Here is a 144,179-nt window from a genome sequence, read left to right on the forward strand (position 1 = left end):
CCCCTATGGTAATCTACAAATAACTTCTTGGTGTACCTCTTCAAGGCACTAGATTGTACCTTTTGACTTACCTTATAGAATCAAAGTACCCCAAAATACCATCTAAAGTACACTGTAGAAGTCAAAGTACCTCAAGGTACATTGAACTAAAACTACCATATTGTACTTGTGAAGTACCTTATGAAACTCAAAGTACCATAAGGTACTATCCAAACTACCCTTGGGTATGGCATTAGCCAGTCAACCGTTCATCCAAATTAAATTCCTGAATTTTATAGAGATTTTTATTCAAAAAATCATTTTACTTGATATGAAAACTCGAGGTGGATGGACCCTAAACAACTTCCCTACCAACCTTCATCAACGTCAAATTAGTAAAGATTGGATAAGCAAGTTGGATCCACAACCTAATTGGCGCCGTCCCAAGCTCTTTGATGTAATCTTCTTGAAAGAGTACCTACCTGCACCTCCATGTCTCAGAACCCATCCCAAGTTCTATGCAGTTCCACGACGAAAAAAATGGGAAGCCAACATACACACTTTGAATGAAGATCGCACCATTAATTGGCCAATGATCAAAAAACCATATTTTGGTGTAGAATAAAATATCCAAGGCACAATGATCCGAGCACTTCAGCAGCATGAGCAAATAATGTGTGGTAACATTGATCGCTTCCTTCGCCTAAGTGCTATCTTCTGCAAAACATTGGAATACATTCTGGAGGTCCCATGTTACCTCGATAGCCATTTGCGTCCACTCAATTTCAATCCCAATGAACGGGTCGATGCTCTGATTACAAGCCGACTCTATCAAAGAGTCATCTTCTTAGAAGCATGCCACGTATCTCTGTTCGAACAAATGGTAGATACAAGCTACCTAGAAACTGAGCAAAAATTGTATGGTGCCAAGGCTTTATAGTAGGATCGATTGGCATGACACAAGTTCCACAGCCATTGCACTGCACGCATGGCAACCCAGGTATGTGCTCACAATAAGCCATAACCCAAGGACAGGTAATAAAATGGATTCGGGAGTATGCTGTCTCTGTGCCAACATGGACTTAGGAAGTACAAAATGTGTGTGTAGAGTAGCGGTAGAGCTCCGCTTGTACTTGCATAAGGCTAGGAATAATCTCTCTTAGGAATCCTCAACATGCAAGTTCTACATGCAACTTCTACTTGTAACTCCTACATGCAAGTCCTACATGTGATTCCAGCATGCATGTTCTACATGTGAGTTCTACATGCAAGTCCTACATGTGATTCCTACATGCATGTTCTACATGCGAGTTCTACATGCAACTCCTACATGCAACTTCTATATGCAAGTTCTACATGTAGAGAGAGAATGTCTTACAATTCCTACATGCAGAGAGAGAAGCTCTCCAACTTGTATAAATACCCCATAATGGAATGAAGCCCACACTCTTTGGGGCATTGTGTTGAGTTCTACTTTGGTATTCCAAGCAATTGTCTCAAGTGTCCATGCTTCCTTGCACTCCACGTCCAAAAGCATGTCCTAACCTTACAACTCCTCCTCCCCTCTCCTCCAACCTTGCAACCCATCCTCTCCCTCTCCTCCTCCTCCTCCTCCTCCCCCCTCCTCCTTCCTCCTCCTCCTCCCTTCTCCTCCTCCTCCTCCCTCCTCCTCCCTCCTCCTCCTCCTTCCTCCTCCTCCTCCCTTCTCCTCCCTCCTCCTCCTCCCCTCCTCTTCCCTCCTCCTCCTCCCTCCTCTCTCTTCTTTCCCCCATGCTCTTACACCTTCTTCCTCTCCCACTCCTATGCTCCCCCTAAACCCTTAGTTCCTCAACCCTTAACCTCCATGATCTTACACCCTGAACCTTCGATCCTCCTTCTAACCCTTGAACCTCTTCTAAACTCTGAACCTCTTCTAAACTCTGGAACCTCTCTCTAAACCTTGGAACCTCCTTCTAAACCCTGAACCTCCCTCTAACCCTTAGACTCCTCCTAAACCCGTCAACCCCCAATGAAAGCGAAAGCCTTCATTTCCTCAACCATGATGATGCACATTCCTTTCACACATGCATGCACTATGTTTGCTTACCACACTTAAGCCTACATCTCTCACTGAAATACAACTCGAGGTCCTAAGCTACACTTATACTACAAATGACAACACCGATATATCTGTAGGTGACAAAAAGCCTCGGAACCCTGCATACTGAGAATACCCTGCTCTACCTGCGGAAGCTGTGGGAAAGAGCCAACACTCTCAATAGAGGTCCCTCTCTTTTCAAATGAGTGATAAAATATTTCCCTCTCAATGGATTTCTCTCTCTCACAAGCAAAGTCTCTCAAAGAACTTTCACACATGGAATCCTGAACACAAAGACTCTCAAGAATCGCTTGAGGAACGGAGAAGAAATCTCTCGCAAAGAATCGAGGAAATCTCCCTATCTTTCTCTCAAACTCTGAGACTTAGAACTATGAACGGAAATGGACAAAAATCTCTTCCAATGAACAGAAATCTTTCATCAACGGAATGAAAGCATGAAGCCTAATCTCTCAATGAATCACACTCTCTCATATGGATAGCAATGCCTCAGCAGAAGGAAAGGGAGCTCTGATACCATGAAAAAATATGAAGAGGGGAGAGGAGAAGAGTGGAGATGAGGAGAGAGGGCATAGCTGGAGAGCACACGACAAATGACTAATTGTACTCTAGATTTAGTTGAAAATGTAGAATATATACAAACCCTTTTAGGGTTAAGGTTAGGGAATCTAACCCTTTCCTTTATAGCACTCTATATGTGTTAGTGCTATGCACATATGATCACATGATGTTGAGCTAGTCTCTCAACAGGTTCCCTCCTTTGGCTTGCAGATGCCTCATCTACACACAACTTTTTGCTTGGTGGACCTCTCTCTTCCTACCAAGTGAAGCAACTCATATTGGATTGCGTGCGACTATTCTGGAGTCTCCTTAGTGGTTATCGCTTCCCCTACCAGGTTAGTGAAGATGCATTGTGTCTCCCCTTGAACGCACTTTTCGTGGCTTACTATTGTTTCAAGGCAACTCCATGGTGAGTTCATAATAGCTCATGCTCATTTTTTCTAAGTTAGTATGCCAGTCGGCCTTGTCCTCGCATCTACACAGTTATGTTACTCCTATGATGCCTTGTTTCCTACATCAATGTTTTCTTTCCCCTTGTCATTCGCAAGCATGTATGAACACATAAGCTCTTCTTGTGGAGCTAAATTTTGCTATTAGTGATGAGGCTCTTGCCATTCACTTATTTGTGCTTTCTGGGGAGATTCTTCATGTAAAGATTAGTGAATCTCATTTAATTCTACGTCATGGACTTGGAGCAACCGAGAGAGAACTGGGATCAGTCTGTGGTCAATGACAGTCCGTCTTAGTTGGATCCTTGCGTATGTTCAAGTCACCATTCAACAGTTCGGGGTGTTTTGACTATTGTTTCCTTCAATATCATCAATCTTAGTTGGATCCTAGCCAGGCCTTCTTAGTTGGATCCTTGCGTATGTTCAAGTCACCATTCAACAGTTCGGGGTGTTTTGACTATTGTTTCCTTCAATATCATCAATGTTTCTTTGTATCCCATTGTCTCTATGGCAAATTGTGACTAGGAGCAGGCAGAGAGAACTGGGATCAGTCTGTGGTCAATGACAGTCTGTCTTAAGACTAGCCAGGCCTTCTTAGTTGGATCCTTGCGTATGTTCAAGTCACCATTCAACAGTTCGGGGTGTTTTGACTATTGTTTCCTTCGATATCATCAATGTTTCTTTGTATCCCATTGTCTCTATGGCAAATTGTGACTAGGAGCAGGCAAAAGAGTTTGTTGACACCTAGCAAGACTATATATACATTTCTTTTCATTTCAAAACTAGGCAAAAAGGCTCTGTCTTTCATGTTATGTATGCTAGCCTTCATACCATCTGCATAGACATTCACTAAAACAAGCTTGTTCTATCACAAGATTCTTACGAGATCTTGGTGAGAGAATTTGACAAGATTATGTATAGTTGCTTTTGCTTAGAATCTCTTCCTTTTTTGGTACCCTTTAGCTAATTATAGACCTTCCATCTCGTGGTTGGCCTACCTATTAAAATATTCCTTTGACTCTTGACAGTATGACCATGTAGATATCTTTGTTGTCGTCACTCAACATTTTGTTGATTTGATTTATTTTGGGTGGAGATTGAAACAAGATGCCTTTCTATCCTACTTACATCAGTATGGCTTACATTGTTTTGCTTTGACTCTTGCTAGCAGACTCATTAGGCTCCACAATATTAAGTCATAGGTTGTAAGTTTCTTTAATTCTTTCAATGCATTTTTACGTATTTCCCAAACTGCTTTCTCCACTGTCTTATGGTTGTATAAAATTGTCAAGCAATTACCGGGAGTTGTAAATATCTACGGGCTTTTCCATAATGTCAAATCTTGTAATTAAACCCTTTCCTCTTACTCCTAAGTGGATCTAACTATTGACTGAGTAAGTTTCAATAGGTGGCTCCTTTTATTTCCTGTTCCTCCTTTTTTGTGATACAAATATTATGAGATGTTCAATTTCAATGCTCTTCCTTTTTCTACTTGTGAGCTTGGCAATTCACTCTAGCTTAGCACCTCTAACTAAGAGTTTCATTTCATGGTTATGATTTGGCTAGATCTCTTGGTTGACTGTTGGGCCATATTCTAGACTACGATACTACGATAAGAAGCAGTCGGGGCTATGACACCTGCAATCCCAAGCTAGAAGATGTATGTAGTCTAGTATCACCTTCTCTTGGATGGATGCAGGTAATAGTCCTCGACGCTAGAATATGCCTCAACCCAGTTGCCAAAGAGATACAAGATGCTCTATTCTTAAAACTGTATTTTGTTGTCACAATCATCATAATTAAACTTTTAGCTTGATTTCAAAAAATTGCACTTTTAACTTTGTATACTAGAGCAGCACCACTACCTGTTCCCGGGAGTGATTTCTTAGGCCTCACACACACACACACACCCCCCCCTTTATGTGCATGTGCATGCACATGGGTACACACATGTGCATGCATGCACATGCATGTTTATGTGTGTGCACACATGCACACACGTGCACACACCCTAGGGCAGTCACTCTATAAAACATGTGACATAGTAGGTTCAGATATGGAAAGGGATTTTTCAATTTGAGGGGTTTATGAGCCATTTATGATAGAAGGACACTTTAAAAATACTTATCTAATATAACTATGTTATGTACATGTAGGAGGGGACCTTTAAATTCAAAATTACAACATATATATGTATAGAAGAGGGGTGGAAAAAAATGCAAATTTTTGAACATAGGGGTATTTTAAACGTGTACTTACTTGCACGTGTTTTGTTTTCATAAAGTGACTGGGACACCCCCTCCCCACCCCTCCCCCAAACACACACCCACACCCATGTCCACACCCACAACCAACCCATCCACACACCCCCCCAACACACACACACGCAAGCACGCACATGCCCAGTGTGAACCTGCACGTAGGAATGTACACACACGCACGCTTATTTTTTGAAATCTATCTATATTTATATTACAAAGAGTAGTCCCAAGATAGGGAACATGAGACTACACCCATCAAAAGATAGCATTATACAACACGTATGTAGGGTAATCTAGATGACAAGCACACATAAATCAAAGAATAATTTTTGCAAAGACCATCCAGAAGAAAGGATACTTAGCTAGAGACGGATCATCAAATTCTCTATGGTTTCTATCTTTCCATAGAGTTCAAAGAGACCAAAAGTGAACCCAAGGAAAAAAAAGATCATACCTCTACCAAACTGGGTGGATTCCATTCCAAATAGCTAGAAATGCTTGCTAAAGCAAGCATTGGGAAACCTTGCCCATAGTGGCACCTATAGAAAATGTAAAAATTCCTGAGTCTCACGACAATGCAAAAAGTTGTGAGCCATGGACTCTCTCAAAGCTAGACATCCATGACAAATAGTAGGAGCAACATGTCGAGTTGCCAAAATTTGCCCGTGGAAATAACCTTTCATAAGAAAACTTGTTGGTGAAGAGGGAGTTTGCAACTGGAAAGTTGCCACAATCTCTTCGAGCCACCTTTTTGCATTTTGATTCATAGAGCAAATATGATTTGCATGATCTGAAGTCCAAGGGGGAAGTAGTAAGGCCTTAAACAACTTGGCAATTGTGATATCACCAATAGTAACAGACGACACCCTAAAATCTATTAGTGAAGGGCCCTGTATTTAAGGTAATATATGAGCTCAAGATTGGGCACTCGCAGCAAGCCTTGGAGCATTTGAGAAATCATATGCCAAAGAGATTGATAACATAGTCCCAATCAATATTGGCTACTATTGTAGGAAAAGATAGCATAGTACCAACATCATCAAGCATATCTCTCACAATGCAGATCCCTTTGGACCAACTAACACATGACTGACTGTCCCAGATCTTGCAAAGCTAGTGTGGATGGGCAAACAACTTAGGCCAATGTAAACTCTTAGCATGCAACGAGTTTCCATCAAGAGAGTCCCAATCATGCCATTAGAGATGCGAGAGAATTTCTCTCTAGTCCGTAAACATTCAAGTCAAAAAAGGTAGCCCTTAACTTTGCTGTCAATATATCTAAGAGGAAAATTTGATTGAGTCAGCTTCCAATGACCAAAGGCATCAATGATCAAGTGCAAAAGCAAGTGCCGCATTATGACAGCCGAGGGCTGATACCTTGCATAAACTCAAGCATCATTTTCCCTTTATGAGCTAGAATGTGTATGTGAATACTAAGGATATTTAGTCCCCCATGCATCTTTGGAAAATAGAGGCTCTCTATGGAAAGTAACCTGGGGCACTTACGGTCTCATTCTTTGATCGCTAGAAGCTCTCCATTATATTGGGCATGAAGCATGAAATATCCTTCTTGCCAAACATCATCAAAGGCAAAAAGAACGGCATATATGCCACCAAAATTGATTGAACTATGTGGGATCAAACATGCACTCGCCAAGTGGCGAACTTCCAATCCTCCAATTTCTTCTTCAAATTGGTGAGCACTCAATCCATTTGCTGGCGGCGAATAGTGCGCACACGCATGCACATATACACACGACATGCCCACATGCATGCACAAAATCCATTTGCTGGCGGCAAATAGTGTGCGCGCACATGCACATATACACACGACATGCCCACATGCATCCACAAATGCTCATGTAGTCACGTCCTTTTGTGTGCTCATGCACTAACGTGCATGTGCATGTGCGCACACACATACACACACACACGCACATGCACATGTATATGTGTGCTTGCATGCACAATGCATGTGCATGTCTATGCATGCCTGCATGGGTGTGCACTTGCACATGCGCGCACACACTTATCCACCCTTGTGTGTGTGTGCGTGCGTGCGTGCGTGCGTGTGTGTGTGTGTGTGTGTGTGTGTGTGTGTGTGTGTGAGAGAGAGAGAGAGAGAGAGAGAGAGAGAGAGAGAGAGAGAGAGAGAGAGAGAGAAGTGACATGTCCACAAGTGCATGTTTAAGCTAAGTAATAAAACAAGCTATCCTAGACATACATATGTTTTATAACATCTCTTAGCTAGAGTTCCATATGATTAAAATCAATTACAGAGGAGAGACTTGGTTTGTACATAAACATGACAACAATGGTTAATGCATGCATAGCAAGGGTTTGCTTTGTATTTGGGTAGTTAAGAGGTGACTAACAATTGCTATGGAGTGTAATGGGGAGCAACCTCACAAGTGCATCCTAAATTATAACATGGATTGTGAATTATTGAGGTGAAGAAGATGATCCCACATATCTTGGAGTCGAAGGCTAGGTGAATTGAACTTGTTGGTATCAAACAATAATGGCATTGCCTAGATTTATACATGAGTGTAAAGAAACCCAATGAAGCTACTTCTTGAGGAGATATGGACAGACATTGCATGATGACCTACTATTGATATCACCTTTTATCTACCAAGGATGCTTTGAGAGATGAGTAAATAGATGGCATGGGACAAGTCATTGAACGAAATGAGGACTATGGGCTCAACTTTAGCTTTCAATGAGAGTAATTGTTCTTGCTACCTTTAGCCACTCGTTGTAGAGAGTAAGGCCTTTATAGGACACAATGTAACTTTGAAGGATGTGAGTTGTGTGCTTTCAAAGGAAGGGAATAGAAAACCTAGAACATAATAATTCGGATGGGGATTTTCCCATACATAAAAAGGAGGGAGGAAAATAAGCTTTACCAAGGAAAGGATGAAAAAGGAAGGCATTTAAATATCTATTCTCCTATGAAACTTTAAAAGAGAATGAAGTTGTTAAAGATTTGTCATATATGTACCAAAGCTCACCTTCTTGAACTTTTATTATGAAGAATGAATAGGAATGCCCCCATTCTTTGGCTTTGATTGTGAAATTTTTAGAAAGGAAAACTGTAATGCATTGGCTTAATGGGAGAGAGAGATATCAATTAGCTGAGCTAATCATAGCAAATACATGAGGTTGTGTTACCACCCCTTTGTTTGGAAGAACCAGGTTTATTACTATGAGTTCAAGCAACCAATGCAATAAACAACAAGTCCTTCATTGAAATCCTGAACACCTGTCTTTGCATGGATAGCACAGAGATGAGTTGCAAAAGGGTCTTAGAAGGGTGTGTTGTTTATGATGATGTTATCTATTCAAACAATACGCACTCACTTTCTTGCCCCCAATAAGAGGAGGCTACTATTCCTTATGTGTTGGGTCATGAGACATGAGTTTTCAATGAAAGATTGTCGCAGTTTTCGAACAATAACGTGTACGATGTAGTGAAGGTGTAGGGGGAACATGTGTGAGGGAGATGATGGACAGGTTTGAAGGGATTCGGGATAAACGTGGGAGCAAATGGAGGGGGACGGGAGGGAATGGAAGGGGGGGGGTAAGGGGAGGTGTAATTTCCGAGAAGTGGGGAGGGTGCAAATCCCAAGATGGAGATGGTGGAAGTGGAGGTGATAGTGGGAAGCGAATAGAGAGAGAGAGAGAGAGGAAGTGGGTGGAATTCCAAGACAGTTGTGTGTTTTTTTGAAAGTCCGTTGCAGTTTTCAAAAAACTGCAGAATCCTCTCTGGAGTCTGCATTCCCATTTCCTTCATCGCATTGCATTGCATGCATGCATCAGAATTCAACTCTCCAAAAACTGCCCATCATCTCTTTTGCATCAACTCAAGTAAAATACCCAAAACTGCTCACACTGCTCACCTTTGAGCTGTAAACAAATACCTTTCAAAATCCTGCCAACGCACCCTCCTACACCTTTGTGCTTCTCTCTTCTGCCCACCATCACCATCACTCTCTCCTACTTTACATTTTCATTATACCTCTCCCTCCCTCTTGCTTGCTTGCTTTCTCCTCCTTTCTTGATTGCCTGCATTCATTCATATATTCTACTCTCTGCCTTTGTAAGTTCCTTGTTTCCTGTGATTGCTTTGTCAGGCCATCTCTTCTGTTTCCTCCTACGTTCATGCTCTTTGCATTGTTGCTTTTCAATCTGCATGTAAGGACCCTGGTGCAGAGTGCTCTCTGAGCTCTCTCTCTGAATCTCTCTTTCTCTGGCTTTTGAATAGTCATGGTGTTTGCCTGACACTTCTCCCTCTCTCTCTCTCTCTCTGCTTGCTCTGCTTTTGAAATATTTGTGGTGTTTGCCTGACACCCACTCTCTTTCTCTGTCTCTGTCTCTCTTGTACTCTTCCTTGGGACCAACTCCACACACTTCATCTCCCTTCCCATACTTGCTTTTGCCCTTCCTTTCACAGAATCTCAAGTACCTCCCATCTTCCCCCACTATCTCTTTGAGCACTAGAAATGACCCCTTCCTTCCGCACATCACAGATGGGTTGCCTCTTGCTCTCTCCTCGCACTGTGCACATGATGGACTCTGCCTCTTCACCGTTTCTGCCAGATGGGTTTCTCAACCGTCGGACTTCTAACGTCTCAGCCCAATGTCTTTCTTCTCTGCCCACATGCCACTCTCAGTAAACCCCCCCCTTCAACGCCTGCTTTTTGGCGTTTCAGTTCGTCCCCCTCTGCCGCTACTTCTGTCGCACAAATTCGCCTGCTCAGATGAGATGAGGAACAAAGAGGTTAGCACTCTTCGTACCTCATCTCGCTGTACTCACTCGCCAGAAAAAGTTAACTTGTAGGAAGTAGACGACGAACCCTTTCGAGCAAATTAGTCGTCCACATTTTCAGCTCATTTTCTTGTGATCGCCGAAAATTGTGATTGCTTCTTCAATCCTTTGAGCAGATAATTCCAGGAGATTGCTTCTTCGATCCTTTGAGCTAAGTTTAGAGAGCAAACTCCAAGAGATTCGCAACGCTACGCGCACATAAATGAAAGCTCACTAATTCAATTGAGCGAAGCATTTCCAAGCTCCACTGGGTGCACTGGTTAGCATGACAGAGGTTCTTTCGTCCAAATTCCTCCGAAATGATTCCCAGGAAATGGACTTCTCACCTCGTCAAAGCACATCAGTGAATGCTGACGGACCCTTAGGAAGACCCTCGTCCTCTTTCGCAATTCATTCCCCTCTTGTTTCGCCTCTCGTTGACGTAAGTTGTTCCGCTGATTGCGAGAAGCTTTTGCACCGAAATTGTCTAGGCGGACGAGGACGCCGCAATTTAGCCCAAAGTCAGCGAGACCAAGTCGAACTGTCCGTAATCACGCTTGTGCTCACAGCTTTCAAAAGAACAGGCCTTACATGCCAAGGTCCCCGAGACGATATAAAGATGGACATCGGGTGGCCTACTAACGTGTGCCATGTTACTCATGTAACGTTTGATCGCTTTAACGGCTTTCTCGGGTTGCCGGTGGAGTTTGAATTGGAGATTCCTAGAAGGGTTCCCAGTGCCAGGTACTTGACAATGGTCGTGTCTAACGTCAAAAAGTTGCTATTTTATACAACCGTCTCACTAACAGATTGCGTTGCTCATGGCAGTGCCAGTGTTTTTGGGGTGTCTGCTGAGTCAATGCAGTGCTCTTATGACAAAAATGGTAACAGCGTACCGACGATTTTGTTGCTTCTACAGGAGCGACTGTATGAACAAGGTGGCCTCAAGGTACGCGTTCTCTTCAGTTGGTCGGGCGGAAGCTCTCATCATGTTATCGTCGAAACGTTTTATATGTAATAAGAAAAATTGCTGAGCGTTTCCAGGCGAATAATTACAATATTCAGAAACTGATTTGCTTGGAGTTGGCCAATATTTTTGTTGTCTTTGGCTTCCCACAGGCTGAAGGTGTGTTCAGGATAAACGCAGAGAATAGTCAGGAGGAGCATGTTAGAGATCAATTAAATAAAGGAATCGTGCCACCTGATATCGATGTGCATTGTCTTGCGGGCTTAATCAAGGTGCATAATCTTTGAAAGTTCATATCCATTTCTTCAGGCGTCTCTCTTTGTATATGTAAATTTTCAGAGTGGTCTGTCTGCCTCATCCTTGATTTTGCGCCCCTAAGGGCTGTCACCTCTGCTGAGCTATGGTTCCAAAGGAGACCGATTTCATGCATCTAAAGACCTTTGGCTTCATGCTGTCTTGATAGTTCTGTTTATACACACATGTGCAGGCATGGTTTCGTGAGTTGCCCAGAGGCGTCTTAGACAGCCTTTCGCCTGAACAAGTCATGCAGTGCCACTCAGAGGAGCAGTCGCTTGCACTAGTCAAGACGCTGCCACAGACAGAAGGAGCTTTGCTGAGCTGGGCTGTCAATTTGATGGCAGATGTTGTGCAAGAAGAACAATTCAACAAGATGAATGCCCGCAATATCGCAATGGTGTTTGCTCCCAACATGACGCAGGTTGAAACTTATATTTTTGTTTCTCTGAGTGAGATGTATGTGGTTGTGGTAGTGCATCAAACAAGCATAATCTCATCTGTTTCCTTTTCGGGCAGATGTCTGATCCATTGACAGCACTAATGCATGCTGTCCAAGTTATGAATCTGCTGAAAACGCTCATTCTAAAGGTCCTCAAAGATCGAGAGGAAGCAGTGCTGGATCCAAGGCCTGCTTCTTCTTGTAGTGAGCCTCCCAGTGGAAGTGGAAAGGATATGGCAACTCAAAAGCCAGGTTTGGGAATTGGTTGCATTGAAACAGAACATGAGTATGCTGTTGAAAAGGACGGATTCTTTTTAAAGACTTTCAATGAGAGAGAGAGCATTGAAGAGTACGAGTCTGCTCGTGATTCAGAAGAAATGTTCTTGAGAGACTCAAGTACAAGAGAGACTACAGATGAAGATGAGTTTTCTACAGACAGTCGGGGGCCTCTTTCCAACGGATCCAGCACAATGGATAACACAGATGACGATAGCATTGGCTTAGATTCCTATGCCCATAAAAGAGGTCTTACAAACACAAAGGTTTCAAGGCAATCTATTTGCAGGAAAGCTGATATAGCTGGTACAAGTGCTGGAGTATCCCAAAGCTGCAACAGCAAATCATGGAAGGTTGTAAATGGAATGAGTGAAAGAGAGAGAACTAAAATTGAAAGTGGCGAGTTTGATATCAAAGGTTTTGTGCAGTGTGGTGTGTTGGAATCTCTACCCTCCAAAGGGAAAGCCAAAGGTGGAGGTATAGTGGGAAAAACTGATCATCAGAATGAAAGAGTGAAAGCATGGTGAGCAGCTGTGGGAAGAGGGCTGTTCTTTCCTGTAGAACAGTTCGTACTATTTTGACAGCTCAGTCAGTACTGTCCTTAGCCAACAGAAGATGCTATGGTGGTTGAATCAACAATAACATGCATTCAGTGGGTGCATCTCTCTTTGACACCATCAGCTGCATTTCATGTGGACACATCGCTTTATTTCCAGATGCGTTGACAATGTTGTTTGTATGGTACTCGGGCTGATCAGAGATTTGCTTTCTTCCCCTCATACTCTTTGGTTTGGCTTTTTCTTAGACAGTTGTGGGGAGGATTAACTCACAGGATGACAAGCAACGATTCCTATGTATCTCTACTTTAGTGTTGTTGAAATGTGTGTGGTTTGGAATTTATGGATCCTAGACATACTTGAGGGTTCTGAGTTTGGGGTGTCCACAGCAGTGGTTGTGCAATGTGGCTTGCTTTTGGTAGACCATTGAGTAAACTTTGAATAAAGAAGAGAATTTGTACCACATGGCCCAGTTCTCTTCCAAAGGCAAGGCCAAAGTTTGCGACAGCGAGTTCGTTTTTTATCCCCTTTTGAAATTGTCTGCACGAGCTGCAGCTTTCCTTCATCCTGGTGTCTTAACAAGGAATTGTGATCTTGATTTTTGTATTTTGTGCACAATAGAATGGCTATTTCTGCTTTCCTACTGCCATTTTGATTTTGCATTGCAAAGTGTGTGGTTAGACTAACCATCAAAGGTCTTTGGGATCTGATACTTCTCAAAGGCATCCAGTGAAGATGAATTGTGATGACGAAGCAGCCTGGTTCATTAAACTGCAATAGTTAGGACACGTTAAGATTTCTCTAATTCAGATGGTTCTGGAGGCATTAGCATGGTGTGACAATTTTTCTATATATTGCAAGTGATAGTGTTCTAGCATCAACATATGTTTTGGTATAGAGAAAACAAATTCTATTATTCCTAAGATCATATGTTTTCCCATGCCTCTTCTATATATTGCAAGTGACAATTTTTCTATATATTGCAAGTGATAGTGTTCTAGCATCAAAAGTAAAGTGGAGTTGCATGAGTATGTCTTGGTATCGAGAAAAGAAATTCTATTATTCCTAAGATGCCATGTTTTCCCATGCCTCTTCTTTTCAAGATGAAAGTACAGTCGTTACATGTATAGAAGGGATTAAATATCAAAAGAAGCATTTTTTCCTGCTTCCACTGAGCTTCTGTCGAGTCCTCTCCCTCTACAGATCCATCAGTGTTATCCTTTTTCTTGGTCTTTCCAATTGCCAAGCATACCCTTACACTTGGCCTTGCCCTTGCAGGAAGCAACCAGGGCCTCGTCGTTATCTGCATCTCCATCAAACTCTCCGTTAGGAAAATTCTTTCAATTGCAATTCCTGACTTTCCTTCCTATCATGCCTATTATGTTTTCAAAAGTGAGTTGCTTTGACCTGTCCGTGTCAGTCACATCAGATGACTTGAAGCTCTTTGGAAGCATGTTCAATAGGAGCATGGTGTCCACTATTTGACCAACCGCAGATGTCATGATCTGTGACGTATTCCTTTCTCTATTTCTAGACTTATGGATGGTTTGATGAATGGACACTTGTGGAAGGGTATGCCCTTTCGACGGGACACTTCCTAATGAGGCACAACCCTTCACAAGAGACATCCTATTGAAGAGACATTCCTATTGTAATGTACCCTCTCATCAAGGGTCACAGCCTTCACAAGGGGTACACACCTCTTCATGCACATACCCTTTGGAGTACACACCTTTCATGTGTGACTCTTCACTCTCTATATAAGAGAGGCCCAATTGTATGGATGACACAACATCTACCCTACAGACATTCAAGCAATACAATTATTCCTTGTTCTCTGCTATCTCAGTCTCCTTTCTGTTCCTTAGCACATTTCTAAATATAGTAAATCTAGGATTTCTTACAGTGGTATCAGAGCAAAATTCGCTCCTGCCTGTAGGAAATGCCCCCCACCTTCTAGCGCCGATCTGATACATCTTTTCCGCTAGAAGGATATGCATGCACATTGTGCATGGAAGAGATGGAGAGGATGAGCGTAAAAATTTTAAGCGCCAACCCTGCCTAAAGTCATCTATGGCCTCTCCATCTCCCACACATCACAAGTTGATGTGAATGGACACGACAAAAATCGTGTCTTTTCAGGTGCCTGGGCTGTCCCAAAACCAAGGGACGCACCTTTTCCACCATCGGACACACCTTTTGATGATGAGTCTCGACTCCTCACTCAAGGGACACACCCCATCGTGGATAAAAGGACACACCTATTCATGTAAGGACATCCCTTTTAAAAACAGGGACACACCCCTTCATGAAAAGGTGCACCTATTCCAAGGGTCACACCCCTTCGAATAGGCACACCTTTTTAGGCACCAAGCTGGTACCTAGAGGGGTAAAATGGGGGAAAAAAAAAAAAAACCCGGCCCCTTCCCTTAGGTTTACCCTAGCTACCCTAGGGTTAATTAAACCCCCCAATTAATTTTTGGGCAACTACCCAACTTTAGGCAGCCCCAACGAAAAGAGGCGAACCTCTTTGTTATTCCGTATGGCCTGCACCGTACGGATCTCCCCGCAGCAGCAGCCCGCCTCAGCCGGTGGACCGTACGGATTTGCACGCCAGCCTACCTGCGCAGCCCTAGCCTCGCCAACACGCCAGCCTACCTGTGCAGCCTTAGCCTCGCCAGCACGCAGCCTACCTGCACAGCCTAGCCTCGCCATATTGCAGCCTACCTGCGCAGCCCTAGCCTCGCCATTTCGCTCAACGCAGCCCCTTTTTCGCTGCCCTGCCTGGCCTCGCCATTGCACTGCCAGCCCACACAGGGTCTGCCGCCCTTCAGGCCTCGCCATCTTGCTGCCAGCCCACACCACCTGCTGCAGCCTTCACGCAGAAAAACGCTGCCAGCCCTCTGCCTTTTTCGCTGCCAGCCCTCTGCCTTTTTCGCTGCCAGCCCTTTGCCTCTGTCGCTGCCAGGTTCTTTCCCTTTACAGCCCCGCTGGTATTGCAGCCCTGCTCTTTTCCAGCCTGCAACGGGAGCACAACATCAGCCAGCCTTTCGGTCACAAAACAGCCTGCAAACAGATTTCGCCATGACAGCAGCAGCCTGGTGTGCCAGCCCCTATTGTGATCCACATTCGGGTACCTGCAGTCTGTTGCGCCATTGATAGCCTGCTCTCCTTGCCAGGTGGAGTCTTTCCATTCTGCTTTTAAGGATTCTCTTGTCATTATCAAAATACAGCAAATGAAAGAATCTCCCTTAAAGCATGGAAACCCCTAGTAATTCACCCGGCATTTCAAGGACACCTCAGGCATCATCTACCACACAATATCGTGTTCAGATTGCACAACCAGCCCATTTCGGAGCTTTTGCATCGTGGGTCTTCTGTATCACGTGCCCTTCTAGTGATTTGGACCACATCCTATATCTTCTGCGTGAGGCACCTCAGTTACATTACTTCCTCAGCACAGTACAGGTTGTGTTCCACGAGACACGAAGATATCCAGAACCCGATATTCCTCAAGAGTTTGCTGTCCATCTGTGGAGAGAATTTTATCCCTCACCTTTAGCATCTCCAGGGTACTCTCCACCTCCTTCAGCTCCCAGATATCCTCCTATACAGGTTGTACCTTCTCCAAGACAGTATTTACACTCCGAAGGCACTCCTCCTCCTGGATATCCTCCACTTCCGACAGCAGCTCATCCCTTCTCAGATCCGTGGACTCTGCAACCTACTCCTGTACTCTCACAAGCAGTAACACCTCTTTCGGCATCACTAGTGTTACCTCAGACAGGACCTCCTTTACCAGACTTCCACGGGTGGTTCCATCCTGCCTCGCGTGCCCCCTCCAACATGAGCAACCTCAGGGAGCAGCCCGAATCCTCTTTCAGGAATGGTACAAACTAGAGCGCAAGTTCGCCCTTTTCTCACAGGGATCTCCGATATGTCGCAACGCTCGCGTGAAGCCTCTCCAGAGATCAAAGAATCAAGTCCAAAAAAGACCCCTGACGTCAACGTACAAGGCGAATCACTATTGCAACTTCAAATTTCCCAGCTTCAGAACAGCATCTCCGACTTGGTCCAGAAAGTTCAACAACTTCAAGATTCTCGAAGTACCACACATACAGAGGATGACGTGACGCAACCAGACGACTATGCGGATTCATTTCCACCAGAGGTAGAAAACACTGAACTATGTGCCCTCTACCAATTACTTCAAGCTTCCAAAACAAAAAGAATTGACATCAAACTTCCGGAAGCCTACACTGGTCAACGCAATCGCCGAATAGTTGACCAATGGCTCGCAAAAATGCGCATGTATTTTGATACTGTTGACCTCACTGAAGGCAAAAAGATCGCCTTGGCAGCCTCCCTCCTCAAGGATACAGCTTTTCTATGGTGGCAAAGACGCTTAAAGGACGGAAAAAGTGTGTTAACATGGGAACGTTTTGAACACGTGCTCCGTAAGCAGTTCATACCTGCCAATGCAGACTTCCAAGCACGTTCAAAACTCCGATAGTTGGAACAAACGGGCTCCCTGTCTTCCTACATCTCTCAGTTCACCACATTGGTGCTGGAGATTGATGGTTTAACTGAGGATGATCGCCTTCATGCTTTCATCTCAGGCCTAAATCCCTCGTTACGCATTGATGTCCTTAAAGCAAACATCACCACCACAACTGGCGCTATTGCTTACGTAGAGCGCATTACAGATTTCCAAAACACAGGGAAGCGGAGTGCTAATCGCACACAGAACCCTCCTATGGCCAAAGGTGCTCGCCCTCAAGATAACACCAGGTTTCGAAAAAACTTCGGTAATCAAGGTTAGCGACAGTCTCAAGATCTCCAGAAGCCTCAGAAACCATATGCTGGATTCCAACAGAAGCACTCCTCCAAGGATCGCGCCTCTTCTTCTTCACAAAGTCATTACCGACATCCCCAACATAAAGGTGCGGCCACTGACAAGAAGAACAACTCCAGCATAAAAGGACTTTGTACCATCTGTACAGGCGACCATAGATGGTTCGATTGTCCCAAGCGACCAAAGCAAAATTCCAATATGGAACCTAGCACTTCCCAAAGAGAAGATGCTACCCCAGCATAAGACAAGAAAGGCAAAGTTGTTCAAATGGTGAATACCATCCACCTGAGCCTTGCCAGCAACCCCGAACCTTCCCTGGCCACTCAAGTACTTTTTGTTCAAGGATCGATTCGTGGAACAACAGTCACTATCCTCATCGATAGTGGCTGCTCTCATAATTTCCTAGCTAGTTCGATGGTCGACAAACTTCGGTTGACCACCAATCCTAGTCTCATGGACTATCAGATTGAACTCGCAAATGGAACTACTTTCTTGTCCAACACTAGAATCAAAAACTTGTCTTTTCGCATCCAACATTACACGGACAAGTTGAACTTCGACATCATGCCTCTTTCTCGGTACGATGTCATACTTGGACAATAGTGGCTCTACGACTATGATCCATCGATCAGTTTTCGCAGCCATACTATCCAGTTTGTCCACTAGGGAAAACTTATTGAGCTAACTGGTTCTAGGGACTCTCCTTCAACCCCAGTTGCCATGCTTGTCGCTCTTGGAAACGTTATCTCATGGGAGCCGACTCTGTGGTCAAGACAGACCATCATTCTTTAAAGTATATCTTTACTCAGCTAGTCATGAACGCTCGACAAGCACGCTGGGTTGAGTTTCTGGCCAACTTTCACATGACCATTGAGTACATTCCAGGACTATGCAATGTAGTTGCCGATGCTCTCAGTAGGTTACCTCTAGCATCAGCTATGGTAATCTCTACATTATCTGTGGATGTTTCGAATTCATTCAAAGGGAAGTATTTCAATGATAAAGACTTCGGCACAGTAGTACAAGTTCTTTCAAAAGATCAACCTTCAACTTTCGAACAGAAGATTTTCTCATCCTATTCTTATACGGACGACCTTCTGTATTATCAAGATCGCGTCTGTGTACCACATGACAAGGATGTTCGACGTCTTTTGTTAAAAGAGCATCATGTAGTTCCTTATGCTGCCCATCCAGGCATCAATAAGACTTATCGGTTACTCAGTGCAACATACTACTGGCCTCAGATGAAAGGCGATGTCATCAAAATGGTTACATCTTGCTTATCTTGTCAACAAATGAAAGCAAGCCGACGACTTCCAACAGGACTTCTTCAGCCTCTTCCAGTTCCAACTGAAAGGTGGGAAAGTATTTCCATGGATTTCATTACAACACTACCACGATCCTCCAGAGATAACACTCATATTATGGTAATTGTTGATCGATTGTCCAAAATGGCACACTTTGTTGCTTGCAAAAGCAGTGCACAGGCTCCGGACATAGCCAAACTCTTCATACAACACATCTTCCGACACCATGGATTGCCCAAGAATATCATATCCGACAGAGATTCTAAGTTTACCAGTCACTTTTGGATTTCACTATTCGAATCTTTGGGTACAACTCTACTGTTCAGTTCAGCCTACCACCCAGAATCAGATGGCCAGACTGAAAGAGTCAACCAAGTTCTGGAAGAAATGCTTCAACATTATATTCAGTCACGCCTTGCAGCTTGGGAAGAGTATCTACCACTCCTTGAGTTTGCTTATAATAACTCTTTCTATAGTGCCATCAGCATGACTCCTTTCCAAGCAGCTTATGGACACACTCCGATTGTACCAACGAATTTTGTACTTCAACATCGAGTGGCCCTAGCTGATCAACTGGTTCAAGAAATGCAAGACATTCTATTGCAAGTAAGGGATCATATGCGAAAAGCACAAGAGCGGTATCAACGGTCTGCCAACAAACATAGACGTCACTTGGAATTTGACACTGGTGACATGGTGCTATTATTTGTAGCCCCACTTCGCTATAAGACGGTTAAGTCTGTGTTTCCTAAGTTGCGACCAAGATACTATGGACCTTTCCGGATCGTCAAGAAAAATTCACCTTTAAGTTACAAATTGGAATTACCACCATCATGGGGTAAAATCCATCCGACATTTCATATTTCTTGGCTAAAGACGTACATTCCAAGCGATGAAGCAGTTCCTCCTGCAGGTGATTATGTCCCAGAAATCGAAGACGATTATGTTCTCCTTATTCCTGAGCGTATTCTGGCCCATTGACAGCGAGAGACTCGACATCGACTTATCACGGAATTCCTTGTTCTTTGGCGAGATCTGGATGACTCCGATGCTACTTGGCAGTTTGATGAAGACTTACAGCAGTACCCTGACATTTTACAGCAGTATTTTCAGAATTTACCGTGATATTTTCTACATCAGTTCATTATCTCCACCAGGGTCTTCTTTTGAGTGGGAGGGGATGTCACGATCTGTGACGTATTCCTTTCTCTATTTCTAGACTTATGGATGGTTTGATGAATGGACACTTGTGGAAGAGTATGCCCTTTCGACGGGACACTTGCCCTTTGGATGGGACACTTCCTAATGAGGCACAACCCTTCACAAGAGACATCCTATTGAAGAGACATTCCTATTGTAATGTACCCTCTCATCAATGGCCACACCCTTCACAAGGGGTACACACCTCTTCATGCACATACCCTTTGGAGTACACACCTTTCATGTGTGACTCTTCACTCTCTATATAAGAGAGGCCCAATTGTATGGATGACACAACATCTACCCTACAGACATTCAAGCAATACAATTATTCCTTGTTCTCTGCTATCTCAGTCTCCTTTCTGTTCCTTAGTACATTTCTAAATATAGTAAATCTAGGATTTCTTACAGCAGAAAATCAGGCCTTGACTACTTAATCTTCATGAGAGATTGACTCCCCCTCCATCCTCGTGAAGGACTAGTGATTCAAGAGGTTAAGGGTCTTTGTAGAATTGTCGGTCCATATCTGTCCTTCAATGCTGTCCAGGCTCTAAAGGCTGTCTCCGCAAGCTAGATATGGGGAGTACTGAGTCAGCTGCCATCCCAGTAATCATGGACAATGGCTTTTCATCCTTGTCCTACCACTTGTCAACCTCTGCTGCAGGTGCTACAATCTTGCCCATGTCATCAACCATCAACTTGAGCTTTAGCTCAGTACCTGTTTCTGGGTGGTTTCATATCTTCACCTTCCAATTAATGGTTCCCTTTTAATTTGCCATTGGATCTGAAGAAACAGAAAATTCCAACAGCTTTAACTTAAACACCCTGCAACCAAAACTTGACTAAAACGCAAAGGGACTCCCTCCTTCCGAGTCAACTGTTGAATTAGATTCTCTTGGCTCCGATACCATGTCACACATAATAGGGTAGCATTTATGTCACTACCCCTGCAGTACCCATTCTCTCAGTCCTTTCTCACATGTGCGCACACTTGCGGCTTCCAAATATAAGTGAAGGCCAATTTGGAATTTTATGCAGTTGATGCAAAAAGCAAAATACAAGGTGAAAAGAGAGACAAAAATTAAACCACATATGCCTTCCTGCCTCCAAAGAAAACGGTTCGCAACACATAGATGATAATCTAAGCTCCGTTGAGTAGGTTTTGATCTCTCCTTTTGTTGAATTAGATGGATTTAACGGGGGAAAACCACATTTGAGACCGTGCTGGCTACTTACAATTGAGGTGATTAGGGGAAGGAGCACAAAGAAGCCTTTGAAGCAGCAATGTATTGCACTTGGGCTAATATAGTGATAAAGTGGGGCACTTGCACCCTCGTGGCTTCAATTTTATGGAATCGGCATTGTGTGGTTCCTCACCATGGGTAAATTGTTATCCTCTCCAAATCTTAGGGGTTGGCATTCTACGTCTCCATGTGGTAGGAACTTCTCCACAACATTGCACATCTAATCGATTGCCTATCAAAACCTGTAATACATAAAATGTCATAGCATTGGGATACTCAACATGGTTGCATGTTGTGAAGGGTCATCAAATCCTCATAGGAAAACGACTCATTGATAGTGAGCAAGTTTACAAGTCCGGATTTGTCTTCACAATGTGGTTTCAATGGGCATGCCCCTATGGTGTGAATCAATCGTATTGGTTCGTGTTCATTGGGACCCTTTCCCTTGTCTTCATGCCTTGGCAAGTGGAGCTACTCTATGGTTGGAGGGTGCAAGTGGTGCTTCTTCTTGTTTTTGTTACTATTTAGGCCTTTGTTTGGCCAGTGGGGCAACTCTTTGTTTGTTCTTCCTCTTCATTGTCTCCTCGAATTGGTCATCTAAAACATTTGCAGGTTGGGGCGGCAGTTGGCTCTTGTTTTCCTCTGTGCTTCTTGCCAGTAGAGAGAGTTGAGATCATACACATCTTTCCTCCTTCCATCCCACTTGGATCTTTGCAACCTAGTCATTGAATCGCAAGTCCATGAACTTCGCCCAATTTACTTGTGCACCTCTTATTGTCTTCAATTCCTTCTAGTCCACCTTTCACAACACGCACTCGTCTAGTTCTTTCAGTTGAATTTGTTTTGAAAAAAATCAATAGAAGATATTTTCATTTCCATCCTTAGCCTTTTTTGTTGCATACCCTTGCCTTGCAACCATGCATCATTGTTGAAAAGGGCATCGCAATGGCTACTACCATGCAAAAGGGTCAGTAGTGTCATCACGGGTCTTTGACAACCTAGGCACTCATCCTAATCATTCTTCACTAATCATTATTGTGCACCCCTTTGCATCAAATTCCTTAATTTAGCTATTGTAGGACTTGATCTCCTTCACAATGAGGCTTTCATTGAATGCCTCACTCCATGGCAATTCATCGGATCTGTGAACCCAACCCAATTAGGTATAGTAGTTGAATGAGGTTTTCATCCATTGGAAATGTTGGGAGGGTTAAGTCCAAGGCCCTTTAGCTTTCCTAGCTTCAACTTCTTTAGTGCAAACCCTTTGGCCTTCACGCCTACAGTGCTTCAGTGGGGCTCGCAGCTAGATGGAAAAGGTGAGCTCACTTTCCTTGGAGGGTTTATATATGCGAGCTTCAAGGGTTTTCCTCCTCAATGGTCTATCGATTGTTAGATCATCACTCTCTCGCCACCTATTTTTCCCATGATTAGGTCCTCTCACGTGGAATCATGAACCTGCACTAGCTCATCATGTTGCTACTCTACGCCGACTTGCAGTAGTACTTACGCAATCTCTATCTTGTGACCTGCCCAGATTCATCATCCACCATTCATCTTTACAGGCGTCCAGAAACAATCCCCCTTGCTTGTAGACTGATTTCCTACCCTACACAGTCCCCAAAACCCAAAAAGATGCCATCTGCAATTTTTGCTCTGATTTTCAAACACATTTGGTGATATTATGCTCTGAGGGTTCTTGAGGGCTACAGAAACACTGTGATACAAGAAATTTTAAAAATCTTGAAAAATATTTTAAACCCTAATTTTTTGCTAAACCTTGATAATCAAATTTTAGGGCTTTTTTTCTTTTTGCATCCCTTGAGCTGTATTGAAGCCTCCTGCATGTAGACATTTGGGGATTTCATAAAAATTTTGTAATTTCATCACATTCATTTGGGAATTTTTTCCCTCTTGGGCAAAGTCGCCCAACTTTGAAGTTTCCAACCTGACCTTGGTAAAAACTTCAACCCGACGTTGGTATTTCAACATCTCCAGTTTTGAGAGTCATGGGATGATTGCCCTTGGTAGCTGCTCCCATGGTCGACATTGACATACCTTTAGGGACATTCTTGCCATGATCTTCATCAACACATAATTGACAGGAGGGATGTGCACACTTGTGTGCATGCAGCTACTCGGGGAACATCTCTCATTCCGAGAGATCTGTATTTTTTATTTTGTGTGTGTCTAAGGGTACTCTGCCATGGGATGTCCCCCAAAATGAATGCAAATAAAAATTGTGCGCTGAGTCAATAAAGGTTCTCTACCTTGGATAGTCCTCCTAAAATGATGTATTGCTTTTATATTTATGGTGTGTGGTTCCATGTCCCTAATCAGTCCATGGAGCCAAGAGGGGGATGTACTGCGGGAGTCATGTATTGGCTTTGATAGGTCTATTTATCAAGCGTGGCATATGAGTTCCAAGATGGTGGTGCAGTAGTCTCCTAGACCTCTGAGTTGGCCATGCATCCATGTATGATGAGCCTGTGATCCATGTTAGTTGAACCTCTGAGTCTATACCATGCTCACTAGCCTCTAAGCCATGCTCACTTGCCTCTGAGTTAGCATGGGAGCCATGTCTAATTCTAGACCATTGTTGCACAATTTGATGATTGTCATTGTCATTAATTGTTCTTAGTTCCATTCCGGTAGTCACTCACCTTTCCGCCATGGGGGGTTATTAGAAAATGGAGTCAAGTTAAGTCAGTTTTGGTTTATTCTAGTGAGTTCTAGTGTGAGTTTTACTCTAGTGTGCCTATGGATGCCACGTGTCGCATTGTGAGTTATCCCATATGCATTGGTATTCATATGTTTGTGTGTGCTCTATATAGTGTACTTGTCACATGTCATATCAATCAAGCATCAAGCCTTTTGGTCATGTAAGTTCCTTTTGGTTCATTGTTCTTGCTATTTCATTTCCATTCCATTATGTCTTTATTTGAGTATCAGTATCTCTCTCCCTAGCCTACCCTCTCTCTCTCTCTCCCTCTCCACCGTGTGCCTTCACTTAGACCATAAAGGGGAAAAAGGTTGAATGTGTTGCTTTTCCATATATCATGATTCATAGCTATCCATATATCATGATTCATAGCTATCCTTATGAAAATAGATCTATGGAAGGCCTTGAACCATGTTTGTCTACTTTGATAAACTCATTGAACTTTTAAGATTGAGGTGCAAGAAGCTATTAAATACCTTTGCAAACATATTGATGAAGATACTTTAAACATTCTACCAATTTTGGAACCTTGTGCAATGCTTTTGTTTAGATCACAAAAATCTTAGATGATGCAATCAATATTGATGAAGACTAACTCCATTTCACTTTCAACCATCCACCATGTGATAAGAGATCCCATGCCATAGTTAAATGAAGTAAGAAGCCCCTCTACTTTGTCCATTGTCTTCATCACTATGAAGAGGAATATTGCTAATTCTTGCTATCAAGTATGTGGCCTATTGTCACCCATGATTACATTATTTTTTACATTCTAGCTTGGATGCAATCTTGAAAACCATCTTGGGATGGTCACTCTATAAAAAAACATGTAACGTGTGTAAGCACGCACACATTTAGAACACCCTATATTTAAAATTTTACATTTTGTTTGTATTGCTATTTTTTCTTCTTTTGTATATCCCGTTGTACATGTGCATACCATAATTATATTAGATAAGTACTTTCTCAACCCCATCTTGTCCGTGTGGATGGTCCGTAAGTCCCCTAAATTCAACCACCCCTTCCATTAATGGACCTACTATGGTACATGTTGTACAAAGTGATCACATTGAAAAACTCATTCTTCCTTATGAAAATGTAACCACTTACTCCAAAGTCAAACCATCATTGTCTAAGTGCTTTGGATTTATTGCATTTGAGTATCCAAAAATAAAATACTAAACTTTGTTATCTTGGGGATGATTTTGATTTTCTACATTGACAAAATCATCATTTTGTCTTTAATTTTGATGTTGCAATGTCTCTTTCCTTTTCCAAAGTATAGTTATTATAATTAACACTTCTCTTTGTAGAGTTGGACTGTCAATTCCCCATATTGAAGTTATATCCTTCTCTTAAATTCCATGTACTTTAATTGGCAGGACCACAATGCTAATTGGGGTTGGCAAGCTTTGGACCGAGAGGCATTGGATTGTCTAGACTCTATTTATCAAAATGATAATGTACTTCCTGTTCCCAATTTTCGCCCATCAAAATCTCCAACAAAAAATCTCTTCGATGTGAGATCACAGATTCAAAGACTCTCTTGGATATTCATCAAGTTTAATCATCGAGATGGTCAAAAAGTATCTTTAAGGCATCTTAAACTTTCACAAATTATGTAAATTGGGACTTATAACAAGATTATTATTATTTATGTCTTGTACCGTTAAATTTTACTATACTACATCAATACATTGCTCTTGTTAATTTGGTACAGGTTCAAGCATTATATTTATTAAATTCCTCAACATGTATACGGTCCCATACTAGTATGATATTGAGGGAAAAAAAAAGTATTTTCCTTATAATGTGATTAGAAAAAATTGACATATATTAGTGTGTGACCAGCCAAAAAAAATATGTATATCATTGTCTAATCACACTTCAAACATTTTGTATTTCTCCAATCAAACATTTTGTATTTCTCCAATCATTAACTTAATGCCTTGGTAGCTAGCAATGATCCAATATGTCAACTGTTAGAAAATACATAGGAGACGTTATCTAACATACCAACTATTTTTCATTATCCATGAATGCAATATCACAAAGATATAATTAGAGCTAAAAGCTTGCCAACAAACAAGCATGGCTTCCTCTCTTGCTTACAAAAAAGTCATTATGTGATCTAAATCAATCATATGCTTATTCTTCTCTTTAATTTTTCATCAAAAATCATTGAGTTCCATAGAACGAATTCACCAAAGCATACCATATGTATGAGGCAATTTTAAAATTATCATCTAAAACAAATAAGAATTATCATATTGGCATCTACTTAAACAATCTGTTGGGTATGTAAGCTCTCTAAGTAGGTAAATTTCTTATTCTAAACTCAAATAAAATGTCATAGGATGTGATCACAGGTAGCACATGATGTAAGTCTTATCATTCTTAGAAAGTATAGATAGATAGAGAGAGAGAGAGAGAGAGAGAGAGAGAGCAACAATGAAGCTTAATACGAAGCACCTCCAACGCAAGATACAAGATACTTCTTACATTGGCCTATTCACAGTACAGTCAAAACTGATCCTGCCTCCCATGAGAGATGAACCAACTATCAACTACTTTGAATCTTCCAATTAAGATGGACTCATTGTGTGATATAGAGAATCATGCACAATTTCTCTTCATAGGTTCAAGTAAGATACAAAATGTAGCTTTTTTATACTCTTTACAACTGGAAGCAAAACCTGAGTAAAAGCAAGAAGATAGAACATGCTCTCTGCAAACTATGAAGATGTAGGCTGGCTACGTGCACACTGTGTATGGATTAATTCCAAAGTCAGTGACAGACAACATTACCTAGATGAAGCAATTCTTATAAAAAGCATTTATGACAGGTGGCCATTTCCAATGTGAAGAAAGTACTACCACAGTAGGCATTCTGTGAACACTTAGGCATTGTACATCTAAAACTTTGCTTATGTACTACAAACGTGATGGAGCAAAGGTGAGGAAACGATTCTTCTTTACTGCAAGTTATCACGTAAATCAGCTAATCAAATCAATCTTTTGGTTTCATTACCACTCATGCAAATCGTGACCACTATCGCAAATTGGTCTTTTGCTATCTTTACCATTCCTGCAAACCCCGCCATGAAACATGTCAGCCTAACCACGGAGAAATATTTGATAAAATGTTGCAAGAAAAGGTCTTATCTTATAATGAGAGTGGAGTGTATAGAAGAGAGGTACTTAAACCTTCATTGAAAATTATAGAAAGGTTTTTACCTATAAATAAAAACTCAACATAAAGACCAAACACACATTATTTAAAATATATACGACATATATAAGTAAGTACACAAGAAATGTAAAAATGTAAAAAGAATATAAATAAAGAGCAACCGAAAAAAATGTGTAAACAATGAGAAGAGAAAAAAATGATGGCTTGCCTATTAAAGGTTGGTAACCTTTGGAAGAGCCCGTGGCTCGTGCGGGTAATGAGGGTGCGTAATGAGGACGCAACGACGCACGAGGGATTACGGATCTCTTCGTTTGGGCCGCCCAATAGTCGAGGAGCAGCGTATCGTAGCGTAGTACAGCAGTAGCAGCAGTCAGGACCGTGGGGGTCGATGGTCTGTAACAGGGAGGCTAGGAGCGCACTGCACCCGAGTGGGCTGCGGGCAGCACAAGCAGCTGTAGGGGGTGTACTCAGAGCTTAGGAAGGGTAGGGCTGAAGTGCGACACAGGCAGCCAGAGAGTATAGCCACAGAGTAGAGGGCATGCACAGTGAGGAGTAGCGTAGCACCGCGGGTGGTAGCATAGCGCAACGGCTAGTGAAAGAACAAAAGACACCATGATAAGATCATTAAATGAAACATGATTGAAACACAATATCAGCAATTTTTTATACCAGAAAATATGTTGGGCGCATTTCTGTGTGAGCATGTTTGGTTATTGTTGATGAAAGTAATTTGGTTAGCTAATACAAAAAACAAGGGTGCATGGAGATTAACCATGTACTACAATCAAACTGCCTGCCAATTCAGCTGACTAAGCACAGCCTGCTGCACGACACGATTGACTCACAGTGGAAGAAGACAAGTAAAATGTATCTTGTAGACACTTGTATGAGCTCTGGTCTGAAACCTGGAGTACTGATTTGAATCCCAAGACTTCAAAATCTGTAATACCCATGGAAAAATAAGAACACAATGCTGCCAAGATTTCATTACGTTCTCTTCCTGGTAGTTGGGATATTGTATTTATTAAACACTGCTTATTGAGCCATGTGAAATTGTATGACTCAGCAAAGACCACGTACAAAACTTACAACTAATAGTTCTCAGCTGTGGGTGATGAAATTGTCTCATATTGCCAGTTGGGCTTTCGTTTAAGATCTCTGCTGTGATTCATGTACATGTCTCATACACCAATCCGAGTTATTCATGGAGAAATTGGATGAATGGAAAGTGCACATGCCATGGTAGTAGATGGGCACTCTTAAAGGAAAAACAAGAAGAGGTAAGGGCGTGCCAAGCTCCATTGAAGAACAAATGAAATCCCGCAGTACGACAGCTTTGCAGACTGAGGTAGGAAAGCTCAAGGCAAGGATGCAACCCTCAAGCAAGAGATGAAAGAAATGAAGGAAATTTGGGCACAAGAAAGAAATGCAATAGAAATGGAACTCAAATGTCGGCTAAACGTTTTGGGCCTCACGTCTTTTATGGGAGACATGACTCTGCTTGGGCTCTTTCTGTATGCCTCCGTGGATACTTCCTGGGAGATTCTGGCAAGCATATGTGTGGGGTATTTGGAGGTCTAGATGCACAAAGGCCTTGGATGGTTCCCAGGTCCACCTTGCGCCAGTATTTGGACATATACTATACATACATTGATGGCCATTTGGATACCATTTGGGTGAGTCTGTAGGGATAATCCCAGGCTGCCTCTACCAAAAGGACTGTTTTCCTTGGAGAATGGAGTGGCTCGTCATTTTTCTCAGTGGCACTTTCAGCTTCAACCTTGGATTTTTTCTAGCTCTCTTGCATGAGCTTGATTTTTTCCCTTTTAGGATGTTTTTTTCTCAGGCATTGCATGATGTACTTCTCCCATGAGCATTGCTATTGGAGCTTCCTTCATACATAATAGAAAATTTTTGCTTAGGAAAAAAAAAAACTCGCTAAAGGGATTGAAATTAGAGCTCAAACGTTCAAACAATCAAATATATGTGTGCTGGATGCAAAGATACAATTCAACAGCGATGATGGAGAGTTTGTTCTTGTTGGGGTAAAGGGCAGTGTGCCCGCCCACTTGTACAATGCCCATGTATACTCATATATATATGATAGAGGAATAGGCTGGAGTAGCTTTTGCTCCACCATATACGGTGTCTCTTATCCCTTCCTAAGTGCTCCCTCTTCTCCCACAACTGGTATCAGAGTCAGTGAACTACAATGTCTGAGAAGTGAATTCTCGAGATGTAGTGACTGTGGGGCTTCTTCAATCGAGGCATTTTCTTGCTGGAGTGTTACAACAAATCTTGGCGGCTCAAGTTGGCTTGCAATCCCTATGTGCAATCGATGTGTGTATGGCTAATAATCGGCCTGTATGAAGGATGCATGTGTATTTAGAATCGATACACATCTACGATGCATAATGACCAAGCCCTGTGAATCCAACTCTAGCTTTTGGCCTGCGGAGCTATGCAAAGTTCCATTCGATTGCTCTGTCACGTATTGCTAATCGGAACCTTATTAGTAATTCACGCTCCATCAAAGATTTTTGACAACTACTGCACACATCTTGTCGGTCAATTTGAGACTGTCGACACTTACTATCGCAAGTGTAGCAGCACCGTGTGCAATCAATTACTTCAAAGTTTGCTGAGGAACCAATGCTAGAGGGCTGGAGGTCAGTGTGGGGCTCCTTGTAAAAGATGTGTGGCGTGGCCGTCTACTGGGCAAAGGAGCTGTGGTGGCATTTCGGATTGCCTGTGAGCCCTTGAGCTCGTTTAGGAGAAGGGTTGAGGAGTCGCTCTCCTAGCATTGGAAGGAGACTGTCAATGGAGATCATCGATGATGTCATGTGTTGCCAGCTTATGAAGCCGTGGAGCGGCCATAGATCCCCTTGCAGGTGAGGCTTGCTCGTCATTAGAGGTGAGGCGTTGCACGGAGGGCTGTAGGGAAGCTCTTTGTAGATGCAGCTGTTGCAGATGGCTCGTGAGCAGGAGAGTATTTTAAGTCTGAGGCACTTGTAAGGGCTGATAGGAGCCATGGACACACTGGAGGTGCCCTTGAGAGGATGGCACGAAACAGGCTATGGGTGAGCAAGGTCGTAGAGATTGCAGTTCTATGTGGAGTGCTTGTAGGAGTCGCTTGTATGGCATAGCAGTAAGGAGCCGGCCATCAGAGGCTGTAGTTGTCACCCTACACGGTAAAGCTTCGCAGTCAAATCAATGCATTTAAGGCATGTTGCCTATCTTTCTGGTGCTTATATCCATGTTGGACACCTAGATAGGCAGTATTTCCCGTGATTGGCTTGGCTCGGGGGTATGGTTAGGCACCTCGAGCCACAGTAGGCCGGCATTGAGACTCACCAGTTTAGGAGTGCTCTCTGCAGGAGGCCCTTGATCAGATGCTTGAAAGTTCACACATGCTTTGACAGTGGTACATGCCTGGTTGAGATGCATTGACAGTTCGTTTGATGCATGGTTATTTGCCTATGTTGGATACATACAGTGGTACGGTGATGTACTGAGATCCTATTAGATTAGCATTGTTTGGAGCTGTTTCAGGGCTGGTTTGTCAGCATTTTGGGGCTGATTTGTTACCGTATTCGGGGCTGATTTTATGGCATTGTGTTTGCCATTGGTCAGGACATTACAGTTGGCATATGTCGAGGCCGTTTTTGGGGCTGTTTTGCCGGAGCAGATGAGTGCTGTAAAGGGCAGCAAGCATACAAGGAAGCTACTGTTGCTGTTTTTATGACAAAACAGTCATTTTCAGGATTGAATATCTCTTTCCTGATGCGGAATTTTGTGCCAAACTAGAAAGTTGTAGTTCACAGAACAGACTACAACTTTGCTTTTGGAAGCAAGTTGATCTGGTATACACTGCAGGAGTTACAGCCTCTACAAAACCACAAAAAGTTGCAGTCTATTGTCTATTTGTGACCAATGTGTAGGAAGCTGTTTTTCAGGTGAGAATATCTATCTGAGAATCCACAAGGATTTGGCTCTTGAGGTCAACTGACAAGTTGTAGATCTTTCTACAAGCTACAATTTTGCTGTTTACAGCTTTGGCATCCGGTCTTTCGGTGAAAAGATATCGTTGCTCAAATACAAGGACAGCGTGTTATCTTGCCCAAAGTGAATGTGAGGTATTGTTGTAGGAATTTCTCTTGCACAACAGTGAATTGGGAACTCACAGTAAATTATAGAAAGTGATTGGGATCTCACTTCAGTCTAAGGGCATTATTGGCATTTTGGCAAGTCACTTTGACACATTTGGCAAGTGGTAAATGCTTGATTTTGATGACAAAGGGTTGCACACTTGAGGTGATGCAGTAAATGCCATTTCAATGCATTATGGATTTGCATTGGTGATGTTGCACTGATGTTTATGGATAGTTGAGCTAGGCTCCTACTGCCATTGGTTGAGCAGGCATTGCTCATTTGGTTCAGTGCATTGCTTACTTGGATTGCCAGGCATTGGCAGGTTGCTGGGCTGCATATATTCCTGTTTATGCCTCTTTATGGCTGAGTGCTTTTGAGCATTGGATCAGCCAGTTTATTTGGAGACCTGATTGGTCTGGACAACACTATATTTTTTGGTCATTTGGGTTGCCTATTGCACTATACTACTCTTTGGTTGTCAGCTATTGTGCCATAGATATGGCATCTACAGCTAGTAATGCCCTCTTTGATATTGAGAGGTTGGATGGATCAAACTTTCAGTATTGGAAAGAGCAGATTTATGATGTGTTAGTGCAGAAGAGGCAGCATAAGCCCATTCCATGCAAAGGTGTCGAGCCTAATAGCATTAAACAGAGTGATTGGGATGACATGGATGAGCAAGCACACTCTATCATTCAGTCATTACTCTCGAAGTCAGTCTACTTGCAGGTACAAGATGGTGTACAGGGTGTAGACTGCCATGCATATGAGTTCTATACTCGTATATGCCGGATGTATGACCATGATAGTGTTATGTTATAGCATGATGGGTTGAAATGCCCTAATGGGCTGAAATACAGCCTTGATATGCACTCCAGAGGTAGATCAATTGGTAGAAACATGTCATGTTCAAGGGGGAATTCCAAGAGCAAGTCTAGCTCTTGGACTTATGTTAGATGTTTCTATCGTGGAAAGTATGGCCACATGAAAAAGTACTACTGGAAATGGCTAAGAAAATGTAAGAAGAAGAGCAAGGTTAAGAATGACAGGAAGAAGGAGAAGAAGCATGTTGAGCTTCAAGGCGTGGATGCCAGGGTTTCCACTGACAGTAGCAGTGATGAAGGCATTCTCTTGTCTATGTCTGACACCTCCTTCTTGGCCACGGATGTACCCATTCTCGGTGATTGGATGTTAGATCCATGTGCTTCATATCATATGACCCCTCATAGGTCATGGTTCAGTGCATATCAGAAATGCATTGTGGAGAGCAGTTTGATGGGCATTGATCATTGTCACGATCTGTGACGTATTCCTTTCTCTATTTCTAGACTTATGGATGGTTTAATGAATGGACACTTGTGGAAGGGTATGCCCTTTCGACGGGACACTTCCTATGAGGCACAACCCTTGCCCTTTCGACAGGACACTTCCTAATGAGACACAACCCTTCACAAGAGACATCCTATTGAAGAGACATTCCTATTGTAATGTACCCTCTCATCAAGGGTCACACCCTTCACAAGGGGTACACACCTCTTCATGCACATACCCTTTGGAGTACACACCTTTTCATGTGTGACTCTTCACTCTCTATATAAGAGAGGCCCAATTGTATGGATGACAACAACATCTATCCTACAAACATTCAAGCAATACAATTATTCCTTGTTCTCTGCTATCTCAGTCTCCTTTCTGTTCCTTAGCACATTTCTAAATATAGTAAATCTAGGATTTCTTACAGTGGTATCAGAGCAAAATTCACTCCTGCCTGTAGGAAATGCCCCCCACCTTCTAGCGCCAATCTGATACATCTTTTCCGCTAGAAGGATATCCGTGCACATTGTGCATGGAAGAGATGGAGAGGATGAGCATAAAAATTTTGCGCGCCAACCCTGCCTAAAGTCATCTATGGCCTCTCCATCTCCCACACATCACAAGTTGATGTGAATGGACACGACAAAAATCGTGTCTTTTCAGGTGCTTGGGCTGTCCCAAAACCAAGGGACGCACCTTTTCCACCATCGGACACACCTTTTGATGAAGAGTCTCGACTCCTCACTCAAGGGACACACCCCATCATGGACAAAAGGACACACCTATTCATGTAGGGACACCCCTTTTAAAAACAGGGACACACCCCTTCATGAAAAGGTGCACCTATTCCAAGGGTCACAACCCTTCGAATAGGCACACATTTTTAGGCACCAAGCACCTATAAAAGGGTACCTAGAGGGGTAAAAAGGGAAAAAAATAAACCCATCCCCTACCCTTAGGTTTACCGTAGGGTTAACTAAACCCCCAAATTAATTTTTGGGGCAACTAACCACCTTAGGCAGCCCCAACGAAAAGTCGCAGCCCCTTCCTTGATATTCCGTACGGCCTGCACCGTACGGAACTGCACGCCAGCCCTGCGCAGCCCTAGCCCTAGACGATCTGCACACCAGCCCTGTGCAGCCCTGCGCAGATCTGCACGCCAGCGCCTGCGCAGCCCTGGCCTCGCCAGCACGTGCCCTCCCCCCCTGCGCAATCATTGGCCTCGCCAGCACGCAGCCCCCCCCCCCTGCGCAGTCTTTTGCTTTGCCAGCCAAGCCAGCCTAACTGCGCAGCCCAGCCCTACCTTCCTGTGCGGTCCAGCCCTGGGAACTGTACCCAGTTTTTCGCCATTGACAGCCTGCAGCCCCCCCCCTTGTTTCGCCATCTTTTCCTGCCAAATCAGCACCAGTTGCAGCCTCCTCTCGCGATGAAGACAGCCTGTTAACAGCCCGGAGCAGACAAGCCTCGATCTACTCCTCGCAAACCACTGCAACATGGATCTCCGGACAGCGATTTGCAGCCTTCTTCTACGCAACAATTTGGCAGATTAAATCATTGCCAGGTGGAGTCTTTCCAATCTGCTTTTAAGGATTCTCTTGTCATTATCAAATTACAGCAAATGAAAGACGCTCCCTTAAAGCATGGAAACCCCTGGTACTTCACCCGGCATTTCAAGGACACCTCAGGCATCATCTACCACACAATATCGTGTTCAGATTGCACCACCAGCCCATTTCGGAGCTTTTGCATCTTGAGCTTTTTCGGAGCTTTTGCATCCTCTACCTTCTGCGTCAGGCACCTCAGTTACATTACTTCCTCACCACAGTACAGGTTGTGTTCCACGAGACACGAAGATACCCAGAACCCGATATTCCTCAAGAGTTTGCTGTCCATCTTTGGAGAGAATTTTACCCCTCACCTTCGGCATCTCCAGGGTACTCTCCACCTTCTTCAGCTCCCAGATATCCTCCTCTACAGGTTGTACCTTCTCCAAGACAGTATTTACACTCTGAAGGCACTCCTTCTCCTGGATATTCTCCACTTCCGACAGCAGCTCCTTATCCTTTGTCAGATCTGTGGACTCTGCAACCTACTCCTGTCCTCTCACGAGCAGTAACACCACTTTCGGCATCACCAGTGTTACCTCAGACAGGACCTCCTTTACCAGACTTCCACGGGTGGTTCCATCCTACCTCACCTGCCCCCTCCAACATGAGCAACCTCAGGGAGCAGCCCGAATCTTCTTCTAGGAATGGTACAAACTAGAGCGCAAGTTCGCGTTTTTCTCACAGGGACCTCCGATATGTCGCAAGAAATCCAAAGACAGGTGACCGAACTACTCGACAAAGGTCACATTCGGCCCAATCGCAGCCCTTTCAGATCTCCTGTACTACTTGTGGAAAAAAAGAATAAGTCAATGCGCCTCTACATCGACTACCGAGCCCTCAACAAGCTCACTATCAAAAACAAGTATCCATTGCCTCGCATCGATGACCTCTTCGATCAACTTCTACATGCAACACAATTCTCAAAGATTGATCTTCGTTATCATCAAATTCGCATACGAGAAGGCGATGAGTACAAGACCGCTTTTCGAACAAAGTATGGACACTATGAATGTTTGGTCATGCCTTTTGGGTTAAACAATGCCCCGGCCACATTCATGACACTCAGAACGACATCTTCAGGCCTTTCCTCGATAAGTTCGTCATCATTTACCTCGATGACATCCTCGTTTTCAGCAGATCCCTACATGAGCACAAACAACATCTTCACCAAGTTTTTGAAGTTCTCCGCGGAAATTCTCTCTACATCAACATTGAGAAGAGTGAGTTCTTCAAGACCCAACTCGAATATTTGGGACATCTTATTTCCGCTCAAGGCATCTCTGTGGATCCCAAGAAGGTCGAGGTAATCCGAAACTGGCCTACTCCTAAGAATGTTCATGATGTCCGCTCTTTTCTCGGATTGGCAAACTTCTACCATACAAAGGTCTATCAGTTTTCCGAAATCACAGCTCCTATGTCCGAATTATTGAAAAGCACAGCAGTTTTTCAGTGGCTTCCCGAAATAGAGTATAGTTTCCAACAACTCAAGCAAGCACTCACTACCACACCAGTTATGGCTATTGCTGACCCCAACCTTCCATTTGAGGTCATGACCGACGCTTCCGACATCGCTATAGGAGCAGTCTTGATGCAAGAAGGCAGAGTTATTGCTTTTGACAGCCATAAACATTCTGATATCCAAACCCGATACCCGGTTTATGATAAGGAGTTTCTTGCCGTTGTACATGCTTATCGCTCTTGGAAACATTATCTCATGGGAGCCGACTCTGTGGTCAAGACAGACCATCACTCTCTAAAGTATATCTTTACTCAGCTAGTCATGAACGCTCAAGATCTGGATGACTCCAATGCTACTTGGCAATCTGATGAAGACTTATAGCAGTACCCTGACATTTTACAGCAGTATTTTCAGAATTTACAGTGATATTTTCTACATCAGTTCATTATCTCCACCAGGGTCTTATTTTGAGTGGGAGGGGATGTCACAATCTGTGACGTATTCCTTTCTCTATTTCTAGACTTATGGATGGTTATTGTGGAAGGGTATGCCCTTTCGACGGGACACTTCCTATGAGGCACAACCCTTGCCCTTTCGATGGGACACTTCCTAATGAGACACAACCCTTCACAAGAGACATCCTATTGAAGAGACATTCCTATTGTAATGTACCCTCTCATCAAGGGTCACACCCTTCACAAGGGGTGCACACCTCTTCATGCACATACCCTTTGGAGTACACACCTTTTCATGTGTGACTCTTCACTCTCTATATAAGAGAGGCCCAATTGTATGGATGACAACAACATCTATCCTACAGACATTCAAGCAATATAATTATTCCTTGTTCTCTGCTATCTCAGTCTCCTTTCTGTTCCTTAGCACATTTCTAAATATAGTAAATCTAGGATTTCTTACAGTGGTATCAGGGATGTCTATGGTTATGGGGATATCCACCTTGTTATGCCTAGTGGCTCTATTCTTGTTCTGCACAGGGTTAGACATATACCAGGACTTGCTATGAGCAAGATTAGTACTGGACAGTTGGTTGAGGCAGGTTATCATGTCTCTTTGGGTGATCATGCATGGAAGATTGCTAGAGGCAATTTGGTTATGGCTAGGGGATCACGGGTTGGATTCTCTTATGCATTGCATGTATCAGGTGTCGAGGATTAGAGATGCTTATGATTAGTAACCAGCCATCAGTTAGTTTCTGGTATGCCAGACTTGGACATATGTCTGCTGCAAGTATGGAAGCCCTTACAACATTGAGATACATTCCTGTTATGAATGTCTCTCAGATTTTATGTCATGATTGTCATGATGGTCAGTAGTCAGGATCCTCCTTTGTGAGGAAGATAGTCAGTGAGAGGTATGTTGAGCCATTGCAGTTGGTTCATAGTGTTGTTTGTGAGCCTATGCCTACATTTTCACTAGGTGGTGCCTCTTACTTTGTGACATTTATTGATGCTGCTACAAAGTACATATGGGTATATCCGATTCATCAGAAGCATGATGTATATGATACATTTCAGTGCTTCTTGGGTAATGCTGAGAATCAGTCAGGAAAGAAGCTATTGAGCTTGATGACTGATGGTGATGCAGAGTTTACCTCTCCTAGATTTCAGCATCTATGTGATACACTTGGTATCAGGAGGGTGTTGACCACTCCTCATCTTTCTACTCATGATGCCTTGGCAGAAGGCATAAATTGGATTCTATTGGACAGAATTGACAGCATGCTACGATATGCAGGTTTTACCGAATGCTATTGGGCTGAGGCATGTAAGACAGCTGCATACTTACTTAACAGGTCACCCAGGAGATCTCTCGATGGTAGAGTGCCATTTGACTTCTTGACACGTAGGGCACCATGTTATGAGCATTTACGTGTGTTTGGCTACGAGGCTTATGCTCATGGTTCCCGATCGAGGAGGTGTATCTTCCTTGGATACAGTGAGTCCAGTAGGGACTATAGGTTATGGGATTCTTCAGCTAGAGAGCTGATACGCAGCCATAATGTATATTTCAGAGAGGATGCTATGCTTAGACAGCCCAAGACTGTGGATAGCTATATATATGAGTATACATGGGCACTGTACAAGTGGGCAGGCATACTGTCCTTTACCCCAACAACCTCCCACTTAAAGGCAGTGTGCCTTTAAGGGAGTATAGTACACATATAATACAATCAGCCATAGGCTGAAAAACAAGATGACAAGACCGTCATCCTATGCCCATCGGCACTCTATAATGTGCAAAGTGCATAGAGGATAAGCTACTAGCAGACATCAGGTCTGCAGGATAGAAAATGACAAGATGTAGATGCCTATCAACCAAGATCGCATGCCAGATCTCACTGGGAGAAAGAAAGAAAGAATGAAAGTTTATTAAAGTCTTCGGAAGACCGATGGGTGTATGAGACTGTGAAAATCCTGATACAACGAGCTGTGGTAGTGGAGCTACTAAACGAGCGTCCATACCAATGCAAAATGCAAAATGCAAAAAATGCAGAATGGCAGTACTAAGTCCTAAGTACAACATAGTCATGTCGATGGTCGACTATATATCAATCTCAGCATCATCATCAATATCATCATCATCCCCAGCAACAGCAAGATATCAGGATGGATGAGGCAATGGAGGCATGAAGTCGGCAATAGAGTGCTGTTGGCTACTCAGAGGTGCGGTCCTGGAACATCTCTTGGTCGTAGCTCTGCGTCTAACCAAGGCTACTGTGACCCCCATCGGTCGGGCTCCAACTCTAAACAAGGAGGGGATGTCTCCAAGTGTGATCTGTGTGTCGACCCTCTGTCTGAGCTGTCGGGTCACGGGCTCCGGGTCACGATCATGTCGAGGCCTCGTCTCGTTGGGGTCCATGTGATCTAGCTGAAAGAACGGGCAGAGAGCCTCAAAATTGACGAAGTGATGATAAAAAGCTCAAAAGATAGTCTTTATTTTCTTCTACCACAAAGTTAGGTTCTTCATTTGCTGAGGGAGTTCTCTCTTCAACCAGATTTGCTTTGTTGTTGATGTAGCCCTTCTTCACAAGATATGCTTCAATTTCCTTGGAGTTGTAGTATGATCCATTTCTCTCCTCTTCCAAAAAAGAAGCTTCGATATCCACCAAGTTGGATATAAAAGTGCTGCTATACTCTTCATCTAGAAGACTTTTGAGTAAAACTTGTGCAGCAAACTCCTTTTCAAGTTGCACCCAAACTTCATGTGAAGTCTTGGGATGAATGTATGAGTCACTAAGTCCCAATACTAGGGCCTTTTCATATTGGACTATCCATTGTAATTTCCTTGGTTTCTTTTCTTTACCATTTGCCACATTCCATATCCCTTTTTTCATGATGGTGAACTTCTTGTTCTCCATAATCTTCTTAAAATGTCCAAGCTTTACCTTGGTACCACAACATATCACCCTAATCATATCACATCCAAGCTCATCATTTACAATCTTTTTAGACATCAAGGTCAGGACAGAGCACCCAATGATAAGTGATGATCTTGCTCCACCCTGGCCCACTCTGTATTTGACAAATCTAGCCCCCAACATGGGCTGCCATACATCCCTGCAGGGCGGACCAAGGAGTCAAAAAGCAACCCTTTGGTCCGTGGATCCTGAAAATGAGAGCGGAAGCATTGTATCTCTAGTCTAGCCAATGAAGCATATCCTTTGCTCAGGCACGCCTGCATCATGGGGAAGGTGGGTCCGAAAAAGACGACCCCCAGATAAGTGTATGATGAAACTACCTCGACAGGGGACCCATCAAATGTGAAATGCTCATCGTGCATGACGACTCGAGATGTATTGAAGATCGTAACCTTGATTTTACCCAAGTTGACCTTTAAATCATGAGACTCACAAAAGGATTGTAGTGCGTCAAGGTGTCTCTGGAGCCCCTCTGCTGAGGAAGACAAGAGAGCCATGTCATCTGCATAAAGTAATATCCGGATCAACGTGCCTGCCAGAGAGCAACCTACCCCACCCTGTGCCTGCATCACTATCTCGAGCTCATCTATGTAGAGGCCAAACAAGGTAGGTGATAATGGGCACCCTTGTTTGATCCCGATAGTGCTCATAATCTCGTCTATCCATCCAGATCATGTCCGCACTCTGCCTAAGACTCGCTCATAAAGTGCCATGATAGCCCAAATGATCTCCTGATCATAACCCAGATCCTGTAGGCGTCGTATGAGGCGGGCTCTTGGAACGGTGTCAAATGCCTTGCGGAAGTCCACAAAGCAACAGTAAACCCTCTGCTTCCGTGCCCTCGCCTCCTCGATGATACATCTGAGCATGAGAATGTGGTCCATGGTCCCATGATCTCGCCTGTCCCACTGGTCTGAGTCCTTGACACTCCGCAAATCCGCTGACCTCAGAATCAAGTACTAATGCATAAATCTTGGACATGACATGTCCAATCATAATGATCTTGTAGTTCTCTAGGTTCATGGGATCCCCTACCTTGTGGATGGGTGAGATAGTAGTGTTGATGGTCCAGGTGCGTGGAAACCCCAAGCAAACAGCTTCATTAAATAGTTTCGGGGCTAGGAGGTTAATCCCATATGCAATGAACTCGCTGCATAGTCCCTCATGATCCTTCGCTCGGCCATTATGAAGTTTCATTACAGCATCCTTTACCCCCCTCCCCCCCTAGTGAAGAGGGTACAGGATGTGGGGCCTGGCATATGTGATAGGTTAGGGGCTGGCTGATTTGGGATATCATAGAGCGTGCGTGCATAAGACCACACCTGAGTGTCAGTGAGTGGTGGGGGGGACCGTCCCTCTAGAAATCTCTACCAAAAGTCCTTAGAGTTGTTACTGAACAGAATGTTCAGTAGCTCCTCCTCGTTCCAACGCACAAAGTCAAGTTTCTTCCTGCATACCAGATGGCAGTACTCGCGTAGCATCTCTGATTCGCTCGGAAGGCTGTTTTTTGTTTCGAATCTGAGCTGATAGCGTAAAGCCTTACACTCATCATTGTACCAACTATTACAGGGTACGGTCCCAGGAGGTGGTGGGTAGGTGGTGGGTAGGTGGAGTGGGTGTTGTGGGAAAAGGCATGAAGAGCAGCCTCGTGTAGTGAGCGAGTGCAGCACGGTCTTCTAGTAAGGGTATAAAGTCAATGTATGCGAAAAGAATGTACAGACGGCCAGAGTAAGTAGGTGAGTGATCGCGATCAAAGCGTATATCATGGTAAGTGGAGTAAGAGCTCAACGGGGTAGAAAGTGATGTGCGGTGGGGGGTAGAAATGCTAAAGAAAAGATAGGTATGGTCAGCCCCTGGAGCGAGAGGTGCTACGGTAAAGTCAATGATGCGAGATATGAAGGCAGGGGATCCCATGATGTAGTCGACCACACTGAAGCCTCCCCCACGTGGAAAGCAAGTGAAGCCACCTAATGCGGGCCATCTGTCAAGACCATTATAGATAATGAGATCATGCATCCTGCTGAGGTCTAATAGAGCCTACCCATAGGATGTGAGCGGTCCTCGTCTGTTAGCCAAAACTCATAGCATACCTGCCTCCTCAAGGTCAATATCTAGCAATAGAGTGGAATCATCCCTAAAGTCGAGGAGTGGTGCCTGACAAGCGCCTGTTCTCGCGTTGAAGTCCCCAACTAGGAGGACTTCCCCGCGGCTAGAGAAGTCAATGATGGACTAATAAAGAGCAGCAAATGGAGATGTCTCATCCTCCCCTCGAATATCTCTGGCAAAGCGGGAGGTCTTGGGGGGGAAGTAGCAAACTGCGATAAACAAATCCCGGCTATCCATGTGTCGGATCCGAATCCAAAGAAACCTAGTGTGGATCTCTCTGCCCATTGAGATGGTCCCCAAAAATGTGGATCTGTAAAGGATTGCGACTCCTCCTGATCCTTGAACCCCTCCTGTATCCCTCGTCTCATCTCTGTAGGCAGACTCCCATGTATACCCGCTGACTGCTGGTAGTGGGCGCTCTGGACTCTGATGTGTCTCTGTGTAAAAGACTATGTCGTGACCTATGTAGGATTCCGAGAAGTTCCTTGGTTCTGACCATAAGGTACCATTACAGTTCCAGATGGTACAAGATAGGATCTCGGATGTCTGAGTCTCATAGACCCCACCTCCCTATGCGGGAGGAGAGGTGGGTGCCCGACGGGGACCTATAAGGAGTCGTCCATCTCGTACTACTACCCACTTCCCCTCTTTGTGGGCCTGATCCCGCTGCTGCAACAAGAAACGCCTCTCCTCAACCTGTAGTGAAGTGAGGTCCTCGTCCATGGAGATCACTGGCTGGTCTCATAAGGCTGACCTACGACGTAAAGCCGAAAGTCATACCTAGGCGTCATGGAGCTGGATGATAAGGGGCTGCTCTCGATTGGGGTCCCTCCCAACCCGCCATGCTCTCTCAATCATGTGCTCAGTTGCCCCTAGGGTAGTGGTCACGAAGGCCTGCACATCTGCCATCGAGGTAGCCTCAATGCGGGGAATCCCACGTACTCTGATGTTGAGAGCCTTGCTGGCTCTCTGCTGCTGCTCTAGGAGGATAGCCGAAACGGTTACCCTTGCAAGTTCTCGTTTGGCTACGTCGACCCATCTGGACGTCTCTCGATGGCAGATTGCATGCTCGCAATCTGTGCCTCCACAACTGGGATGCTCCCTGGTACTGTACGTACAGCAATGATCTCCTATCAGAGCTGTGAGATCTCATGTCTAAGCCCCTGAATAAGATCAGCTTGGGCTCGGATAGCCTGAGACTGCTCCTGTATGAGTCATGCCTGCTCCTGGGTGAAGCGTGTTTGCTCCTGTGCGAAGCGTGACAGCTCCCTCTCATGCTCACGGATGCTCTGGACCTCCATCAGCAAATCCCTACATCATAGGGACTCCTAAATCAAAGGCACCTCCCCATGTGGGGGTCTTTGCATTACATCATGACTTATGTCATAGTCTTGTCATAATCTTGACACATCATAGCACTTAGTGTGCTACACACACACACACACACACACATGATCATAGGACAAGCCCTTTGATCACACAATTCCCAACACATCATACCTACATACTTATCAAGTCTATAATTTACTATGTTTGGTCGCTTCAATTTTATATTTTCTTGCTTAGGGATACTAAACTCCGGCTCAGCTGGTCCTTTACCTTTATCCTCTCTATAACACACTTCAGAATATGTATGTGTTATTTTTCATGACTCTTCCTGACCCTAATTTGCATGTCTTTGCTGTGAAACCTAGATCAAACTCTACACACACACTGGAGAACAATCCAAATACTACAAACAATAAGGAAACTCAAACTAAACTTTTATTACTGCATGTAGAAGACAAACTCTACAGAAGACTCCATAATGGATCTTCCTCATCCCTACAGGCTTGTTGGAGGATCTCATGCTTACAACATTATAAAAACAGCCACAAGGAGAGTTGTACAAGACAAACTCTACAGAAGACTCGATAATGGATCCTCATCATCCCTACGGGGCTCGTTGGAGGATCTCATGCTACAACATTATATAAACAACTACAAGGAGAGTTGAAACTACTATCAAGCTTCACTGCTATACCACGGCAACGAGCCATTGTTATATTGGTGAAGGATGAGTCACAGCTGTTAGTATGATCCACAAAACATGCAAAAATTGCGTGTGCTAGCCTAGAGCTGCCGAGATGTTATGCTCAAGCCGAGATAACATGACCTTGGAAGATTCGGTGGACATTTTCCTTTAGAGGACCAACGATCGTATTTTATTTATAGCGCTTCAAGTATATGGTTAAAGGAATCAATGTCAAGATCCTTGGTGAGGGCGAATTGGCACTGACTAGATGATTCTAAGGTCAGGGGCCTAGGTGCACCAAAATGTGTAATTGCCAAGGGGCAAATGGAATTAAATGATACTCCAAGAGACGGGTAAATGGTGTACCAAATGATAGCCCTAGAAATGTGACATGTGGCATGCAGAACCATCTAGTGACTTGTGGACTCGTTGTACATCATGCAAGGTGAAAAAAACGTGAGAGATGTATATACGATAGCTTGTTGTCGAAAAGGATGGCTGGGAGGAACAACCTTGTGTCATCGCCCGTGATGAGTGAGAGATAGTTACGTTTGAGCGTTTCATTTGGTATCAGAGTGCAAGGTAGAGTATCTTATGCAAAGTTTGACGGAGGTGGTATAGGGGTAGACCTTTGTAGTGTATCGGTGTGGAAAGAAGACAAGGCAACAATGAAAATCAAAGGGGAGGCAATAGCACATCGTCAGAAATCACTGGTGGACAATGATGCGACCAAACGCTTGGATGGGCGCTTGTTTGAAGCGTTGCACAACTTGCATAGCCGACTGCCTTCAAAGCTAATAAATAGCATACGGACCTGAAGGGCGGCTGACACGAATGGATGCTTGCCAATTAGTTCCTTCTGATTTAGGATAAACTGTCCGTTTGTTGGATACATATTGTGTTGTGCGATACGGGTTCTATTTGCAAATTTAGATCTTGCATGTAATGAAACTACACATTTGAAGCGTGTAATTATAACGTATTGCGAGCGATCAAGTACTACAGTGTTCCACACATTGACCTTTGTAATCTCTGTGCCTAGTTATAGGATTGGAGATACCCTTGGTTTTAGCAATTTTGTTTCTTGGGAATCTATCAAGTCAAATTTGCATCGTCGCCCTCCACATGGTGTAGCACTGTTGTGCTCTAGTTGGGCATTGGTAGCTATCTGTGTTTGTTGGTGATCCGTTTATGACTTCATAAGAGGCTGGTTGGAGCTACATATTATTTTGGTAAACGGATTGGTTACTTTGTACTACTCGTTGTGGACACGTGACCGAGCAAAAAGAGTTGGACTTTGTATTCGAGCTGAGTTCTTGAATGGTGGATTGGTCTGCCAAGGCATCACATAGTTGCATATATAGATTTGTTTGAAGGGTATCTTTGACGACGTTGAGTCATTCAACAGTGCCATGATAGTCCGTGTGCATGACATCCAGGAGGCCAAAAATGAAAAAACATATTCATGAATATGTGACACGTTTTTCGTATCAAGTAAGGAAGAGCAGGTGAAGCCACCTCGACTTTTACAACCCTTGGAAATACTGTAGGAACAAAGTGGAGACAGGTTGTGAACACAAGTGAGCAAGAGTACACACACAAGAAAGCTCCAATAGAAATGTTCAAATGAAACAATACAAGTACTTTGTATATATAGTGAAGGGCCTGACGGGGGAAGAAGAGCAAGAGGGGGAGAGTGAGAGAGAGAGAAGACTCCAAATGTGCGGGTGTGAAGTGATGAGCCACACCACAAACTCATTAATTAGGTTTTATCCTATGACTGTCTTAAGACAGTCATAGATGTCTTAACTTTAATAAAGGGGTGGCAATGTGCCTTTACCCCAACAACCTCCCACCTAAAGGCCAATGTGCCTAAAGGGGAGAAAAGAATAAAAATTACAGCAATATACAATTACTGTATACAAGACCATAAAATAAGAATGGTCTCACCCTAATCCCATGATGTGGCGGCAATGTGCAAACCGCTCAGTAGGCAAGCTCTTAGTGAGCAAATCTGCAGGATTATCATCAGTATGCACTTTCACAAGCTCAAGTCGCTTGTCTTCCAGTACCTCCCTGATGAAATGATATTTCACATCTATGTGCTTGGTCTTCTGATGAAAGACCGGATTTTTTGCCAACATGATAGCACTCTGACTATCACAATGCAAAACCGGCATATCTCCTATAATGCCCAAGTCTCCCACCAGCCGAGTAAGCCATATTGCTTCCTTGCAAGCCTCAGTGGCTGCAACATATTCAGCTTCAGTAGTTGACAGTGCAATGCATTTCTGCAACCGAGACACCCATGATATAGCACCTCCTGCAAATGTGAAAATATAACCGGTAGTAGACTTCCGGTTATCTGCATTCCCTGCATAGTCTGAATCTGTAAAACCATGCACCAATGCATCCTGCCTACCATAGCATATGCACAAGTCTTTGGTACCCTTGAGATACCTCAAGACACCTTTCACTGCTTCCCAGTGCCTCTTGCCTGGATTTGCCATATACCTGCTGATGACTCCCACCGCAAAAGCAATATCCGGACGGGTGGCAACCATGGCATACATCAAAGATCCAACTGCAGATGCATACGGAACCTTGGCCATTTCAGCCTTATCATCATCTGATCTGGGGCTGTCCTTACTGCTGAGTTTTAAATGTGGAGGCAACGGGGTACTAATAGACTTCCCCCCCTCCATTTTAAAGCACTGCAGTACTTTGTCAATGTACTCTTTCTGTGACAAAAACAAAAGTCCCTTGGACCTGTCACGAGTAATCCGCATGCCAAGAATACGATTTGCATCACCCAAGTCTTTCATGTCAAAAGACTTATGCAGTTGTTTCTTCAAAGCACTAATCTCATGCTGAGATTTACTGGCAATAAGCATGTCATCCACATATAGAATGAGTAGCATCAAACTGCCATCCTTTGCCCGTTTGGTGTACAAGCAATGATCGGTCTCACACCTATGATACCCTTGGGACTGCATGAAGGCATCAAACTTCTTGTACCATTCTCTTGGCGCCTGCTTGAGTCCATACAAGCTCCTCTTGAGCTTACACACAAGCTGCTCTTTCCCTTTAACAGCATATCCCTCTGGCTGACTCATATAGATCTCATCATGGAGATCTCCGTGAAGAAAAGCTGTCTTCACATCCATCTGACATAAATCCACGTTGTCATGAGCAACAAGAGCTAACACTGCTCTCAAAGTAGTCATCTTGACTACAGGGGAAAAGATCTCATCAAAGTCAATGCCCTTCTCCTGCTTAAATCCCTTGGCAACCAATCTGGCCTTATACCTCGGTAAAGCATTTGAATCCACTTTGACTTTGTAAACCCACTTGCATGGCAAAACCTTTCTGCCTGCAGGTAACTGCACCAAGTCCCATGTATCATTTTGAAGTAGGGAGTCCATTTCTGACTGCATGGCTTTCTCTCACTTCTTTTTCTCTGTTCTTCCCATAGCTTCCTTGAAGCTGGAAGGCTCACCACAATTTGTCAGCATGATAAAATCAGCCACATTATTGGCTCCTGGAACAAACCTGGCAGGAGGCCGTTGTACACGGGTGGTCCTCCTAACAAAATGTTCCGGATTAGGCTGCTGTCCAGCCTGTTCTTCATGCATGACGGGTGGCTGTACCACCATATCTGGCTGTTCTACAGCCCCATCTGCTGGCATATCCAGTGGTGCATCATTGGCAAAATTATCTGGCTGATTTTCAGCCTGTATACCCTCTTGAAATGGGTTATCTGCAGCACTCTGCTGCTGCATATAAATGGGCATTCTTTGCTGTCCAACATCATCATAAATAACCCTCCTGTATTCCACAGGTTGCACGGGTTCCTTGTGTACACTATCCTCTTTAAAGATGACATCATTGCTGCGTATAATCTTCCGTTTAACGGGATCCCATAACCTGTACCCCATTTCACCTTCGTCACCATAACCCATAAAGATGCATCTGATAGACTTTGGATCCAGTTTGGTGCGCAGTTCTTTGCGTACATGAGCAAAGCACTCGCAGCCAAATACACGTAAGTGCTTATATGAAGGTGGCTTGCCAGACCACACCTCCTCTGGCACTTTCAATTCCAAAGCCTTGTTTGGCGACCTGTTAATAATGTGAACTGCTGTTTGCACGGCTTCTGCCCAAAAGCCATGGGGTAATGCAGCATAAGACAACATACATCAAACCTTCTCCTGAATAGTTCGATTCATCCGCTCACTTGCACCATTTTGAGATGCATTATGAGGAGCTGTGAGTTCCTGTTTGATGCCCTTAGCTTGGCAAAACTGCACAAAAGCATGTGACACATACTCACCCCCATTATCGGATCTGAGGCATTTCAGCCTGTGACCTGTCCGATTCTCAACCTGAGCGACAAACTTCTTGAAAGCATCTAAGGCATCGCCCTTATGCTTCAAGAAATAGACCCACACTTTGCGTGTGGCATCATCAATGAAAGTAATAAAATATTTTGCACCCCCTAGTGATAACTGTGGCATCTCACACAAATCAGTGTGCACTAGATCAAGTGGTGCTCTATTCTGGGGAGTTCTCCTCTTATGAGGAGTCACAGAATGCTTGCCAAATATGCAATGATCACAAGTAGGCAAATCTGAAAAAGAAAGAGACGGCAGATAACCCAAACGTGACAGTTCTTGCATTCCTTTAACAGACGTGTCCCAACCGGCTATGCCACAATGAAACCTTTGGCAGCTCGGTTATGGCAACAACATGATTACCCACACTGGAAACATAAAGAGGGTACAAGGTATCACTCTTAAAACCCTCAGCCACTACAGCCTGGCCATCAGTAATCACCCATTATCCCCAAATGTGGTGTGGTAACCACTGTCATCCAATAAGCCAGTGCTAATCAGATTTTTCTTGATTTGCGGCACATGGCGGACACCATCAAGCATGAATATGCGTCCATCAGGAAATACTATCTGTATACTGCCAATCCCTGCAATCTGACATGCATAGTTGTTCCCAAGATGAACAACTCCATGAGTACCTGTGTAGAAAGTAAACCACTCCCTATGAGGAGTAACATGAAAAGAAGCACCTGAATCCAAGAGCCAGGTGTGCATGTCATGGCCATCAATAACCAAAGCATGTGCTATTACAGCAGAAGAGCATAAAACATCATGTATGTCACTGTCACTGTCCTCTGCTGCAACATTCACTGCATCCAAGTCATCTGCCTTGGCCTTGCCTTTGCCTTTGCTTCCATTGCTCGCATCCTTTGTTTCAGCCTTCTTGGCTTTCTAATCCCGTATGAACTTGAAGCACTTAGACTTCACATGTCCCTTCTTGCCACAATAAAAGCATTCAATATCCTTTTTGCCACGGGACTGACTGCGGGATTTGGACTTACTAGCAGATCTCCCCTTCTGCTGAGTCCTGCCTCTATCCTGTACCTGCAAGGCATTTGAAGACTTGCTGCTCGCATTATTCTTCCTGCTCATTTCCTCCATAAGGAGAGAGCTCTCTACATCAGCATAAATAAGAGTGACATTCGAATTTGACAGGGTGGTCTTGAAAGTGTCCCAACTCTCAGGGAGGGTACACAGCAAGAAAGTAGCCTTGAACTCCTCATCAAGATTCAATCCCTGTGCAATCAGCTGTGTAAAGATGGCATTGAACTCACTCAAGTGTGAGGTCATAGCTGTACCTTCCTTCATGCGAAGATCAACCAGCTTCTTCAACCAATAAACCTTACTGGCTGAGCTCTTTTGGGCATACAATTCTTCTAGCCTTTGCCATAGACCATAAGAGGTCTTTTCAGCCTGAACATTGAACACAAGAGTGTCAGAAATAGTGAGCATGATAGCTGCCCTTGCGGACAAATCAAGCTCTTCCCAGTCATCATCTGCCATGTCAGATGGCTTGACACCCTTCACCCTTATGGGCTTAGAAATCTTCTTTAATAGAAGTACATTCAAGCACTGTTCTGCCCATAATGCATAATTGTGTGCTCCTTCCAGTTTCTTTATGTTCAAAATTGAAGAATCACTTCCCCCTGATGCCATATCAGATAAGGAAAGTATCTGACTCACTGGAAGTAAAAAGACTGAATAAAAATTTTGATTTCTCAGAAAAAAAAAAAACCTGCTCTATTAAGAGCCAGGAGCACTCACAATAGTGCTGTTTTTTTTTTTTTAAAACTATCAGGAAAATCTGCAGCAAAACAGTAAATGACCCTGCAAATACTATACCTTCTGACACACTGTACCGTGCTCAAAGAGGCATAAACAGTCATTTCAGAATGCTGCAGCTGCTCAATAAGTGCTTAACAGTGCATAATCAGCTGACAAGGCACAAACACTGCTGTAAACACTGCTGTACTGGCTGTACTGATCACTTCTCCCACCTCAGATGAGGTATTGCACTGAGTTAATATGCATAAACCACTTGGCAAACACCCAAAAAAAAAATGACACTTCAGCCTGTCACAAAACCTGCAACAGAAAATGGGATAAATCCCAAGCAATCACCCTTCTGCCAAGGGGATAAAATGCATCTGAAGATCTCTGTCGGTGACCCAAGTGCTATCAAACAAAATCTGGGCAAAAGCCCCTTGATCTGACACCTGAACCAAGTGAAAAACACCTCAACACTGAGGTAGTATGCAATATGAAAGTCTCTCTGACAAAATCAACCAACAGTGTAATGCATATACTGTCTTGTGTAAAAATGACATAAACGTACAAACACTCAATGAGGAACCTTTTGAGCACTGTCAACGATGGACAGTTAGGCACCGAGTAAACTTGATGCGCCCTGGCCAAGCGTGGCTCAACTGAGGTTCTCTGAGTGTTGCACAAGAAATGTGACCTGCAAGAAAATGTCACCTCGACACTGCGGAAATGGAGGCAAATGTGTGCTCTCTGGCACCACACTACCTCAAGGCATACAAAGCATCACCTGCCGGGCAAAAGCCCTATGATCTGCTCACCTGTAAACTGAGATTCAAACCCAGTAAAAGCATATGTCCTCTTGCAAAATCAAGGCATTACCTTCCCAGAACAAAATAACTGTGCAATCAACCACACACTGTGGTTCTCTTTTCCTCAAGCACGAGGTAAATGAAGGTACTTGCTGTACTTTCAAGAAAACACAGTTCTGTGAACTGAAAGATGATCCTGAATCAAGAGGAATGAAGAGCAGAGTGCTCTTTCTCCTCTCTTTCTTCCCCAAACAAAAAAATGTACCTGTTGTACTTTCGTACTTGCTGTACCTGTGCAAAAGCCAGATCCAAGGAGAAAAGTATCCTCTGACACAGATCCCGAAAAAAAAATGTACCTCCCTGTTGCAAAAATCGGAAGCAGCTCCCTGCTCAGTTGAAGGGCCTGTCAACGTACAGTACGGTAGTCTGTACTGTACGGCACAAGGCCGTCCGTACGGATGTACGGCCAACGTACGGATGTACGGCCGTACAGATGTACGGCGCGCGAAAGAAGCCTGCGCCTGCGCGATGCGCTGCCCCCTGCAAAGTGGCGCGCTGCTACGCCGCCGCCCTGCCTGCTCGCAGCTGTAGCAGCTAGCAGCTGCTGTTGCAGCTGCTGGCGCTGTTCAGCGCCACCTGGCCCTGCTGCAGATGCTAGGTTGAGGAGTTCGTTGAGGGGGTGGTTAGGCTAGGGTAGGGAGTGGAGTAGGGAGAGTAGGAGAGGTAGGCTCTGATACCAGTTGAAGGGCCTGACGGGGGAAGAAGAGCAAGAGGGGGAGAGTGAGAGAGAGAGAAGACTCCAAATGTGCGGGTGTGAAGTGATGAGCCACACCACAAACTCATTAGTTTTATTAGGATTAGGTTTTATCCTATGACTGTCTTAAGACAGTCATAGATGTCTTAACTTTAATAAAGGGGTGGCAATGTGCCTTTACCCCAACATATAGTACCCAAGTACTACTGGTCAACCATAGGATTGACTTTATGCCTACAACACCATATCTTTGTAATCTCTTACAAATCCCCCCTCAAAGATATGGCTGAAAGTACCCTGGAAACATCTCAGGTCTACCCTGCAGTACCTAAAGTACCACGGTTGCACAAATTCATCCAGATGGATATGCAACCTATGGGAGTACATGAAAACAATGTCATTGTGAATCACTTCACAACCCCCTTTGACATTATGAGAATGTCTCTGATCCCCAAGCCATGTCGATGTCGTAAGAAAAGATCTGTTGGCAGGGCTTTGGTGAAGATATCCACCACAATGTCCTCAGATGGACAATAGATGAGATCAATGAAGCCATCAAAAATACAATCCCGTACATACTAATAATGATTTTCAATGTGTTTCATGCAAGCATGAAAGACAGGATTGTTGGCTATGGCAATGCAACTCTGGCTATCACAGAAGATAGAGTTTGCTTCACCATCCTGTGCATGATGCAAGTCATGCAAAAGCTTCCTTAACCACATTAACTCCGTAGTGGCTGAATTTGCAGCTTTGTACTCTGCTTCACTGGAGAAAAGAGAGACTCGCTCTTGCTTCTTATCGAGCCATGAGATTGAGATACAGGCTGAACCCAATGAGAAGCAATAGCCAGTAGTGGACCGTCTGTCGTCAATGTCCCCTGACCAATCTGAGTCGCTGAAACCACTCAGCTTTAGATCACAATCTGAAGCATAATGCAAGCCAAGAGAGAGAGTGCCATGGACATATCTGAGAATCCTCTTTGCTGCATTCCAATGTGTGATCGTGGGACAATGCATGAATTGGTTCAAAAGCCCTATGGCATAAGCAATATCAGCCTATTTGGAGCATAGATATATCAAACTGCCAACCAACTGCCTGTACAAAGTGCCATCAAACTTTTCAGCAGCATCATGCTTACTCAGCTTGAGTCCCTTTTCCAATGAAGTAGCCACATGCTTACAGTTCTCCATCTTAAATTTCTGCAACAACCCCTTCGAATACTTTGTTTGTGACATAAAAATCCCATCATGGGTCTGCCAAAACTCAATGCCAAGACAATAATGCAATAGTCCCAAATCTGTCATGTCAAAGTTGTGACATAATGCGGACTGTAATTTGCTGCAAATCACTACCCATGAGTATGATGTCATCCACATATAGTACCAACATGACCAATTCTGATTTTGGCTGCAGAACATACAGATTTGGCTCTGTATGAGTGTTGACGAAGCCCGGGGACAGCAAAAACTGATGTATCTTCTGATACCACGCACGAGGTGCTTGCTTCACCGCATATAGAGCCTTCCTGAGCTTGCATACCTTGTGCTCTTGTCCCTTCACCTCAAAACCTTGGGACTGATGTACATGGACCTCCTCTTTAAGATCTCCATTGAGGAAAGCGGTCTTGACATCCATCTGGTACACTGACCAACCATAAAACGCAGCAAGAGAGATGACAGAACGAATGGTGGTCATCTTGGCCACTGGAGCAAAAGGCTCCTCATAATCTATCCCCTCCTCTTATGCATACCCCTTGGCAACCAAACGGGCTTTGTATTTCTCAACTATGCCATCTAAATGGTATTTCACCTTATAAATCCATTTCGTGCCAACCACATTTTTTCCAATGGACGCATCAACCAAGTCCCATGTGGCATTCTTCTCAATGGATTTAATCTCAGCTTCCATAGCTTTCTGCCATGCTGGATTATGCTCAGCATCCTTGAAGTTCTGAGGCTCATTTTCAGCTTCCATCACTGAGGTCATCAAAGCAAAATTGACCTTTTTCTGATTTTTCTGAGTGCTGGCCTTGGTTTTCCCCAAAGTAGGCTGATCCTTAGTATCTTAAATGGTCAACCTTGCCCAACATGGAATAGATTTCTCTGCTGTACCACTCGGGGTTGCATCAACATCTTTAGTGGCCTCACGACGTTGATAATGCCTCCAAACATGAGGTGGTCTATTCTCATTAATTGGCTGCATATCTGAAACATTTGAGGGAGAGCCATCCTCAACATGGGCAAGCCATCTGAACTATGAGAATTAGAAGGGGAAGCATCAAGAGACTCCGTCTCATCATCCTCAAACTGGATGATGTCCAAAGGGGTGTCATCGTATGGTGGCAAGTCTGCACTAGCGGGCTGCATGCACTCATCCTCAGCAAAGAGAACATCTCTGCTGATTATTACCTTCCTGGTAGCGGGATTATAAAGGCTAAAAGGGGCTTTCATTGCTACACCCCACGAAAATGCATTTGACACTCTTGTCATCAAGCTTTGTCCGATGTGCATCTGGAACCAAAGCATATGCCATTGAGCCAAAAACTCTGAAATGACTAACCTTTGGCTTAAAGCCATACAAAGCCTCAAATGGAGTCACATTAACCAAAGCTTTGGTAGGGCATCTGTTCTGAATATAAGTGGCTGTCACAACTGCTTCTCCCTAAAAAGCCTTTGAGACTCTCTTGAATCTCAGCATGCATCTCGTCATCTCCATGAGAGTACGATTCTTCCTCTCAGGGAGTGGATTCTGTTGTGGTAAGTAAGGGCATGTCAAGTGATGTTTAATCCCATGTTGTTTCAAAAATCCCTGGAATGCATGTGACATGTACTCTCCCCCTCTATCTGAGTTGAGTGTTCCAATTCTAGAATTGGTTTGGTTCTCAGCCATAGCTTTGAACTCCTAAAACCAATAGAATACCTCAGATTTTTCATTCATGAAAAAAAACCATGTGAACCCTGCTTGCATTCCCCTCCTTGGGCTGAGTTGTATGGTTGTATTTTGGCTCAAACTTTTTTCGAAATTTGCCCTTTCCACCCATGGCAAGTGCTTGCTCACCTTAACAAGAGGCTTTGGCAAAATTTGAGCATCTCTCCTCTTCCTGCAACAAAAGCCCAACTAACTCATTGAACGAGAGGAGAGCTGCCCTGAGAACAATGGTCAATGAAGTGACGAATGTGCCATATGAGGGCGCTAAGCCATTAAGAGTAATAGAGACGAGCTTCTTGTCTTCTATTTCCTCATCAATACTTGCGAGCTGATCACGTAGATCAGTGATCCTGGCAATATGATCAGTGATGGCCTGGCCTTCCCGCATCTCGAGATCCTTGAGCTGATTTATCAAGGCAATGGCCGTTGCCTCATTCTTAACATGATACATGTTTGCCAACCTTTCCCATGCTGCCTTTGCATCCTTGCACGACTTGATATTCGTCATAATGTGCCTCTTCACATTTGTGGCAATCAAAAACATCGCTTGGGCACTGCGGCAGTCAAACTTCTTTTGCTCCTCCGTCGATGCTATGGACTAGCAAGAGGGACTGTAGCAGTCTGTTGTCTGCCTGTAGTCTAACCCGAAGAAGATGTGCCGGATGTAGATGAGCCTGCTAGCCTCACCTCATCCCCACTAACAATATCCCACAAGCCCTTACCAACTAAGATTTTCTTAAGCATGAATGACCACAAGGCATAGTTTGGTCCATCTAGCTTGTCACCCTCGGACAAATTGCCAAAACTGTCTGAAAGAGCCGACATGATGCAAAATGGGATACCCACAAGTTGCAAATGTATCTGGCAAAAGAACTACAAATCCCAAACAAATGCTTGCTGCAAATGCAAAGTACGACTGGCTGCTCTGAAATGCCACTGACTACACAATGCAATCACTGCAAAAATGGCATAAAGCAATCACTGCACTCTGCTGCAATCTGAAGTGCAATCCTAAACTGAAAATGCACCCACGAGTGCTCAAATGCATCCAACGGAGCTCAAAGGCATCCACAATTGTAGAGTAACTGCAAATGCACCCAACAATGCAGAGTACATGCAAATGCACCTGAGAGTGCAACAGTATGGGCTGCAAAAACAGTCCCGAAGCGAAATACACAGCTCAAAATAGTTACTGAAAGTGCACCTTGGCCCGAAACACCTACAAAACAGTCCACTGACTGTGTGGGTAAGCTGGAGATGACAAAGGAGCTGAAGTGAGCTGCTTGGAGCTAAATGAAGCTGTCGGGAGTACTTTTGAACACAACACACGTGTAGGGAAGAGCCTGGAGAAGTATGGAGATGCCTGGAGCTGCTGAAACACACCCGGGAGAGGTTGTAGCTGAAAAGGATCTAGATCTGAGTTAAAACGGTGAAAAACAGCCAAAAACTACTCGAATCACCTTCTAACAAGTCATACAAACTCTTCGACAAGTCTTACGGACTCCCGGCACCGTCGCGCAACTGTACAGGCTGTACGATATAGACTGTACGGGCGTCCGCACAACTGTATAGACAAAAAAAAAGGGGGGGGATTTTTGCCTGAAATGGTGCGGGACAGGTTTGTTTGTATGCGGGCAGCTCAGAAATTTCGAAAAACGTTGAAATCGGACCTCAAAGGTCAAAAAACAGCCGCTGGGCTGTTGGACCTACCTCAAACAAAAGCTAGAGAACTGAATGTGAGAACCAAGAACACGCACTGGAGCACCAAGCTTGCGGATGTCTGGAAGCCAGCGCAGGGATGGTCTATAGAGACGGAAGCGCTTTGATACCAAATGTAGGAACAAAGTGGAGAAAGGTTGTGAACACAAGTGAGCAAGAGTGCACACACAAGAAAGCTCCAATAGAAATGTTCAAATGAAACAATACAAGTACTTGGTATATATAGTACCCAAGTACTACTGGTCAACCATAGGGTTGACTTTATGCCTACAACACCATATCTTTGTAATCTTTTACAAATACCACTAGGTAGGTGGTAGAGCATTTCCATGGACCTTATAGTTAGTTTACCTACGACACAAGGTAGATATGATTCCATCCTTGTGGTGGTAGATCGTCTTACCAAGATGGCTCACTTCATTCCGACTAGGGAGTCTATTAGTGTCCCGCAAGTGGCGGATTTGTTTATTAAACATATATTTCGTCTGCACGGATTACCTAGATTCATAGTGTCAGACAGGGACGTTAAATTTACCTATCATTTTTGTATTACCTAGATTCATAGTGTCAGACACGGATGTTAAATTTACCAATCGTTTATTAATGATATATTTCGCCTGCATGGATTACCCAGATTCTTAGTGTTAGACAGGGACGTTAAATTTACCAGTGATAGGAGCCAGCAGATCAGACCTTCTGCAACTCTCATCAATATTGGGTTGGATATCATATATGTCTTGTGATTTGTTTGGAAGCAAGGTACAAATGGTTACAGATGATTACAGAATACTATTGAACATTGTCAACATTTGTAAGGGCTTGGCAGGCAGGTTGAGCCTTTCCACTGTCATTTTTTATGCAGATCACATGGCAATAAGCAACCTCATCAGATCTTTCTATTTCTGCAGGTCCTTTCCCATGGTCGCCTCCCAATGGACATTTTGCTCAAATTGATGGTCTTCTAGCGTTCTGCCTATTGACTGCCATTCCTAACCTCATCAGATCTTTCTATTTCTGCAGGTCCTTTCCCATGGTCGCCTCCCAATGGATATTTTGCTCAAATTAATGGTCTTCTAGCATTCTGCCTATTGACTGTCATGCCTATACACTCTATAGACTGCTTCATTTCATTTGACAAGGTTGGTTCTCTAAAATTTATTTGGCTGTATTATGAGTGGTGGCTTAGAGCACCTACTTCTTTGATTCAGGAAGAGGTACCATCTTCCATTCAAGAGTTCAGTTGTCCTCTCCCACATCGTTGGTACCCCAGGGTACAGATATAGTTTTTGGGAGTTACCAGTGTTGGCAGCCTGCAACTTTTGAAAGATGGACTGATCACATACTATTCGGAATTACTGTGCCAAATTGCATGGCGTGTTGGTTTCTATTTAGTCAGATCCCATCCAATTGCTTAGTGGTATCCAGGGGATTCTTTTTTTTTTTGGCAAAGAAAGGAACCGTATCCAGGGGATTCCAAGACTTCGGATTCTTGTGAGGCCTTCTTGCAAAACTAGAGCTAGTATTTTGCTTCCTCCATCCCAACTACACACTTGGCAATACTCAACCTTCTAGGTACATGTGCTTTTACTTTTAGGATGCTTTGGCTTTGTCAAGAATGTGCAGCCAGCAAGATGGTCAATATCTTGTTTCTGTCTTCCTGTACTTTATATTTTCCAAAGAAAAAAAAGAGAATTGGAATGACTACTTATAAAACATATGCCCCGAAATTCCTCAAGCATTGAAGTCTGTTAGGAGCTTATCCTTAACTGTTCTTAGGCAGATATCAATGTGACATATGGTTCTGTCGTACAGGCGTTCTTCTGCAAACAGGGTCTATGAGGAACAACTAAAAATATAAAATTGTTGCAATAAGTCAGAGCCAAGAAAACTGGCTATTTTAAGATACCAGGGCATGAACGAGAGTTGTAACCATCAGCTAAAGGCTGGGAATGGCTTGTTAAGCACCCAATCAGGTCAAGGCAACTAGGAGGCTCATATATCAGCATCAATCTTATCACATGATAACACTTTGGAACATTTACATGAAAGTTGAAAACCATCATAAAGATGCATAGATGTATGCAACGAGCGAGAGAAAGAGAGAGAGAGAGACCATAGGTGTGCCGACCTTTGGTACGCCTAGAGTCATATATGATTCGTCTTGAGCTATATCTGAAGGCATAATCATCATGGATTGATTTCCATTGTGTTCATCAACATTCTGATGGATCAGATTTCCAGCAAAGCTTATTGAAGGGACCAGCATCTGCTGTGGGCAAATCAGGCTTGTCAACCCCGTCTGTTTTAGATATTTTTCCAAAGGATAGCTGGCACTATCAAGCAGCCGCACCATGCTGACACTGCCTGCACCTCTGCTTGCTTCCCCCTCTTTTTCTGGTTGGCTGTTCAGGTCAATCTGCCCTTCACTTGCCAAACTCTCATCTGAAGAGGTTCTATCCCTAGGTATATGGAAGCCTGTAAATGTGCCATTTAGAGAGAACCCATCTCCATTAGAATGGAAACTATTTATCGGTGGGCAAACACCAGTGACAGACATTGACAAATTGTCCTGCCGGCAATCATTCTCAGAAAGGATGAATGTTTCATTCTTCAATTTTTGCCCGCCGTTTACTTCCCCCTCTTGCTTTATGCAAGTTCTTTTTTTCTTCTGAGCAGTATTTTCGGCCTCTTCTGACTGCCGTTTTTTGCGACGCATCATTAGAGTCTTAAATCTTCGCTTCACTGTCATGCATACATTACAATCACATGTCGGCTTGTGCTTTGGTCCCTTGCCACTGGGAGGCTGGATGCAGACAATACAGGTGCAGCCAGGTCTATGGCGAGGATGTTTGGTTGTTGGAGCAGGAGTTTCCCCCTCAGTTGCGATAGTAGCTGGGGTCTCCAATCCAGACAAAGGCTCGGTTACCTTGAGTGAGATAGCCACTTCCTGTTTCTTCACATCTGGAATATGATTCTTGGTATCAGAAAAAACCAAAGAGCCACACAAACTAAAGGGGGGGGGGAAATTCCACCATCTATGATACCTTCATGTGTTTACAATTTTTCATTTACAAATTTACAAGTGCATATTATTCTCAGCGTTAGTATTCTTTCACAGAAGATGCACAAAACCTTGATAATGTAGAAAAGGATTTGAAAATATACCATTCATGTGCTGCAAGAGAGATTCAATCTCCTTATTATCCACCTCTTGAGGTGCATCACAAGAGCCCCTGCCAAAGAGTTCTGACTTAGAAGGAGATACCCAAGCTTCAAAGAGTCCAATACACACCTGATAATCTTGCAAAGATTATCCAAGAAATGTCACCGTGTTCCCATATGATCATGGAATTATTAAAAAGAAGTATTCTGTTATCCTTACCTCTAAAGGAAGAGACTGTATATGAAGAGAAGGAAAGGTATAAATGGGACTACTAAAAAATGCATGAAAGAGAATTCAAGGACCCGTCAAACTATAATTAAAAATACAAATTCAAAGCTGAAAGATCATAAAGTTGTGGTTAAAGAGCACAGTACGAGGTGGCATAAAGTTACAACTCTGTTTAACAAAGAATTACCACAAAATACCAAAAAGAGTCTCAAAAGGATTTAAGCCACTGAATGCAAATGACAGAGAATGATATTCCTCAAATAAACATAATACCTTTTTAAATCCCAAGCGTTATCTGTACATGACCATCTTGTGGGTAGGAATACATCAGCAGGCACTTTACGCCAGGTACCACATTCATCACACTGTGCCCACTGATCTTCAGGCCTGAAAATAGAGTTCCATTATAGAAACACAAACAAGTAATTAGCAACTTAATAAGAACCAATACCTAATAAATAAGGCTGTATTATTGCGGTAACAATTAATTGACATTTACTGGGAAGCGCACAACAAATAATACTTAACATATACTGAAGTCAGCACTAATGTATCATGCATCTAGGTCATCACTCTTCTCAAACACTTTACATGTGTTAAGAATCAATAGCTCCAATGTGTCTAGGGATGGATAGCTGAGGGGGGCATGAGGGGATCAAAGAAGTCAGCTAAATGCATACAATTAAGATATACCAAAAGAATCAATTAGTTAGCGGTTCTAAGAGCTGTGGTAAAACAAGGATGTAAAGAGGACTGACTCAGCAATGAGGCAGGTAGTTGTGGAGCACTCGGCCATGATTCAAGGGTATTGGAGCGGCTTGATAATGGACTAGGTTCTAGAGCAGCCCAACAATGGGCTACTTAATTCTCGAGCGGCTTGGCAATGAGTCAGGCAAGTTGAATTGCAAGCCCTTGAAATACAATGAGGTGGCATCAAGGTGCCACCCAGGAATGGACAAAGGATCCAAGTGACAAAAGTATATACACGGCCTTTCTGTGGGGGCCTCGAGGAACTGGACTCCCATGGTAAGTAATAACTTGCTAACACGTGTGATATTGGAGTCAATGCCGTGGTTGCCTTGGTCAGCTAACCCAATTGTCGAAGGGTATCCTATGTGTTGAGCAAAAAAAAAGGGAAACAGCAAATCGATGGAAGGAAAGATAGTCCGTAAGTTCAACAGGAGACATGGGCAGCTTGGCAATGACGTGAGGATAGACTCTCCTTGGAGAAGGACAATGAGACCATCGTGGTGTTGTTAACAATGTAAGTCACCTCAGGAAACCTATGTCAAAGCATGCCTTTTAAGTAAAGCAAGCACCAAACTGTGTTTTCAGCTTGTCCCTGCTCTGCCTCATCCTAGCTTTCTCTGCCCCTTCCCATTCCTGGCCCATTTTTCTCCCCCACGAGCTTCTAGTCAGAGCAGTTTTGGAGAGAAATGCGAAGGGGTCTCGGGAGCACAAACTCGCGGAGAGGCCGGCTCCGAGTGCACTAGATGTTGGAGACTCACGGAGAGCATGGATAAGAGGTTATGGGCCAAAGATGCGTACCAGTACAAGCTAGTTGCAGAGTTCCTCATGGTTGGCTTGGATCTCAATAGTTGTGGAAGTAAACGCTCCTAGCACAATTGCTAGAGAGTGCGGTATTGTGCTAGGGAGTGCGGTTACTTTGGGCTTCGCTACTCACGAGAGTAACAGCTTGGTGACCTTGTCGTGGGGATCATCTTGAGGAGACGGGCACGACATGTGAGATCTGCACATAGGAAGGCGACTCATGTTGGGTTCAGCACAAATGTGAGGCGGATGCGAGCTAGCTCGGGACTCGGCTAAGGGCCAGGGGATTGGCACCTTACACTTGGTATTAGAGCTTAGTTCAAGGCGTCGGGCCGCATTGGATGTGGGAGGCTTCAGACACCAAGCTAAGACCTTGGGAAAGCCATGGGAAAGGCGCCATGGCGAGAATCGGGGTGGAGGACGCATTTTCAAGACAGGCTGCAACCGGTGCACAGATGCGGGAAATCTTGTCTTCAAGGATCAAGTCGCAAGATGGGTGCTTGGATCAAGGAGACAAATCGAGGTGAGCAGCAGTCAACCGGCTTGAGCCATTGCCATATATGGATGGGAGTTTCCAAGGTTCAATGTGATGGGTGCATTGAACTCGAGGGGGTGTTTCAAACGTATGATTGGCTAAGCAATGTCCAAGTCCATGGATCGAACATCACGTTTCCAAAGCAATGTGATGGGCGCATTGTTCGAGGGGACGTTTTGGGTGAACACCTGGCTGGCAAGGGCGAAAGTCACAAAGGGAGATCAAGCACAACGGATGACATCAACATGCAACGGATGCCGTCAGCATGTGAGCACATGAAGGCACAAGCAGGGCACAAGAGAGGTGCAAGCGGGACGCGAGCGGAGCACGAGTGGAGAGCACCCAGAGGCGCAAGTAGGCACACGAGCGATGCCACTCCAAGGGAAAAGAGGGTAACAGGATCAGTCGGCAATGGTACATGACGCGGAAGGACCAAGGTCAGAGGGGCTACTGCAAGCTGGAGCGAAGACAGAGGGTCGGTAGCTAAGTAAGCAGTGCACGAACACGAGGGTTGTGAGGAGCTTTTCCAAAGGTGTCGAATTAAGCCTCAGCAGGCAAAGGCGTGGTGAGGTACGAATGAGATGGCGATAAGAACACAAGGGACGTGTATCAAGATCTGCACTCAATGGTAATGTAGGGGGCATCTCCAACAGGTTGATCCAACGAAGCCGAACCAAGGGGTAAGTCAGGAATAGTAATGATGGGTATGAGCAATGCGGAGTTGCATGACAAGAATCTTCATGGAGAAAGGCTACAGAGTGGAGTAATACAGATTAACAACGGTTGGACCCGATGGGAAGCCGCCACTCTTCGACGGGAGAACCGTGACAAGGACAACGCGGAGTTGTGAACGGACAAGCAACAGGAGGATCCGGCGAGCAAGCCCCCACTTGGGAACCACAAGGTTGATTGAGAAACGGACTCAATTAATCTCAGCATACATGTTCGGGACGCATGGTGGAAATTTGCCTTCAAAATGAGCTACAAAACCACCATTTGTAGATGAACATGTAAATGGATGTATATGATAGATTAGAATAGAGTAGCGGGTGAGTATAGTCGGTAAACCAAGTGCGGTAGTTGATAATGATAGCCCGCACCCTTGTATACATTATACCAAGTGTAAGGTGCTAGTCCCCTTAACCTTAGCCGAGTCCCGAGCTGAAGCCTCACATCTGGGCTGAACCCAACATGAGCCAACCTCCTACGAGCGGATCTCACATGTCACACTTGTCTCCTCAAGACAATCCCTAAGAAAAGGTCGCCAAGCACCCACTCTCGCGAGTCACGAAGCCCGAAGCAGCTGCAGTCTCTAAGCAGTTGTGCGAGGAGCGTCTACGTTCGTAGTCCGACTTCCACAACTATCACGATCCAAGCCAACCATGAGGAACACCACAACTAGCTCGTACTCGTACGCATCTTTGGCCCATAACCTCCATGCTCTCCACGAGTCTTCAACGTCTAATGCACTTGAAGCCAGCCTCTCCGTGAGTCTGTGCTCCCGAGACCCCTTTGGCTTTCTTCCCAAAACTGCTATAACCAACAGCCTTTCAGCCCGAGCTGGTGTTTTAGGATAGAAGGGCCACATGGCTCACTAATTGTGGCCAAACAGTCACCCCTCATTGCTGACAAGGGTGTCCATGTAGGCTGTGGGCTGCCCCAAAATAACATAAAGAACTCTGATCTGCTGCCCATGCGTCAGCCATCCTGCTGCCCAATGGCAGCCTCATCCCTTCCCCTACTAGTTCATCTACCACATTCCTATGTACGTGTCAAGCCCCTAAGCTCTCCCCATTTGGGGGCCCACAGATGGGGCATTAACCCTATATCTCCAACACTCTACATCACTTGTTCTTTCTTAAGTTGATTCGTCTATGAGAGGGAATTGTTCACATACTATCTTTTGGTACCCTGGGTTACCAGTAACACATTCACAAGGGTCCAACCCACTTGGAAATCACTACTTGTGTGAGGTCATTAGAAACGATAGTGCTGGATAGAGATATTGTAGTTTGAAAAGTGTTTTGTGAGTTTTTTTCATGGTATACTTTGTTGTCGAGAGACAAGCAACGCCTTTTTTGGGGGGGACTTCTTGAACAACATAGGTGTTGGGGCACAGGCCTCCCCTCACCCTTGGGCTGGCAAAATTTATGTGACATGTAAAGGCCTAAAAGCCCATGGATGATATATTTGAGGGAGATAGTCTTTCAATCCCCTAAATCAATTTATGGGAAGATAGAGTCTCGGGTAGGGTGGCTGGGCAGCTGGGGAATGAAGTCTCTGCATAGGTTTTGGACACGTGACTAGATTCACATCAACATTGGTATAACAGCAATGATGTAGGCACATGGCTTGGAAGAACATGGCTGTAGGCACATATGGGACCACTGTAGATTTTTGGCAGCTGGTGGCACATATGGGACCACTATAGATTTTTGGCAGTTCTCAAAACCAACACCTGTCGTCGCAGAGGGCAACAAGAGCAGCAGTAGCCCTTGTGGGAGGCAATGACTTGTGGTGGCAGCCTATACAAACATGATGGTGGCGGCGGCACCTATTGTTCCAGCACATGAAGCACAAAGCATGGAGTCAGTTGGAAAGTGCAAAGTCTGGAAATCCTACAAAAGAAGGGCAGACTCCACCTAAGTCTTTTGATGGGGCTGTAGTTAGCTTTGTGGATTATATTAATCTCCTCTAGTGCATTTCCATTATTGCCTGGCTTTTCACAAAAAGTTCAGATATGTGTAAGGATATTACACACATGCCCCACCCCCCAAAACACACACACACACACACACATGCACGTGCAGAGGCTATGCACAGTCTTTCCTCATTGTCAAAGAGAAAGAAAGAAAGAAAGAAAATTTATTAGAGTCTTCGGAAGACCGATGGGCCTATGAGACTGAAATAAAACCTGATACAAATCACAGTAAGGGTGGAGCTACTAAACGAGCATCATCACCCGTGCTTAGTCCTAAGCCTAATCATACATAATCAAATACATCTGGGTGTGACAATGAAAAGAAAAAAGACTGGAGCAGAGCGGAATCCTCCGTATGTCATGTTGCCCTGGTTGGTGCATAGCCGGTGATGGGATGCTAGCGTCCCTCAAGGGATGCCGTACGTCTCGGTCTCCTGAAGGAGGCTCGACGCAAGACCAGAGCCACTGTGACTCCCGTGGGATGTGTCCCAGGTCTAAACAGTGACGGGAGGTCCCTTAGAGTGATCTGTGTCCCCTCGACGCCTTGTGTGTCGTGCTGCGATCGTCGGGTCGGGGTCTCTGTCACGTCTGCGGCTAGAGACCAGACAATCAATGTCACTCGATGGGAAGAACTCTGTGATCCTGCTCTGAGAGGTGTATGATGGTGTGGCCAAGCCTTGTCGCCTGAGTAAGTACTCTCTGTGTCGGACCCCCTCATGAATGAAGGCCGTGAGGCATCTCTGATCTGGGTAGGTGAGGAATCTGGAAAGCAGCCCGGAGCCGAAGAGACAGTGGTAGCGACCTCGGATCTCATAGTACACTCGGCAACTGAATATAAAATCCTCCTCCGACTCAACCTCCTGACAGTCGCACAATGTGCATATACAATGCTCCCTAGGGATCCCCTCTGCTCTGCCGCTCTCCATGCAGAGGCGGTGTGATGATACCCGAAACTGTCCGATGGAGATCCGTAGTGAGTCAGGCATATGAAGCTCAGTGTACCCCGGTGGTGTGATGAATCCCTCCTCCGAAATACAAAGACAGTGATCTCTGTAGAAACTCAGCTTCACTGGAAGCTCCCTCGGCTCCAACCAGGTCCTAAAGGTGTGTAGCTACAAGAGATCCTCTCGAATGACCTGGTTGGTGTGTGGCCCGATGGAGATGGTGGATGGGAGTACCGGAGGGGCATCCAAACTGTACTGAAAAGGAGGTATCCTATCGATGTGAAACCCTAGTCTCACAAACCATCTGTGAGTCCGTGCATACCAGTATCGCTCGTCTCCCTCTACTGTCAACCTCATGGAGGAATCGAGAGCCAACCATGGCAACCTTTGTCTCCCTGATGTGCATTCCCCATATGATCTAACCCGGTGTAGATATGTGATGGTCTGAAAGGCTGCATCTAGCTAGAGTGAAGAAGCACCGAACTCGGCTTGAATGATATGATGTGGTACAGATGGTTTCCCCCGGATCATCCGTGAGAGCATAAGGATCTGCAGGCGCTCCACCCATATCCACTCTATCTCTGACATGTAAGGTCCCCAACAAGGGGCTGCCATACATACCGGTTGGTCGGACCAAGGAGTCGAAGAGAAGAGCCTTGGTCCGAGGGTCCTGGAAGTGGGAGTGGAAGCACTGTCTCTCTAGCCGAGCCAGTGAGGCATATCCCCTACTCATTCTGGCCCGCATCGCTGGTCTCATCATGAAGATCGGCGGGCCGGAGAAGATGACCCCGAAGTAAGTGTATGAGGATACGATCTCAACCGGTGACCCACTGAAAGCCTGCAGTGCATCCAGGTGTCGCTGGAGCCCCTCGAGTGTGGACGACAAGAGTGCCACGTCATCTGCATAAAGAAGAATCTTGATTGATGATCCCTGCAAGTGAGCAACCGGTCCCTCCGGAAACCCCCATGAAAGTCTCAAGCTCATCGATGTAGAGGCCAAACAAGGTTGGTGATAAGGAACAGCCCTGTTTGACCCCTATGGTACTCAAGATCTCATTTGTCTAACCTGCGCCTGTCCGAACTCGGGCTAAGACTCTCTCATAGAGTGCCATGACTGCCCAGATGATCTCCTGATCAAATCCTAGTGCCTGTAGGCGTGTGATGAGTCGAGCTCGAGGTACTATGTCAAAGGCTTTGCGGAAATCCACAAAGCAGCAATATACCTTCTCCTTCCATGATCTGGCCTCCTCTATGACACTCCTGAGTGTGAGTATGTGATCCATAGTCCCATGGTCTCGCCCGAAACCGACCTGACCCTCTACTCTGAGCCCTCTCATCTCTACGGATAGGCTGACCGACGCATCCAATACTGCAAATCACATGTCCAATCATGATAGTCCTGTAGTTACTCAGGTCCATGGGATCCCCTGCCTTGTGGATGGGGGTGATGGTGTTGAGTGTCCAAGTGTAGGGGAAGCCAAGGCAAACAGCATCATTAAATAGCTTTGCTAGGATCGGGGCTAACATGTCGATCCCATATGCGATAAATTCAGTGCATAGCCCCTCGTGGTTCTTGTATGAGATCTGGAGTAGGCTAGTGTGGGACATCATAAAGATGGCGTGCATACGTGTGTCAAACTCTCGTGTCGGTGAGGGGTGATTGGAGACCTACGCTCAGGGAATCTCCCCCAAAATTCCTTAGAGTTGTTGTTGTACAAGATGTTTAGCAGCTCCTCATTTCGACGAAGAAATGCCTACTTCTTCCAACGTACGAGACATCGGTACTTGCGTACCGTGTCTAATGTGTTCGGGAGGTGACACCTGGTTTCAAGTCAGAGTTGTCGGCGATAAGCCTTGCACTCTGCATCGTACCAGTTGTTGCAGGGTACAGAACCAAGAGGTGGTGGTCTAGTGGACCGTGTGGTGTGGGAAAAGACTTGGAGGACACCCTTGTGGAGTGTGCAACTAATCAGGGCAGCACGGTCCTCTATGAGTGGTATGTGAATCGATGTAGGTTAGGAGTCTATTTAGGCGTCCAGAGTAGGCAGGGGAGAGGCTGTGATCAAAGTGTATGTCGTGGAGGTGTCGTGCTTCATATGTGGTGTGTGTGGTGTGGCTAAAAGAATAGGTATGTGTGATCAGCTCCTAGAGGGAGTGGTGCTACAGTGAAGTCAGTGATACATGAGGTGAAGGTAGGGGATCCCATGATGTAATCTACTACACTAGTGCCCCCCCCATGTGGGAAGCAAGTAAAACCACCTGAGGAGGGCCATTGGTCAAGCCCGTTGTAGATGATAAGATCATGCATCTTGCCCAGATCAAGGAGCGCGTGTCCATATGGTGTAACAGGCCCATGTCGATGTCACGAAATTTGATCAAATTTCCAGTGCCACTGACAATGTTTACTAGCTATATCAATCCCTGAAATCTTGTGGGACATTTTACAGCAGCTTGAAAATAATGTGAAAAATATTATTGGGGAGTATGACAACCATTCTAGAGTGCGTTACAGTCACACGATTGCATTCTTCAACTTGTAAATAATATTTTCAATGTTGCATTCAGAGGATAGAAAGACAAACCATTTTCACACATTTGCCTGTCACAAAAGCAGTCATGATAGAAACTAATTACAATGTAGAATTCTTAACTGACCCAAATTTTCTTGTTGTGAAGATGGTCCTTTTTCCAAAGATAGGAGGCTCCTGCAAGACACCATCATAAATCTCTTACCAAGGCATTCCAGGAACACTGCAGAATTTCAATTAAAGGAGGCCATAGTTGCACCTCCCTTCAGGTGTTCTCTTACATTCAAACATTTTAACAAAAAGGACAATTTCAACTACAAGCTTAGGAAGACACATCTAATTGTTAACAAACATAAAGATTTAAAAGACAAATACACACAGTTTCTGAGAGATCTCAGAATTACACAGCAAGCAAGTATTCAAGCTTAGTCTACCCCGTAATTAGGATTGAAAGCCAGAGCTTATAAATTGAAATAGAGGACTCATCATAGTTTTTCCATACGCGTATGGTATAGATACCAAACGTTTGCAAAGGTCTGAAAAAAGCCGTATGAACTGGAATTTCATACGTGACCAGAGCAAATTTTATTTTATTTTATTTCCTTTTTGTTTTGTTTTTTTTTTTTAATAAATGATGATGATGATGAGGGAGAGGAAGAGGAAGAAGTTAACCATTGAGACTCTAGAGCTAGCACACTGAAGCGAGAGTCTTGACTTTGTAGCCGCATTCCTCTTTTTCCTAGGCTTTTAGAGTTTTCACTTTGATGCTTGAAAGTTGAAAGTTGGAACTTGGAAGCATTTTCTAGACTTGTCTTTTAAAGTTTTGAATGACTCTTAATCCTGGATCATTGATGTATTTGCTGACTCATGAATCATGAAGTGACAATGTGAATCTAGATTGTATGACTAATTATGGTTTGAGATATATTTTTGGAATGCTTAAGTAGTTGAAACTTGAAACTTGAAACTGGAACTTGTTAATAAAATTATGTTTTGAAAGTATGAAAAAATTAAGGACCGTGTATGGTTCATCCAGAGGCATTTTTAGATACTTATTCCATACTTCCATATCCATATGTGTATCGTATGGAAACATATGGAAAAACTATGAGGGGTTTTTTCCTTAGAGAAGTGCCTTCTATTAAAACATACAAAAGAGGTCAGCTCTGCCATGAAGCACCAAAAGAAAAAGCTAGCTGTCCTGCAGCCTTCTTCTTGGGATCACAGCTCACTGCCTAGGGTACCCTAGACTTTGCAAAAACGCTCCCACCTCTTGGTGGCCTTCTAGAATCCTCTATGCCCTTCTCCCAAATGGCATGCAAGGATGGATGATATTCAGCCAAATATTGATGAGCGTAACGGCAGGACAAACCTGCTGTCCCCCCATCACTAGGCTGCACATGCAACACAAATGTTCCAGGCAGTCATACTACCCACCATCTCCCAAGCGATATACTCAAGAACAGGACTATGGGAGTTATCATGAGGAAGGAATCGAATCCTAGATCTCTTGGCTCATGATGCTCTCCACGTCCACCTAGTCACTCGCATGGAGATCATCTCTATGGAAAAGCATGCATCCCCTATAGCAGCTAGGCTAGCATACCTCAAGTGAGTACCCACCAAATCCGTTGCATCTAGGCAACAATCATGAGGGAGCAATGCCGGATCCTCTAAGCCGTGGGGCAGCTCCAAAGGCAATGGGTGACCATCTCCTAGTCCCCAGCCACATAATAGTGGCATTTACCATCCGTCCTCATCAATTCCAATCAAAGACCGAAGCCTAAATAAGCCACCAACCACAAAAAGAATATAAGCGTCCTTAGCCGGAGGTGGTCCACAATCAATCTCAAAATCTACTGAACACGCAGCCCTTGCTCTCGCAAGACACTCCATGGGGAAGCAGCTAGCTGCATACGTATGCCAATGTAGGTGGTCTAGCTGCCCCAACATCCTCTCTGACTACCCAACCCGCCATAACAACTCTATTGAATCACATTGCGGCTCTCTTAGATCGTGTGGAGCTGTGTGGAGATCTCCCTCAATGCCTCTATCGCCTTCCGTTGATTGCAGTACGATTTCCCTCTTCATTTCTCCCATTGATGTTCTTTTGTCGTCCAGCCCGTGTCGCTCTTGCTTGGGTCGTCACATACTGAGGATCACTATTGGGCAGATGCGGGTTTCATCCCATCAACTGAGGATTGAGACAGGGAGAGCGACACATATACCCAGAGAGCAGTGGATCTGCATGCTATGCACACTGAGACGAAGGAGCACTCTCTGCGCCTACCCAGCCTACTACGAGATCCGGGGGGCGATACCAATGTCTCTATCAGGATGGGAGTGGCTTCGGCCCACAATCACGATTGATCCACTTCTATGACCACGTCTATATTGGGCTCTATCTGCTTGAGATACGCCAACACCGAGAGACCCTACTACGACATATCAGAGAGTAGCAAGAGGAGATCTAGACCAGAGGATAAAGAGGGTGACCAGACACAGTGGCGAATTGCAGATTTTTATGGTTTTGAGTCAGCTCTACAACACAGTGGGGTGGAGGAGGAGGAGCTAGCCGATATACGGGCAGTTTGGATTATCGAGAGAGGGGTGCAGAGGCCACCTGCGACACGGAGAACGACCAGAGCACCCTCTATTGAGGTCCGACCTATCACAGCTTTCCTCAGAGGAGACCGCACGTGAGGAGGGGTCACTTTGAACATAACTTAGCAGGTTTAGAGATCAAAAAGACCACGCCCCCCCACCACCACCACAGCATGAGATAGCCCGATAGACGCAAACCAAGACATTTTCACCGCTTATGGACAAGCCACCATAGTGCCAGGTTTCGGATTCTGAGTTCCAGCTCCAGCTCTCAGCCTAATTCAGATAGCACATGATATGTTTTGTACTTGATTTTGCTTAAGCTATTGAGATTTTTATTTCAGCATAGTACCCAGCAAGGTTCTTAGCGTGCCCTTTGCTCTTTGTGGCTTGTATGGAAGGACCGCAACCATCGGGTCTTTGGTGATCCCTCTCTTGCTAAATATCACTTCTTTCAGGCATCTCTACGGACATGATTGTCTACTTGCACAGGATCTAGATTATCTTGCCTTCTTGTCATATAACAATGTCTTCTGATGCTTGTAACTGGCTGTCCCTTTCTTTGGAACTATTTCTTGTAAAATAATGACAAACGCATTCCCCAAAAAAAAAATGTGTGCGTGTGGGTTGCTAAAAGGGTTTATGTTCCAAATTTGATTCCAAATTGCAAAAGTGGCCATGAAATACATGTGAGATAAAGACAACTCTCAAGATGATTGCCATACTGAGCTTCCAAGCTTGATGTGCTTTAACTACAGAATTTAGTCTTTCCAGAGCTGCAGATGTCAGCACAGGTCTGCTGATCTACTCGTATGTCTGTAGGACCACCATATCTAGAGACATATCTATATTACTACCATCCTAACCTGATAGGAGTGCCTACCACAAGTAGACAACATGATGAGAATCGGATCTCCCAACCATCCCATTGTTCTTTGCTCTGTTGCAATCTCAATGGAGAAAAGGAACACAGCTGCAATGAACCGAGAGCAATATTTCAAAATGAATCAGAGAAACCTAATAGTTGGTTTGATTTCAAGCCAGAAGGCCAATGTTTTTACTGTCTTGAATTTGCAATCGCTGACATTTTGAAGGTTGAGATATCATTGATTAAATAGTCTTTGCATAGATTAGGTTCCTCCACTTCTTTCTATTTCCTAATTGCAGGTCCATTTCCTGCGTGTATTGCCATCCTGATTTCTAGAAACACAGCATTCAATAACAAATATATAGGACTGCCCTACAAGGCTAATCATGGAGAGCATGAAGACTAAAACAGAGGACAAGGTGACAGCAATCTGAGAAATTGAGCTCACATATTCACCTAGCCATATTTACAAACTCTAGCTTCCCAACTTAAAAGGATCTCCTTAATCACCTCATACTCCTCAAATTCGTGGCCTTCAATTGTGACAATGCTTGGAGCAACATGTGGTGGAGGTCGCAAAAAATCTTGTGCTTCTTTCCAACTAATCTTGAACTCAACAGATTCGTCCACTTCCATCTGTAGACACTTGTTTTTTGAACTGATCTGCTGCCCTCTTCTTTTGTCAGCAGCAACTAAACACTGAACTAAAGAACCTTCTTTCGCCTTGGATCGTGCCTTCTCTGTTTTACACCATCCATAGCCTTTTTTTGAAATGTTTGATTGCTCAAATATGCCATTTGCTTGTCCGTCAACATCATCCTTTACTGATTTAGACAAAAGGCTAGTGAAACTTGTGATACTTGAGAGATTATAAATGCCCCTAGAAAGTAAGGTTGAGGCTGCAGTTGAAGTTGAATCCATTGTCAACAGTTGAGGATCCTGATAAACAATGGCATTGAAGACCTCATACATCAGTCAATACAGCTTCAAACTAATGAAACTCACAAAAACTAAGTGCATTGCAATTTCTAAATGGGTTCACACAATGCTTGCATGTCCTTCTTGTCATAACTGTGCACTTACAGGATTTGGTGCTCGGCGATACCCCATCACAAGCTTCCCTTGAGGATCCAAACGACTAAAAGTTACTGCACAAATTCACAGATACAACACCAAAAGTACCTGACTGATCCAAAATTCATAACCAAAATAATGCACTGCAATTCACTTACGAAAAATTAATATTGAATTTTGCAGGACCAATGCAGATATGCCAAAAAATTTGCTGTAATTAATAAACAGCCATCAACTAAATGTAGAATTTCCTCAAGAGTACGGAAAAGTAAACAAAAACAGGAGCCACAGTCTGTCATTTTCTTCTACAATGCAGCCCATATTACCTGCTGACAGACACAGATGTGCATTCACATCATTAGAAGAATTTCTATTATGTTGCAGCTTCTGGCCTCCATAGTAGCTAGGCATGAAGCGAAGACCAAATACATAATGATGAGAGAGTTTTATCAGTGACATAGTTTTTTATACCTATATCTCCAGCTTGCAGGTGCATTGACTGAATGCAAGGTGTGACTCCCTCAAGCACATACATCCGGCTGTTATTGTTGGGCCAGAAACGGAATTGAAACACCCAATCTTTTCCAGAAATGTCTTGAATTTGCAAAGGCAAGCCTTCTGGCTGTGAGATGGGTGGGAAATAAGCCTGTTGCAAGAAACTGTCAGTATGAGGTATCCATGGTTGGTACGAGGGGCAATTGTTCTCATGACTGACTAATTTTAACAGCAAATATTCACTGGAGACCATCAATGCTGGTGGTTTATACCTTGAAGAATATAATAACTCAAAATATAAGAATGAACTGAAGAGTAAACATACTTACTTCTGCACAAGCTTTTGGAAGAACAAGCCGACCTATTCGACCTGCATCACTTGCACTCAACATCTTCTCAAATAGTGGGGTGATAGTACAGTTTGAGCTGTATGTTGTCAAAGACTACAGATCCTGGAACCCTTGGAGGATGCAAGAATTCAGACTCAAAGCAATTTCTTTTATTTTACTTTAAAGATTAAGAGGAAAATTCCCATCCGTAGAAAATTATTTTCCAGATAAGCGCTGTTGTAGCTCAGTTTGCAGAAAAGCCAAAACACATCACCCCAAAGTTGTGGACTTTGGTTTACTGAAGATTTTGCACTGCACATGCCCAACAATAGCTTGCAAAGTATTGCAGTAGCTGCTTTAGTGAGATGGTATGTTAGAAAAGATTCTTAGATAAGGCAATAACAAAAAATAGATAAGGCAATAACAACACAGATGATGGATTATGACAAGAACTGTGTGTTACATCACTAGAGGATACTCTCCAAAGCTTATTTGTTGGAGCTCTTGATCAGTTATTCGTGGCCAGTAACGTGGCAACAATTGGTTCCTGCCCCTACCCTCTCCTGGTGGTCGTGCAACACGTATCGGCATCTGTTGAGAGGTTGCTCTGAAACTCTCAGCAAGATTTGATTGCTGATTTTGAGTTTTTTTAGAGAGTGGGTGCCTTTGCCTATGGCGCACTGAACTTAAACCAGAAACCTTTATATGACCTTCTCCATCTTCATTAAGGTCAACAGTGCTAGCAAAGCTCATAGAGCTATTCAATCCAGTAGGATCCTTACTTTCATTATCAGTATCTTTTGTAGGATATAAACCCACTGACATGGTTAGACAGGCATTACTCGATGGCTCCATTTGCATACGCAATTCACCACCCTTGCTATCTGCCATTCCACATGGATCAACTACAAGCATTTGTTTGAGCTGCCTAACTATGTTATCACCAACTGCTTTCATACTGCTGACAAAATGTGCGCCTTGCAGGCTTCCCTCCTTTGCAGCATCATAATCGCAAGCATTCTCTTCCATGGTGGCCTGTACCTTGAGGTGTTCTTCCTGAGATCCTGCTGCGTTATGTAGCTCTAGGCAGATGGGCAGACTAGATAATGCCCCTTCTGAATCCTTGCAGTCAACTTTGATGTTTTCCATCACAACAGCTTTGTCTGAGTCAGACACAGAGATCATCAAACAGTCTGTAGCCTCCAGGACGTTGTTGGAAACCAGAAGACAGTCTGGAATTGTTTATGGTGTCCATCGTAACAGAAAATAGCAAGCTGTGGATGGTCTACTCCATGAACTTATCACAGCCACAAGCTTCTTATCAGAGGCTGGAATTCTGCAATAAAAGAAATAAATATCACATCCATGTTTCCATCAATCTTCTTCCCCCCCTCCAAAAAAGGAACGTACAAGACTAAATGACAGCTAGAATCAGGTTCTCTAACAATCAGACATCTGAAGCACTAACTTTTCATAAGACGTAAATACAGAACATGTCTAATACCCAGATACCATTCATGCTATTGTACATAGCATTCCTATTTCATAAAATCAAGGTACCTTTTTAGAATCGACTGTTCCATGCCTGTGTCATAAGACAGGAACACTAATGTTTCTTTCGATCTTACAGAAATGATACATTCTTTTTCAGAAGACTGCAACTAACCAATTGCCTTGTAAGGCATATTACACCATGGGGAGGCTTGTAGATTCAGATTAACCCCTGCTGTAGAAAAGCAACATGCAAGGACGTCAGGAAGCAACACCTTCAAAAAGACAAGAAAGCAGAGGAGTAGGATAATAAATAATTGGGAATATTACAAACAAAGGAAAAATCTCAAACCCACAGATAGGAAGGGGAGCAATGTTCAACCACAATACACGTACAAGGGTAACTCCACTCTAAAACATGCGGAAAACACTCAATTAAAATCAACAGGAGAACAGATTCTCAATCCTAGGAATTAAAAATACAAACAAAGGCAATGAGGTGCTCATCCTGTCCACACACCATACAAAAGGTAGGCCCAAGCCACCAAAATGCTCAGCCAAACGGGAGCAACACCATGGAGAGATGAGAACAACTATTTGGATAGCAAACACAATTTAGTTCAGATGGCAGGAGAGTCAATAATTTTAGCACGGATGGTAGGAGAGCCAATGAAGCTTCCATCCCTATCAAGCAAATATAACTCCAAAGAGGGTGAGATGATGAAAGTCAACCAACGTTGTACAATGAATTGAGGATCACCTAAAATAAAAGAAGAGTAGGGTGATTCGCAATAGGGATTTAAGAGGAAACCCTAAAAAAGAGCTTAAGATCCCCAGTTTGAGATACTGTTAGCTTTCCCCTGCTCCTCTCCTCCTGTTAGCCCCTTCCCTTCCATCCCCTGCCCAACCCCGTCCCCACCTTCACCCCCCTCCCCCCATGCCTGACCATACGCCTTCCCCCACTCCCCCCCACCACCACCGGCGCCCATTTCCCCCTCCCCCTGGTGGGACTATTGTGATCATCTTCCCACCTGTGAGCCCCCAAATGAGGAGGACATGGGTTAGGTGTACCAACAGCATGCTTTGGGTTTGAGGCAAGCCATGTGGGAAGGTCTAAAGACTGCCACATGGGCGGATCAGAGAGTGCAGGCAGTCTGCCATATAGGCAACAAGCATAGGTGCTGCAGCAGCTCCTGCAGAGGGTAACAGACGAGTACAGAATTGGTACGCCTACAGGACTGGAAGCATGGGGCCATTCAGAGGCCTGTACCTAGTCGGCAGCAACAGAGACAAGTGGCTAGAGCTGGCACGTGGCTGCAGGACATGCAGCAGATGATTAGAGCAGAAGATGGGTCGATGGGGGACTGCCAAGTGCTCACACAGGACAGTAGGACAGGTCTAGAATGCATAGGACAGGTCGGCAAACTGCAAGGGATGGTCGGGGTCTTTGCAGAAAGAGTGCAGGGCACCTGCCACATGATAATCCTAGAGGCTGGGAGCTGCTTGCTGGTCGGCAATCACAGACTAGGTCATCTCAGTCTGTTTTCTAGTCAAGTTGGGTCAACCAGGCTAAGGGGCATATAGCATGTAAAACAGCCCCATTGGGACTGGGAGCTGCTTGCTGGTCAGCATTCACAGACTAGGTCCACATTCTGTGGTCTGGTTGGGTAACCCTATATTGGGTCAGCCAGGCCCTGTAAAACAGCCCCATTGGGGACCTTGCTCATTCAGTCAGGAGCCTCACTATTGGCTGCAGTTCTAGCAGCAGGGAGGCCAGGGATCAGGGTACTATGTACCTCAGATACTGATTGCAGACAGGAACAGCAAGGAGCTTTAGGATCAGCACATATAGAGTGCCTCACCATTGGCTGCATTGCAGCGCAGCAAGGTGATCTAAAAGATTGGCATGTGAGCAGTCCACTGAAGCTCCCTTGGAGCATGCGGACTGTTAGATGTTTTGAAGGTGCCATGAGGAGTTAGAAGACGCTTCTGAGGTGCCAAGGGTCCACATTTAGGCATATACCCTATCTGCTAGATGGTGACACACTGCGCAATTGTCCATCTTTGGAGCAATCTACAATGCTTTACTGTTCTACTCTTATCTCTATCTACATCTGTGTGCACAAAATAAAGGAGCGAGATTGGAATTTAGCACCCTGTGTTTCCTGCTACATTTTCTTTACATTTCTTCCGCTCTACGGGAGTGTTAGCCAAAGCAAGCAACCTCTGTCTCTGTTTTCTAAGATGGTATCAAAGCCCTCAGGAAGATTCACAAGTGCATAGAGCTTGAAGCTGAAAGGAATGCCAAAGTCAGAAAGTGATCCAACCACCTTCCCTATTCGCATGGGTGGGGGGGGGGGGGGCGGGGGAAGGTTAGTTGAACCCGTCCCCTCTACAAACCCATTAGTTGGAATCCAAATCCAACCACCATCCCTATATCTGCACTTCAAGACACCATAATTAGACATGAATATATTAGGATCCATCGGTGGCATACTGCCAAACCTAACCTGCCTTAGAGACATCCAACTGAAGGAATCAACTTTTGGCTAACAAGCAAAGGTTAAGACATGATAGCAAGGCATCCTTTTAGAACTATGGATTCCTTATCTTCACCCTCTGGCCATTTTGAGACGCATTCTCCTACATCTTTGTAATAGGTGTATCACCTTGAATATCTATCTTTGAACCAAACCCAAATTCCCTAGCTTTTGGCAAGTCCACAAGAAATGGATAACCAATTTGTGGCTTAAAGGTGACACTATCATCCCAATCCACAAAGTAGGAGACCCTATGGATATAGGGAATAACCCGGCCTTTATAGGAGGCCACCTAAAGTACACATCAGCGTTGGGATACACATCAGTGGGTAAGTATGACGGCGCTGGGTCAGGCAGGCTTTGAAGGAGATCACTCATCATATCTTCACCCTCAGAAGAGGCCACACACCGGCAGAAACAGAACGTATCTGGAAGGCCTTTGATTTGGTTCCACGCGTTTGCCTCTTTTCATGACACTGGGCATGAGGATATAATGTTATCTGACAGTCAAGATTTATATAAAAGAGATAGGCAAACTCCGTACTACACAAGGGATATCAAAAGAGGTGAGTAGCACCATTGGTGTGAAGCAGGAATGTCCTTTATTTCCCACCCTCCTCAACTCTATATGAATGAGCTACCATCTTTTAATAAACACTGTAGGAGGATAAGGCTCAGCATTGGCAGAGACTCTCATTCCCATTCTACTCTATCCGATATTGTGGTGTTGATCATAGATACAACATGAGTTATGACCCTAGCAAGCCTAGGATATAATATTTGTTGTAGGCCTAACGTGTTAAGTAATTGTGTTCATGGGTAGAGGGATCGTGGGGTAAATTTTTAAAAGAAAGATTAACTTTTAATAAATTAAATTAATATTGTTGATTCCTCCTTTATTTACCTAATTTAGGTTAATGCAATTATTATTTAATTTATGGTTAAATATAAAAGTAAAAGACAAATAGCTGTTTTTAGCTTTGTACTGCTTTTTCATAGTAATGTTTAGCTTTCCTTGCTTTCTCTCGTGTAAAACAGATGTTTGCTTGTTTCTGGTTTAGTGTTAGGCCACATTGCATGTACCAACGAGGGTGAATTCCAAGCCTCGGACATTCTGGTCAATCTGTGTACCATCAGTCAGGGGATAAGTAAATTACATATGGGAACCAATCTTCATGTACTAGATAGGGGCTCTGGGCGAGACAGCGCTGCCATTACCGCAAGAGGAGCTCTAGCATTTGTGAGACTTCAAAGGGAAAGCAGGAGACAAGCTAAGTACCCATTACTGATGTTAACTTGGCACACAAACAAGCAAGCTTGTGTTGAGCATTTTTCTATGGCCCATGATCTGACACGGTGGTGCATTCCCTCATGCTCGCCACTCGCTTTAAGCATAGAGAGGCTGAGGCAGCAAGTGCCAAGAGTATGAACAAGGACATGGCATCTCCAAAGAGACAACATATAGTCCCCCATATTCCACCCGAGTATTTTGTTTCAATATGAGATCCATTTCAAATTTTTCCTTCCATTAGGGAACGATTCAATGATATTCCACCAATGTCCCATTTTTCACTCAAAGGCAGCCTTGATCGAATATGCTCACAACAATTTAAGATTCCTAATACCCTATCTTTGGAATTTTTCTTACCATTGGGGCATAGACTACGTAGGTATGGTCCTGCATGGGACTCTTGTCTCGCCCCTTTCCACAAGGTTTGGTACAAAGTTTGGTAAATACCCTTTGGCGTACATGGAAACCTCACCTGCAAGACTGCAGGGCTTACACTTCCTGCATGGGGTTGGACAATTCAGGGCACAGTGAACAAGGCACACTCGTCCTAACAAATCCTTCACAAAAAGAAAACACACAACCCCACCGTCTCAGATTCATTTCCTGCACATAGCAGCATATGCCAAGGGCACCATTCTCAACAACAGATAGGCACAACTAGGAACAGATTGAGCAGCTTACCCCTTTGCATAGAATCTGACAGAGGCGACAACTCCCACTGTCCAACTGTTCATGTCAAGCCACAATCCAGGGCGTAACGCTCTCCCCAATGGCAGCATTGCAACACTACAAGCATCAATGATGGGAAAAGCCCTACCCTAAGTGCAATAAAAACCTTCCTTACATGGTGGAAAGAGTCATAATACAGTGGAGAATAACTGTGTGCCTTAGACACAGTGCCAGCTGTTGTAAGGGGACAAAAAGTTGCTAGTGCATTGGAGTGTCTTATTACAAACACTTAGCGCAGCCCAAGCTAGCTACGCCAATGCACAACACCATCTCTCTTTCTCATTACTAGACAGCTCCCAAAGAAAGGAAGGTAGAATTACTCTGCAAGGTCACCAGCAGAAGACACATCCATCCCACATTTCTCAATCTACACATCCTGCATACCCGATTAAATGCAGATCGCATTACTTGGATTGCAAAAAGACAGCAATGCAATTTGTTTCTCCTTACTCTAAAGATATGCTAACAAGGTCAGGTAAATGAGCGTTTGAAATCACAGTATAAGGTTAGTTCAGATCAAGCTCTAAACGTACCAAGTCCTTGTAACAAGCTAAATGAACGTTTCATATATATGGTCAGCCCAGATCAAGCACTAAGATGTAGTTGCTCCACAGATCGTCAGGACATTTTGTAACTTCCACTGGAGCTCAGCATTAAAACCCATTGTTTACAACAGTGCATCCAAGGCAATCATGCCAAGGAGTCCTAAAATCCTGAACAACCTAACTGCAAATTCCACCAGTCTGAGTGTTGTTCACGTACATGTTCACGTACGCTGATTAAGTGAAACAAACCAAGATATGCATAACATGTACACGATTAAGTGAAATAAACCAAGATATGTGTAGGACCTTAACACATGGATCAGACTATCATGGGTTTAGGATGGAAATCTATTTGTCATCATTACTCTTATGCTAGACTAAGTGGCCGAGGATGGATTTAGGATGAGAATAGCCGTGACTTTTTCTCCCATCCTAGACCATGGACTTTAGACCCTGGGAACCAAAAGGGGATCCCCCATTTTAGGGATTGGAAAGCATGGAATGATATGATGCGTCCTTCTCCCCACCTCCTAAACACATGAAATGATGCCATGTGTCCTCTCCCGCCTAACCCATCCCTAGTTCTTTTGACTAGAGATACATTTGAATATGTATGGGACCAATTTTTCTCATCAGCGTCCTATTTCCTCTCATGTGCTAAGACCCTAGAGGGCACCCGTTTGCGGTCCTGCCATTGCCCTACCATTGTAGGATGCGGCCTTTGGTGCATGCACAATTATCATGCACGATTATACGTACATGTTTGATGGTTGGGGAAGCAAGGAACTTTTGCACAACTGCAGATTTAGGCAGACATCACAAAAGCGCACACACAGTACACTATGCCGATCACTGTATGGGGCACCATGATGGGCTCACTGCATACTACAAAAGACACGAGAAAGCGCATCCTCGTCGAATGCATGTCCAACGTCGTGGAGCTTCGATGAAATTTTGACAGCGAGACAAACGCCTGAAGTTGTCCGAGGTGGTGTTCGATGTCGCGTTCGAACAAGCAACGCTTGTATGCTGAACGAACCTGCGGAGATGGGAAATTCGACTGAAGGTAAATAAGACGAGCTAAGTTATACCGATGCCGTCTTTACATTTACATGGGCCGTGATCATAGTTACCATCATCGTTCACTTACCAACACCACCAAGTTTGCTCCCTCTCTCTCTCCCTCACTCTTACGTGCGAAGGCGTGCCAAAATATGCATGAGGGACTGAATTCAACAATTGCGAGAGGCAGGAGCACGTGTATTTGGAGGTAAACTAGCTCCAGAGAAGAGTTTAGCGAGTAAGATTGGAGTCCTTTTGGGGATATCAAAGCCCTCGTGCATTGTCAGCACACTCGGCTACTACAGAAGCTAACGAGTATGTAGTGAGGCTGCTGGCCCCTGTTCCACACTCTCTCACTCGCTGCTCGCTTCGCTTGTTGCTCTCTCTCTCACGCACACACTCGCGCGGCCCTCTCTCTTCTCGACCCCCGGAGATCGAGAATTTGCTCTTGCCAACCAACCGAGAAGAGACATCTCTCACTCTCTCTCTCTCTCTCTCTCACACACACACACACACAAAAACAACAAGCTGTACTCACACACACGCACGCACGCGACAACAAGCTTACGAGGAGTCGGAGGCAACGAAGATGCATGCATTGCGAGGTGCCATTGTTGCTTACAAGGGACTTGTGATTCTGCAACAATTATGGAATCACGCAAGCTGCGTGTGCATGCGACCCATCACCGTTGTTAGACCTGAGGATATATAAAAACCGGCTTCCCCTCCCCGCCTACCTCTCTCTCTCGCACTCGCTCTCGCCGTGCGTTTAAACCGTGTTCCCGAATGTTGAGTGCGTACAACTCACCAGGCTCGTTTGGGCTTGTTCTAGTTCAGATCGCGCCTCTGAACCAAGCTACGCAGCCGTCATGCCATACAAAACAGTCGAAGCCGATCTGCAAGACACGAGCTTCTACCACACCGCCACAGGCACGCGATCAACAACAAAATCCTCCTCTCCAGCTCCGCACGATTCTGCAGCTAGATTGCGATCTCTTCAACAGCGTTCGTGCAAGACACTGGACCGCCTCCTAAGCACGCTCATCCCCCGCATGTGACCATTCCCTGAAGCTGACGTGCCGGTCGCCCGGTCGCCATCCCCTTCTTTTTACCGGCTCCGCCCGTCCCCCTACTTTTGAATCTTCATCCATGCATGCATGCATGGCGCGTGATCATGATGATGATGATGATCTGTTCCTCTCTTGTGGGGAAAAACATTTGTGCCTAGACCTCCTCATGGCAGACGGAGAGTGCACCTCCTCCGGTCGGGAAACAAATAGCCAATTACAAACTCTGGTCAGGAAACAAATAGCCAATTACAAACTCTGTCGAGCCACAACACCCAACCACCTTCGAAGGAGACCATGGAAAATCACCCCATCTGAACAAGACGATCACAGCAACAGTAGAAGGTTTGGATGTCGCGTGTCTAAACTTAGCCTAAGAGCTTGAATCGACATCCAAGCCTGACAAATTTCCACTGAGCGGACGACGTTTGAATAACGTGGTAACTCTAGCTTATATAAGGTCACCATAGTGGGGTTGCCAGTGCATGTGGATGTTTGAATCTATAGTAGAGAGAAGATGAAGGCACAGAATTATGGCCTTCATTTGGCATATTTGTATCTCATGTTTGATAAATGACGATAGGTAGCTCACATATTTTGGTAGTTAGTAAGAATGGGTTGGACCCTAATACCACCATTTGCACTCCCCTAACTACCCTTTGGATGCGAAAGTATGTACAAAGACTTGTCCCTCATTGCAGCTTAATCTTCATCTATCTCACCCACCATCACCCACAAACATATACAAGCATCCATCACTACCTCTACTTGTTTCTTGATTTACCTACCCCCATTCCTACTCACACCACTTGCCCCTAGGATTGGATTTCTCCTCTGCATGCCAATCCCTTTCCCCCCTATGTATGCCTCATTGCTTAACACACAAAATAGGTTGAATAACTTTTATGCAAAGATTTGTTCACAACCTCACACACTCATTACGTGATTCACTCCATGTTACCATCAACTTAAAGGTTCATGTTAAAGAAAGAGCTTATTTAACTACATGAGCAATCTCATCATTCTAGTATGGCATTGGCTCTCTCTCTCTCTCTCTCTCTCTCTCTCTCTCTCTCTCTCTTTTATGATTTCTATTTGAAAGGTTAGCTTCTTGCTTCATTTTGAGACCATCTATTTAATTTCAACTATGATTTTGGAAATGTAAGGAATGTAAAGTTATATCAAACTTTCTGTCATGACATCTTTTAAAGATCCATCTTCTTGAGATGTAATGCACTATAGTGCAATCATTAAAATAGTATATATAATTGGAGTGTGGTAATAGAAGATCTATTACCATATAAGAAGACACATATAAGTCCTACGTTTATGTTGCCTCATTCAAATTATACCAAACCACTATTGAGACTTTAACAACAAAGACTATGACATCCTCATTCCTGTAATTCAGTATTCTATGTAATCGAACTTTTAGACTTTACATAGGATATGTATAACTCATTAGTGGACAAACTTACACCACAAAGTGAGAGAGAGCCTATGCAAAAGACTCGTGTGTAACGAAACAAGATCAAATATCAATATTTTGGCATGGAGTGATCTAGGCAGACATTTATGTCATATAAGACCTATTTGTGGGCCTTGGTGTTTTTAGAGGTTTAAAGGTTTCTTAAGATTTAAACTCTTATTGTTGGTGGCTTGCCATGTTCCATCACTACAAGAATTATGGTCAAATAGGGAAGCCTAAAGCCATAGGGTGGCCTTGGTGGCTACCCTTTAGACATCACCTTTCATTAGAAGGCAACTTTTTATGGCCTCCCTTCTCCATAAATGCCATCCTATTTTGGGTAGGAAGAAAGAAAGGGAAGCGAAGAATAGCCACCTTTTACTTTGGATTTTAAAATTCACCATTTTGGTAAGGTCATCCACCTTTGATATTGAACACAAGGATTTGAACTCAATACCTACTTTGATCTTTCATTGCCATACCAATACAATAGCTTCATTGTATGCAAAGTGTACCATTTCTTTGATAATATCTTGAGATCCAGTTTCTTATGAGAACGTGATAAGAGCCACCAAAACAGTATCAATAAGTCCTCGTGGCACATAAGATGCAACTAGGAGATTATGTGACCACCCCTTGCCTTCTTTTATTTTGGGTCAAAGAAGATGTGTGCTTTTATATGAATTTATGATTAGATGGAGGCTTTAATCCCTAAAAATACATACATTAAATGTGTGATTTGAGTAATTTTGTGCTAGCCCGTTCAATCCCAAAATTACATCTTCTCAAGTATGCAAACAAAATATGGTTGCAAAAGGCCCTTAAACTCATACAGAATACATAAAGAAGCTAACTCATGGCAACAACATCAAAAGCATAATCCAAAGCAGCCAATATTTGAGTTCTACCTAAAGTTTTAAGGTCAACCTATCACCGACATTTCAAGCTTTAGATAAAATGGCCATCCTTCTTACTTAGAATGAGTTTTCTTAGAGTTTGTATGTCCTAGAGTCCAAGGATAACTAAAACACATATGTTTATATTTCCTTGGAGCTAGATAATCATATTCATTATGATATATGGCCTTAAATGTAATTTTAGTGAATGCAAATGGCGAGGCAAAATTTGATCTTTTACAAATTCTTTGACATGTCTAATAAGTTCCAAACTCAACCATACTTTGTATAAGTCTTCAATAGGATATTATGGTGTAGCGTGAGTTTTTAGGGAACCTAATGTCATGTAGAATACCAAATTCAAATTGTATATTGATTGTTCCTTGTGCTGTAATTCACGCTAAATTCAAGATACAAGGGTTAAAGGATATCATAAGAACCTTAATATAGTGAAATTATACTTATAGAGTGCCTCTAATCATGAATGAGTGATACCAACAATTAAAGAAATTTATATGCAGAACACTTATATACGTGATAATTCAAACCTATTAAAGTGAGATTTCATGTTAAACCTGTTTAGGTAGTTGATATTAGGACTTTCCCTTATGATACAAGTTAAGATATGATGCTTTGTGGCTATTATGTGTAGTATATAAAGATGTTTATTTATGAAATGCGACTTATAATGCAACCTGCTAGGCTAACCACTCTTGTTAATTGATAAATTAATCTTGCAAAAATGACTTTTAAACAAATTTTTGTCACTCTTAGTTGTTTGAGATACTTATAAATAAATTGTAAAAATACTAGCTCCTTGAAATCATTTTTATTTTTAGGCATGCTAGATAAAGTTTCAAATTTGAGTACTCTTTGGGTGAAAGACTATGTTACCATACATTTTGAGCATTTTGTAATCATATGTAATAATTTTTTGTGCTCCTCATATTTTTAGATAATAGTCCTGAATTTCTATATCCCCCCCCCCCCCGGAGCAAATTCTTATCATTTCCCTCATCGCAGCCACAGTCTACCCTCCCCTCACCCCCTCCCTGCTGCTTAGTAAACTCTCTACCCGCACCTCCCTCTCCCTATTGCTTGCTCTCCTACCCTCAATGCCATTTTGCTTGATGTACCACCATCGCACGTCTACCTCCCTGCTCCGCCATGCCACTATTGCCCACAACACCACTATCCTCGGCCCATCGATGCTCACTTTACTAATCTCTATCACCACAACTCTCTAGCGGCACTCGCTACTAGCAGACAATGCCATCACTCTAACACCATTTTTGCCCTTGTCACCTCTCCTATCGTGCCCCTTCAACCACCATACTAATCCTTTTCACCCCACCCTAACTTAATGCTTGTGCCACCCTCAAAACCCTACACATTTGCTCACAGACCCTCCCTCATCGCTGCTCATAGCCACGTGTTGAACCCCTCTCAAGTGCCCCTCCACCGCCACCCTCGTGCCAATTAGACAACCCCCCCCTCCTCCCCAAAAAAAAAAAAGTGACCCTAACCCACCTAATCTAACACCGAACTAATCGTAGCTAACTCAAGGTAACCTAACTTGCAAACTAACTATAGTTAGCAACTTCACCTAATCAAATTGAACTAACCTTAGGTTGGGGAGTCTATCTAACCTAGCCTATATATTGTAAAACTAACCCTTGGTCAAGTTAAACTAATTATAGTTAGCCCAACCTAGTTAAACTAATTAAACTAATCTTGATGTTAATTAAAACCATTGTGTTTAGTCTTTTGAAGTTCAAAGGGTATGTTCACACCAATCCTTAAGACCAACAAAGACCCCTCAAAAGTCAAATTTTCACCCTAAGTTTGACTAACCATAACTTACTCATTTTTAGCCCAAACTGGACCCTATCAAAACTTAACTTTCATATATCAAAAGGCCTTACTTTACACAAATTTTCCACCACATTTGGCCTAATTTTGGACATATTTCCAAGGCCATCATTGAACTAATTATAGGCACATTTTAAAATAATAATCATCATAAAATGAATAAAACATATTAGAATTGTTTGCAATCTTCACATCGGCATTTTTGCCAAGGTCATTATTCTTTTGAGAATTTTGACATCTCAACAAAACGAGATCATGAATCTCAGACTTGATCTATGTAAGAGGTCACAATGGAACCCATATGGGATCGAGTTCTAAAGGGCTTCTTTGCACATAAAAAAGTTCCAAAAGGCTACCTTCGATACAATAGACATGCACACCAACAATACAATGGATTAGTTGAAGTCACTCCCAAAAGAACTTTGCTAGGCGACATTATCCACTTGCATACACACCTATGTTTCACCATAGGAGTAGTCCTAAAGATTCATTACCTTTTGAGCAAAAATGGCTAGAAGACACCTCAAGGCAACTGGAAGATTATATAAACTTATTCCCACAAGCTCTCATAGGAGAAATTTTTGATTGGTACCTCAAAATGGATGTGGAAATACAAAACTCATGACCCATGCTATGACAATATTTTACACCACAATGTGTAGTCAATGATGGAGCAATAATGGATCTCAATTAGAATCTATCATAAACCATACGTCAAATCTTATAGAATCATCAGAGGCACTAAATAGCATGTGAATAATTTGCTAATGTGTTCAAAAGAATCAACTAATACTGACGTGCTCTCAATGGAAAATCGACTAGCAAGCAAAAAAGGAGCTAAAAACTGTAGTGACTATATGTTAATTGACAAACCTGAACCAAATGTAACAAAAGTAGATTGCACAAAGGGGAATACAATTCAAAGAATAGCATCAAACGTCTCTTACACACATATATGGAATGATGTAGAACAAAGATGTAGCATTCAAGAGCATCTCTGTCATCTTGGGCTCTTCAAGTACAACACTCATGCATGAAATGATGTGGAAAGTTTCCTCTCTATTCAATCTCAAATATGGATGCCAACCATGGAAGAGGAGTTACATCTTGTCCATGCACTAGAGGATTCCCCAAAGACAAATACAATGTTACAACAGCTGGAAGCACACTCTTATCAAAATCCTCAAAGGCCACAATTCTTGACATGTTCAAGAAAGGAGAACAAAAAGGGATAGTCCAACCACATATTCCACCACAACTCCACAAGGATGTGTTCCAAGAGCAAGTTCAACTAATGCATAAATCCTAGAATTCTTGGCAACAACAATTGCCATAGCTTAGACAACAATGCAATAGGAGCATGGAAAAAAGAACAAACTTACTTCATGTCGTGCACATCAAAACAGTGAGATACAAGGCTTAAAGAGGAGCTCATTAAACTTACTTCATGCCTGCAGAGTTTGACTCTGCCTCCCCTTAACACTTCATGATAGGGGTTTGGTGCTCCAATTGGGCTTTGTGCGAGGACTATTTCCCTTAGCAAAGGTATTGCAAAAGTGGCCTCATGGTTCCACGGTCAAACGAGTACTCAATAGGTCAGCCATAGGTGTTCATCGTGAAAGACATATAAGCCAAGGTTCTTCGGTCACAAAAGTCCAAACCCACCCCTACTTTTTTATGGAGGACCTAATGGAATTTTGACCCAGCGATCACCCTAAGACAACTACGTCAGTTGCCTCCTCAAATCAAGCATCAGCCCATTGCATTCTTGAAATGCATGCCAAAAGATTGAGAGAAGGGGCTAATTCAAGGAGTTGGTGTGATGAGCTCACCTGAGGTCGAGAGTGTAGATGTGAACCTCAAGCCCTTGTCTCTTGTATTGTGAAATCCATCAGCCCCTTGCCCTTTGTCATCCGAAGTACCATTGTGCGCCAAATTTTCTTTCCCCTTGTTGGATGTGCTTTTATTGTGGGGAGAGTGGAAGGTGCTAGTTGCTCTTCCTTGTCCATGTGATCTCGTATGTACATTATGTAGGCCAATTGCCAACCACACTATTCTGAACTTCCGAGGAGGGAACTTCCAAGGTGCTTCCGTCCTCTGCCGAACTTGATTGAATGTCATGGGTAATACCCTTGACCATGGCCTGGTACCTTGAAGGCATAGTTTGGTCACTAGGAAGTGTACCACTCTTACAAGTTTTGACAATCATGATATTCCTTCGGAGCCACTGACAAGAGATAAGGGCAAGGCCTTTTGGGAAACATTCTCTTCTAAGGAATTGGGGAAAAACTTCCTTGAAGATGGATTTGCTGATGTACTTGTACTGGCCTTTGTGATGGAGGTGGTTGATAGAGAGGCGGCCTTTGGAACCATGCCACCCTTAGTTTGTCAACTTCTCACTACCCCAATCATGTGTTTGCTGCCTACCTCCCCCAAAACTCCTACCTCAACCATATTGCCTACTCATGGATGATTCGTGGTAAGCCATCCGTTCCTCACTAGATCATTCAGGCTGAGTTTGGGTCACCCCCATCACAACTAGATGTTGCATTTCAGGTCATCACATATGTGTACCAAGTCATGGAGTATGGGGATTACACCTTTGGACATAGGAGACTACCATGGCTAGCATTGTCCTCTTCTAAGGCACTTGCAGTAGGAGGGGACCAGAGGTGCTAGTATGCATGCATAAAGAGATGGCTTGAGCAACTGGTACTCCACATGGATAGACTACCTCCCTTCCAGTACAGCATGGATGTTCCGTTTTCTCCCCTCCTATCACACGGGGTGAACCAGGTTATCCGTGACGATCTCTTACAGCTACACACATTTCAGACCTGGTTGGGACCGAGTGAACTCCCAGTGAAGCTTAGGTTCTACATAGATCATTGCTTACATATCACAGAGGAGGGTTTCATTGACCCCCCAAGATACACATAGATCTACTTACCCCACTCACTTAGAATCTCTATTGGGCAGTTTTGGGTCTCTTCACATAGACTTTGTATCGAGAGCGGCTGAGCAAAGCGACTCGCCAGAGAGAGGCGCATATGCACATTATGTGACATGTAAGAGATTGAGACAGAGGAGCACTTCATCTTCAAGTGTAAGATTTACTATGAGATCCAAGGGCATTTCTACTGGCTCTTGAGAGAGAAGATTATCTACCCAATACTCGACTACTATGCTTATAAAATACCTAGGCTACCCTCCTCTTAACCCACTGACTAGGCCGTTACCTAGTCATTACCCACCGTTGCACTCTACTTTCGACATTGTATGCTTTACCCTTTGCCCACTGCGATACGCTAGCCACCACTCTAAGTCTCTATACTCTTGCAAGTGTGCTCCCCAATCCTTTCTCCTGTGCGACCTCGCCTCCCTCCCATACTTTGAATACCATAGCCTCTACCTTCAATGCTTGACACAACCTCGTGGTAGGAGTCCAAGTCACCACAAGTGGCCCATGACTACTCACGACTCACAATTGCCCACTCCCCACTGCCCACTGCTCACGGCTCACGACTATAAGAAGGGGGATCCAACACCTTTACAAGAGATGATTACCTTCCTCTCTTTAAAAGGAGGAACAAGGGGGGCATCTCACCCATATTACTAGGACATATTTAAGAAAAAATGATGTAATAAAAGAATATCTTGCGAGTAGGAGGAACATATATCTCATAAAGGAAAAATAGATTAAGTAAAGAAATGATTGGATCGGTAAGTAGTGTTTAAGATACTAGGCAAATTGAATGAATTTTCATATGATACTTGAAAAAATTTCCTACATAGGCTAGGTACCTAAATATAAAAGATTAAATTGAAAAGAGGAAACTATCAAGCGAATATTTAAGTAACATAAACTAGGCTCTAGTCCATGAAGTCACAATAATCAATGTTATTATGTTCTAGTAAGCCATGGGGTGTATTCCAAGGCCACCATGTCCAAAAGAAAAAATTTGCTATAGAAAAGAGGTAGAGGATAAGGCGTAACCTTGATATTCTTTAGAAATTAACCCCTAAGTTAAGGTACATGCTTTTTAATTAAAAATATTTCAATGTAAGAAGCATTAAAGTAGCTAATTTAAGAAATAGCTATTAACTTCAAAGAAAAAATAAAAGAAAAGAAAAGAAAAAAGAGGGGGGATAAAAAAGGATTAACTAAGGAAAAAAGGGGTTTTTTTACTTGAAGAATGAGGTAGATGTTAGAGCTATATATAGCTTGCCCTAACTTGAACTTTGAGAGATGCATGAAAAGCACACATGGCTTCTCTATGCGAGCATTGCAAAAGCAATGTGCATGCTGTGAAGCATAGGGAGGCACTGCCAAAATCAAAGAAGGAGAATGTTCATCTACAGTGACAAATTCAGATCTTACGAGGTGATTTTCAGGTGCTGAAGTCAATCCAACGAACATCTGGTGTCAAGGGTGCACGCAGGCAAATTCAGTCAACCATTACAAATTTTCAAGAGTTGATTTATAACTTGCAGCAGAGGATACATGAAATTGTCAAAGGCAAAGTTGGAGATTGAGTTGCATTTACTCCATTCCTAAAGATTGCAAGTTTTAGGAGCAGTGAATTCTCATAGAGTGTTCATGGAGGCTCAATAGCGGATGTTAGATACAAACGAACCTGAGTCATCTCCTTGTCATATTATCCGAATATACGCCTAAGCTAGAGGACAAACAAGTGCCTCTAAAGAGGTTCCTGGGGAGCTAGCACAAGTTCCTAAAGAGGTCAGAGAAGCATCCGAGTTCCAATGAAATGTGAATGAAACCATTCGAAGTTTGGAGGATGAAGATTGGGTTCTTGGCAACACATCGTCAAAGGAGGAGCCTTCCACCAGTTTGGGTGGCAGTTTCAAATACCACGATGCAGAGAATCCACAAGGCCTTTGGAATCCATGATCTTTGTCATCAAAAGCTTTCATTCATGCAACTTATGGTTATCATGCAGCATTTTGACTGTATGTAGGAGCCAAAAGGCAGTTGTATAACCCACTTTCACCCCAACCTTGTGCAAGGAGAGTACGACAGGTTGTTCCAATCATCCCTGGAGTCAACATGCAAATCCCAAGAGTCTACTCTACTAAATTTAGTGGCAAAACAAAACAAGACCCTGATAGCCACATTGGGCAATTTGAGACCTGATGGGTAGCAAGTGGTTTCGAAGGACAACTTGGTGACATGCTGAAGAAGGAATAGTTGGCAGCCACTTTGGTGGCTAAGGTGATGAGTTGGTTCATTCAATATGGCATGAATCATTTTGCAGATTACGGGGCTTTAAAGCAGGCTTTTCTTACAAGGTTTTGGTAAGATAAAACGCCAGAAGCAATTCTCAAAAAGCTCCGACAATTGAAGCAGAAGGATCTATTGGTAGAAGACTACGCCAAGAAGTTCCATAATTTGAACCAGAGGCTAAACCAGAGGCTAGTCGCCCCTTAGAGACCAACTCATGAGAAATTGGGAGATTACTTTTGCAAGGGACTGAATACCGAATTGAGAAGTGTTGTTGCTAGGAGGGACACCTTGGCAGGAGCTAATGACTTTGACAATATTGTAGTAGCCGCACAACGTACTGAACAAAGATTGGCATGACCAAAAGAAAATCAAAGAAAAATAAAAGGAAGGATGTAGAGATTTGGATGAGGACTCTGACACAAACAGTGAAGATGAAGATATGGATTTCGAGTCCAATGATGATGATTTAGATGTTTTCAATAATGAAGACAAGAAGACAAAACGAAAAAGAAAGAAGCAATCGAAGAAAGGGAAATCCAGGGAGAGTCTTAAGTCAAAGAAAAAGGTGAAATCTTCCTAAGGAGATGAGAAGTTAGAGAAGAAGATCAAATAGCATTTGAAAAGCATGGTGCTATCAGCTACTTCATTTGAGAAGCCTAAATGTGAGTTCTATGCAAAATGAAATCATGAGAGTGCCAATTGTTGATATGATCTGAATTATAGGGCGAGATTGCCTCCTCATATGCAATATATTGGGGCAGTGACATAAGCTTCTACGGTCAACCAAATGCTAACCAAGGAAGAAGACAACCATATCAGACTTGGGGAAATCAGCCTCAACAATCGAATCAAAACAATGATGCTCAAAATTGCACATATTGTGGTCAAACTGGACATCGACAAGGCCCAAGTTGTGAATTATGGTGCAAACACCACAATGAGAGGGGCATTCCTATTGTGCAGTACCAAACTCGATCACAAATGTAAAATCAACCTTGTCAACCACCAATCCAAGTTAATGATGTGCTTATCCCACTTGGAATAGAGCTAGTTCAAAGGACACACCTATGGAAGTGAAGCAAATAGTTGGGCATGGAAAGAAAGATTTGGAGGCAATGTTGGCAGTGTCTTGTGATTGTATGGGTTGCAAGCAAGAAGAGGAGATGCCAGAGAAAAAAAGTTATCCTAAAGAACTCACTGTTATACGTTCCAAGGGTCTTGTCTTGATTGAAAAGAAAGTGTCTATGGTAGTAAAAGCTAAGTGTCCAATTGATTGGAATGAGAAATTTTGAGTTCGACAAGATATTCTTAAAGCTCTTAATAAGGTGAATGCAGGAAAGGAAGTTAAGTGGGGAGTGAATGATACCTCACAGACAATGACCTTCCTGTAAGAGAATGTCTCATTATGTTCAGTCAACCACATCCTATAGAAATGAAGATTCATGCAGAATTATAGATGACTGAAGAAAAGATCCCACCTCAATGTGCTAAGCTAGAAATAATTAATGTGAGGAACCAATAAAGGCAGGTGACAAGAGTGAAGGGAGTACAAGGGAGGTTGTCGTGCTCAAAGAGCAGCATGAAAACAAGAAGCTCCATGTCCCAAAAGAGAAGACTCCTTCCAGTGAGTATTATCCGGTTGGTGAAATATGCAACATCCCCAAAGTTGGGGATGTAATGTATGATGAGGAACTATTTCACACTTTGTTAAAAGCCCAGATAAATATTACATTGGAGCAGCTTCTTAATCTGGTACCAAAATCAAAACACAATTGCTAACTAATCTGTCAAGCAGTTGTGTGGGCCTAATGGATAAGGCAAAAGAGGATCACGTGGAGGTTCAGGAAGTTGAGCTTGAAGTTAATACAGCACAAATTGAAGATGTGGATTATATTGTCCCACTAATTAAGGTTAAATATAAATCACATATCATACTGGAGGTCCTTTTGGATGGTGGATCTAATGTGGACATCTTGTCAGAGAATCTTGACAAAAAATTTTGTATCAATGAGTTAGAACCAACCCCTTTTCAGGTCAAAATGGCATATCAAAGGAGGGTCCAACCCCTTGGGATACTGAGAAACTAGCAGATTGGAGTTTGTGGTCTAACTTTTATGGTCAGCTTGTTGTTCTTTGAATGGAGGGAGATTATGATAAATCTTATTCCATGCTACTTGGGAGGCATGGTTTCAGGTAGCCAAGATTAAACAAGATTGGGGGCTGATAGAGTAACTGTTCAAAAGGGAAAGAAGCAATTTAAAATGGCCATGGTTCCAACAAGGAGTGTTCCAAAAAATCGCACAGGGATCATTGTAAATAGTTCTAAATCATTTTACATTAAGAATGAAAATACTAAATTGTCTGAAATTAATTTCATAGATTTCATGTATGGTCCCACAATAATCCAATTGTGAGGAGAGAAGATTGGTATCCGAAGCACTTGCTCGACTATCGTCAGAAGTTAGCCATGACTCCACAATCATACATGACTCTCTTTGAATTGATGTGTCCCACACAAAAATGTCTTCCATGTGACCATAATGCACTATACTTTTTATACTGCAAAAGAGCATCATTAAAACAATGAGGATGCATCTATTTTATAGTGTATATTGCCACAAATAATTACTTAATTATGTTAAGAGGTAAGAAACTTACATGCATCATACATCTAGATGATAACTCTCGCTCGTGCTCGTTTATTGTCTATCCATCGCATTCTCTAAATCTCTTCCTTGCATTTATTCTTTCTGCTTTGGCCGCTTCATATCTCTCAATCTACTTCTACATCTCCTTGATATTGAGGATACAAAACTTATGGAATTTCTCCATTTGCTCTTAGCTCATCTTTCTTTCAATCCCTTTTCCTTGGGGAACCTCACCAACGATGCGATCATCATCCTTGTTATGCCAAGCCTGCGGCATATCGGGATCCATGGAGGCAAGAAAGTCCGTGATATATACTAATGACTCTTGCACAAGCCATCCCTCTGCCATGCTTGCTTCCGATCTTGCTTGTCTCAAGCTTGTGGTGGTGGATCAAGCTGATCTCCATGCGCGAGATGGTCCAGTGGAAGGTACCGAGCATGACCTTCATAAAGATTTTTTCTCATATATTTGGAATATCATGCAAGCGGTTTCAAACCCGATCCATAAACAGGACAAGCATGGTACACACATGTAACAAGTCCTACACGTGTGCATGAATGTGTTTGCACAACCACGTACCTGCACACTCTCCATATCTTGGGTAGTCAGGCATGGTCCACATCAAGATTCCCCTGACCAAAATGTCATTGGTATGTCCTCTATCAAAGGTGCCATGTACACATCCATATTTTTGGCCTTGTAATTCCTTGGCACAAGCAGAGAAAGCATGAGATGTCCCTTCTTTATTGTTAGCCATGGTGGGATATTCTAATTCACCAAGACTATGGGCCATGTTGACCAAGATGTCGAGCGTAACCCGAAAGGGTTCACGCCATCCATGGCGAGCCCAAGATGTAAGTTGTGTGGCTCCCTTGCAAAGTTCGGCCCCATTGATTGTCTATGTGCTTCCAAGCTGCACAATTTGTAGGAATCCTCAATGTTTCATTAGTGGTCTGATGAGATGCATGCTAAGTCATCAACTCCGCTATGGATTTGCATCGGAACATGTGATGTATTCTTGCAATGATGGGAAAGTGTCTCAAGACCTTTATTGGGATCTGTTCACCCTGCAAGTCATCTCTATATCGTTTTTCCCCACACTCCGGACAACTATCCAAATCTCCATGCTCACAAAACAAAAGAGAATACAATCATTACGGCAAGAATGGATGGTATCATAATCCATACCCACCGTTGTTAGCATCTTCTTCGCTTCAACTCTTGATGCGGGCATGGTATTTGGTGCAAGAAACATCTCCTAGGGCAACCTATCACAATTCAAACATACATAGGCTTTGAATAATGATGATTCTCAAACATATATGATGATTCTCAAAACTTAAAATATTCAAATAATGAGACAAATTAATGCAGGAGCTAACCGCATTAAGGCCGAGACACTTCTATTCGACCACCCATACTTTGCTTGCAGATTCAAGATTGAGAGACAAGCCCGTAGTTTAGACATCCTAGCACCCTCGTATAACTGTGTTGATTGCAACTCTCGCATATTAACCTCAGACTCAAAAATCATATGTACAGTTGATGTAGTGACCCTAAAAATAGAATCCATCATGTCCACCATACCCTTGTCATCATCTGGCACATCCGGGAGACTATAGTTCTGCTCAAAGTGTGAAGGTATGCACTCAACCTCGCCACCCTCCTCATCTTGTCTCAAGGTTTTGTGTCGTGTACGCATGCAATATTAATCACAAACTCAAATAGCATTGACTTATCGATGATTCGTGCAACACCAACGGTGGGTACTGGTTCGAGGTCCTTCCCATACATCCGCAAGTGGTGCATGACAATACGGCGTTGATGTCGTACTTCTCACTTGCAATGAAAGCAATGACAATATAACCTCTCCATAAGCCACTTTGCACTCTCAGGCATTGGTGCATCATCTGGCAAGCTTCCACTCATTCCTTCCATTTGTACACCTCCAAAATCACAAGATGAGCTACAAGAAAATCCATTAAGATCCAAAATATAGCCACCCATGAGCTCCTTTCCTCTCTTCTTACAATAAGTGCCCTGAACCATCGCTATATAGTGACACTTTGCCCTGTTTCATCGCTATATAGCGACGCTTTTAGGATATTAAGTGTCGCTATATAGTGACACTGGGGGGCTAAAACCCAAAACCCAGTGTGATGCCATCTTTCACAACTCTATTGCGGGAAAAGTAAAAATCTCTCCTCCCATCTTATATTCGGCAACCTCGCTTTCCTCCTCTCTATTCCCCACATTCCTCACCCCTACCTAGCCCCTGTCCCAACACTTGATGCTTGATTTTCAGAGGTTGACAAAAAATGAGATTTGGTGAAAGAAAGAAGACTCACCTCTTCTCTTTTTGGTATTTCTCTTCCTCCTCTTTCCCTTCATTTCATGCTTTCTCCTTTTTTGTAGGCTTATGCTTGTCCCCTCAATCTAATCCCTTTGGAAAGTTGCTTCTCCAAACTCATCCTTCCTCTAACTAGTTATCTGAAAAATGGTATGTTTCCTTTCTTTTGTAGGGCCAGTCCACGAAACACCGAGCGGGACTTTTTTAGGTAAGAAAGTGCTTCCTCTTTTTTTCTTTTTTTATTTTCATTATTTGCATTGGCCTTAAGTGCTAGTTGCAGTGATGGGTGTAGGAGCCCTCTCTTCCGCTCTCTTCTCTTATTCCCTCATACTAATTTTGATGCTAATGTCCACTTCTTGGAGATTTTGTCCCTCTACCTTTGTTTGAGGCTAAAGGCATTTATTACATACAAAGAGAAAATCTTTCGGAGATATCCTAATTCCAAGACTACTTGGAGGGAACAAACTACCAATATAATTAACAAGACATGGAAATTAATAAAGGACCTTGAGAGAATGTGAAGCTCAAAGGATGTCGAGGAAGAATGCAATTTATTTTGGCCAAATGTTCATAACAATTTGCACCCACAGCTCTAGTCTTTGAAAATGAATTTGTATCAGTACTCCCATATCCAGATTGTGGACCAAAGAAGAGAGATTTCATGCCACAAGTAGATATAGAGGTCAACTTTTTGTTGTGATTCGGCCATTAGATGATGAATATGAGAATGTGAAGTTCTGGGTTGCAAAAGTAGTTCACGTGGAAAGAGATCATCAAGGGAGAGCTACAACATTTACAGCAGTATGGTATGAGCCAAAGGGCAAGAAGGAGAATGTGGATAACAACACATTGTATACTAATTGTATAATGAATGATTGGGTCCCAAATGATGAATCAGTCTCACAAGTTTTGACAGAGACAATCATAATGTCTTGGCATTTAAGGTCAAAGAAATCAAAGAAGTGCATGGGATATGAGGTAGAAGGGAAAATGAAAATACTGTAGCAAAGTATTTTGCATATAAATGAATTTTTAAGGATGCTTGCCATGGAGGAAGTAGAAGGAGATAGTACAAATGAGGAATGTCCATGATAAAAGCTTTGTATTGAAGTCCATTGAAGGATTGGGTAGGCAAGAATCCAATCAATTATTGTGTAGACTAGGTGTGGTACTGAGTCATCACCTCCTCTGTCAAATGAGAGTCAATGCAGATGTCACCCAAGGGGCAAGGCTCGGCAAGACAATAGGGAGTTAATGAAGATGGCACTTGGCAAGCGACAAGCAATAAGACAACGAGGAGTCAATGTAGATGGCACCGAAGGCTCTTTCAGAGCAACAATTTTGTAAACATATGATGTATCATTTTATACAAAGACTTCACCCTGAGAGCAGCATGTTTTGTAAACATATGATAGCTATTTCTATAATTCTTTGGAATACAAAACTTGGGTCTTCTGGCATGTCTTTTTTCTATTTAAAATTTTTAAATTTGTGCATGTTGCTAGTGACAATGTTCTTTACATTAAATATTTTAGTCTCCTCTCATGGATTTATATTATCACCTTAAGGAAAAATGTTTATAAATAAATAAATAACTTAGGAGAAACTAGAATTTCTAAAATAGGATTCTTTCAAGCAAAATTCTTGCATGTTAGTGCAAAAGTATAGATTGAAAAAATAAGATTTTTATGTGAATATGATAGTGCCACAAAGTGAACTATTGATTTGGGAAGGATATTTTCACAAAGTAAACTTTTGATTTGGGAAGGATATTTTCACAAAGTAAACTTTTCATTTGGGAAGGATTTTTGGGCTTCGTCCAAAAACAATAAAAAACTACAAAATTAATGAAATAGGTGTTAATATAAGATGACAGTTATGGGTCTTAGCATGGGAAGGTGACACAAAAAGCACTGTCTGAGACAATGTGCTTTCAGCATGTATTCTTAGTGCAAAACAAATGATAACATATTGTTTGAATATTAACATAACAACAATATTTTGAAAGGTAGTTACAAGATTCGACCAGGCCGTTACGTGGTTGAGGGGTGTGGGTAGTGGGAGGGGTAATCTGCAATTTCCGCCATCCCTCCCTAGCTTTTCTCTGCATTCCCGAAGATGCCTATGCTCTCTACCTTTCATGTGTATGCTCGACCAAGATGCTACTACATCTATCCCTATAGCTACACTCCAAGCAAGCGACTTGTTCTCTTCACATCACATGATTGCATGAGCTACACGTTTATCACTTGTGGAAGTAAGAAAAAACCAAAGGTGTTAAACGATCACTTGTCTCTTCCACAATTTTATGAAGAAGGCTTGGGAACGAAAACGAAGCAATTTGAGCGAGAAGGCTTCTCGATGTCCAAAAATACGAAGCATGAGCAAAATTTTTGCACCAACAGATCTCTGCACCTATGGTTTGTAATCAAGAACTAGTTACACAAGCCCGAGGCTCAATCATGGGTGTCTCGGACCAGCTCCAGGAGCAAGACTTATTGCAAGACTTCACGCTTGCAAACTAGTACTAAAAGATTTAGAAGGTACTACTCGAAGCTTTCCTCTTCCACTGTGAAATAGGTGTGAAATCGACCATGATTGAGCACGAGTTTGAGATGCTAGAAGTAGGCCTTGGTCAAGTTGTGTGGCTAATAGAGCTTCCCAACATTCCACTATGATCAAGATTGTAGCAAATCTTGTGTGTATTGGAGCTGAATTTTGCCCCCAGCACACTACTTTGTGATTGCCCGACCTTAAGGCGTAGGAAAATGAATAGCCTACCATGATCACAGAGAATATCAAAGCTGCTTCAATCACTACATATTTTTCTTCACAGAGGTATGGAAGATGCCATGCAATCTCTGGATGTGAACTGTTTCGGACCTTTGCATTTGCAGACAGAGGACATTTTGTTTGAGACAATGTCTTCCCAAAACCCTACAAGCCTAGGACAAGGAGGTACATCTTCCATGACAATATCATCCTTTTGCTCCCCAGAAAAGAAGACTATAAGGGCTTGGGAAGCATCAAGGAAGAGGGAACAAAGAAGAAGAAAGAAATGTAAGTTGGATGAGGAAGATGATTTTTGCACAATGACATAAAATATTGTTGTTTATACAAAAGAAATTAGCATCCTCTTCAAAGAAGAAAGATTCAGAGGTACTTCATTAAGTGCTTCATGACCCACACATCTCAAAGTATACAAGGGAGCAGAATGCAAGTGCAGCACTGCTTTCTGCTCTAAAAGAATCTCTGCAAATACTAAAGAATCCCAAATCAAGTAATGAATTGTTTGTCTAAAGAAGCACTCTCACTTGCTTGTTAAATGCATTGCCAAGAGACCATGAGGTATCCATTGGCCAGGTCTCTAGAATTTTACATCCAAGAGCTTTTCATCATGCCCATCAAATTCTTTCCTGCAATGAAGCTAGAGAGAAGCTTCCACTGGATTTATGCAAACATTAGCTTCCAGTTCGTGCTTTTGATGAGGAAGTCATGGAACTTGTTGTCAACTTTTGGACAGAGAACACTCGAGTGTCTCCAAACAAAAAGGATATATGTCACCAACGTGTTGCTAGAAAGCAATACACTAAGCATCCAACTCATTTTCTTGAAGAGTCACAGTTAATATTTTCATGTTTGTCCTATGCTTAAATCCTTTCTGTGTGCTTTTATATGCTTGGTTGTGCTTTTTATTATTTTTTTGTGCTTGTATGTGCTTTTGTGGTGTTCTTTTATGTGCTTTGTGATTTTCTAGTTCATATGCTTTCATGTGCTTATGTGTTGTGCTTTTATGTACTTTCATATGCTTTCATGTGCTTATGTGGTGTGCTTTTTTATACTTTCAAATGCTTTCATGTGCTTATGTGGTGTGCTTTTATATGTTTTTGTGTACTTATTTGTGCTTTTATGTGCTTTTGTGGTGTGCTTTTGTGACCTTTTATATCTTGGTTGTGCTTTTTTGTGCTTTTATGTGCTTTTGTGGTGTGCTTTTGTGTGCTTTTATATTCTTGGTTGTGCTTTTTTAAGCTTTCATGTGCTTTCATTTGCTTTTGTGGTGTGCTTTTATGTGCTTTCAAGTGCTTTTATATTCTTTGTGTGCTTTAAAGTGCTTTCATGTGCTTTTATGGTGTGCTTTTGTGTGCTTTTATATTCTTGATTGTGCTATTTTGTGCTTTCACGTGCTTATGTGGTGTGCTTTTATATGCTTTTGTGCTTTCATGTTCTTTTGTGTGCTTTTATATTCTTTGTGTGCTTTTTTAAGCTTTCAAGTGCTTTCATGTGATTTTGTGGTGTGCTTTTATATTCTTAGTTGTGATTTTTTGTATTTTCAAGTACTTTGATGTGCTTTTGTGGTGTGCTTTTATGTGCTTTTATATTCTTGGTTGTGCTTTTTTGTGCTTTCATGTGCTTTTGTGGTGTGCTTTTATGTGTTTTTTTTGTGCTTTCATGTGCTTTTATATTCTTTGTGTGCTTTTTTGTGCTTTCAAGTGCTTTCATTTGCTTTTGTGGTGTGCTTTTGTGTGCTTTTATATTCTTGGTTGTGCTTTTTTGTGCTTTCATGTGCTTTTGTGGTGTGCTTTTATGTACTTTTATATACTTTTTTGTGCTTTCATGTGCTTTTGTGTGCTTTTATATTCTTTGTGTGCTTTTTTGTTCTTTCAAGTGCTTTCATGTGCTTTTGTGGTGTGCTTTTATATTCTTGGTTGTGATTTTTTGTGCTTTCAAGTGCTTTGATGTGCTTTTGTGGTATGCTTTTGTGTGCTTTTATACTCTTGGTTGTGCTTTTTTGTGCTTTCATTGCTTTTGTGGTGTGCTTTTATGTGCTTTTATATGCTTTTTTTGTGCTTTCATGTGCTTTTGTGTGCTTTTATATTCTTGGTTGTGCTTTTTTGTTCTTTCAAGTGCTTTCATGTGCTTTTGTGGTATGCTTTTGTGTGCTTTTATATTCTTGGTTGTGCGTTTTTGTGCTTTCACGTGCTTTTGTGGTGTGCTTTTGTGTGCTTTTTGGTGTGCTTCTGTGTGCTTTTTTGTGTGCTTTTGTGATGTGCTTTTTTCGTGTGCTTTTATATGCTTTTTTGTGCTTTCATGTGCTTTTGTGTGCTTTTTGATGTGCTTTTTTGGTGTGCTTCTATGTGCTTTATTGTGTGCTTTTGTGGTGTGCTTTTTGGTGCTTTTGTATTGTGCTTGGTGCTTTTCGAGTACTTGAATGCATTTTATTGTTGTGATTTTGTGTGCTTTAATATACTTGGTTGTGCTTTTTTGTGCTTTACAATAGTGTGCTTTTTTGTGCTTCTTTGGGCTTTTATGTGCCTTGTGACTTTGTACTTCTCAAATTTTCATAGAAGTGATTTTATGCTATGCAATAGCTCCTTGTGGTACTTTAAAGGGAAGCTTGACATTTCATTACTCATTTGTGAGCTGAAAACATACAAAGATACATGATATATTTAGAGGACACGTAAGAATAGTCTATTGTAATGAATTAAGATATCATAATTCGTGAAGACTTATTGTAGGCAGATAATTAGGAAGCAAGGGATAATCTTCAGAGCCTTACATGCCCGGATGGGTAACAACAACAATTTCCATATTCACAGCAATGACAACCCCAGATTGTGACACTAGTAGTTTCTGTCATATGCTTTTCTCAAATGTTTATGGGCTTCTCTTAACAGATTGTGACATAATTGAAACATCACTAGAATAAATTCAGAATGTTACTTTTACTAGAATAAATTTTGAATTTAAACTTTACGAGGAAAATGGAGAAAAAGTACATAATTTTGTATTAATAGAAATATGCCAAGTAAACTGGGAAGTATAAGAATAAAACTGTAGGCTCTTAGTCAATATCAATCCACCCACGTGCGAGCTTCTCTATCTTCCCACCGCGGCACATCTTTTGCTTCACATATTCAAATTCTGCGGTCGAATCCCCCCATATGTAAGGCTGCTTCCTTGCTAATGCCAACCTATCAAGTGAGTGTAGCCACTCATAGAGCCACAGACCGAGGTCACAAACTAGAAATGAGCCTAGGTCAAACTCCACCTGATCTTCGAACTTGGGCAAAATTAAGTAAGTGCCAGGCTTGTTCCCTTTTTTCTCAATGCTAATCATTCATTGAATCTTCAATGAGATTGAAGTTGGATTTTTAAATGTTAGACATACACATGGGGGTATCGATCAAGTTTTTAGCACAGTCTCAAGAGAGCTAAAACACAAGGACATGGAGGTGATGGATGACTTTATAAGAAGATGTGGGAGGCAAATTGGAAGCCTTATGGAAGGTATAGTATGCTCCAGGGTTGAAAGAATGCATAGTTGGAAGAGCTTTATTCTACCTTTCAAACAAACAGGTGGTAATGCCCTAACAAATCATAGAAATCCACACTACTTTTGTCTTTTTTTTAAGGATGAAAAACTAGTGATGCAGTGGCAACAATATTCTCATGATACATGCAAACCTGAAGAACAAGGAAGAACCTTATAGTCTCCTAACTTCAATTCCAAGCAAGTAAATGTATCCAAAATGGGCTTTAATATGAGAATTCACCGAGAATTCCAAATGTGAAATAGAAGGCTTAAAATATTTTATTACATGTAAAGAGGAATTGCTTCAGAGATTTCTTGATTGGAAGCCTTTTTTGAAGAAACACACTCCTACTATATTAACAAGACCTACAAGTTGATAAAGGACCTTGAGAAAATGCAAGAAGACAATGATGAGGAAGCATGCATTTTGTTTTGGCCAAATGTTGGTAATACTCCTTGCGCCCAACTCAAATCTTTAGAAATTAATTCGAATCGCTATTCCCACATCCATATTGTGGACCAAAGAAGAGATGATTTATGCCATAAGTAGATATAAAGGTCCATTGTTTTGTCACAATTCAACCATCGAATGATGAAATTTAAATGAGAATGTGAAGTTCTACATTGCAAAAGTGATGGGCGTGAGCATGGATGATCAAGGGAGAGCTACAGCATTTACAGTGGTATAATATGAGCCAAAGGGTAGGAAGGAGAATATGGATAACAACACATTGTATGCTAATTGTATAAAAAGGAATGGGTCCCAAACCATGAAGCAGTTTCAGAGCTTTCCACAGAGATGATCATAGTATCTTGGAAATCAAGGACAAAGAAAACAAAGAAGCACAAGGGATATGATGTGAAGGAAAAATAAGAATATCACAACCAATTATTTTGCAAATATAGAAGTTTTTAATGATGCTCGCTAAGAAGGAAGTAGAAGGAGATAATGCAAATGAAGAATGCCCATGATAACACCATTCATGCATCAATAAAGACAAGAGATGAAGGTGGTCAGATGGGAGTGATGAAGATGGCACCCAAGCAACAACTTTTGAGACAAATGATAAATACCATGATGACAAATCCGACCTTCAAATGAGCAAATGTTAGTATTGTCCATTTTTACTTAAATCATTGTAAACGCAGAATTAAATGGTTGAAAAGGACGTGACAAACTACCTTGTAGAGAAACTCATCCAAAGCAATATTTATTGTAAGCATATGATATTGTAAATTTGCAAGGATAGCTATTGCTCTTCTTTGGAATACAAAATAGTCTTCCATGTCTTTTCTCTATTTAAACATTTTAAATTGGTCACTATATAGTGACACTTAACTAAACCCGCTTTGCTTACCGCGACGATTAGCACCCCATGTGCACTAAACATCGGTGCTTAAGCATTGGAATAGGGCTCGTGTGTAGTAGTGACCACTCTCCCAAGTACTATTTGCACTCCTTTTTGAGATCTGAGACAAGGGCTGCTTTAGCTCTCTTCCCAACACTCCTTTGGAGAAGTACCTCTCAATTCCAGGTCCTCGTGGAGTGTAGCAAGTGCTCTGATACCACTGAAACATGAATAACAATTATAACACACACAATAGCACCAAAAATTGAATATGCACAAAAACTCTTGAAAAGGCAAGAGGCAATCAGTAGGTACAATCTCCCCCCTCGATGTGTGTGGCTCGTGATCCCACACCAAGAGTATTTATAATATTGAAATAAGAGCTTTCCATACTTTTCTCTTGAGAATCCTTTTACCTTACTTTTCTCTTTGTCACTCCTTTACTCATGTTCTCATACAAAATTACATGTCAAAAAGTGGAAGGATTTTAAGCACTCTCCCTTGTCAAAAATATAATGACCCTTGGCCATCTAATACATTACATAGCACAAGCATAAATCCATGGCCTTTATTCCCTTGGTCTTGTTTACTCCCATCTGTCCATGTCATTTCTTGTACTCAATAAACCAATCTATCATTAGTCAAATACTTAGCGCAATGATATACATCAAATGATTAGCCAATCATGCTAAGTAATGGTCTTTACAAACGACTACCCATTAATGTGAGTATTTCTAAATGACATCACCCATGATGCTTATTAATGGCACACATTTAGTTAGGTGTCCCTAACTAAACCAAAGTATTAAATAGAACCCCTGCCACATCTGATGCGATCCTATAAATACTTTTCATCATTTCAAACAAGAGTTTTGAGAAATACTTTCTCGTAACAAAATATGACTCGCACCCCATCTAAATTTAAAGGGTTTAACCAGATACAAACATATTTTATCATCTTTTAAGGAGAGCTAAGTATAGAAGAAAGGAGGGGATGGAGCATGTAGACACAATTTTGCACTGCACTAGGAAACTGATATATAACTACACTATACCAACAAATAAACAAGCGCTAGCTCATTATATTTAATTAAAATATTGAAGTAGTAACCAAAGAAAAAGATAGTATCAAGCCTAAGGATGGCCACAATAACATTGTCATTAACCTCTTTTAAAGGTTCAGAGAGGATTGAAACCTCCTCTCTACCAAATCTCAAATACTGAGGTTCTTGTTTCAAAATGACCCTGACATCAAATGAGATTTCCATTTTAGCCAATGCAGCCAAATTTCCAGAATGGATCTATGTCATGGCTTGTATTCTATGTTTGTGCTTATTTTTATTTTCTATTATGTCTTCAAGGCTCTTCCGCTCATGCGATTCTGCAACCAAAGTTAGAGGTGATTGCACTGCTAAAGTAGAAGGGAGTGCGTCCAAATCTCTACCCTTCACTAGTGTAGTATTGACTTCATCCATTTCTTCTCCCTCTATTTCGTGAAAACAAACATGAAATATTAGATTCATTATCTTTAAATTTGAATCTTATTTAAAAAATGGTATTTAATTAAGAAATAGAGAGTTTATACCGCTAAGTATTGTCGTTGTGGCCTTTTTACATAACCCTACGAGCCATAATTATTATGGAAGGAAGCATCACCTTTCTCTTCATCCACCAACCTCTCTTTGATCAGGTCATGCGAGTCCATCTTTTCATTATCATCATCATGTGGGACATTATCATCTTTGAGGTCATCATCCATGTCATCAGTCTCCTTGTGCTTACCTCTTTTTCATAGCCTATAGTTAGACCCGCTTGAAGTTGAAAATAGGCCATGAAATTCTTGTTTTCAAATATATTTATGGAGTACGCTTTTCTGAGGAGATCCTCAAATAGATATCCCATCCTGGACGAGGTGACCTTCCAACCTACCGATAGCAAATTCTCCACCGTGGTAAGCAGGAGACTCCCACTTTTTGTGGAACTTCTGTAGTTGTTTTTTTTATAATGTATGGACTTGGGAATATCTTTCTCTACTAGCATCAATCACAAACTTTTTTAATTCCGTCTTATGTTCCTTTGTAAGGAGTGATCAGGGTTGGGACTCTACATACACAAGAAGAATGATTCAAGAGATTGAATCATTGTGCCACATTCTCTCTTGCCTCTCTTAGCTACATAAACATCACTATAGATCTTCAAATCTAAAGAATATGATCACTCTAGAGTAAACTACATGCCTTCTTGCCTTATTTAATCAACAAAAATGACAATGTTGCAAATTGCCATTTGCTAATGGTGGTATACACTATTCTATCAATGAAGTTATGGATCTCATTGGTAGAAACTTCATTGATGAAAAATAGTTGGGGCTTATCCCATGCTGACTCATTCTTGATGAAGTCATCTTCTGAAACTCCCCTATAGTTCACAAGCTTTTCAGGCTCTACCATGACCTCTACACTAAACTAAAAGTTGCGGTGCATATTTATCAGCATCCTTATCTCACTAATTAGTATTTCCACATATGCAACCTCTTATTGTGGGATTTATTTTCTCATGTAAGAGGTTACTACTTCTGACCCATCTTCATCCTTTTTTATCCACTTGTCTCTCCATAGCTTTACCTTGGGTGTTGACAAAGACGCTATATGCTTGACAACATTATAATCAATGTTACAATGACTAAGTGGGATGCCTTTCTCTATCAACAAATATTGAATGGCACTATTCACTACATCACGCCTCACTTGTACATTGATGCATTCCTCCAAGCAGTGGTCTTTGTCTTTCTTTTTAAAAAACCATTCTTTTTAAAGTTTCTATGCTCCCATGGATGCATACTTGTCAAGTAGGTACTTTAGAGGCCTCCACATCCTTACTGTCAACTCCTTCTTATCCAACACCTTTGAATTTCGTGAGACAAACAAAGGAGCTTCGTAAGTCAACTCTCCATGCTCACATGCAATGCACACTTCAAGCATCTCATCGAACACTTCAAGAGGATGAAAAATGATGGAAGTGGAGTCGTTATATCTGTCTCTCACCACCTTAAGGCTTGTCATATTTTCTTCTTACTCTTGACTTCCCCTAGGCACAACTGCACTCAAAGAAGTATAGGAGTCAGTGAGTGTGTCGGCATCTACTTTTGTGACCTTTCTCTTAAAATCAGGGTTTGGAGAACCAAATGTTATCCATACAACCCTCGCCTTCTGTAAGACCTCTGATGTGAAGAATATCTTACATTTTCCATGGACATAATGATTAAGTCTTTTGGACTTAATCAAATACTTGATATGATGCTTGAATATATAGATGGCTGCAAGATAACAATGGAATTATGAAGGTATCTTTGCAAATTGTTCTGACATGAAATTTTTTGGCCTCCTTTGCTTCTCTGGCAATTTGATTACAAGCAAAAGCCCAATGTTGACCATCAATGGGCTGGAATCTGCAATGAAAGAGGAATTCCTTCTTTGCTTCCTTCAACAGATTCTCACCTTCTGCCTCTTGGCCCTTTTCATAACACACTATTCAAACTTTTTGGACTTTCTGTCTTGGTTTGGACCTTTTTTTGGAGCATATCCTCTCCACTCAACTTCACTTAGTGAGCTCAAAAATTGGGTTTTTTAGAGCACTAAATGGGTCACTTATATACAAATATGGCATTATTAAGCTAAAAAGTCAAGTTGTGGCCTCTAATATAAAAAAAATGGCTCAATGAAGCTATAATTCCCAAACTTGTGCATGGTGCCCCCATCCAATAACTATAATAATAATAATAGTAGTCTCCTAACTCTAGTTCAATTTTAACACTATGAAGTGAAAATATGACACCATATGAAAAGAGTTTGTTGAATTCAACATATAAGTGGTGTGTAGATACACCATTTTTTTGAAAAAAAAGAGTTTGTTGAATTCAATATATAAGTGGTGTATAGATACACCATTTGTCTAGAAAATAAACCAGACAATACATTATCTTATTGGTGGTGTATAGATACACCATTTGTCTGGAAAAAAGCATACAAAACATTATCTTATGCATTTGAATCTCGTTCAGAGTCATTAGATTCATGTAATGTATTTGCACTTGATGGGTCAAGTCTTGCCAAATGATGTTTAATATGGACACGACTTGGATCAGGGATTGTGATACATCTTTCAACATTGTATCCATGCTTCTTTTTAAAACTTCGTGTCCTCGATTTCCAGCAATGAATAATGCTACTGACTTCCACCTCTGTTAATCCCTCATTATTTGGAACCCATTCATGTTTCTTTTGCAAGCATCCCTCATAGTGTTGTTTTATTGTATATCTTCTCAGGAGATTTTTCAATGGCTTTGGTTCATACCATAAAGCTGTGAATGTTATAGAATTGAGTGACATGTGGAATATTTTTAAGAGTTTCTTTAAGGAATTGAGTGAAGGTTGTCGGGTACACCCTCATGGGAGAATGCAAAGAGGCACGTGGCTATTGGTGATTTGAATATTATTACTGGTTGTTGACAGGTTCTTATTGGTCCATGCTTTAGGGCTTAGGTGATTGGTCGATTTGTGCATGTGAAGGTACGTGGCATAGTTACAACATGCTAATGACTCTGGATGATTCGGCTGGCGATGCTCTGGCTAGTCAGTATATGAGAAGATGATGACCTCTCTTCTCTTTTTTTTTCAAAGCCGTGAGCCATAGAGCCATGCACTATTAGAAGTGTCTCATTGACAAGCTATCTTAGGTCTTTAGACTCTGTCAGTAGTATGTATCTTCTCTTGTAAGTCTGCAACAAAGATGGTAAGCTTGAGCAGACAGTCGTAGGGTCCATAGTTGTCTATACTTGCATCTTCAAACAGTTATAAACTACCAACACACCCCGTAGGGTTGAGACATATTTGCCAAAGAATAATTGAAGGAGTCTTGATTCTTTTTGTGTCCATTGCACAACTGTGAATTGTTTTGTGTTCATATTATCACAATTATTCTATTAGTTGTATCAGTGTAGGTTTCATCGCTTGTCTGTTTGATCGGAGGTTTAGTTTCCTACATGCATGTCGAAGAGATCTATCAAGAGAGCTATAGCAACACCGCTTGTGTTTCCATGAAATATTAGAAGACCTAGAAGTAAACAGTGTCGGTGAGGAAGAATCAACCGGTCTGGACGTGTTGGCCGAGGCATGCTTTCAAGATTGTTTGGTTGTGTTCTACCACAAATCTATGAATTCAAAGAAGACAAATACTGAGGCATCTATCGTGAAGCTGGAAGAAAGTTTGTGAGTTGGCACTTGTCAACTAAGCTATGGTTTATGAGGTTTGTGGAGTATTGTCTCTAATACTGAAAAAGAACCGACGTCTGGTGAAGGAGAGAAGCGTGCATGAAAGAAGGATAATGATAAGGCCATTGGTATGATGGGTAGAGCATTGGGAGAAGAATATTTCCATCATTTAGATGTGACGAAGAATGCTGCAGCAAACTAGGCAATCCTAGAAGCTTTGTTTGGAGTGAAAATGAGACATTTGAAAGCCAATTTAAAGCAACAACTCTACGATCTGCATATGAATGACAATGAAGATCTGACGACTTTCTTGAATCATATGCAATCATTGTTGAAACAACTTCTAGAGCTTGGCTCTAAGATTGAGGATGAAGACCAAAAGGCGATTCTGTTGAAAAGTCTTCCTCCAGATATTGTAAGGTTTCACATATTCTTCAATTAGATGATGAGGCTGACTTTATCGACTATGCGGGATTACTGATGCACAAGATAAGCGAGAGGAGGGCCTCTTTCCTAGTGATGTTGCATATATGGCCAAAGAGAAGAGAAAGTCATCTGGCAATACTAGATCACAATCTCATACTTGTTATTACTGTGGGAATCCAAGGCATATCGAAAGATTTTGTATCAAAAAACAAAAAGACGAGATGGCAAGATAGGGAAAGGCGAATGCTGTTGTTAAAGAACCTTCTTCTTAGAATGAAATAGTAGGACTTGTAGGAGATAATATTCCAAATCAAGATTGGGCCTTCTGACGGTTTTGGTTGACACGTAGAAGAACTGCTCCGATGCAGTTGTTATAGATGATCATGTTTTAGGTGTTGATGAAACTTTGTGTTTCATTTGATCTCTCCCTATTTCGGTCGAAGGAGGGTATGTTGGGTACACCCTCATGGGAGAATGCAAAGAGGCACGTGGCTATTGGTGATTTGAATATTGTTGTTGGTTGGGCAGGTTCTTATTTATCCATGCTTTAGGGCTTAGGTGATTGGCCGATTTGTGCATGTGAAGGTATGTGGCATAGTTGCAACATGCTAATGACTCTGGACAATTCAGGTAGTATTGCCCTGGCTAGTCAGTATATAGGTTCTTATTGATCCATGCCTTAGGGCTTAGGTGATTGGCTGATTTGTGCATGTGAAGGTACGTGGTACAGTTGTAACATGATGATGACTCTGCCTCTCTTCTCTCTCTTTTTGTCAAAGCCGTGAGCTATAGAGCCATGCGCTATTAGAAGCATCTCATCGAGCAGCTACTCTTAGGTCTTTAGGGTCCGTCACTAGTATGTGTCTTCTCTTTAAGTCTACAACAAAGCTGGTAAGCTTGAGCAGACAGTTGTAGGGTCCATAGTCATCTATACTCATGTCTTCAATTATTTGTAAATTGCCAACAAACCCCGTAGGGTTGAGGCGTATTTTGCCAAAGAATAATTGAAGGAGTCTTGAGTCTTTTTGTGTCCATTGCATAACAACTGTGAATTGTTTTGTGTTCATATTATTGTAATTATTCTATAAAAGGTTTCGAGAAAAGGGTAGGCTTAGTAAATGTAATTTGACCCAAAAAGCTATTTTTGAGTGGACAAAACATCATTGGATGTAGGACCACATTGCTTGCCATAGGTTTCTTTCCATCTCTCAAAACCTCATATATTTGCAATGCATAGGATGTATCAAGGTTCCTACTATTAGTAAAGACACCTACAACTTCCATATCTTTGTCATTCACAAATTGGGGCCACTGACCCCGGATATATCCCACATCATCATCTGTTGTTGTGCTGCTTCATTAGTTAAGATGTAGATTGAGATTTTTGATTGATGTGAGTTCAACTTGGTCATCTTCAGCTTCGTGTTCTGTGTCTCATTACAAAAAATTTGGACCAAAAAGGGGCCTGTAAGGGAGCCCTTAGGTTGGTGACATGAAAGAATAAGGTGAATAAAACCCAATAGAATATTGGTTGGTGGAGGGCAATATAATATTGGAAGTGGCTTGACTTCTCTATTTCTTCATTCAATGGCCCAAATAATGAGATGGAGCACCCACTTGCTACTTCAACTCTCCCATCACGTTTTCTAATTGTAACCAAACTGAGAAACCTAGTTTCTCAACCAAACTTGTACCATGTGACCTGAAACCAAATCCTCCCATCCAACTACCACACTCCTTTCATTCTCTCTCATTCCTCTTGCTTCCCCCTCATTTCTAAGCACCATTTCAAAATTTTCTTTACTCCAGTCCTCTTTTCAAATTTCCCACTTGCTCCTGAGAGGGAAGCTTCTTTCTCTATTATCCCTCTCATGGGATGGACTCTCATGCCAAAATCTCATCACTTCTCTTCTCTACCTGCATTTCCCTCCCATTTCACTCTCATTCTTTCAAAACATTCAAGATTTTTGAATGAGATTCAACCTACCTTCTTTTTTAGCTATTTTGGGTGCTTCTCCTTCAAATCTCGCCACTTCCTCTCTCATCTGAGATTCTCCCACGATCTAAAATCATTTCATAGGAAGAATGTTTTGAGCAAGCCATGAATGATGAAAGGTGTTTGGAGCTTAGAAGGAGCTACTGGACGAGATTCTTTGAGAAAGGATAAAAGAAGATTGACTTTCAGGCATTGCAATTGTGCTAATGCATGAGAATAAATCTTTCTTTTGCCCATCTCTCAATACTAGTTACTTTCCTTGCTGCAATCTCTAAGGGTGCATGATTTCGAACCATTTGGGGTCCATCCAGACAGCTTGTATGGAGGTTCAGGTGAGATAATCTTTGGAACAATGCAACACAATGATTATGATGAGATTCGTTTGTTGATGATGTAACTTTGAAGAGGTAGTTAGTTCGTAGTTCATTTTGTGTAGTTGTGTTGTTTTGTTTTATTTGATGGTTTGAAAACGTTGAAATTTTTGCTTGTTTTATAAGAAATTCCATGAGAAATGAGTCTTTTTCACTCTTACTATTAATGGTTTTCTATAGAATATTGCTTAAAATAGATTTTGAGATGTTTGGGAGCATATAATTTGTTTTGAAGCAAGAACCATCAACTTCATCAATCCTGGAACACATTTGGAACCACTGAGAGGGACAAGTTTGATCACATTTTTCATTCAAAGAACCTTGTTCCAAGAATCAGGTACTGTTCATTCATGTAGTTTTAGAATGTTTTTAGTTTTCAACTCAAATCAAGGTCTATCAGAGCAACTTGCATGGAGATTTAGGTGAGAAAACCTTTAGAACAATGCAAGACAATGAAAATAATGAGATTTTATGATGCAACTTTGAAGAAGCAATTAATTTGTAGTCTGTTTTGATAATTTTGTTGTTTTCTTTTAATACATGATTTAAAGAGGAAGAAATATTTTTTTGTTTAAAAGAAACACTCTTACTATTGAGGGTTTTTACAGAAGATGGTTTGAAATAGACTTTGAGTTGTTTGGAAGCATATAGTTAGTATTGGAGAAAAATCCATCAATTTAGCATCTTGGATTACAAGAGGGATCATTGAGGAGGACAAGTTTGATCACATTTTTTCTTGAAATATCCCTATGAGGTATTGTTCATTCACTATAGTTTAATAGTGTTTGATGATAAGTAAATGTTTTTTTGAATTTGTAGATTTCAATTGTTAGATTTTGCATGCAATTGGGGTTTTCATTTTTGCTTGGTTTGATACTTTTTTGAAACATGTCATGTTTGTATATTATTTGTTGATGTCAATGTCATATTATATTAGGTAGAAAGTGCATGAAATCATGCAAGCTGCTCGGATTTAAAAAAAGGTGGATATCCATTTTCAAATAGATGTAGAGAATGCACCATTTTTAAAGAGTAAGGAATCCTCCTTAGCAAGTGAAAGTGATTTAGTAGCTCTTCAAAATCAAGGAAAAGCACATATGGATTTGTGGTTAGAAGGGAAAATCTATCTAGTAGCAGATCCACAAACTTGTCAGACTCCTCAATTCCATGGATTGAACAGCTTAATAAAGTTTCTATGTAAGGGTGAGAATGGTTTGTTAGGATATTGACGAAGGTTGATTGGTCATGGAGCAAGTAGCCTTCAGAGCCAATATCAATCTTTGCTTCATGAAAGAGACAAAAGGATTGCAATGTTGGAGGCTTGGAATCAACATTTGGTATCATATATGCAAGCTACAAGTGTTCAAATGTTTGCATGTGATGGCATAGAGAAGAAAATTCAGGAATTATAGGTAAAGGTTCAAACATTAGATGCTCAATTGGGAGAGAGCACTATAAATGCAATTCACTTATAGATGCAAAACACGGCTCTGAAGGATGAGATCAAGAAGTTAGAAAAAACATTATCATTCATGAAGGATACTCCAATGGGTCCAAGACTACGTAAGAGGAAATGGCATCCGATAGATGAAATATCCAAGAAAAGTGGTCACTGGAAGCATCGAGTGAGAGCTTGTAGGAGTGTTTTAGAACTCATGTTTATCCATGATGAACACTATGGTGTTATGGGTGAAGTGTTTACAAATACGATGTTGGAGTCTACTATACAACATCCAAAATTCAAAAGTCTAAAATCAGAGATAACATCTGAGTTAATGAATAAAGTTGTGGAGCATTTCAATGCAACTAGTGCACAAGGAGTTTGTGATACTACAGGGATAAGTACAAGGGCATATTGGCTCATATTTAAGACCTTAAAAATAGCATGTCTTTCTATGGGAGAAAAAGATAGAGCCCCGCTTCCTAAACCGACTGACGTTGATAAGGCTAGGCATGCACTCAATTTGGGCATACTTGATTTAGTGGTGAGCCCTAACATGTATGTAGTACACTAACTTTGAAAACAAAGGCTATAGAGTCTAAAGAATTGGAATTGACAATCAACAATAACTTTGTGATGGATGTTCAAAGAATTTTGCAAGCCATGGTGAGGTTTTATGATATGCCTATGGAGGAATGCAATGGTACTCTGAAGAATTGTACCAAAGCTTGATGAAACTGAGGTGGTCAAAGGTCAAAAATTAGAAAGAGTTAGTTTGACAATGATGAATAGAATAATGGACCTTGAAGTTGAGCTTGATGATGCAAGAAAGTTCAATGTGCAATCAGAACAGGAGATTTGGTGGTTGGCTACCTTTGAGGTAAGATGGAAATTTGAATTTTAATGCAATAATGCAAAAAGACTTAGAATATTTTGAAATAACATGTGATTTTTTTTGGCAATTCACATTCAATTTCGAAGTGGTTTTTTTACCAAACCGATATCCCAAGTGTGATCAAAGGTCATAACAATGGTGAGCTACTTGAAGTTGAGGGCTATGGATCCTACCATGTAGAATGGCATCTAGCTGCTGCTAACCTCAAGACTATTAAATGTATGTTTAATGTGGCACATGGAGCAAATACAAGCCATCCTTGTCCACTGTGCATGCAAATGAGACTACCTGCAAAGGGTGGTAAAAAGAATCAAAAGCACTTGTAGAGATAGATCAAACTAAGGCACCAGATAGGGATACTCCAGGGAAAGATCCATCATGGAGCCCAATTCTTAAAATTCCTCTTGAGAGCGAGTACACATTTGTGCACTTCATGCTATTGTGAGAATAATTGAAAAGTTGGTGCATCTGTACATCATTGATGCATATAACTTGAAGCCCCAACAAGAGAGTGAGAGGATGATTGCAAGAATTGAAAAGGTTCTTTCAGATATGGGACTACACTTTGGGCAAGTAAAGATTACAAAAGATGAGAAAAGCTATGGAAAAACAGGCAATGTTCCTTGTAAGCCAAGCTTTGATGGTGTTAAGGCTTTAACATTCCTTTTTGCAAAGAAGAATGACAAGCTCAAACGTGCTAATGAGTTTGATGTATGGAGAAAGTTGCACAATGCCTGTTGTGAACGAGGGGGGAAGGGACAAAAAAGACTAGAAAAGGCACGAGTGTGGTTAGCTCTTGATAGCTTGGTACCTTTACTACAAGAGAAAAGATTCAAAGAAGATGATGCACATTATTTCATCAATGCTGTGAATGACTTTATAGGGAATATGGAGATAGCTTGGGGAAAGAATCATTTCACACAGTACATGGTAATCTCTAACTTGGATAGTGAGATGTGCATATTGAATGGTCCTATATTTATTGATTTGTTTTTCTATTTGGCAGCACATTTTATATGCTCATGCACCATACATGGCATGGAATTATGGAAGCATTGGAGTGTGGCAAGCACATTGTGCATATAATAGAGCAACCCAACACGGGGGTGGTAGAACTAAGTCAAGCCCAATGGTTCAATTGGTTCAATGGTGGTACATGCATATCAAAATAAGAGCAGCTGCAACACTAGCATTCAAAGAGTCCTTAGTGTCCCATGCAATGCAAGATGTTAACGCGGAATGTCAAAGAAGAATATACAACTCATCGAATGCAAGACAGAATCATGCAAGGTGGCATGCAACCTGTCATAGACAAGGGCACATATGGGTGAAGATAGATGAAAATAATGGTGTAGACTCTTCCAATGTGGATGCCCATGCATAAGTTTCAGACTTTCTTTGTAATTTTAGTTATGTGATTTGCAGGAAAGCCAACATATAATGGACATGAGTTGTAGTATAAATGAGAAAATTTGTGTTATTGGATGTAAGTATTTAGCTCAAGGTTGCACTAATTTTACTTTTTTAAGGGTTTTTATTGAAACATGTATTTTTAAAAATTAGGGTTTTGGGCCCTATATAAAAGAATGCGCCCTCATTTTCATTTCATTATTTAAAGAGCTCTCCACTCCCACACCACCTCCCACTTGCCCCTGACATTTCCATCCTATCTCTCACACCCTCACCCTTTCTCTCACACAGTCTCTCCATCCCCCATGGCTAGGCCCAAGATCAAGGCACCATGGAGATTGGCAAAGCGAGGCTCAGAGACAGAGAGTGATAGACTCCCACCCTCATCCCCCGATGATCCTCGTCAAAGGGAGAAACTGCTAATTCGAACAGACAGGGAGCAAGAGGGACAGAGGAAGGCATAAGAGGAGGGATAGAGGAAGGCACAAGAAGATCCTTTTGTAGAGACGGATGACTCAGAGAGCACAGAGGAGGAGCATGAGGAAGAGGAACAATGAAGGACAGAACAGAGGACCAAGGCAAGAACAGACAATTAGGGTCCACGCCAATGAGGGAGAGGTGCCCGAGCTCCAAGTATAGGGCAAAGAGGCCCTAAACATCCAGGAAGAGGCCCTCCACATCAAGGGCAAAGAGGCCCTCCTTCAATGAGGTGGTACAGATTCAAGCTAGGGACGATGGCACTTTGGGAGATCAGAAAGTTTCAAAAGTCCATTGATCTACTCATCCCGATGGCGAGCTTCGCAAGAGTGGTACACGAGGTCATGCAAGACCTCAACTTAGCCCAACGTCCTGATTTTACAGGCGTGGAGTTGTGAAGGATCCCTGGTGTATTTCTAGAGATGCCTTGCTTACCATGCATCATGCAGCTGCTAAGGCCTACCTAGTAGACCTCATGGATGACACCCAATTGGCTGCCATCCATAGGAAAAGGGTCACGGTGATCACCATAAACATGCAATTTATTGTACGTCTTAGGAAGCCCAAGGGCACTTAGGGATTTTGTATGCTCTGCCTTATACTCTACCTATGGGCATCTATCCTGTACTCTGCCTATGGGCATCAATATAATAAAATGTCTTTTTTAGAATTATCGTTGTATGTACAATCTCAAATTTATTTTCAGTGTATTTGCAAGTGTATTTGCAATCTATTAATTTACTTACATGCAATCTCAATTTACTTATGAAAGACTTTTTGATGACGCATACAATAGCAAAATGAAATAATAAACATCAAATCTCAATAGAACATGCAAAAGGAAATAATACTCAATTTTACTTAACATAGAAAAGGAAACAATGTTATGTAGCAGGAAGAGAAAATAATTTGAAAATGGTTTTCTTTATTGACATAGAGTAGTATCACAAAGATCATCAAAGCTTGAATGCATAAGCTACTCTAGTCTACACTTCTTCCTGCTTGGCTCAGATCCCTTTTTTGCTTGCTGAAGCAAAGAGGGATGCACAATTTCATTCTCTATAGCCTGGGGATCTATAATCCCAGCTAGCCCTACAATAGCTGTAATACTATGGAGAGGACCGGATCATGTGTCCGATTGGCAATAGGACAGATGGGCCTCATCTTCACCATCCAACTAAGGACCCTGAACTTCATGATGTTCATCTTTCCATTTGGCAATAATTGTCGATGGAGCACCAAAATGTGTTGAGCCACTCTATTGATGTAGTGGCCGATCGAAGCCATCGCCCCACCAGAAGACCCTCTAGTTCCACCCTTGCGTCTGGTATACTCATCAACCTATAAGATATCCTGCAACCAACATATTACATCAAAACCCAAAGATTATATAAATTAATAAAATATCATTTTTCAAGAATTAATAAGAATAAGGATTTCCATAGATGAAAAATAATATCTTTAAAATTTTATATTTGGGAGGCCACTACAGAAACTAGGCTTTGGTCGGACGATGTCAGATTTTGGGCTTGCAGGGGTTTTTTTGGCATAAAATTGATGCACGTGGTTGCCAGGGTCTCAGTGGCCTCCCAAATATAATTTTTTAAAGATATTATTTTTCGTCTATGAAAAAACCATAACCCTAATTGTTTACACAAATGGAGTGGGAGGAAGTGTCAGGGGCAAGTGGCATTGAAAGGATGTCCTGGTTTTAAAATCGTAAAATTTTGTTGGGTTTTGTACTCTAAACCCTAAACCCTAATTTTGGTTCCCTAAAACTAAGTGTATTCCATGTGGCCTAAATAAAAACCACAAACCTGTTATTTTCACTATGTTTCAAAACCACAACCCTAATTTTTTCCACAAATGGAGTGGCAGGGGCAAGTGGCAAGGCAAGTGATAGTGGCAGGATGTCTTGGGTTTAAAATCATAACATTTGGTTGGGTTTTGTACCCTAAACCCTTAACCTTATTTTTTATTCCCTAAATCAAATTTGGGAGGCCACCGACACCCTAGCAACCATGTGCATCATTTTCAAGAAGAAACAGGGCTCAAGTCACATGATGTTGAATTGAGGGTTTTTAGGGGGTTTTTTGGCTTGAAAATGATGGTTGCTAGGGTGTCAATGGCCTCCCCAATTTGTTTTTTTTAAAATATTTTTTTCCTAAATTACAAAACCATAACCCTAATTGTTTCCAAAAATGGAGTAGTAGGGGCAAGTGGCAGTGGCAGTGGCAGGATGTCCTGGGTTTAAAATCATAAAATTTGGTTGGGTTTTCTACTCTAAACCCTAAACCCTATCTTTTATTCCCTACCAATTGAAGAAAAAGCAATGATTTTTGTTGCTAAAATGGAGCCTAGAATTATACTGATGATTTTGAATCACATGATGAAGCTGGCAAAGCTACATACCTTTTCTGCCTCATTCGTAGAGTGCATCAGCTACAGTGTCCAATTGGATTCCCTTTTGTGGTTGGTCTTGAAATTCATGTTGGCTTGAGGTGGCAGCTTCTTCATCTCTCTCCCCAAACAATTCCCTTTGCAAATTCATGTACTGCTCATTAGACATGTCGTATTCTGGTGTGGCATCCTCCATTTCCTTTTGTGTTAATTGGATTTCCTCCAGAAGCGGTGAGGCTCGAGTCATCAAAGCATGCAATCTCATCGATTGCTGGATTGATTGGAGCATCAAAGTCAATGACATCATCAAAAGTGTCATTCGAGAGCTGACATAGTACCTCATCCTCTCGGCGACCTGTTTCTTCCATCACTTCCAATAGGGTAAGGTTTTCATCACCCTCAATCCTGATTGGATCAATCGAAGCAAGGTGTGGCTTGGTTACTGCCTCATCTAGATTATAGGTAGAGGATAGATATGCATGAGTCAGATATGAAGATAAGATGACCTTGCTTTCAACTTGCTCCTCAGCTAAGCTAATAGTATGCTCCTCAGGCTCCAGGTCTAAGTTTAGGTCATCTCCTCCACCACTTGTTGATGGACCTGCTCCATGACCTGCTCCACCACTTGTGGATGCAAGACCCTCGGGCTACTCACCAACATCCTCATCAAACTTGCTAGTCGCAAGGAGAATGGTAAGGGTTGCATCTCTCTCGATCAAATGAATTGGGGAAGATGAATCATCCCCGATGGGAATAGCATATTCACAGAGAGAGATAGGGACACTATCCATGGCCCTACCTAGTGTCTTCTTGAAGTGGGGAGGTGAGAGGGGGGGGGAGGTGAGGGGCAGGGGAGGGGCGGCGAGAGGGCAGGGGAGGCGAGAGGGGGGAGGGGCGGGGGGGAGGGGAGGTGAGAGGGGAGAGGAGGCGAGAGGGGGGAGGGGCAAGCGGGGAGGGGAGGCGAGAGGGGGGGGAGACGAGAGGCAGGTAGGGGCGAGGGGAGGAGGCGAGAGGGAGGGAGGCCGGGGAGGAGAGGGGAGGGGAGGTGAGAGGGGCGGGGAGGAGAGGGAAGGGGAGATGGGAGGGGAGGGGAGAGGTAGGGAAGCAGGAGGAGAGGGGAGGGGCGGGCATATGGGAGAGGAGGGGAGGGGAGGGCGAGGGATTAACCCCCCAACCTATTGCACATGCAATAGGTTGCGGGGTTAATCCCCTCCTCTCCTTAAGTGGGGGTCCTTCGAGGCTTTAAAAAACTAAAAAAATAAATTTAATAAATTTAATTTTTTTTAAAAAAATAAAATTAATAAAATTAAAAAAAAATAAATTAAATTTTAAATATATAAATAAATAATTAAAATAAAATAAAATAATTTAAAAAATAAAAAATTAAATTAATAAATTTATTTTAAAAATTAAAAATAAATAAATAAATATATAGATGTGTAAATAAATAAATTTAAATAAATAAAATAAAAATTTTAAAAAATCAAATAAAATTAAAAAAAATTAAATTAAATTCTTTTATCTATGTTTATAAAATATTTTGAATTAAGTTATTTATGTAAAAAAAATTAGATTAAAAAATAGTATCTAAAAATATAAAAAAATATTTGTAAACATTTAAAATTTTAATTAAATTTTAATATTTAAATATTTAATTAGCAATTTTTTAAATATTTTGAGTTTGAAAATAATTGTTATTCTCATTTTTTGTATTTGATTGCTTTGCAGAAAACTATGGCGTCGAGTTTTGGTTCCAAGGTGTCCTTCAAATATCTTGAACATGCTTTGTATTTTATGGAGCGCAAATCAAAGTATTTTTTGGTGATCACTGCCGAGAATGTGTCAAGCATGAAATATTCTCCAGAGGCAGTCAGAAATGGTGGCATGGTCTCAACCATCAACATTAAAGAAAACAATTTGATAGAAGTTGTGTGCAAAGAGAAGAATGATGATGTGGTCTACAAGTTACGAGTTATGCACAAGCACTTCTTGAAGCCCTTACCAGATTCAATTGAGGGATTCCAAGAATTACTTAGTGCCTTGGAAGCATTGAAGAAAATGTGGAATGCATTTCCAAGTGGTGGTATTATACCTTCAGTAGCAGAAAGTACGCCATCTATAACATGTAACCCTCAAGTTGTACCACCAATATCTGTGGCGATAACTACGATATCTCCAACAAGAGTAACTATAATATCTGTAGTAGTAACTACAATATCTCCAACTGTACCTACACCATCGACTACTGCAACTACAGGAACAAGGAGTGATCATGGACCAGATTCAAGTTCCATAGCTATTCCCAGAAAGAGAGCAAAAATAACTCCTACTCCACGTGCAGATCGTTCAAGTGCAGGTTATTTAAAACTAGGTGAAAAATTGGATAGTGATGATCAGGAGGATCCGCAAGAAGAAGATACAAGTCTCGCAGACTTTTCTATAAGTGTGGCAGACTTACATCCTCCAGAGGATGAGGGGTACATTTGGGGATTTTCACAATTCAGCGTGGCCACAATGCTTATTGATCGAGCTTCGTTGTTAACAAATCAAAGAAAGCTAGATAAGACATTTGCATGCAATTTGTATGAAGATACGAGGAAAACAAGAACTTCAGTTGCCACTCATATCACTCTTCATCCTATGGCATTTAAGAGACTTCAAGAAGATGATCCTACATTGCCTGATGTCACATTTCAAAAGTGCGTGGACTTTCTTGATGCTTTTAAGAACTTTAGAAGGAGTGACTTTGTTCGTGGAGAGTCTTTGTACCAAAGCCGATATGGGACTGACATCGAGAAGAGATACATGCTGGCAAAGAATAGATTCTTGGAAAGATGCAAGTTTGAGCCCATTGATGGGCAACACTTTTGTGAAGCTTGCAGGATTGCCCTTGATGAGGGAAGAAAAGGAAACTTGCCATAGATTGAGTGGATTTAAAAGTTTCAACGGGTCATTTGTCATGTATGCATATTTAACGATGACTCGAAGTACATTCTAGAATCAGAAAGACTGAATTTTGCTCCATTTAGGTTGAAAAAAAGCTCTTCTCTTTCTAAGATCTTGATAAAGGCAAGGGAGTTATGGGTGGGTTGTGGAAAGCCACAAATAGTGAAGGGCAAGAGACCTACATCTGAGTACTTGGCAAAGAGAACTCGGTTCTATAGATGCTTGAAAGGTGTTGTAAGCAATATGCAAGGCATACCAAGTAATAAGGTTGAGGCAACAGATCTGAACACTGCCATTGCAAGATACAGGGATGTTACTTGCATTGTCTTCTACGAGGACTCAATGTTTCAAAGCATGGTGGATGTTTGCCAAGCATATGAAACAGGAAAGATATCCTTTGAGGCACCAGAGCACACTGCAACTCAGAGGAAAGAAATAATGAAACTGATGTCTATTGTTTGGTGGAGAGCATTAAGATTTGTTCCAGATGCAATAACAGAAGAAGTATGCAAGAAGATCCTAAGCGATGACTGCTTCTTTGGAAAGAAGAGCAAGCATAGCAACTTGGATGAAGTGGTCACCCGAATGATTCAAAGTGAGGCTGCTCTCTCAACACTATTGTTTTTATTGAAATCTGATGATGAGTCAGCTGGCAAGTCAATTAATGTGGATAAGAAGAAAGCACTTAGCCTAGGTCAACTCCTTGATAAGACACGGGCTAGAAAGTGGTTGGCTTCAATGGATGCAGATGCCACACCAACAAAGGATCTAAGAGCTAAAATGCCAAAGATTGTTGAGACATAATATATGGACATCAAGAAAAAGGCCTTGCAGTCCACTGCCCAAGGTAGAGCAATTGGTGGTTTAGATGACGGTTCTCCATTCAGCTTCTCCTATGATATCTTGCTATCAGAGAACGACAAAATTTGCACACATCAATGGCATTGATATAGAGCATTTCATAACAATGAGTGGTCATGCTTGGGAGAAGCCATGTGTATTTTTCATAGATGAATTGCAAGACCTTGCAGTGTCATGGATAGTTGAACTTGTGCGGTTTATCATAGGAGGTCCTATGGCAGATAAGAAAAGATCAACATTGGTCCTATTCATGACAGAATCATAAAGGGATGCCTTGTATGCGAGTAAATGATGACATCTGCATTTGGGTATTTACTTTCAAAAGTATATCATGGTATAGTCCTACGCAATCATATGACTATCTTGGAAGGCATTGCCATTCAAGTCTTGCAACCTTTCTTGATGTGCTTCTTATCCAGGGGTGGTGGCAATCTAATCAAAATTCCTTTAAGGACTCTTGAGCTTCATTACTTTGAGGACAATAAGGTTAAACTTGATGTAGCAATGGTGGATTACAGAAAGCCGATGGATTCTGATGTGATACTAGAGATGACAAAGAATTTACTAAATGATGGGTGGGAAGTAGCATTGTATCGAATGGGTTTTGCTGCTGAGAAATTGCTACGCCAAGGTAGAAATGTAAATGTCATTAATACCCCCCATCAGATTGAGTTCTTTGACACATATTATAGTTGCACTACCTTCTTTGAAGAGGAAAATGTCAAAGAAGAGGGTAGTGAGGAAAATGTCGAAGACAAGGGTAGTGAGTCTGAGGGTGATGATTCTAGCTTAGGTGATGATGAGGATGAAAGCGTGCATCCGATGACTTACACCAAGAAGAAATCTGCACAAAGAATAAGGGTGATCAATTGTCAACTGGAGTCAAGGAGGTTCCACTCATCATACAGGAAGGCTCGTGGCAACAAGAAGTAGTAGTACATCACATCATAGGAAAAGGTAAGGCTAAAGAGGTGGAAGCACTTCCTTTGAAATTAAAAGTGAGGAAGGCACCTTTGATCTTGGGTGAAGGACATGAAAGTGGATCAAGCGAGGAATCCTTACCCAAAGAAGGTATGGACGAGGCAAAGCATGACCAGGAAGAGTTACCAGGAGGCATAGATGGTTCTTCAACCATGACTTTATAGACTCCAGAGCAGCCTACTAGTCAGGAACCTAGTAGCCAAGACCCTACTCACCAAGAACTTGGACATGAGACTTTAGAGTAGCCTACTAGTCAGGTGCTTGGAACTGAAGAGCAAACTACTGAGGACCTTACTACTGAGACTCCAGTCTTAGAGTAGCCTATTAGTCAGGACCTTGGTAGTCAAGGGTGCATTGAGGACATTGGTACTGTCTTAGAGCAACCTATTAGTCAGGACCCTAGTAGTCAAGGGCCTGACATTGAGGACATTGGTATTGAGGAACATGATGGCTGACGGCTTTGTAATCACAAGTTTTGAACTTTGCAAGTTTTGAACTTCTATCTAAAGCGAATATCTAATAAAAAGTTAACTACTTTTTTGATTTCTTTACTCTCATTATTGTGTATAAAGATTGTTTATGAGGTCCATTTTATACTTAATGGTGTATTTAAAACTTTATGTCAATGTATTTTTATAGTTAAGGGTGTTTTTTAATACCAAGTGAGGTGTATATGTACACCACTTACACATAAAAGGATATATGTACACTACCTTTCTAAGGGGTTTATGTACACCACCTTTCTAAAAGAAATGGTCATCAAGGTATGTGCACACCACATATACATAAAGGTGTTTATTTACACCACCTTTCTAAGAGAATTGGTCATCTATTGATGTTCTTAGGTGATAGTAGCTCAATTCATAAGAAGTTATGAAGATGTTTATGTAGTCCACCTCTGTAAAAGATTTGGTTATGCATTGATGTTCTTAGTACTTAATCACCAAATCTTTTGTTTGGAGTTGTCAAATCTAGTTCAAAAAATAACATTACTAGTATATTCAAAATTTTTGGACTATTTTTTAGTCCATTTCTCAATTTGGACTTTACACAAGTCTAAAAATTTTGAATAGTGTGTTATAGGGACCCTCTCTTTTCCATATGTCCACATCCTCCTTATTCCACATGGGAATTATAGAAGGATTCCTCTTGACTCCACACTCCTCCACATGCCTTCCAGACGCTTGGCATGTGGCCTCTCTTTTATTATTGGAACACATGGACATGAAGTCACCTCTTTGCATGACTCACTCTTCCTATTTTCTAAAAACCCCATAATATCCTCATAATATCCCATACACAAATAACTCTCACCCCATACCAAGGTATTTATAATTCATACCTATGGTATTTACATTGATCCATTCCACTCATCCTCTCAATCCCATACAATATCTTAGAAAATAGAAATAAGTGAGAGCTGCTAGTCAAACTCTTATCAAACATAGAATAAAACAATACCAATGCCAAATAAAAAATATCAAATTTTGGCATCACATCTTCCCCCCCCCAGCAGATCCTCTCTAATGATAGAGAGGGTCTGTTGGCCCTCAAGGAGGTCAAGCATAGAAGAATTTAAGGTGATACTCATTGTGCATCCGAGTATCACCATGCCATCAACATCCTCAAGCTAATAGGTTCCATTCGTGAACTTCTTTTTGACTCGATATGGTCCCTCCCATCGGCCAATAAACTTTTTGTCTAGACGGTTGTCCAGATGGCTATCAAATCTCATTACCAAATCTCCTTCTACAATATCTTTCTTCTTGCGTAATTTGGTGTCAAGACGGGCCTTGCGCCTTTTTTGAGAAGCTTCCAAGTTTTGTAAGGCATGTAATCTGCATTCATCCAAGGCTTCTAGCTGTACCAAGCGTTGAGCATAGGCATCCTTCTGTCCTTCTTTTCTTGCAGCAGCAGTGCGAAGACTATGTATCTCCAATTCAATGGGCAAAAAGGCTTCTATTCCATATACTAGTTGGAATGGTGTAAACCAATAGCTAGCTAGTGTGTGGTTCTGTAAGCCCATAAAAATTCTACCAAGTGCCTATCCCAATGCATTTTCTTGGTGTCTACAAGCTTTCCCATTGAATTGCATAACAATCCATTTGTTTTCTCAGCCAAGCCATTACATTGGGGATAGTATGGCGTGGACATGCTATGATTTATCTTTAGCTTATGCACCACATCTTCAGTTAGTTCATTTCTAAAAGAGGTTCCTCCATCAGTGAGAATTTCCAAAGGACAACCAAAGCATGAACAAATTTGATCAAAGAGAAATTTTGCAATTGTGCTTGCCTTGCTACTATTGACTGTGGCCTTGGCCTCTACCCATCGAGTCACATAATCTGTGGCCACCAATAAATAATTCTTGCCTTGAGATGAGCGAGGGAGCGGTCCCACAAAGTCCAACCCCCACCTCTCAAATGGTCCATATGTTGGAATAGGCTTCAAGGGCCCATTAATCAACTGTTGCCTTCCAAACTTTTGGCATACTTTACAACTTTGACACCATTCATATACATCCTTATGGAGGCGTGGCCAAACTTGTAACCTGCATTAAGAATTCTCCTAGCTGTGCTCGCTGAAGCAAAATGACCAAAGCATTCATGACACATTTTTAGGATTCTCCTAGTCTCCGTGGGATGGACCACCCGATGAAGCACCTTGTCTTTTTCCAATTTATAAAGAATGTCATCAACAATAGTATAGGGACAAGCCTTTCTTACCAATCTCTGCTTTCGTTGTGGAGTTAACCCTTGAGGAAACATGCCTTCTTCCACATATTGCTGAACATCTTGTAGTTTTGGCCATCCAGTGTCTACCAAAGAAACCACCCCCGGGTCTTGTACTACAATGGCTTGAGTAGCTAACTCATTTGCCCTTTGATTTTCTTTTCTGTTTATATGAACAAACTTGCAAAAATCAAACTGACTACATAGTGCCATAGCCTTCTGATTAAGCTCCTTCAAATGAGGACTTCTTGTCTTATAACACCCTTGCATTTGCTTTATAATAAGCTGAGAATCTCCTCTTACTTCCAATTCTTTAACTTGACTTTGAAGACAACCCTCCAAACCAAGAGTCAAAGCATTATACTCAGCTACATTGTTAGTTGTGATACTTGGAAGCTCTTGTCCTCTTGCCCATACTTCTTGACCTTTAGAATTCATCAAGACTATCCCCTCGGCTCCTTGTTGGCATGAAGGACTAAAAGCCCCATCAGAATACAAAACAAGAGCTGTTGGTGGTGTATCCCTTTCATCTTTAATGTTCTCCTTACATTTCTTTTCTTCTCCTAGATCCTCTCGTCCTGTGAGCAAATTTGCCATAGTGGACCTAGTGGTATTTTCAGTGAGACAAAAGAGAAAGAGAACTCTTAAAGCTCTGATAACCATTTTGCAAATATCCCCCCAGGATTAGGCTTGCGAACTAGATATGCTAATACAGACTGAGAGGTAAGGAAGAAAAATGGTAGAGGTAATAAATAGGAGCGAAAATTTCTGACTGAAAATACCAAAGAGAGAGCTTGTTGCTCCAATTCTTCATACCTTGTTTCCACCTCTGTAAGCTGACGGTTGGCATAATAGATGGGTTGCATTCTACTTGCCTCTCCTTTTTGTAGCAATGCAGCACCAATTGAATGCAAAGATACACTTGGATTTACATAAAAGTCTTGAGACTAATCAGGGGGCTTCAATATTGGGCCCTTACTAATGGCCTCCTTAAGTTGTTGAAAAGACTCTTGTTGCTCCACACCCCATTGGAAAGAAACTCCTTTTCTTGTCAACAAGTTCATAGGATGCGCTCTCTCTATGAAATCATCACAAAAGCGTTGATGATACTTGCTCTTTCCTAGAATTCTACAAACACCAGTGACTCTCAGGACTTGGCAATGCCATGATTGCTTGAACCTTGTTAGGATCCATTTGTAGGCCTTCTTCAGACACAATATGCCGCAACAAATCTACTTTTGTTTGAGCCAAATGACACTTGCTAGGATTTAGACACCCTTTTGCTTCATCAATCCTAGCTAAGGCCATCTTTAACTTCTCCATGTGATCTATGCACCGAGAATAAATGCAAAAATCATCCAAAAACACCCTTATGAACTTTCCCAAGTAAGGCTCGAGCACTTGACTCATGAACCTTTGAAATGTAGCTGGTGCATTGGTCAACCCAAAAGGCATCACTCTGTAAGCAAAAACTGCCCAAGGTGTGACAAATGATGTTTTCTTTTGATCTTCCTCCCGAATACGTAATTGACCAAAGGTGATATGAGATTCCTTTTCTTTAAGGTCGGACAACAAGTCATAGCTTCCAATGCCTTGTCCTAAAGGAAAGTCTGACTAGCTAATTCTTCTTCTAGATGCCCTCTTTTTCTTAATACGACGGCATTCCTCTTCTTGATGTTCCTCATCTACTTCTTCCTTGCTTTCTTCTTCTTCTTTTTCTTTACCACGCCCCCATTTAGCCATCATTACCTCTCTTTCCTCATCCCCTGAAGAAGCTTCTAACAAGAATACTTGTTTTTCTTCTTTCTTTCTCAATCTAGGACACTCGGGGCGATAGTGACCTTTTTCATTACATTCATAGCAAGTGACCCCACTCTTATCTCGAGGCCTATCTTCACTCTTTGGTGCTCTAGGTTGTCGTGCATTAACCAAATGCAATTTCAAATCAGCAAACTCTGCCATCAATTGGGAGATATTATGATCTAACTCAGAGGACTTTCGTACCTGAGGAGTGCCCATTACCTCCACCTTAGAAGTTGAAGTTGTTGAAGACACAAAAAAGGATTCGATCTTTAGAGAAGCTTCTTTCTTGGTCGCAATGTGAAGTGCCTCCATGTATGTTGTTGGATCTTTACTCATTAATTTTGAGCGAAGATGAGGCTCCAAAGCCATAACAAATTTGCTCATCTTTAAGTACTCCATCCTTGATAGACTTTGAGGGGCCGATGATGCAAATGCTAAAGCTCGCAAAGCTGCCCTTTCATACTCGAGTTCATACTTTGTCCATAAAGTTTCATATCGGATTGCCAATGCAGAGACCATCTCACCCTCTCCTTGATAGAACCGGTCCAACTACAACATCAAAGCATTTGGCGATTCTACTGCCCCAAATCTCTACTTCATTATAGCCACCACTTGGTTGTAGTCCTCCTTAGTAGAGTCCAGCAAGGCCTCATGCCAACTCAAGGCTACACCTTCAAGAAAATCAGGCAAAATCTTTGCCCGATCCTTCATGGACCATCCAGAAAGTTGGCATCCTCGAACAAAATCCCAAAGATAAGACTCCGGGTCTTCCCCTTGGGTCCCTCGAAACATTGGAATCTTCACCATGATGAAACACAAAAAGAAAACACCAAGATCCAAATAATATCCTAAACAAGATCCAAACAAGATCCCATAGAGCCTTAGTATACCAAGACCAACTTATTATGCATAACCACTTGTTGAAAACCCTCCACAATGTGATCCTCAATAAAATCTTAAAAAATAAGTGACCAACTAGCACCATGAAAACATTGTGTATACATGCATTCAAGAATCACCCTTGTCATAATTGGAAGTGCACATAACAGCTTCAAGATATTGTACTCTTCATCATTTGCATAGCAAAAGAACTTAAAAGCATTGAGAATCACCACTCCATTGTTATAGTCAAAAAATACCCAAAGGCTCAACTCTTCTTCACACCAAGCTGCCAGTGCATGAAACAATCCCCAATCTATCATTGTGCCTGCAGATGGCGATGTTGATTCACCAACATATTCAAGAGTGCAAACATAAAGGATATGATCATGATGACCATGCAAATAGCTTGAGCATCACCTTCACAATCTTCAAATTCTCTTAAACGGGCTGCAATCTCTTCTAATGGAGTTCTTCCAGGCATCTTCTTTATCACATCAGAAACACATGCCTATACTAGGCATAACATGCGATCAAGTACACCCGAGACCATTTAGAAAGGTGGGATGAATCCAATACCAAACATACCTGGCGTCTCTACCAAAAAGATGTGACATGAGGTTGGGGGTCATGAAACTTCATGCACCACTTAGGTTCCTGCTCTTCCCAATCTTAATAATAGAGACCCTTATCACTTGCAAAGAGAGATGAAGAAAATATTTTCATGTAAAGAAAACCACAACATATCTTTCTCCTTGCTTCCCTTAGAGGAGAATGAATATGGTAACATCGCAAGTGATGTTGTAGTCCAGCATTGGGAGAAGAAAAGAACCCGCATAGGCCATTATCTCACCAAGCCAGTTGGTGCCAAAGAGGAGCGATGCGTTGTTGGAAGAAGATCTTTCGGCTCAACATGACATGAACTGATATATATCTAGGGGCTTGAAGGGGCTGATTTTGCTAGATGGGTAAATTTCGGGGAAACATGGCACCTCCTTCACAGAAGCCTCTAGAAATGGCTCAAAACCATTCTACAAACTTCTAGAAAACACAGAGGTCTATAACTTCCTCCAAAAAACTGACATCAGAAATTAAAGTACCTACAAGGATCTGCTTTAGCTTTGTACTGATATAAGTTTCGTTGAAAACAGATAACCGGTTGAAGAGATATGGACAGTTTACTAAAAGGGGGTAAAAACTACCATAGAAATAAATAGTCATACACAGAAACTCATAACTTCTTGTCCTAGACCCAATGCAAGAAATAGTTAATGGGAGAGGGAGATCCTTATAGAGAGCTTCATGTGATATAAGCTTCATTGAAAATAGATAACCGGTTGAAGAGATATGGACAGTTTACTGAAAGGGGTAAAAATGCCATAGAAATAAATAGTCATACACAGAGACTCATAACTTCTTGTCCTAGATCCAATGTAAGAAACTAATTACATGGAAGGGAGAATCTTAAAGAGAGCTTCACATTGATATAAGTTTCATAGAAATTGGACCATCGAGGAGAAAATTATAGGCCAAATATTGACAGGGGGTCTAACTGCTATATTAACTACCATTTGCCCATGCAGATTTTGCCTAAGCAAACTACTCCCTCAAGGCTCCACAATTATCAACGATCCAATACCCCTAGAATTCGCCTAGAATAGAGGAAGAATCTTGCATGGTGGCTTGGTAAACATATGGACCATGTGTGCACAGTGAGCGGCCGAACAAGAACTACTTTAGAGACTTGAATAGAGAGAGAAAAGAACATAGGAATGGAGACCCAAGGAAAATGATAAGAAGTGACTTTAATTTCCATGAGAGTAAGACTCTACTCAAATACACTCAAAATACTACAAACACAAGGGAGAAGAAGAGGTTTCATACATACAAGAGGGAGCGGAAGCTCCAAGACTACTCATAGAGAGAGAATAAACTAGAGAGAGATGGACTCAAGAGTCTGCATAAGAGAATATCTACAAGAGGGAGAGAAGGCTCATGGAAGAGGCTTGAGGAGACTAGAGCTACAGCAACATGAGGCTTAATGGAGAAAGAGATGATGAACAAGGGAGAGGAGGGCTCCTTTTATAGAGATTTTGTCACCCTCCTTCACCCATTTACAATTGCTGCCTGTAGATTCCTCTCCCCATCAATCACATAAGCCCGTATGTCACCATCCATGTCCTTTTTGGCTACTCTTGCCATGTCTCCCATTAAAAGATGCTCAAGACTCTTAAAATATTGAGAAAGTCGAGTCTCCCCACATGGAGCCGATAGGGACCCTCTCTTTTCCATATGTCCACATCCTCCTTATTCCACATGGGAATTCTAGAAGGATCCCTCTTGAATCCACAGTCCTCCACATGCATTCCACACGCTTGGCATGTGGCCTCTCTTATATTATTGGTAGCAATCGGCAATGATGCAAAATGTCCAACAAAAAGAAAAGGTATGATTGCTCTCAAGTTAGATGGAGTTGTAAAACAATTGTCCGATGTTCTTTATGTGCCAGATATCAAGAGGAGCTTGTTGTCCGTTTCTGCGATCATGGATCGGGACCTCAAAGTTCAATTCGATAAGAGTGGCACACAGATCTTGGATCTTCAAGGGAAGGTCATTGGTAAAGGTACACGATGCAATGACATCTACGAACTCTCAGCTTTCAGTGCTCGAGCTGATGTGAGCAACACTAAGCTGTGGCATGAGAGGTTTGGTCATATAAACCTTAGTTTTTTAAAGGAGATGCATAAAAGTGGAATGATTGTAGACCTACTAGAAATTACAGATCTGCTACATGGACATGAGCCCACCTCTTTATATGACTCACTCTTCCTATTTTCTAAAAACTCCATAATATCCCATACACAAATAACTCTCACCCCATACCAAGGTATTTATAATTCATACCTATGGTATTTACAATGATCCATTCCACTCATCCTCTCAATCCCATACAATATCTTAGAAAATAGAAATAAGTGAGAGCCACTAGGCTATCACCTTATACTCAAACTCTTATCAAACATAGAAGAAAACAATACCAATGCCAAATAAAAAATATCAAAATTTGGCATCACAACAATGCTTACTAGTGTCGCTATATAGCGACGTTTACTAGAGTCGCTATATAGCGATGTTTATATAGCAACCGTTATTTTTCCACGCTAATAGCGACATAAATATCAACCTTTGCGGCCGTTAAAAAAAAACTTTTTAGTGTAAAAAAGTCGGTATTCGAAAAATGGCCCGTGCCTTGCAGTGGGTATTTGGGAGTCTAATTTTTGGGAGGTCCTTATCTCCTTGATCAAAATTCTCTCTCTTTTGAAGAGAAAACAGAGACTCTTTCTTTGTTACGTATTGTTGTAACTGGCTGTTTCTTCTTCTCACACCTCCACTATTCTATGCCTATCTCTCTACTTCCAATCATATGCTTTTCCAAGCCCTCCAAGCCTCTCCAATCAGTGTAAAATGGTGCGGCTTGAAAAAAAAAAAAGCTTGTAACTCTTCTTGCGAACGGTCATTCTTTAGTCTCATGTTAGTTATCTAATCTAAATCTTTCATCTCACATTAGTTGTCTAATCGAAATCTTTCGTGATACAATAGTTCACTAATCGAAATCTTTCAGTCTCACATTGGTGATCTAATCGAAATCTTTTGTATCACATTACGTGTCCAATCGAAATCTTTTGTCTCATTATTATCACCGCACTGGCATGGATCAAATGACACTATCTAGTCAGTTAGCTGAGAAAACATTGCCCAAATTGACTCTGGAGAAGATTAACAATTCAATAGATTACACACAGATTACATAGATTACAATCTCAAAGACTCCTTTACTTCATATTACATCTCAAGGACTCCTTGTTGAGCTCCCTGATTGCAGGCTCGGCCCTCCTTGCTCCTTTCTAGAATGGGGCTGGTTCCTTCATATTTTGGCTTGGCCCTTCCCTTCATGCCGCTATCTCTTTCCTTGATTTGAGCTTCTTGGTTGCAAGCTTGGCCCTTCTTGCTCCTTTCTTGAAGGGGGCTGGTTTCTCCCTTCAGGCTCCTTTTCCTCGCAGTCAGCTTCGGTCTTGGCCTTCTTCAATTTGAGCTCCCTGTCTTTAAGATCTTTTGCCCAAATCACTATGTAGAGAATGCCATTTTCCATTGCAGGCCATCGGATATGTTTGTGCGTACAAAATCGATATGCAGGCCATCGGATACAGTAGTCATCTATGATGGAGGTATGGTAGACCATGCATTTCAGACCCTACTGCATAACAATTTAGATATTCGATTTAACTATTGTGGCCATCAATACGGTCATAGTCTTGCTCTATACATGACGAAGTTGCTTCTTTGAATTCATTCCTCCCTTATCCTAAGGCTGCAGATGTTCTCCTTTATCTCATCCACTTTTTGCTCTGTGCAACAGCTTCATTTGAATCCCTCAGCATCTGTTGGACTTTCATAAATTCTTGAAAAACATCTTCATGGGCGACTTCCACTCTAGTTTGGAAATCTCACAGGACAACGGACTGCTTTTCATAATTGTCGAAAGCCATGGCAAGCTCGTGCAAACATCTATCGTGATCTTCTTGTGTAGGGTATTGTAGCTTGCTCTTTGGACTTCCAACAGTGTTTCAAAAAAACAACCCTCACCGTGGCTACTACCAATTGCTCCACCATGGTGGTTGGAACTTGCTCCACCATGGCTACTTTCTGCATCCTTCCTAGCCTAGGGAGATGCCTTGTTGTCTTCTCTACCCCGGCTACTCTTTGCCCCATCCTTCCTGGTCTTGAAGCTCTCTCGCAGTTCCTGGATCACCTTTCTGGTTTTTGCATTCTTCCTTTTCAGCTCCTCCATCGTTTGGTCTTTTTCAATGTTTAATGCGTTATGCATGTTGTAGAGCCATTTGTAAAGACCCTCCTTTTCATCTCTCTGATCTTCAAGGTCCTTTTGCATCTTTTCTAGCTCCTTGTCTGCCATGTCCCCATCATTTCTTCTCACTTCTTCGAGCCTATCTCGGAGCTCCTTCATGCGCTTCTCTGCTTCTTCTCTTTTATGCCTTTACATGTCGACCAATTTTGTAGCAGCCTTAGCTTGCTCTTGTGCTTGCAAGGCCCTCGCTTGTGCCTCCTCTACCTTAGGTTCTGCACCTTCCCTAAGACTTTTCTTAAGTTGCACTGCCTTTGCTCCATCGGTGTCTTTATCTTGTAGAAAAGTCATGTTCTGATCTGACATCTGCTTCTCGTATTGCTCCAAAATCCCTTTGAGGGTAGATGCCATCAAATGCATTGCAACTCCAGTGGACTGAGATGACAATTGGGATAATTTGCCATCATATTTTGGGATGGATTGAATAACCAAGTAACCTATAAGCTCCCTCGGCTGAGTGCTTTTATACAATAGTAGCCATCTCTTTTTATCGGATCCTTCAACATTGACATTTTCAAATCTCCATTTTAGAGAAACATGATTTTCTTCACTCTTTTCATTTGGATAGACATGAAATTACCTCTTCTTCAGCTTCGGACTACAATGGTTGCATGTTCCATGAATGCATTCAATGTGGTGCCACTCACGGTCTCCCTTTGGACAAACCAGTAACTCCCATAAAGACCTTAGGCTACAAAACCTAGTCTCCCTTGCAACACATGATGAGGATCCGCGTGGCCTACAGACTGTGCATTCATCAGAAAGACATGGGCATCAATCCCCTAGGGAGCAATTCTCCAACACGACCAGATCTCAAAAGTCATTCATAGCTTGCTAGGCCAGGTCAAATTCTATGTGTGTTTTGCAACAACAAAGATTCCTATCTTTGAGTCTCTTGACGTACGAGGGCTTACAATGCTCAAAGCTCCTCTACCCAATTGAAATGTCAGGATTCTGATCCATAAATTTGAGATACAGCTTTGTGTGCTAACCCACATGTGTGAACAACAATACATTGAGCCCCCTTTTTACTCTACTATGAGGAAATTAAAATAATCAACCTACAAGAAAACAAAACAATTTCGATCCTCGGGCTGGTTTAATACAATCACATATAATGAATCTTATAATTAAACTAATCAAGCTACTGGCAAAACAAAACAATTTCAACCACCGGGCTGGTTTTTTGAATTCACAATTTCAACCACCGGTTTAGGACATTCATAATTAGCTAGTGATTTTTAGAACGTGCGCTTCCATACCAATAAGTGCGCAAGCTGCAACCAGCGCTTATTTTTTGGTGTCGCATTATGGGCCATGACTTTGGGGGCAAACTAGCCAGAATAGCTCTTGCTGAGTTTCATGGTGACAAATGTTGGCAGTCGACCTGGGCCTAAGAACAACGAAGTCAACATCGATGTTAATTCATTGGGCATAGTGGGTGGCACCCCACCTCAAGTACTAAATGATCAACCCCCTTATAGCCTAGTTGCCCACCATCACCCTTGATAACACTTGCATGCAATCAGTGGCATTTGCCCGAGGGATGCACTATTAAGAAAACCTAGATACGACATGCATTCAAGGGGTATTTGAAAAAATCCTTACATAGAAATTTTCCATAGATGAAAACACCCCTTTTTCTGTATAAGCATGCGATTTTCTTTCAAATTTCAAAATAAAGACCCCATATCTATATACGTTTCTTTAAATTTACCTTAAAGTTTTGAATTAAAAAACCCGTCCATTTGAGCCCACATGGTATACTTACACATTTCTAGATGAACCCATGCCCCCTCATGTGCGCATGATCATTGAATCGTGTCTCACTTGATGATATCCACATGGTCCCTTGGGTAGTGTTAGAACCCCCTACTTAGAGGTATTGCCTCGAGCATGAACTAATGGTGGCAAATGCCATGCACAATGCCAGTTGGCCATATTGTATCCATGAGATGGATGATGTGGTAACATTTGAGATTGCTAAATTATGGGACACTACTTGGCATTTTTGTGTGTGCCACTATAATTGAATGAGTATATTACACATACACGGCATGGTTGGTGTGCTATCAACCACATAGAGAGATTGTTTGCTTCCCCATGTAACAAGGCCTAAAAGGGGGGGGATATAGAGAAGGAGGTGGACCTAGTAACCTTAAACGTAATCAAATGTATGTTGACAAACCTTGGACCCAATCAAAGTAGTGCATGGAAGAGCCCACGTGGACCCCAAAGTGCAATTCTTGCCTAGTTTCATGATGCTTGGGCAATGATTAAAAAGCAGGATCATCCAAAGGAGATGACGCCATGACAAAAGAGAACCCACTTAGAGCAATTTCGTAGAAGGTCCGAGTTTAAGGAGGCTGTTGGGGGGGAGGCATTTTCATGCAATTTCATGCAAGACAGAAGAGGGCGTAATCTTGGATCAAGTAGATTTTGATGTCATATGTACTATACCAGATATTAGAGTGTAGTGCGTTCTCATGCCTTGCCCTGTACTGCTCATGAATCTAGCAGCCCCACCTCTTCTTTCCACACACTCTCTCTCTTATGCCTGTTTTTCTGTGTTCCTTTGCCTCACCCCACTCATCAGATAAAGACTTCCAAACAAATCATGCCCTGCATTGCCCTCTCTCGCTTTCCCATCACTGCATCTATGCGCATAACTAATCAATCAATCTTCTCTTTTCCTTGTCTCAATGTTCCATATCAAGTACATTTGTGACTGCATCGATCTCCTCCTCCTTGTATATGAAGTTTAACCTACTTGACAAGCTCGAAGCCCCTAGCGTTAAGAGTGCTTGCTTGCTTGCTTTTTTTATACTGATCTCATGCCGTGCCCTCCACTACTCATCCATCCTGTAGCCCCACCTTCTCTCTTTTTCACTCTCCTCTAATCTCTCCTCCTCTCTTTCCACTCATAGCAGCTGCCCATGTATCATGGCTGGGCCTCAACTCCATAGCCAACCTCCTACAGCTGCGTCATCTTCTATAACTTCCTGTTATAACCACCCAAAACTGCACGGTTTTCTCATCCCCGGCCTCACCTCATAGACCTAATCTCGACCTTGTATCTTTCTCGCCTCCCATCCAATTATCACTGTCTGCTTTTTCACTAAAACAGTTTTCAAATGAGCTCACAACGACGTCCATCTCTGAATCTGGCCTGCATTTCATTGTCCTACTGCAAAAGTTCACCTTCTTGTATGTTCCAACTGACCTCACCCAACAGTAACTTCGACAGTGGAGCTACTTCTCCTCCGCTTTTCTAGTTTTGTGACCACCTTCTCTGTGATTGCTTCTGCTTCTACCATCCTGATCGCATGCACCCAAGTATGCTCCCAGATCACCCTCTCGACAGCAACGTCAGAAAAGATGACACCCAGTTTTCTTCTGTAGAGAAGAAGCTCTTTCAACAGTCCACTGATCCATCATCCCCTTCCCTTTCACCGCCCTCCTCTTGACGACTTCGCACTAGCCGTCCTCCAGCCGACCTCAATCTATGCAGATCTTGTTTGGGTTGAGGCCTTCCACGACAGTTCATTCTCTGGATCACGCGCATTAAATGCTGGCCATTCTCTTGATCTACACGCGTTCCACGTTCCCGAGGCATTAACGATACGTCACCTCAGAAGTTCCGAAGACAGGAATCGCATCCAATCTGTAAGGGGCCTTCCTCTCTGTTGAATATTGTTTTAGCCGCTCTGTTTCACGTTCCAGATAGTTGTGTCCCGATTTTTAAAGATTTGGAGTATACAGCATCCGCAAGAATTGCTTTCAATCCCCCTGTTTCTTTGGTCCAACCATCCATGCTAAGGACGCTCCTCGGTTCTACCGTCTACGGCATGGTTTCGAAATTCAAGCGCAATTTCCCAGGCAGTAGCGTTTTATGCCTGACTGTGTCCGCGCCTCTAGAGCGTCATCCAAACACGATGGAAGAATTTCCTCCGTGGCAGCTAAATCTCGAATCGAATTCCAATGACAAGCTGACATTAACGCCAATTTTAAAGCACACTAAATGGTGCATGGGTTTCTGTTTTCTGCTGCACTGACAGAATTAAATTTTAATCAAAGCACCAATTTCCAAATGTCAAAGAAGTAAGTCTTTCCCGTAGGGAGATCGATAAGGCATAAGAAATTCTGTTTGATAATGGTCATGGATCATCTTGTTCGTAGTTCGAATGTTGTGCGTATGGCGAGATTTGTCGCTGTTTGTTCTTCGCACCATATTAAGGCACTGCGCGATCACCACTCTATCTAATTACGTAAACTGGACTCGAGAGATTTAAACTCGAAGAGTCCATGACGTAGAATATAAGAACGCCCAGTGTACACAAATCTACCACCCCTCTGAGTATAACCAAGAATGAATGTCCCAGTACTTTATTGAAGTCTAGGAAGCACAGAAACCCTCAAATGACAGTACCTCAGGCAAGATCTGCGATACACAAACTTGGGCCCCATTTTCAATTTGAATCCAGAGACTGCACGTAGTAGCCGGGTACAATTTGGACCTCTCATTGGGATGAATACACTGTTTAGTGCAATCACAGTATCTCTGACGCGTCAAATATTCAATCCAAAGGGAAGAATTGCTTTGCTCGAATAAAGATCTAGAGTTCTTTGGAAGCTGATGTCCAGAGCGTGAAATGTGCAAACGAAGAAGGAACTAATTGAAGCAAATAAGCGGTACGAAGGCGCATCGGTGTTAGTTCTGTGGAAAAATAGAACAAAAGTTTGACTGACGTTGACAGGAAGAGAAGCTCGACTATGAGGATCAGCTGCAAGTTTCTGACAAGATGTATCTTGTATTGCAGCAGCGGGGTTGTTGTCTGTTCTGTAATCGAAATGTCTATACCGATGCCCACTCAGCAAAAGGTTCCCCCTGGCTTTCGATTTCACCCAACTGATGAGGAGCTCGTGGATTACTACTTGAAGAAGAAAGTCGAATCGCAGAGGATAGATTTGGACGTCATTCGCGAAATAGACCTTTACAAGATTGAGCCATGGGATCTGCAAGGTATGTGCGATTTTCGTGCCTCTAACTGACGCTTAATCGTCTGTGCACTACCAATCGATGTTCAGTTAGTCCTGCTGCTTACCATTACATCTCATACTTTGCGTTGTGCATATGTATATTCGGACGTGTTTGCTTTAAACGGTGATTTGAGTTTTCAATATTAAAGATTTTCTATGAATACAGGCGCACTTCTCTATGTGTGTGTGTGTGTCTCTCTCTCTCGCGAGAGCGCTTTGTACAAATGCGCATTCATTACTTTTCGAAATTGGTTTAAATAGTTAGATTTAATAATCTAGAAAGGCCTTCAAAGGTAAGATTTGAATTGCACTATTTCAATTAAAATTTGGATAGAATTGCACTGTGGAGGGGGAACTGATTGCAAAATCCGTCGTTAGAAAAGAATTTTTATGTTCTTTTGATAATTGCATGCAGAAAGATGTAGAATTGGTTCGACGGATCAAGATGAATATTATTTTTTCAGTCACAAGGATAAGAAGTACCCAACTGGTACTCGCACAAATAGAGCGACGACGGCTGGATTTTGGAAGGCTACAGGCAGGGACAAAGCGATCTACAGCAACCATAAGCTCGTTGGCATGAGAAAGACTCTGGTTTTCTACAAAGGCCGAGCACCTAATGGTCAAAAAACAGATTGGATCATGCACGAATATCGTCTCGAGAGCTGTGAGAATGGCTGCAACAGTCAAACAAGCGTAAGCTTCTTATATATTTTTGCAAAACCTCAGATGAGACAAGCTTATGGCCGTTTCGTAGCATGCATGACTTTCCTACTCTCGAACGTTCAAAATCCAAAACCATTAGCAAGTAAAAGATGTAAAATACATAATGTGCTACTATCTACGTTAAAATATTGTTATTGTTATATAGCACATGTAGGGACTTTTTGATTTTTCAATATTATGCCTAGTTTTAGAACAATGGCTACTAACGTCCTTCTGTAGTTTACACATTCTGAAAGCCTACTTAAAATTTTAAGTTTTGTTTCCCCAAATGTTAGAATTGTACATCCCATGCCCATTCTTTCTACTAAAATGAATAAGAAAAAGAAGATAAACCTCATATGACTAATATAATTTATAACTACTCACAGGAAGAAGGATGGGCTGTTTGTCGAGTGTTCAAAAAGCGAAGCCCCAACATCAAGAGGCTACATGAAAGTGATCCAACATTTTGCTTCGATGAGCAAAGCTCTTTGTTGGCAGAATTTGATTCACCCAAACATTGCCTTCATGAAGATATTATGTACCACCAATCGTTTTCTTGTAAGCAAGAGCTTGATCAGTTGGCAGAATACCATCTTTCCCATGACCCATTCATGCAATTGCCTCAGTTGGAAAGTCCTAAAGTTAATTGCTTTGCTTCCACTTCAAATGTGAGGGGAATGATCTTGGAGAATATAACAAGAAGAAACATTGAAAACCCATTCCCTCTTTGTGCCTTGGATCAAGTTGGAAGTCTTGAAATGGGTACCAATGCAACTTGCACCGCTTCGCTACCAACCTTATTTCCTAGTAGGAATTCTCAAAAGGATGAGCAAGTGACAGATTGGAGGGTCTTGGACAGACTTGTTGCATCCCAGCTAAGCCAAGATAGCACTCCGAAGGATATTAATTTTCCTTCCAATGTGGCTGCCGATCCCATGTCATCGAGTGGAATAGCTTTGGTATCTGATCTACGTGAAAAGAACAAGCAGCAAACAACAATTCAAGATTACAATCCTAACAACGACATTGATTTGTGGAGCTTTGCCAAAAGAGATTTGATATCCAAGCAATACCCATAACAATGCTCAACTCTAGTCGAGATGGGATCCATTGAAGGTAGTGAAGCAGCTCAAGCAATCGGCCATTGCAATGATTACATGATAATCTTAAAACATTGATGCCAATTTGAAGGAATTAGCAACCAATGATGCAATTACATGACCATGGATGATTTTTTTGTATTACTTTTGTAATAAGTGAAACTTGTACATTGCTAGTGAAAGGTTATATGTCCCAATAAAAACTTGAACCTTGTAACATTTGCAAACGATTTGACATTTGACATCAAAAAAGCAAAACTCTTTCAATAAGGATTTATATAATTTCTATCTGAACATGAATAATATTTTATGTTAATATAATAGTATGCCTTTAATAAAAGCATCCATGTTCATAATTGATATGGCACAAAAACATCATTGCATTGTCTTGTAAAATTTTGCATCTACTATTCACTAAATAATAGTAATCAAACAAAAATATAACGCATGTACAAGCATTATTAGGCAACATTTTTTCATTTTCCGTTTCCATATGCACTCTAGTCAAGCAAATGTGTTATCGTAAATTATCTAGAACTGACATTTACTAATAGCTTGCCATTGTCCATTATGGAAGTGTGTAATATTGTATTGAAATCAAAGTCTCTACTCTCTCTCTCCTCTCTCTCTCTCTCTCTCTCTATATATATATATATATCTATGTGCATGCATGTATGTGTGCGTGTGCATGTGCATGTGCTTGCCTGTCTTTATGCATGCCTATGTAGGGGTTGGCACGTGCGCACATACATGTGCATGTGCATAGACGCTCGTACGTGTGTGCGTGTGCACATATGTGTGTAACTTTGTAATTAAATTAATTATTTTGCAATTCTTGAAGTGTATATGAGATTAAAACATATGCGGACTATATTCTTGTTTGGCTAATCTCATTAGATATTATGTTGTGAAACATAATTGATATTGGAACATCCTTACCTTTTAAGTGAGATGAATTTATACCTTAGCTTACAAGATTTATAAGTAGGAAGACTTCCTTGAAAAGAAAGGCTCCATCGTGACTATCTAAGGCCAAATAGCATGAATTTACTTGAGGAATTTTTCAAACATGTTGGGAAGAATCACATATGCATTAGCAGTTATCTCAAGAAAGCATATGCATTAGCAAAATCTCAAGGGAAGCACTAGCTTGCACCTTGGCATATGTACCTAAATATATGTTAAGGGCTTATGTCTTGAGGCGTACATAAGATTGATTAATTGATGCACATATCTACCTTGTGGACGTATATGTATGCTAGCTTTACAATGAAACTCATGCATCTAGTGATATGCATGTAATCAAACTTGCACATATGGATGTTAGTTAGCATATAGAGATGCATACATTAAAACACAAACTCTTGCACTATGAACTATTTAGGATAGAAGGATATATATTACAAATAATAAAGAAGGCATAATATATAGTATCTTAGATCCCAAGTGACCAAATTTCTTTATTCATTCATTAGTATGGACTCACAAAGTAAGGATGACAATACGGATATGACTATAAGCAAAGTGTAGGCCTATGTACTTTTTCTATAACTTTTCTGTAACTATCAATTTATCTCACGCAATTCACAATATGGAAACCGTATATATCACATGCATTCATAAAGTATCATTAAAACCCCTTATCTACAGATTTGGTGCCTTTAAAACAACCCCATTTCTCTATACAAACTTATGCATTGTTTCCAAAATCCCAATAAATACTCCATATGTAAAATAGAAAAAACACACTATGTTGAAGTCAAATGCTATAATATGGAGATTTTCAAAACACTATGCAATCCAACCTTTGTCTCTGTCTCTATTTGTCTCTCTCTCTCTCTCTCTCCAGCCTCAAAAAGGAACTAGTACCAATGATTCTAGGCATAGCCTAGCTTTAAGCTATCTTGTTCCAACTCAAATTGGAAAGGCAATACATTTCTACCATTGTGATGGTTCTTAGCAGATGTATTTATTTCCAAAAGGATAGTCTAATTTAAAATTCTAATTAATTAGATTCATAATTGGACTATTTGTTACTATTTTGTGTTATAAGTTTCATGCTTGTTGTAATTGGTGATATAATTTCAAGTTTGTAATAACAATATTTGTGTCATGTCAATATTGAATTTTTTCATCAACCACATATTTTCACCAATGTATATATATGTATGTATGCATCTTTACACACACACACACACACACACACACACACACACACACACACACACACACACACACACACACACACACACACACACACACACACACACACACACACACACACACACACACACACACACACATCCCTTTGGGGACCCCTACGTGGTTCAGGCTTGTCAACATACTAATGGACCACGATAGTAGGAAATCATATTGGATCATGAAAGTAGGAAATCAGAGAAAGAAAAACATGGAAAGAGTGTGATCAACTTTCCATTATTTTGAGTAGTACTGTGATAATTGGTAACCTGTGGGCCTTACCTAGGGCACATAGTAATAACTATAGTTTATTCTACCACAGGTTATTAGCTTTGATTTTTTGAAGAGCATCCTATGTGTAAGGATAGATCATTAATAATGTCTACGGGCATATAGTACTTGGGAAATGTAAGCCTTCCTTGGTTTGATTATGTTAATCTAGATCGAGTGACATGGATAACAACTTTGTGCTGGCATTGAAGCCTACAGTCCCACAATTCATAGTGTGCATGTTCTAACATGCTATGTTTGTGGATGGATGCAAGTGAGTCGGCATACCTCTCCATCAGATTTGCATTTGCTCCATCAGATTTGCATTGGAAATTCTAAGGCAGAAAGACGGTTTTGGCATCTTCAAAGTGTACACTATGGAAGATTATCTCCAAGTACTAGTAAATATGATTGAACATTCTATTGGAGACTAGCCATCATTTTTAATGTACTTTTTGGAATGTTTTGACATGAATGTGAGTATAAAAATTGACTTTCACTTTGTAGCTTGGTCAGAAGGAACGATAGGATATGAATTATTCTCACTTAGGCAGTATTAAGAGAGGTTAACAATGGATTACTCTCATTAAATTCTTGAAAAGGGCAAGAGCGCACTACTACACACGGATCCTATTGCGACGTTTAAGTACCGACATTTAGCGTGCACGGGGTGCTAATCGTCAGTATTGGAAGCATGCCTCGTAAAGCGTCACTATATAGCGACTTTAGGCAAACGTCACTATATAGCAACGATTACTAAAGTTGCTATATAGCGATGTTTATTAGAATTGTAAGTGTCGCTATATAGCGACACTGAGATACTTTTTTATAGCGATGTTTTACAGAGAGTTTTTTTTCTCATATCGATCTTAAAAGTTAGATTTTTCCAATGGCAAATTTTTTAAAATTTTCATACATGTTTGATCTTTTAAGAGAATAAAAGTATGAGAGTATGTACATCAAGCCTTTGAAGCTCATATATTCATGTCCAAGTTTGAGATGAAAAAAATCAATGAAAAGCATTTACATCAACGGTTTCATTTTGAGCCAAGTCTAATGCACCAAACAAGTCTATCTCGAACTCTATACTGAGTTGATCTCCTATATCATCATCGTAGTCTAGCATCGTATGTTTACCTAAAAGTACTTGATCATCTTCTTCAATAAAGTGTGGTGATTCTTGATGATCGTTGTCTTCTTCTCAATATCGTGATCTCAATCTTCCTCTCGTGTGATGTCATTATGCGCATATTCCTCTTGGCTCATATTGTGATCTTCATCTTCTTCGCTAGATTCATCTGATTCAATTGGATGTTAGATATCAATGCTCCACTCTCGTGTAACTATGCGGGAACCAGCTAACTCTACTTGTAAGCCTCCCATATGAGGAGAAGGCATTTGAGTAGCTCGGTTATTCGGTAGGTCCTGGTTTGGACACAGATGGGGGCCATGTGTGGCCTGATGGCTGGATGGCTTCAGATAGAGTTGGCAC

General features: G+C 42.1%; 3 protein-coding genes across 5 annotated transcripts; 2 read left to right on the forward strand and 1 right to left on the reverse strand.

Annotated features, from left to right (window-relative positions):
* The first annotated feature begins 9,366 nt into the window (after positions 1–9,366).
* LOC147900520 (rho GTPase-activating protein 1-like) lies at positions 9,367–13,261 on the forward strand. Of its 2 annotated transcripts, none has more exons than XM_087376764.1 (5): positions 9,367–10,128; positions 10,293–11,104; positions 11,275–11,394; positions 11,610–11,840; positions 11,936–13,261. In XM_087376764.1, the coding sequence occupies exons 2-5, from the start codon at positions 10,442–10,444 to the stop codon at positions 12,659–12,661; spliced, it is 1,740 nt and encodes a 579-aa protein (XP_087232890.1). In that variant the 5' UTR covers positions 9,367–10,128; positions 10,293–10,441; the 3' UTR covers positions 12,662–13,261. The 2 variants fall into 2 exon arrangements, with proteins under 2 accessions (XP_087232890.1, XP_087232891.1); XM_087376765.1 differs by having other exon boundaries at positions 9,369–10,899; positions 10,984–11,104.
* Positions 13,262–15,521: 2,260 nt separating this feature from the next.
* On the reverse strand, positions 15,522–81,346 carry LOC147900521 (B3 domain-containing protein Os07g0679700-like). Its single transcript, XM_087376667.1, has 14 exons — positions 81,158–81,346; positions 74,252–74,417; positions 73,170–74,027; positions 72,692–72,788; positions 72,339–72,513; positions 71,877–71,941; positions 71,304–71,732; positions 67,449–67,498; positions 59,336–59,449; positions 58,837–58,904; positions 57,785–58,632; positions 50,767–50,955; positions 50,559–50,670; positions 15,522–15,757 (listed from the first exon to the last, which is right to left on the reverse strand). The coding sequence occupies exons 3-14, from the start codon at positions 73,874–73,876 to the stop codon at positions 15,522–15,524; spliced, it is 3,090 nt and encodes a 1,029-aa protein (XP_087232793.1). The 5' UTR covers positions 73,877–74,027; positions 74,252–74,417; positions 81,158–81,346.
* Positions 81,347–136,816: 55,470 nt separating this feature from the next.
* On the forward strand, positions 136,817–140,230 carry LOC147900522 (NAC domain-containing protein 105-like). Of its 2 annotated transcripts, none has more exons than XM_087376819.1 (4): positions 136,817–137,036; positions 138,191–138,393; positions 138,826–139,106; positions 139,505–140,230. In XM_087376819.1, the coding sequence occupies exons 2-4, from the start codon at positions 138,222–138,224 to the stop codon at positions 140,195–140,197; spliced, it is 1,146 nt and encodes a 381-aa protein (XP_087232945.1). In that variant the 5' UTR covers positions 136,817–137,036; positions 138,191–138,221; the 3' UTR covers positions 140,198–140,230. The 2 variants fall into 2 exon arrangements, with proteins under 2 accessions (XP_087232945.1, XP_087232946.1); XM_087376820.1 differs by having other exon boundaries at positions 138,194–138,393.
* Positions 140,231–144,179: the final 3,949 nt, after the last annotated feature.

Source organism: Dipteris shenzhenensis, chromosome 7 (genome assembly GCF_047967505.1).
Source record: "Dipteris shenzhenensis isolate YYH24624 ecotype China chromosome 7, Dip_SZ_1.0, whole genome shotgun sequence".
In the NCBI taxonomy this organism is placed as follows: domain Eukaryota; kingdom Viridiplantae; phylum Streptophyta; class Polypodiopsida; order Gleicheniales; family Dipteridaceae; genus Dipteris; species Dipteris shenzhenensis.

Excerpts from the sequence above, each read along its gene's own strand:
- LOC147900522 (XM_087376819.1), top strand. The coding sequence starts at position 138,222 with ATGTCTATACCGATGCCCACTCAGCAAAAGGTTCCCCCTGGCTTTCGA. Across the intron at positions 138,394-138,825 it reads TGAGCCATGGGATCTGCAAG|AAAGATGTAGAATTGGTTCG; the intron begins GTATGTGCGATT and ends AATTGCATGCAG. Across the intron at positions 139,107-139,504 it reads GCTGCAACAGTCAAACAAGC|GAAGAAGGATGGGCTGTTTG; the intron begins GTAAGCTTCTTA and ends AACTACTCACAG.
- LOC147900520 (XM_087376764.1), top strand. The coding sequence starts at position 10,442 with ATGACAGAGGTTCTTTCGTCCAAATTCCTCCGAAATGATTCCCAGGAA. Across the intron at positions 11,395-11,609 it reads GTCTTGCGGGCTTAATCAAG|GCATGGTTTCGTGAGTTGCC; the intron begins GTGCATAATCTT and ends ACACATGTGCAG. Across the intron at positions 11,841-11,935 it reads TTGCTCCCAACATGACGCAG|ATGTCTGATCCATTGACAGC; the intron begins GTTGAAACTTAT and ends CTTTTCGGGCAG.
- LOC147900521 (XM_087376667.1), bottom strand. The coding sequence starts at position 73,876 with ATGATCTCTGTGTCTGACTCAGACAAAGCTGTTGTGATGGAAAACATC. Across the intron at positions 67,499-71,303 it reads ACGAATTTGAGGAGTATGAG|GAGCCTCCTATCTTTGGAAA; the intron begins GTGATTAAGGAG and ends GGTGTCTTGCAG. Across the intron at positions 58,633-58,836 it reads TCTCTTGCAGCACATGAATG|ATGTGAAGAAACAGGAAGTG; the intron begins GTATATTTTCAA and ends ATCATATTCCAG.